At 46.6% G+C, this 112,030-nt stretch overlaps 1 protein-coding gene across 4 annotated transcripts; it reads left to right on the plus strand.

Annotated features, from left to right (window-relative positions):
• Positions 1-17,105: 17,105 nt before the first annotated feature.
• LOC125706350 (A-kinase anchor protein 13-like) lies at positions 17,106-100,106 on the plus strand. 4 transcript variants are annotated; one of them, XM_048973015.1, is made up of 39 exons: positions 17,106-17,365; positions 24,530-24,590; positions 37,972-38,015; positions 42,513-42,666; positions 45,062-45,349; positions 49,351-49,516; positions 51,408-51,582; positions 51,831-54,447; positions 55,283-55,359; positions 69,085-69,172; positions 70,831-70,955; positions 73,004-73,344; positions 74,574-74,621; positions 75,274-75,333; positions 76,343-76,523; positions 76,617-76,719; positions 79,124-79,166; positions 79,264-79,375; positions 83,058-83,217; positions 87,152-87,219; positions 87,889-87,955; positions 88,044-88,188; positions 88,284-88,396; positions 89,882-90,028; positions 90,778-91,028; positions 91,127-91,252; positions 91,444-91,561; positions 91,992-92,243; positions 92,326-92,402; positions 92,924-93,105; positions 93,547-93,629; positions 93,725-93,907; positions 94,226-94,342; positions 94,438-94,502; positions 94,771-94,815; positions 95,004-95,051; positions 96,273-96,686; positions 97,323-97,632; positions 97,758-100,106. In XM_048973015.1, exons 3-39 carry the CDS (start codon positions 37,983-37,985, stop codon positions 97,808-97,810), a joined length of 7,635 nt encoding a protein of 2,544 aa, XP_048828972.1. In that variant the 5' UTR covers positions 17,106-17,365; positions 24,530-24,590; positions 37,972-37,982; the 3' UTR covers positions 97,811-100,106. The 4 variants fall into 4 exon arrangements, with proteins under 4 accessions (XP_048828972.1, XP_048828973.1, XP_048828974.1 ...); XM_048973016.1 differs by lacking the exon at positions 75,274-75,333; XM_048973017.1 differs by lacking the exons at positions 74,574-74,621; positions 75,274-75,333.
• Positions 100,107-112,030: the final 11,924 nt, after the last annotated feature.

Raw genomic sequence — 112,030 nt, forward strand, 5'->3', positions numbered from 1 at the left:
CAGGGATGCCCAGGTTCAGAGCAAACAGGCCTTTCCAAAGCATCTATTGTGTCCCTCCCCGTTGCTCTGATGCACCAGCTGCACTTCTCTGTCTGTTCATGTGCCTTTATGTCTGTGGCAGTTGTGTTTAATAGTGCTTTTATAATGCTTTTTAGAATGATGATGCAGAATGGCGCTCGGGTAAGGCTCATTGGCCGGAGACAGTCTGAAGCAAACAGGCCCGCAAACATGATGCCCTGTGTTCAGGGCTCCGTGACAGATGGCTGCTCTGTGCTGATCATTCAGAAAGACGCCAATGAACAGGAGCGCGCTCAGCAGCCAGCCGTTAATCCCTCCTAAACTACTCTGTGACTGTTTTTTGCAGAAACGCCTATGTTCCAACTTTACCTTCAGTGTGTAAAACTAACTTAACAATGGAGTTTACATAAAGTCAGTAAAATTGTTAATTTGTTTTATGTATTTTTACTTTATATTTTGTATTAATCATTTTTATATGAATATTTTTGGGCTGTGGAATGAATCATCCGAATTTCCATTATTTCTTATGGGAAAATTCACTTTGATATACGAGTGCTTTGGATGACGAGCACGTTTCCTGAACGAATTATGCTCGCAATCCGAGGTTTTACTGTTTATGTGTGTATATACGTGTGTGTGCGTGTATTACTGTATACGCACACATATATAGTACGTGCATGTATGTGTGTACAGTATGTGTACTGTATATGTCCATAAATCCAAAAGAGTGCCGGAGACGAAGGCAGCCCATCTCAGCCAGAGTTGAAGGAATACCAGGAACCAGGAAGTAATTTGTGTTATTCAGGACTCCTGCATCAATGCCACCTGCATCAATGCCACCGGCACAGGTACTACACAGAAAGAGGAAGGGCTTGGCTTGGCCATCTTCATAAGCAAGAAATCATTCTCTTATTTTTTGGTCATAATGACTTTAGTTGGTATGTAGAGTATATTCAGAGATCAGCTTCTGAGCGTGTTATTTGTTTCTCGTAAGGGATACTCTGTCGTCTTTAAGACTGGCCTTTGTGAGGAGCTGCTGTCTTTGAATTCCCGTTCCACCTTTGCTTTAACCCCTCTGCCAGCCCAGGTTGGTCTGTGCCACTGCAGGACGTCATTATGGGAAGCAGATGATCTCCTGCACAGAGGTAAAACTCCCTAATCTCATGCTCGGATCATTCTAATGCAAAGAGGATTAGCTCCGCCCAATCAGGGCCCACGCCTAAATATAGAACAAATAACTGTCCCTCTTTCCTTTATTCCTTCACCTCTGCTCTCTCCTACCCTTCATCTCCAGCCACAATGCAAACCCTCTGGTATCTTTCATCAACAGTTGTTCACCTCAGACCTCACTGAGGTATATCCGTTTATCTCCCAAACTTTTTTTTCCAGTACAGTCACATTGAATGAATTAATATTACATGTATGCAGCACTTTTCAAAACACCCAGAATGCTTTACAGAACCAATGGGGAGCCACTTCAGCCACCGCCATTATGTAGCCCCCCCCCCCCCCTCCCCCCCCCGGATGACGTGACAGCAGCCATTCTGTGCCAGTACACTCACCACACTGTAGCTAAGGTGGTGAAGGGACAGGAGAGAATTCACCAGTCATATATAGGGGATGATTAGGAGGACAGATTTAAAAGGCCACAATGGGCGATTTTAGCCAGAACATCAGGGTACCACCTCTGAACCCTGAGCCTGAACCCCATCCCAAAAAGCACACCAAAGAGGCACTGGTTCACATAACCGTCTGGATGCAGGAGGAAGCAGGTGGACCTCGAGGAAACCCCCTGTGTCACAATGCGGGAACATGCAAGCTTCGGATGTGCAAGAAAGCCGTAGACTTGTGTCTGATCCACCTGCCTGTACCTGGACACGTAGTAGGACAGGCCTGGACGAATCTACACCCGTCCATCTTGATATGAAATGTCTGTGGTATTTCTGATGACCTTGGAGTGAATGGTCTTGGTCCCGCTATTCCCAGATGTGCAGACCTCACCGGCCAGACTGTCCCCAGACTGTCCCGGATTGATCTCTTCCCTTCACTGGACATGCAATTTGAGAGGTCATTGCCGCTTGTTTATTTCCGGAGGCTGTGTGTCCATTTCCACACTTCTGCCCCCCTACCAATACACCATTATGCAGATCTGAGTTGTCCTCCACTTTGGGGAGATGCTGCTCCCAGGATGGCAGCTGGAGCCTTTAGCTAATGAGCTGAAAACCGCATGCTGATTATTCACATAGCTCTCAGAACCATGCAGCAGACTGACAGAGAACCTAGAAGGAATGTGTGGGGCGTGGCCCCCCCACTGCCGAGGTCACATCCTCCTTACCACTCATGGGGGTGAATCAGGTGAAGTTTGTGTGCTGATTATGTCTGTCTATAACTGAAACTAAGCCCTGATGTCACAGCCCTTTCCTTCATGGGGAGGCTGTACTGGGATATTCCCACTGCCCATGAAAGCACAATGTTCCTTGGGCCTTGTGTCTTGTGGTTCCAATCAGACCAGAGGCTGCCTCACATCGTCAAAACCCACAGAGGAGAGGCCTTGATGCAGCATTATCTCTGGGTTTTACGGGTTCTCCAACAGAACCACTCTGTAGAGACTCGGATTACAGGGACAACAGGCTGCCTGATGAGGTTCACAGACCTTATATCCCATAAAGCCGCCCCCCTGGATGAAAAGCTGAAACCACTGATTGACCATCACATGTGCTTCGATGCAGGATCCTGCCTGTGACTTTTAGCACGAAAAAGATAACTTTGAAGCTGGTGTCATGAATGCGGGTTGGATGGCAGGAGTGTCACATGCTTTACAGCAGTGTGTAATTTTGTGCTGTGGGGCATCACCTCCTGTTCCATTACAACATGTTCCTGGGGGGTGATGGATTAACTTTAAACCCATCTCCCCACTGTTAGAGAAAAAGATACGTGAGAAGGTAATCCTCGCAGTGATTTGGGGAATGAAGGTAACCCCCAGCAGTGTGTGTGAGGGGTTTCACTGTCCTTAGCAAATCACTCATGAAAGATTGCGAGAGCTCCACCCCTAGTCCTATTATCCACCAATCAGCTCCCAGTACAAGACTACCTGTGCCCTGATGCAAGTGACTGATTCAAAATCCCAGTCTGGGTCTGGGTAGAGCCCGCCTACTTTAGCAATCCCACCCGAATCTGTGCCATAAACCAGTTCATCCTTCGCAGAATCCTCTGCCCTCATTACGTGCCTCGTCTCGCATCAGAAGAGCACCACTTACATGGACACCATTGTGTTTCATGCCACTGCGCTCCAAAATAACTTCAAATCACTCCCCTGACAAGTGTTTGCTGTTTGTTCATATCTGATTAGCTGTTTTCTATTTGTGTTCCTCACTGCGGTGAAGAAACATCCATCCACCGATGCACCCAATGCCAGGTCACAGCAAACCCTCTTTCTAAGCTCAGGCCCTTGATAAATTCTGCGCCTATTTAATCTGCATGGTGTTGCCCGGCCCATCGCGCGGCTGGGGAGCTTCATATTGAAACAGATGCTGATTCACTCAGAACCAGTGAGAAGGCGGGACAGAATGATGCAGCGCTTTCCAGACATTTAATTTTACCCCAGTTACGTAAACTGCATTGATGTTGAGTCTCATCTTGGACGTTGTGCATTTTGCACGCAAAATATTCCTCTGACGGAGGATATTTCACCTTCATTTTCTGCTGTTCTGTTCAATTAATTTGTCCTGATATTAGTTTGACACAGTAAATACAAATTGGATGCATGCAGGTTATCTCCTACACTGATTATTGATTAATAGGCTTCTGAGCTGCAGATGACTGGAGTTCAATAAAGCAAAGCCTTGTGGGTATTATCATAATTGAAGTCAGGTTACCCCAGTCTTTCTACATACAGGGCAGGCTGGACCACAGCTGGTATGATTTCAGCATTTTATTTTTTTTTATTATCATATGCTTTTATAAAGAACAAATAAACAAGCAAACGAAAATCTACTACTTTCCTAAGACACTAGAAAACAGTAGAAGAGGCAAATAAACAAAATGTATTTTAACTTTTGTATTTGATATTTGCACAATTCACAATTCACCCAAATGTTTACAGCATGGCACTCAGACACAGACACATGACCCATTAAGGCAATAAAAGAGACAGAGGCTCAGATCCAGGTAATTTTGGAGAACCTTGTAGGTGAAAGAGATAGTGGAGGAGATAATGTGTGACATCAAGGCAGTGGTGGAAAAAGGCAGTGGAGGAGGAGATCGAAGCCATGGTGGATGTGATGGAGGATTAGATGAAAGCAGTGGTGGAGAAGGCTAAATAAAATGACATTAAAATCCTTTTAACTTATGAATAAACCAATATAAAAATGGAGAGAATGGTGTTTTATTTGAACATATTCAAAACTTGACGTCATTAATTTCTTAAATGTCTAAAAAGGAGGTTACATGCACATTCTGTCTCAGTAAGACAAAGCCAAATCCAGATTCTGACATAAGTGAAATCATGAGGTTTTTAAAGCTCAAGAGCAGACAGGCTTGCTGCTTCTCATCTTAAGGGCTTGACTGGCCTTCTGGGACTTTTACATAGTAAAATTCAAGTGGTACAAAACATTAAATGCCCGACTGTACTAATTGTAAAAGAAGCAGGTTAACAGAAGATCATGTTCAGATCAGGGAACGGGCTTTCCGGTCAGGTCAAGGCAAAATACTGAAAACAAGATTTTTTTTTTCCACCTAAAACCAATGACTAACAGCCATCTACCTTCTAAAAAGTCGTCCTTGTCAGGGTCACCAGCAGTCTAGTGCAAGTAGCATATGTCACAAGTCAGGAATACTCCCCCTGGATGTGATACTAGTCCATTGCAGGGAACATGCACACAAAAACACACAAAAACACACACAAACACACGTTTGTATTAATATCTTTGTGGGGTCTATCTACTTTCTATGAGCATAACCCTAATCCCACCTATAACAATATTACTCCTACCCAGCCGTAATTACAACTATAAGTAACCAAACAAAATACAACATTTTTAGCATTTTTAGCATTTTTATTGCCTTTACAGGTTTCCCTGTTTCCCAGGTTTCCCAAAAATGTCCCGACAAGGTCAAAATAACAGCTTTTTATCACAATTTTTGGATATTGTTCCCTACAATCTAATATGTACATGATCACACAGACAAACACACACACTCGCGCAAACACTATAAGCAAATTACGGATGGTGAATGTTTTCTCACGCCTCCCTTAAATGTACCCAGAGTCTGTTGCTGAACTCCACACCCATCTGCAGCCCCTGCTGAGACCCATCACCCGGTGACTGGCTCCCAGTTTGGTTCCTCCTTTGGTTAAACCAGCATCCACTACTATTGCTAATTAAAATCCCAACTCCTTACCCCATCCCCGCTTTACATGTCCAAGCCTACAGTACCATATTTGCACAAGCTTGCTATCGGGGTCTAGGGATGTCCTTAGGGGGGGGTCATGGCCAGGCCCAGTAAATATGTGCCCACCCTTGCTGCCTCCCCACGCCAAAATAATAAAAGCAAAATATGGATTATTTTATTTTATAAGCGGGGCCATAGGAGACACTGTGCAGTGTGCCTCCTCAACCCATAAATATAACTGGCCTCTGATGCCCCCCATAAACATAACTGGACCCCGATTAAGTGCCACTGCTTGCAGTGCAATAATATGGTGCCATTACTGTGCAACCAGTGATTTTTAACAACAAATGGCGCCACAGAATAAGTGAGATTAGAGATGTTTCCCCGGTGGCCGAGAAAACCCAAAATAAAGAAAGACACGTCCAATAGAAAAACGGGCTACAGAGCATATTATTCACATTCACAACGGACATGCAAACACACTGAGAATTCATATTAAGAAAACACTTTCATCAAAATGACAACGCACACGAACCACATTTTACAAACGCGCTGCACCTTCCTAGACGTGCCGCAAATACAAAATCAGTCACATTAATCCTACCATTTACCACACAGCTTCTTGATTGTTGTTGTGGCAATCTGTTGAAACGGAAGCTACAGTGAAAGCTCACAGTGATCACGTCTGTAGGGGTGAAATTCACTATAACTGGATGATCACTATAACCCATTTTTTTCTTCCTTATGTCTCAGGCTGATTACCATCTAACTGACATGTATATTTTCTACATGGATATAAGGTAATAAAATGGACAGTGTCATTATTTACTTAATTGTAAAAACTTTCAAAATACAGTAAAACTTACAGTGAAATTACAGTACAGTAAAATCTCGTTATAACGTACTTTAAGGGAACTGGTAAGACAGGCCGCTATATCCAGGGTTGCTGTATGCCCAGAGCACAACTACAGGACACCATTTACTCATGCCACACCCAAGCAGAGACACCTGTGTTATAGATTATTAGATTGTATATGTAGTAATCCAACTTTACCTGAAAAGATGCGTGTCTATTAATAATCACGCTGGATATCACGGGCACGCCACGCGCCTTGTAGGCGGAGCCTGCATGTCCGTTATAGCGATGACCATCCATTCATGTCTATGCACATAACCCTAAACCCAGCAATGACAGCCTTAGCCCCCTACCCAGCCCTAACCTTAACCATAAGTAAGAAAACCGAATACAAGACCTTTGGCTATTTTCGTTTTTTAGATGGCACAGATTTTTAAATCACAGAATCTTATTACATTGTGGGAACATTTGCTAATATATACATGAGCCACAAAGACATACGCCAACACACACACACACTCTACATGCAACTTAGAGATTGTATTTCACCCAACGGCTTGTCACTGGACTGTGGGAGACAGGACCAGAGCAACAGGGGGAGGGGATGTAAACTACACACACACAGCGTCGTGATGAAGGTCTGAGGTGACTGTACCTACTAAGTCAGTTCCGTTCATTCCTCATATCCATCCATCCATTTAAACATTTTTTCTGGGCAGGGTTAAGGGGCCTACACAGGGCCTGGAAGAGATGCCAGTTGAGCTGAAATATCCGTGATGAAATTATTCGGCAAGATACTAAGTTTAGGATTTATTCATTAAAAACTAATGACGCCGAATGACAGCTTGAATGACTCCATCAGCAGTCACATGATCTAATTATCCCTGCACTCTCTCTGTCTAGGCGCTCGAAGATGAAGAGATTTTACATCCTGCATTGATGGCCGATGAAGACTGAGTCTCTCCAGAGCTGAACACAAATTTCGATCAGAGGCACAACTGCATGAATCCTGATGAGATGCCGCTTGAACCAGCTGTGTTCAGGCTACAGGTGCATTGCTCAGCTCTGCTGCTACCTTCCTAGACTAAGCACTGGAGAAAAAATATCTTCTGTAAGTAAAATATTATGGTTAATGTTTTAGAACATATAGTAATAAATTATATAAATAGGACATAAAAGTCTTGCGTGTAAATGCAGGTATGCTGGGAGGCAGACACACTATTCCTCTGCCCTGTAGGATTTCCTGGTAAATCACGGGCCCACGTCACATTTGTGTCGTTTGTGGGTATTTCATTGTTTCATTCTACGCTCCAAAAGCCACACATACAAAACCTTGTTGATTCTGCTAAACGCAACAGCCACTGAGACTGTCCTGAAAGACCACCCCACCCCCCCCACCCCCCCCAGTCCTGATCAACCTCCTCAGGATGAGAAAAGAGATCGCCTTACCTCCGTCAGCCGTGGTGGTGCCTCCGAGTCCCAGTGCTGGGGGATCCTCGGTGGTCAGGTTGGTGCAGGGAGGCAGGGGGGGGGGCAGTGGTGGTGGTGGGGGGGGGGGGGGGGTTTCTTGATGCAGTCTGGGCGAGTGCTGCATCCTAATAAGCATCAGAAGGCGTCCCTCACTCTGAAGTAGTGCTGACTCTGTATGTGGGCTGGGCAGGGCTGGGCTGGGCTGGTGGGGGGGGGGGGGGGGGGCACCAGCTGGCTGGGGGTCAGCAGCTACTGCGTGCATTTGGGTTGGCTCTGCCCAAGGCCTCCCCCACAGGTGACCACAGTGCACTGGGGACCCGGACTGAGCAACCAGCAGGATGGACAGATAGTGGGAGCAGATTGAGTGAATTAGAGCCTGCGCCCTTTCCAGGGGGAGGAGCTTACCCACTCACAGCTCTCTAGGCAGGAGGCCCGCTTGCCCGGATTCCCCCCGGTCCGGTTTTCCGTCCCTGCATCCAAACTGCTGTTGGGTGTCCTCCTTTTAGCCCCCTTGTTCTCCTGTTCCCCTCCCCGCTACCCGCCTTCCTGTCGGCAACTAGCTTTATTGTCTCCCACAAAAACACACAAAACACATGCGCACACATACTAGGGAAGCCAAGAACAGCCATGCAATAGATATACCAGCTTCTGTACCATATGTACGAATTAACACCCCCCCCCCCCCCAAATCAACAACTTTTCACGGGTGTCGTGCTTTTTGACTTTTCGTCCTCCATTGTAGAGTCCAGCCAGTGGTCACTCTGTCTGTAGATTACTGACAACAATGTGCCGTGTGTCTGTAGGATGTCGCTGAAATGCCATTTTGAGGAGCTCATACAGTTATGCACCTATAGTACCAGTGTGTTAGTCTGGCCTTGAAAGAGCAGTTTGTTCTGTATTGACTGAAATGTTCTCTCTGTACCAGAGTCTGCTAGCTGTCTTTCAGTCACGTGACCAAGCCTAGTCCTAACCATAGGGTACCCTGGGTGTTAGTCTTCATCCAGTCATTTAAGGGAGGGGGGCGGGGGGTTAGCATTGATCTTTGCCAGGCACTGAAATGAGCTTTTTGGCCACTGAGAGACAGAGACTTTCCTTCTGTAATGATCTGTGGTCATATGTCTGATTAACCATCAGTACAAGAGAAAATTCATTATTAATAATGATTTTTGGCTGCAGTTTATATTCTGTTGTTCTATGCTTCAGATACCTGTCATCATCTTGGAAGAGTGCAATGCAGATCTATAATAGTGCCTTTGGCAACACCTAAGCACTCTTTGATGTACTGGGATGGAGTTTATTTTTGCACGGTGCAGGCAGAGCGCCATCTAGAGGACCTGAGCATATAACGCAGGCTGGCTCTTGAAGAAGGCAGCCTGAGGCGGTGGGAGTTTGGTCAGACTGGAAATGTTGTTTAAGGAGAGTTCTGAATAATTGCTGAAGAAAATATTGCATGTTTTTACTTTATTTGTAGAGTGTATTATTGTATTATTTATGTGTTGCAATGTTTGTTTTTGTGTCTTTGAGCCCTTGTCCTTAATAGGTTTTTTAACTTAATAAGAATTGTGTTCATAAGTGACTTGCCTGGAAAAATAAAGGTTAAATTAAAAAAATTAATTAATTGTTATGCTTAAAATTTATTTAGATGTCATATCTACGCTTTTTAAATTGAATCAGGAGATGACAAGTGGAACTATTGATTCTGTAGTGGTTACAGCGAGTTTTTTCAGTTATATATTATGGTTCTTATGAAACGACCTCCACTTTAATCGTGTAGTACATCAAAAAAAAGCTGCTGACAAAATCAGGAGCAGTAACATCCTTAACTGTCCTAATAATTGCATCTGTTGGGCAGAGGCCTTCCCCTGCAGCAGTGCAATTTATCCATCACTCAGTTTCCAGTAACCCTAAATTTCATTAGGATTGCTGTGACCACGATATATACAGCACTGTTCAGTAGTCTTAGGACATCACAGAAAATGTTTAAAGCTATTTGTCTTGGCAGCCGAAGACCTTTGCACAGTATTTCCCATTCGCTGACAAGCTGCTTTATAAAGTGATATTATGCTTAAGAGCTCTGTGATGCCCCTGGGTGGTTAAATACTATTGCATTGTGTGCTGACATAAAAATTTGACTATAAGAAGCCAAACCATTAAAATTAAATTTATGTTTGCAGCATGAGATTAGAATATTAGCTTCACTGAATGTGCAATTAAATCAGAGTAAATAAAATGCGTATCCAGGTGCTTTATTTTTGCTCTATGTTTATACATTTATTTATCATTTCAAAGCTTATTTTACTGTAAAACCAAATGCAATCTGACTATAAAGTCTATAATATCTCAGCTTTGAGCTGTGCTTATTGTGACCTGAAGCTCTTGGAAAAGTCCCACATCCATTTGCTAATGAATCTGAAACTCCCAGAATGCTTTTCTCATCTGGAAGAGTGTTTTGAATCCAGCATCCTCATACAAATGGTCCAACTACCCTTTATGGAATGAGAATCAGAAGCCATTATTAGGCCAGTAGCCTAATCAGCCATTTTTTTTTACAAAGTCATGTATTATTTTAACTTTTATTTCTTTGAGAGATGTTGGTCTCTGTTAATGTTCAATGTGTATTATGTCAAACGGGCAACTAACCTTGGTGGTATATAAATAGTGGAGTGTGGTTGTGGTGTTCAGGATGGGGCATGGAAAGGGGATTGTTTGTATATCTTAAACATAAATTGTTAATCATAAAAAGGAAAGCAAATATACATATACATGGTTTTACAAAACATGCTAATGTGGAAAAAGAAAATAATATTTTTAAGTAGCCAATACAGAAATGTTATACTGAACACATCTAGCAAAACAGACTAATGACAGGAGTTTCTTGAGTTACCTCAGGATGTCTAAAATATCTTGAAGAATGACTTTGAAAAATAAATAACACAAATTTTACCAAAATAACCCAAATCATTATAATTATAGTAACAATAATTCTAGCTGGCAAATGAATGGAAGACTGTATACCTCTCTAAATATTATTTAATTCAAAAATAACAACTGAGATTATATATTAAACCCATAAAGAATGTAATAAATGTATGTATGTTTTTAACTTTTACCAGTCTGCTCATTTATATGTAAAGCTTTCTGAAAACCTTTTAATTAAACGAAATTACATTTTTATCGAAGTGGTTTGGGTTTTTTGAGATATGTGTACTTAAAATACAGTAACTCTTTTATTTAACAGACCCCAATATAACAGGATTTGTGTTTAACAGTCAAAATTGTACACTGCTATGTATTTTGTCAGTCATGCTGCGAACATAACTCGCATAGATCATTCTAATGTCTGTCCATCCATCCATCCATCCATCCATCCATCCATCCATTTTCTGCTGCTTACCCAGGGTCGGGTCATGGGGGCAGCAGTCTAAACAGGGATTCCCAGACCTCCCTCTTACCAGTCACCTTCTTCAGCTCCACCGGAGGAATATAATGGCATTTCCAGGCCAGCCGAGAGATACAATCTCTCCAGTGTGTCCTGATTCTGCCCTGGGGCCTCCTCCCAGATGGATATGCCTGAAACATCTCCCCAGGGAGGCTTCCAAAAGGCATCCTAGATAGATCTCTGAACCACCTCAACTGGCTCCTTGCGATGCAGAGGATCCCCCGCACAGGGTAGGGTGAGAACCAGTTTTGGAGGTGCTGACCCACATCACGACTGCCTCACACTCAGCTGCAAACCACCCCAGTGTGTGCTACAGGTCACCCGCTGATGATGCCAATAGGAACGCGTCACCTGCAAAAAGCATGATCCTGAGACCACCGAACAGACTCCCTCCCTTTGGCTACACCTAGAAATTCTGTCCATAACAGTTATCAATGGACAAACCTTCCTGTCCATTACTGTAAACAGCATGGGTAAACCCCTACTTCCCCCCCAACTGAAAGCCTCACTGATCTCCTCCCACATCTGAATTTTACATCAGCAACCACCAAAGCCTTTCAGCTACTTTAGTAGCTCAGAAGGCTTCCTTGTTCAGCCTGACGGCTCCCTTTGCTGCTGGTGTCCACCACCGGGTTTGGGGATTGCCGCTGTGATAGGCACTGGCAACCTTATGACCACAGCTTCACACTGCTGCCTCAAGTTTGGAATCTTAGCACATGGCCCATTCAGGCCCAATGTCCCCTGACTCCCTCAGAATGCAAGAGAAGTTCCACCATGAGTTAAAGATCTCCCAGACGGGAGCCTCTGCTAGATGCTCCCAGCACACCCTTACTCTGTGTTTGGGTTTACCAGGTCTGTCCGGCGTCTTCCCCCACCATCGGATCCAACTCACCACCAGGTGGTGCTCTTCACCCGAGTGTCCAAAACATACAGACGTAGATCTAATGATGCAATTACCAAATCAATCATCGAACTGTGGTCTTGGATGCTCTGGTGCCAAGTGCACCAATGAACAGCCTTATGTTTGAACATCATATTCATTATGGACAAACTATGGTTGACATAGAAGTCCAATAACTCATCACCATTCGGATTTCGATCAGGCAGGTAACTCTTCTCAATCACACCCTTCCAGGTTTCACTCTCATTACCCATGTGAGCGTTAAAGTTCCCCAGCAGAACAATGGAGTCTCCAGAAGGGTCGCCTACTAGCCCCCCCCCCCCCCCCCCAAGGTCTCCAACAGGGTCGGATCCTCTGGACTGCTGTTCAGCACGTACGCAGAGACCACAGTCAGAGCGCCTTCCCAAACTTGAATTTAAATGGAAGTGATCCCGCAACACACTGGCACCAAACCAGGAGGCTATCAGCAGACCCACCCCAGTCTGGCACCTCTCCCCATGGGCAACTCAAGAGTGGAATAGAGTCCAGCCGCTCTCCAGGAGTTCAGTTCCAGAACCAAGCTGTGCGTCGAGGAGAGCCCGACTATATCTAGTCAGTATCTCTCTACCTCCTGCACCTGCTCAGGCTCATAACCAGAGAGATTATGTTCAATGTACCGAGAGCCAGTTTTAGTAGCCGATAATCTGTCTGTCGAGGCCCCTGCCTTCGACTGCCAGCCGATCTACACTGCACACTACTCCCCGGCTCCTTCTGCAGGTGGTGGGCCAACAGGAGGAATTTAATAAATATATACATTTTAAAAACATGTACGTGAAGTTTTAAAACCCAACAATAACGCATAGTATCCATTATGAATTTTAGTGTTGAATTTTACCTCAAACTACCTCCCACCTTTTTTCACTGAATTTAAAAGTGCGTCTCCTGCATTGTAGCTCGTGGTGCATCTTTAAGTTGCTGGTAAAATCAAATCTGGCTGAACTTGGCTGAATCTGGCCTCTGCATTCCTTTCTCGTTGTAAATTAGAAAATAAAACATACATTTTCCATTAATATTTATCTGAATTAACCCACTGCAAAATATGTCTACTATGTTTAACTTGTTAAAACACGAAAGAGATTTTTCTAGGGTGCAGAAAAGATCAGTACTACTGGACGGCCCAGAGAATGTGGTCTGACATGGCCCATGTCTTCAAGCTCACACTTAATCTATTGCTGCTTTGACTCAGAACACAATATGCGTGCGTTCCTGCCGGTACAAACCTCAGAAAAAACCTGAATGTGTGTGAAGGTATATTTCTTTGTATGTACCCACATATGTGTGTATGTAAGGGTGTATGTGGCTTTTTTATCATATGGTATAATTAGAATATGTTTGACTCAATATAAATTTATCACAAATCCATATTATGAAAAGAAACAATATAAAAACAAAAAATACTTCAAAAATCTACGGTGACCACCTTCAAAGTGCATGAAAAGTGGGGCTGAGGTCTGGTACTAGAGGCCTAATTTATTTAATAAACACTTTCATGATAATGTTCTTTCTCAGAATACATTTTGACCACCTTCAGAAAGACCGCTGTGTCTTTTCCCTGTACAATTTCGTCTGTTTGTGTTTTTGCTAAAGCCTAAACCTTTGCAGCAAATCGTTGTGTTATTATGACAGTTACTGCCTCTATTTGCATACATATGTTGGTAATAAAAGGCAAACATACATGCAAACGTAAATGTGACCCTAAACCTAACCCAATTTTCAGTTTAAATATTTTTAGTATCTTATACCATTACAAGAAACAAAACTACACTTAGGAGTTTTTTTAGGTGTAATGCAATACAGTATATTGAAAGTTCACATTAAGTTACATTAAAAATGTAATATCGGTGTGTTATGTCATCATATCAAATTTACAGTAAACACGACGCTTACACATGGTAAGATTACTGGAAACACATGTCTGTTGTGCTAAAAAGTCATGAACACACATTTATCAGCTATTTAAAAACATTTTCCCGGGGAAGTTTGCCACTGGCCCACCCTAGTAATGGCTCCGCCCCCCCCATCCATTCATCTCTAAATACGCCCCTGATGGAAACCTTTTCAGTTTTGGGATCTACAGTCTCGCCAGGACATGAAATGGTAGAGCAACACCATGAAAACGTTCACGATGACACACTTCATGCGACAGCTGAGGACGTTCAATGAGCCCTGGCAGCTACTGCTCTACTCTCATCTCACCGTCACAGTCGAGTTCAAATCGAGCACAAACAAAATCGTCAAGTGCGCAGGAATGAGCAGTGGTGCTAATCTGCCCACCCTTCAGGACCGGAGTCAGGAAACGGGGACGGAAAATCGTCACAAATCTCTCACTCCTAGGCCACAACCTCTTTGAACTTCTCCTGTCCAGTAGCTGCTACAGATCACTGAGTGCCAGAACAGACAGACACAGGAAAGGTTTTTTCCTACAATGCATCACTCTTGCGAACAGATAACCCAGCTGCCTCAGCTCAGACGTACAGTTGCCCCCCCCCCCCCCCACTCCTATACCTCATTGCTATAAATTACTCACTATACTTGTTGTGTACATTGCACATTGCACATTTTTGTGCATTTGTACCAGTTGAGATATACACTGAGATGCAGTCCTGCACATTTATCAGCAACACATCCACGTTGTAAATATCAGTCAGACTGTATGTGAGCATAGGGGTGGCATGGTGGTGCAGTGGTTCGCACTGTTGCCTCACACCTCTGGGACCTGGGTTTGAGTCTTCGCCTGGGTCACATGTGTGACACATGGCTCTGATAGGACAAGAGATAAATAGTTTTACCTGCAGAAACATGTGCATAAACTAAAGACCCATGAAGCACCATGTACCGGTCTGAGCGGCACCAAGCGTGCAGCGTCCCTGAAGCACCATGCACCGGTCTGAGTAGCACTGCCTACACCCGTGGCTACTCTCAAAAGCAAAATTATCCTATCAGATCTTAGAATTTCCCCACCTTCTTTTCATTTATTTCTTGGCTTTTTTGCCCCATTTGCAGTCCTCCTTCGAGTGGAACCCCATTCTCTCCATGACAGACCCCACCAGGGAGGTGTTTCCCCACAGATGTGCTGCAGATTTTTCAAAATGGAAACATGCCTTTTATGGAAGAGGGCAGGCCAAGTTTCGAAACATACATGAGTATGAGAAAAAATACTCACCCACAGTTGGATTCTTTACCACCAGAGGGAGCCCTAATAAATCCTCGTTAATTTGGACAGTGTTTTGTTCAGTCCAAACAAAGTTTAATGCTTCAGTTAATCACCTAACTGAAAGAGACACGTCTTTTTACAGAGAGGACTGCTGTCATGATTTCTGGCACTTCTCCAAGTCACCAAAACCACCCATTGTCAGCAGGCATGAAAACAGACATTTTCTATATCTTTGAAGTTTGAGGTCAAATGAGATGTAGCCTACTGTAGAACACGAACATAGTGAGTTTTCTGCTGCATCATGATATATCAGCTTGAAGGTTCTTGATAAAAATAGTGCAAGGGTCTCACTTAAAATCTCATTCGTTTCACAGTAATAGCTTGAAATGGGCAGGAGATAAAGGGAGTGATGAGATTCAGTCTGTGTGTTCAAGCTTCTCGCAATGACATCACTGCTTCAATGACATCACTGCTTCAATGACATCACTGCTTCAATGACATCACTGCTGGCATCATCAGAATAATCAAAACCAGATCGAATTTCACCTACCTTTATGTCAAAAACAGGGCACATACAGCTGTGGGAAAAATTGAGAGACCACTCTATATTTCTAAACAAATCTGCATTTTAAAATCCTGGTTTAATCGTGGTTCTGTTGGCAGAAGGTTATGCTGAGCAGCAGGTTGCTTCCAGGTTGGAAATTTCTAAAACAGCAGCACACAAGAATAAGGTGAAGCAGGAGACACTGGGACATTCTAATGGCAGAGATGACCGTTAACTTATCCAGCAGTTTCTCATGAATCATAGGATGACATGCAGGTAATGATGTTGGAAACATGAAGGACCTTTAACTGGTGTCTCTGATGCTGTTCAGAATGAAACGTGATGGTACAATGCTGCAGGTGGTCATCCGAGTTATACCCAAAACCATCAGACTGGGGAGGGTATCGATATTCCCCTCCGCCTCCAAAGCTGGGGACTCCAATGCTGCCCCTGCTGTGTGTGTCGAGCATTTCTCCTCCTACACCGATTTACTTCCACAGTCCAAAAACAGGTGAAATTGTGTTTTTAGGTAGCTTGTTCTGTATGTGTGTCCTGTGACTGACTGGCATCCCATCCAGGGTGTCTTTATGCTGGGCTTGCATTCATTTTTTTATATCTTTAAAAGATTTTAATAATTCAATTAATAATATTGTCAATAATATCCAATTTGATCGAACGGTTTCGCAATAAAGAGAAGATGGCAGGGCCAAATATAAAAAAACATGCATTATTTTAAACCACCACTAGAGGGATACAGCATTCACAACAAATGTACAATGTCACAAGTTAGTAGAAATTCCGATATACAGCACAAATTTCACATTCAATGTTTTTTGGCTTGAAAATGTTGCATTTTGTTTCTTTAATTTAATTAATTCTAATTCTTGATACATAATTTCACATTAAGAACTACCTCTGACTTACAGTCATACCAATACCAAACTGTCGCCCGGGGCACTGATTTGCAAAGTTTTTTTTCCCACAGGAATCTGTTGTACATTATAAACATTTATATTACAGAAAAGTGACAAACATAAATACTGTAACAGATCAGTCGGTCGTTGACCATTTGCACAAGATTATAAAGCAACCTGTTAACCATAATTCTTAACACAATTGACTGTAAATGCGCTTACTGATGCGCAAATCCGCAATACGCTCTAGAATTATGGGAATCGATAAAGAACGACGGCTGTTTGAGCCAATGATAAAAAGACAGTCGTTCCTCGGATCTGTTCCAACCAGCGCGGGGTTTCGCTACGTAAGTCCCGCCCACCTAGACGCGCTCAGTGAATTACCAGGGAGAGAAAGAAGTTTGCGCTCGGTGTTACAACAGTAGCCAGTAAAGAAGGTCACGTTGTACTTACATTTGCTGGTGAAGTTTAAGATTTGGGCGATAATAACAGTGGACAAGTCCTGGACGTTTGAGGGGATGACTGGGAGCAAACATTACTTTGAGGCAAAGTTGGCTTGCGCTTGTTAAACTGTCACCAGGCACGGAAGAGTATGAATTGTACTGGGGAGCGCACGCTTTGATCAGCCCTCATTTAAAGGTAAGGCACGGAAGAGTACGAGCTGTACTGGGGCGCACACGCTTTGATTAGGCAGCCTTTAAAGGTTTCCTGCGCGCAACGCAGGGACGGGAGTACAGCTGACTCTCACCGTATAACAGCGATCATCAGGGAACGGTTTTCTTAATTAGTAATGGTTACAAGTTCATAAAGTTGCATTGCAAACGGCGGGTTTCTTTCCATTGGGGGTATGCCAATAAAAATGCCAGTAAAATTGTGATCTTTAGAGTTCTGTTTACATGTCAGTCGGTCTTCTGTAGTCCTTTTCTGGTAGTCTGTCCATGTTATGTCTTGTATCAGGTATTCGAGATACTCAACGGTCCGTTATGACAAATGCATTTACATTTTATTGAGTTCTTCGTTAATAAATTTGTAATATGCTGCTTAAAATTACATGTCAGTTTCGCGGTGTTGTAGTCGGGTTTGGGGTTCTGGGATCACAGTGTAGCACTGGGTATTACTGGGCCAAATCTCAGCTGGTCTGGATCCTGTCCAGGGACCTTTGGCAAAATGAACTTGAAGACGAAATGATAATGGTGAATATGGGTGACTTTAAACAGTCAAAACAAACGATTAATTAAACAAAAATGAGATCTGTATTCTGTTTTGTGAAAAATAATGTTTGACCAACTGAGCAATTTGTGTCACTTATTACAACTAAACATACTTCCTTCTTAATTTAATGTGTGTGTCTGTGTGGGTGGGTGGTTGGTTGTGTCTGAAATGAAGTCTACACACCATCACAACAAATCTGTTTTGAGTGGTGAAACTGAAAAATTATTTTTAGGAAGTTTACACTTCTTCCATTCTATAAAACCCACATCTTCTCTTCTGTGTGAAACTAATTTTACCAGTATGACATCTTCGGTGGAGCCCATCTTACAAAATTGTGCCACTCTGGAAGTTTTGAGGATATGAAATTCACTGTATCAGAAATATACACGTCGTCAAGGACTGACACTCAGTTTTACAACTGGTTGTGCTGCTCATCTTTGATTTCCAGTGGCATTCTGATGTATGTGGTCTTGAGTTTGTGTCTCTAAAGGCTGTGGATCTGGTTTGTCCCTGTTTTTTTGCCCCCCAATGAATATTCCTGTGCCATCTGTTGATGTGACATGAAGGAAGTTTTACGAAACTACAGTGGAGGTTGCCGGCAGGGGGAAACAGCGAAGTGCTTTTGTAAGGTAGTCATGGCGACGGAAATTGTTTTGAAAGACGTTTCGATGCTTTCAGGTGGCCTTTCCGAATTGCTCGTTTTCAAAACTGTGCGTACGGCGCAACATGACGGCAGTGTACGTTTCAAAAGACAAATGGTTTAAAAAAAAATGCTTTGGACTAAGGTTTCGCAAGAGGACAATGAATAGATTGTCAGTCTCGTCCACAAGAGACACGGGAACGGCATCATTCTTCTGAGCTCTTTTGTATGACCGAACTTCACATCACAAGTAATCATTCAGAGAGAGGTCATAGAGGAGAAACCTCCAGGATCTTAGGACAGACGCTGTTTGATTACAGAGGGAACATTACAGATAGTTACTGGCAGAGGCTGAGTTTCTCCATGCAGAGGTTTTTGCTGTTTAAACATCATGACCCTTTTGCGTGTTGCCATGTTGGTAGCGAGGCTCAGGCAGGGAGGATAAGTACTTCTGGCTTTGATGGGTTCAGTACTGAATGGTGGTTAGTCATCAAGGCGGAGATGCTTGCCAGGTATGTGCTGGGTCCGATAGATCTGTTGGCAAAGCGATAAAATCAGAAAAGGGAGGAGATGGTGGAACCAACTAATGTAGTATGTAGGGAGAGAATTGGAGAGGGCTTGCTATTGATTCCTGTGAGATCGCTGCGTGCCACCTGATTTCCAGGATATCGGAGAATGATCACGCAAACAGGCTCAAAACTCTGGCTCTAATTTCCGTCTTGGCAGTGATGGAAGGATCTGATGGTCAACTCTGTCGAAGTCTGCAGACCTGGAGTTTGAGGATGGAGGAGACTTAGCTGCTGTAGTAGATCGATGAATCGCAGATATGTAGAGATGAGTTACCAGGTATGAAAACTGCGTGTTAATGAAGCGGAGATTCTGGGATTTTGGTGGAGAGCTGATTATCAAGAGAACATTGAAGGGATTAGAGATTAGTGAGTGATCCTGAACAAATCAGGATCAACAAGTTGTTGGGCTTAAAATTGAAGCTTTGATGTGAGTGTTGTTTTATAATAAAAGTGTAAATGCAATATCTGTCACAAATGATTATTTTTTTAATTTTTTTTTTTAGATAAATTCAAATTCTTCCACACTTGTGTGATTTTTGGAGTCTTGAATGAGGTGGTCACTACTGGGGTAGCTAGCTTGACCTTTGTTCCCATCTGCTGATTGTGGAGTGCAGCATAGCATGTGGAACATTCCGGTGCTTCTCCCGTTTCCCGCCCACCACAGCTGTGCTTCATCTCCCAGGGCGCCGTTTTTACACGGCCACCTAACTGTCATGCTGTAGGTCCTGTCTTAGATTTACTGCCCGCCTTAGTAACAATCCCAAGAATGACCACGATCGCGCGCTTTCAGCTTTGAAGATTTCTCGTAAGTTCAGATCGCGGCGTTAGCTGACCTTCTGCTCGAAGCATGCGAGGACAGCTGTGTTTTGCAATGAGTTCACGCTCCTACCGGAACTGATCAGCCCACCGGTGTCTACAGAAGTGCAGCTGAAGTCTTGGCTAATTATTGCTCAATAGTTACTCGTCAGTCACTCCTGAGTGCAAAACTCAACAGTTGCATGTAAAAACATGGTACTGTTGGTGACAATGTAACACAAAGGACATGAATTCTTTGGTTTTCTGGAGTATAATTTATAAATAAAGACAAACTTAAGCTATAGATAATTTATGTCTAAAAAGGATTAAATGAGTTATACAATTTTTTGTAAGATCAATGGCATAAACCTCAGATCTGTCTGCGATTTTAATTTAGTCATGATCTCTGTTTTTAAAGACCACAACAGCACATAGTGTCAATGTTGGAGCTCTTGCAATGTGGTCATTTATAGCTACTCGTATCTACTCTGAGAGCTGCAGTAGTTAGGGTGGAATCTGTGGACATCTGCTCCCTGCTAAGAGAAGATTATGAGGTGGTTTTTGTCATTAGGATTCTCTCCACGCCAGTTGAAGGTGTGTTTCCCAGTTCTCCGTCTCATTCCTAATGTCTGCTGCTGTTTATAATACACTCGTGGTCTTCTCCTTTTGAAAGCCCATTGTAACCACTTCGTACATTCCTGTTTTTCCGGTTTTAAGCCGTGTTCCCTCTCGTGTGGCTTTTCCCAATGCCTTAACTGTCTTACTTGCTGAGAATATTCCGCCTGCCCAGCAACTTCCTCTTTGCTGAAATTATCCAGACGGCATTGTGGGAACATCACACGTTTTCTTTTAAAACAAAGGCCTCGCACCATGATTGTGCCTTCCTCGCGGATGTTTGGGATAGGCTGGAAGTTAACAAAGCTGTATGTTTTGGTCAGGGTGACTTGGGTGAAGTAAAGGCTAAGCAGAGGGCAGTGTTGTAATGATGGATCTCTCTATTTATTCACATCCCTGTTAAACACAACCTGTGCGACTATGGGGCTAAATCAGGGCTAACGGTTTTGTAAATTTGAAAGAAAATGTTCAGGTTTTAATGTTTATCTATTAAAATCACAACAATGCATTGAATCTAAAAATAACTTTTTTTGGTTGTACAATCACTGATTCAGTTTTAGGACTTTTTAATTTTTCACTTTCACATTTTTATATTTGAGGTCTTATTTTTTTATTTGCAAATTTTTTTGTTTTCAATTCAGATCTTTTTTTTTGTTTCAAATTTAATTTTTCAGTTTCATACCTTTGGCACCGATTTGACTGAGGGGCGTGGTATGGGCTAAGAGGGGCGTGGTATGGGCTAAGAGGGGCGTGGAATAATGAGTAACAAAACAGGCTGAGGACCTTCATCATTGCCTTTGGTATCAACTTGCACTACATATGAACTACCAAAGCCACAACCATATGTGACCCATCACCACGAAATGAGTCTTATGGGTGCAGTTCTACCAGTGCAACTTAAGACTCATTTCGTGGTGACGGGTCACATATATGGTATCTTTCGTTCATTAATATGTAGGCATATAAAACGTAGTAGTGACAGGAAATACTGTAAGCAATTGCCCAGCATGTGGGACATGCAGATGTCACAGTCACCTGATGTTGGAACCAATGGGTACGTGAGGCACCCACACACGTCGTGAAGGTTCCGGTCATCCAAGACAGACCAAGGGAGGATCACCGTATTGTGTTCCAAGCATTACAGAACCTCGTGACATCTGCGCCTGCTATCCGGACACAGGTACCGGACTCTCTACAACACCCTGTGCCATCCTGCTCCGTGTCTCGATTACCGGCATCAGCCAGACTCCAGATTCCTCGTCCCATGTGTTGGCTGCCGTTAACACCAGCGCTGAGATGGCCGCATGGACTGATGAAGAATGGCGTCGTACCATATTCAGTCATGCATCTCGGTTCTGCATTACCGTGAATGCCGGTCGTGTCCGCGTATGGTGGGGGAGGGTGTGGACCATTCCTGCCACTGCTGTCGAGAGACACAACGGCGTTACTCCTGGCATCATGGTGTGGAGTATGAGCAGTGTGCCCAGCAGTGTGCCCAGCAGTGTGCCCATACTGCCAACTTTTTTCCGTTTGATCTGTTGTTATGTGACTATATTGCAATGATTATGACCTTTCATGACATGCAGATTCATTTCATTTCCACCACTCTGTCTGGGTGCTTAACTTCTTTTGTGACTGATTGTACATTAGCATCTTACATAGTTGGAACTATGCAACTGAATGGGCCCGGCATCTACCTACCACAGATGAGTTTCGGTACTGAAGTGAGTCTAACGCAGGGGTGCCTAAGCCATTGGCATTTTCCCAAGTAGATCGCGAGATGATTAAGGGGAACTACTTTATTTCATTGGTGGTCAACCAGTCAGTCACAGCTGACAGAAGGGGGAGCATCGGCAAAATATACTGTTGCGATTCAGTAGCTCTCACTGTGAAAAGGGTTGGCCGCACATGATTCTGATTGCGCTGAATGGCTATTCGACAGTTGAAAACTAAAAGAACCCGTTAGTAAATGTGCAAACAGCATTTTGATTTATGGATGTCACTATTACGGATTCTGTGTGTTAATGAATGAAATACCATATATGGTTGCGGCTTTGATATTTTGTATCTAGCTGAAGTTGATACCGAAGGCAATGATGAAGGTTCTCAACCTGTTTTGTTACTCATTTTTCCACGCCCCTCTTAGCCGATACCACGCCCCTCTTGGCCAATACCACGCCCCTCTTGGCCGATACCACGCCCCTCTTGGCCGATACCACGCCCCCCAGCTAAATCAGTGCCAAAGGTCTGAAACTGAAAAAAAAAATATGATGTGAAAGCACACAGAGATCATAATGTGAAAAACAATTGAATATGTAAAAAATAAGATCTGAATCTGAAACCAGAAAAATTGCAACTGAAAAAATTGCTTATTTTTTAGTTTGAATACATTGTTGTTTTCTTTTTGAACTTTCAGTTTCATTAATTTTTTTCAGATTAACAAAACTATTGGCCCTGATTTAGCACCATATATGACCTGTATCGAGGAGAATGACTGTAGGGTGTGTTTTGGTTCCGATAAACTGAAACTAAACTGAATTGTAGAAGAAACTAATCAGCATACACATAATAGTTATGGGTTATGTGGACCTTTGCTGAAGGGTCTTTTATTTGCCCCTATGAATAAATATAGATAGACATTTTATATTTTCAAACTTCTCAGGTTAGTCCAGTATAAAACATACTGCCTCTCCCCGGGTTACCAAGGGGTTACGTTCCGAAAAACCTATCGAAAATGCATTTTAATACAGTACACCTAACCTAACAGACATCACAGCCGAGCTATAGCTTCCATGTCCTTGTTTAGAACACTTACATTAGCCTACAGTGGGGCAAAATCATTCAAACAAATCCTATTTTGTAATTTAGTGTTGAATATCTCATGAAATTTATTGAATAATGTACTGAAAGTGAAAAATATTTGCCCATCGTAAAGTTGAAATATTGTGGCATTGTAACCGGGGAGCGTCTGGATACTGCTCTTAATCACTGCCTTGTAAGTACAGTTTCATGACTGTTTTAAAATCTATTATTCACTGTGACATTTACTATTGGTCTTCGCTCTCTTGCAGTAGAGCAGACACTGCTGTCTTTGCTGTGAACTGTACCCTCTGTGTTAGCTGTTCTGAGTATTTATAGTTCGAATCTCATTATGATCTGTGTGGAAGGAACTTTGGTTTGGACATTGACCTGCAGGCCCATCACTACTGGTCCTGTCACTAAAGGTCAACTGATCAATTGGCCAAGAAATAAATGGGCCGGTTTTTAAGCATTTTATTGCATTCGTCATTGGCTGATTAATCACATTACATTGGCAATGTAGTGATAGCTGTTTAAGCACTTACTTTGTCAGAGTTGCTCTGTGGTTTATCAGCACCTACAGTAGTGAACCTGCGCAACAAATTCCTCCTGCCTGCACTCGATGAATAACATCCCCACAAAGACAATCTCAGTTTTGAAACATTGTTTTGTTACTTTTGTCAAAGGTAAATCATGAAAACTTTTGTTAAATCATGAAACTCCAAATAAAGGACTTAATGTGGTTAAATCATTATTATTGTTTTTATTTTCTATCACTTTTAAAATGTGTTCCCCTGATTTAAAAAAAAAACAACAACTTTTTTTAAAAAAAAGTTAAAGTATTTAACGTTAAGCAGTTGTGTTACTCATTTGTAGCTTTTCTGTTTTAAAAACATCAGCCTAATACTGGTCAACCCCCCTCCCCCCTCAAAAAAAAAATAGAAATTGTCAAAATAGAAATTGGCAACCACTGAAACATCCACATGGGTTGACCTCTGCCTGTCCCCCGCCATGTCCCTAGGGGTCAGCTGGGCTCCTTGCGTTGCTCCCTGGCTTGGCAGCAGCGCTCGGCCCGTGGCCCTGCTGGCTGTCCGTAACCGGAGCGCACCGGCCAGGCACGCGAGCTCCCTGGGACGCGACACACCTGAAACACTCTGTTGTCTGTCTTTGTAGGTTGAATGTGGGAGTAGCTGGAAAATAAGAGCCTTTCAGAAGACTGTGGATTCTTCTGCTGGTAAGACACACTTAAGCTTGATCTTATGGGTTGTACCTAGACTCCATAGGATGGGTCAGCGGTCTGGTTTTATTGTGAATAGGTAGTTTTGTTAAACGTTATGCATTGAAACCTTGTGTTTGAGCCTGCTGTGGTCAGTTGTTCACTTACCCTGAGTTAGGTGTGACCGGATTTGTTTAATAATAATAATAATAATAATAATAATAATTAATAAACAAAGCCATTGAGAATCTGTCATTCATTTCACATACATCATTGATCATTTTGAAGATAAAATTCATGGAGTGCTGTGTCCTCAGCTGATGTCAACCAGCACTTTCTTCATATCGAGAGTTGGGTGGTTGCGTGGAATTGTGATGAACAAGGGACTTTCTGTGACCCCCACGTGATGAGAACTTGCATCATCTCTCTGACCCTACTTCCATTATTGCAAAGCCAGGCCCTCTGCAGCAGATGCTGCACACATGAATGAATTTTAAGGAAAGATGGAACCTATAGAGAAGCTTCCAAAAGACAATTTACTATTTAAAGGTGTGCTGCTGTTGATCACAGAAATCATGTTTGCTAATAAATGTGAAATTGAGCTCAATGCAGATCTCTAAAGAAAATATTAGACATATTTATTCATCAGGGCACGTTGGTCCAAAGTGAATTGAGGCAGATGGTACATCAGAGGGGCACAGCTGTCAAGGAGCTGATTCAGTTACGAGTGCAGCTAAGCTGGGCTTCCAGTAAGCAACAAGGGTGAGTCAGCAAGAGCTATGCAAGTCATTGTTGGCTAACATCTGAACACCACAAGTCCTAGACAGGTGCATGATACAGAAAGAGAGCGTGCAGTGTTGCCGAGAGACCATAACTAAAGCAGAACAAGTCCATTAGAAGACCGAGCAGATCGGTGGTGAGGTGAATTAGCGGAGATCTTTCCAAGGTAGCTGTTTTATTTTCTTTTATTTTGGTTTTTATTTAATTGCATTTTGTTTGTATTAAACAATACAAACTGTGCTTCTCATCAAAGATGGTAAGCAGGTGGTCGCTTGTGTCCTGGTGATCAGTCGCTGCCTCTGCACGGTTTTTTTTGGTGATGTTCGTCTTCGTTTATATTGTCTTTTGCCGTTTTCTGCTGTTTGTTCAGATGAAAGTAAGAAACTAGAAGCTACCTTATGGCGAGGTCCTCTTTGAACATCAAAAATTTGTTCAAAAATTTTCGATTCCGATACCTTGACTTCAATACTGGTTCCAGAATGATACTTTTTCAATTCCATCCATCCATCCATCCATCCATCCATCCATTTTCAAACTGCTCATCCTTCTGGGTCGCGGGGGGTCCGGAGCCTATCCCGGAAACTATGGGCATGAAACTTTTTCAGTACGAATTTTATAAAATTTGTTTTAACAAAATCAAAGTTACATTACACATTATGTTACAAATCTTGTTTTTTTTTTTTAACTCCTTGTCATTTTTACACACTCAAAAAGCAGTTTCATAGCATAAAAGATATTTCACTTAAGTTCACTATCTGAATTTGGCAGTCCAAATACATTTTTCAAATACAGATGTCACAAATGCCAGGATTGGATTACGTAATTATGAGTTGCATGTTGTATTCCAAAACAGTTGAGAAATTTCTGCAGAAGCATACAAACAGACCGAGGCATCAGGGCAACAATGGCGATTGACGTGGAAGCTTATTTAGGAGAGAACAACGCCCTTTAAGTGCTTAAGCCCTTAACAGGACTATAACAGACACACAACGGGCACCGAACCCAAAAACAACAGCGGAAACGCATGGTGGTCAGACGCCGAACTTTAAGGTGCACAGATGGTGGGAGATTTATTACACGCTAAGGACTGGCATGATCGGACAGGGTACACACAAGACACAGGCAACATACAGGCCACGATCAGGAAAGTGTCAACCACAACTACTATAACAAGAAAAACACAAGGGCTGTGTACAGGGCTATATGGATGTGCTTGCGAGACATACAGGGACGTGCAGATCTCACCGGCTCTACAATATGCTGGCCCATGCTTACACATTATCCCATTTAAAAAACCCCAGTATGTTTTTTTTTTTTTTCTGTCAGCATTTTTCCTACCACCTCATGATACCTGCATATGCTCTTAACTACAAAATTGCACAAATCATGGGGAAAAAAAAATAGCAAGAGGTATATACTTTAAAAACTATATATTTGTTTGCCTGCAGGTTTGCAATAACGGACATTGATCTATCAATCTGTATTGAAATGTAGGCTAATATCATCTGGGTTCAGCCTGATCGGTACACAAGAATTCGATTTCAGAAAATGGATAGATGGTTGGATGGAATAATGTTCATCTTATTGAGATACTGTTTCTTTAAGAAGTCGAACCACTGCATGCAGTTCAGATTGTGGTTCGGTTTCACCTGCAAGGCTGAGTAGCCAATAAGACGATTAAGGGTTAACTGCTAGTAAACAACCTGCAAAATACTTACGAGTCACTGCTATCCGCATGGTTTAGGTATAAGTTAATTGTGGTTTGCCAAATTATTCTCTTAAAAATGATCTTGAAAGCAATCCTGCTGTTCATGATAATATACATAATATACTGTGGAAATTCAAAGAAAGATTCTCTTGCAAAATGCACGTTTAATATCAGCGCGCCCTCCGCTGTGCACGCTCAGGCCTGTCAGCCATGCACGTGAGCCCCGTCTCTGGCTATAACGTAGTGTTTTTCCTGCATGCCTCTGCGACCGTCTTTTGTGTAACATTATCAGACACCAGAATTATTGGATCTTGGTACCAGCATGCTGCATGCTTATTGGCTCATTGATACGGATGAGATTTTCTCTATAGTTACTGAAATTTGGTACCGAGAGACGAGGCATTTCTCGATACTCGATAGTATTATGGAATTCGATCGGTGCTATAAAAGTATCGAAGTCTGGTACACAGCCCTAAAATAGGGTCGAGTAGAAGCACAATTAGAGTCTAGATGCCAGGCCCTGTGTGACTCTAAGTTATGAAGTTAGATGCCTGGATAGATTAATAATTACAATCCATTTGTAAACTTGCATGAATTATTTATTGATAGTATCATATGAGGGTCTAAAGTAAAATGAAGAATTTATGATGAAAATATTACTGTATGTGTTCTCAGTGTGTCATGGGTGTGTAGTCTAGTGTGGGGTCCAGCTGTGGTCCATTTTGAAGGATTCTTCAGCTACCAGTAGTAAATTATCTACCTCTGAAAATTACTCTGAGGTGAGGTCACGTCTAAGGAATGGCGTAAGTTTACTGATTAGGCTATGCTGTGAAAATCGCCAGCCCGTGTGAGGTGCTTCATGATTGGTGGGGGGGTGAGGACTGACTGCCCGCCCGTTTATGGATTGATACAGTTGGACTTAGAACAGTATTTCGGAGCTGCTAGCCTATGACATAGCAGAGTGTCCATCACAGCCGAGGAAGTGATGGTGTTTGTCAGAGGCCCAATGTGGATGGGCCATGCAGTGCTGGGTGGCCTGTGTGTGCAAGCAGGCTTACATTCGCTCCTTCCTGTAAGTCTGTGGGAAGCCACAATGGGCTGTAGTTGGGTCTCTTTGGGACTCTTGAGCTGGAATGAACAGGAGCATGCAAAGGTGTAGTGTGCTCTAGGGCTGCATGATTCTGAAAAGAATGTGAATCGCGACGATTTTTGCTTAGAATTGAGATCACGATTCTTTGCAACGATTATACTCCATAAATTTAAAACTTATTTTACACATTAAACTGCAAAAGGAAACGCAACAAAACACGGCTGTGCCAAATATATGATCGATCCAGGACCCCCTTTAAAGAGAATGGTAAACGGACTGCATTTATATAGCGCTTTTCTACTCTTACAAGTACTGAAAGCACTTTACATTTCATGCCTCACATTCACCCATCCGCACACACATTCACACACCGGTGGCGGAGGCTGCCAGGCAAGGTGCCAACTTGCACACCCGGAGCAATTTGGGGTTTAGTATCTTGCTCCAGGACACTTTGGTGTCAGGAGGAACCAGGGCTGGAACCTGCAACCCTCTGGTTACCGAACGATAGCGCTACCTCCTGCGCCACCATCTTCCCCAATGCACGATTATGGAATGCTTGAGACTCTCAGGGGAAAAGTAGTGTGAAAAAGTAGCGCTTGTTTAGATCCTGCTGATATAATACAATGCTGAAGAACCGTTGTAATGTAGAAATGACATGGCTTAGATCTGTGATTCGAGATAGCAGTACTCTTACGATTACTGGTGCAGCCCTACTGTGCTCGACCGCCCACTAGCTCTGCCATACTGCCAGGGGATGGCGCTGGTTTGGATTTTTTTGAGTGAACTATAATGGTGGAGGTAAATCACTCATATAAGGGAAACGATGCAGGCAAAGGAAGCTTTGAGTCTGTGCTCGTCCTGCTTTGCACCGTGGCCTCATGTAAAGGCTGCAGATGCGGTCGCTGTCATGTTTAACCAAGCACCAACGATCATCGCCGCAGGCAGCACAGAGACGCAGGAAGTGGAGGGCTACGGGTTAAGTTCCCGCTAAAGCACAAGCTGTGGGTCGGCGCCGTGCCACGTCGCTCACCAACGCACAGGTTTCCATGACTCGGCTTGCTGCAAAGCTCACGTTTGTCGAAATACGCCTGCCTCGCTCTGCCTGGCCTGGTGATTGCTGCACGGAGCCAGCCAATGAGCACTGGAACGCACATGTGACAAGTCTCAGATCGGCCTGTATTTGTTCACATGTTCGCTTTGAGGCGGCCGTCCTTGTGTGAATCCTGTCAGCACATAACCGGTACACACACAGTTTGTCTCCAGTGGTGTGGTGCCGAGCTGAAAGTCTTTACTTTGGTTGCTAGACCTTTGCTAAAGCTTTGCTGCGCAACTGGGTCGCTTCTTGCGCATCTGAAAGCTCGTCAGGCCAGAACAGCGCACAACAGAATTATTCAGTCTGTGGCTCTTGGTGCATTTTTATACCAGACAGAAGTCAATTGTAGCCTAGAATAATGAACTATAGCTGTCATTTTAATGTAATGTGTAGTGGAGATGAATGAATTGATTTTAACCAGGACATCAATGGTGGAGGTAACATTCCATGTAGGGCTGTGTGACATGACATATGTTTCTTTCAGATGGTATGAAAAACTCTCTTGGTAGATATTTTACTCCGTAGTCTTTACGGAATCGCTAACTAGCTGCACTGCAGTCCAGGCTGTCCTCAGGCCGCAATCCACCACCGCTGCACTTGGTTCACAGCTTTTGTCAATCACAGAACTGGGCATGACCCGGCACCCGCAGTGTGCTCGAGTAACAACAACAAAAAGCATAGAGGCGTATCACCCGCGAAGTGGAACTCAAACGAACTGTTATACATGTAGGCTTTTTCTGTATACATGAGTGAAGACACTGGCTATTTATGCCAGGTTGTTTATTATCAAACAACGACAACAAAAATGTTTTAGGCTACTCAACAGTCTACAACAATAGCTCATAGCTTAGGCAAATAAATAATAGAAGTAGGCAATCTAGCTGTAACCATGATGAAAAGTTCGCCTATATGGCCACTTATAGCACTTCTATGGTGTACATGGGAAATTACCGTAGTAGCACAGTCAATTCATCTGTAAAAAGAACATACAGCCATTTACAGAAACAGCCTGTGCTACAGCCTTTATGTGATCTAATCATTGTCACAACAGATTAGACTGTAAGTAAATTCGCCGCATGTTTTCTTACTTCAAATGAAAAATGCTGCTACGTTGGGTTTTCTCTGCCGTCCCATATAAACAGAAATGTTTAAATGGCAAAAAATGATAAATGAAGCTTAGCTAATAGGCTATGTAGGCTGCATTATTCTCATGTAACTGGAGCTAGCTAGCTATTTCCAGGATTAGTTCTCTTTATTGTAGAATATCTCTCAAATTGTTACATAGCATAATATTAACCTTCTGTGGTTGCAAAGGCAGAGACCGCGGCACATCTCACTTTCACAGCATATCACCGCCTGCCGCTGGTATATTTATGCTCGCTGTCTGAAGACGTGAGAGGAAGATGGTAGTCTGACGAAGTAAACCCCGCGCCAAAGTTATTGTAAGCAGAATATATTTTAGTTTGTTGTAATAAATAAAAGAACTAAAAAATAATGTTATTATCCATCCATCCATCCATCCATCCATCCATCCATCCATCAGTGTAACTGCTCAATCCTATTCCGGGAACAATGGGTGCAGGCAGGAACCAACCCTGGGCAGCCGCCAGCACACCACAAGGCGCACACACTCACACAGAATATTATTAACCAGTTACTGTTATTTCAAATCAATGTTTAAGTTCCAGAACATTACAAAATGTATGGTTTCTGGTTTTTGTTTTTGTTCATTGCAAAATGATGATTGTTTCTGGCTTTCATTTTCGTTCCATGAACTGGTTCAAAATCTTGATTTTAATGGCCTCTGTAGTTCATTTCAGCAGTTTAATTTCTGCCTTTCTGATTTAAAAACCTGTTGTGTGTCTCCCCCCCCCCCCCCCCCCCCCCCGCCCGTGTACAGGTTGGATGGTGTTTAACTTTTGGGGCTCCTTCAGAATGATTTCAGATTGTAAGAATCGCTGCGGGACAGTTTATCTGTGCCTATGGTGTTTATTCTGGAAGTCAGAGCTGCTGTTACGTAATTGCGAGTCCGTTTGATAGGGGTCCAGAACCTTTCAGCCCCCCCCCACCCCCCTAATTAACGCACTACAAGTGTGGGCAGAGATGGATGGATTTGGCCATGAAGCAGGAAAGGCTGTTTCAGGGTTTTAAAAACACATTAACACTGGCTTTGTTTCCAGAATCTGTTTATCGTTTGAATTTAAATATCTGTAAGTTTTTCTTTACTTAATTTAATTTTACTACCCTGTTCCCAATATATAGGAACAATGCATAACCGGCTTGTGTTCTGTGCAGATGAGATCTTACTTTTTCTTACTTGGTGATTAATTCTTCAGATTGTCACATCTGGTGTGCTTGTCCTCGCTGGCTTTTTAACATTCAAGAGAGACAAACTTATACAGCAGGGTCTCCTGCTTTAGGGTGAGGTGGCCGATGGAATTCACCTTCAACGGACTTACAGCAGCCTTGTTTCTGGGACCCTGGTGCGGACTGCCTCGCCCCTTACGTAATCTGCTCCCCAGCATTTGTGGCAAATCACCAAGCACCTCTCTCTGTTTGACGTCTCCTGTGTACACAGAGGAATCAGCAGTCACTCAGCGTCACCCATGCCCGTTCCAGAGCCATGTGTGCTGGCAGGGTCCTCGTTCTGGTTGAGAGCATCGAAATGGAACAAGAGCAGGAGCCTCTAGAATCACCTGTCTGGCCCCTTGGACAGAGGTGTCTGACCTTTTGACCTCTGCTGAGTGGTTTATTTTGATCTCCTCCTCTTCATGGCTATGTTTGAGGTTTCCTCTCAGAATTGTGAGGTTCCAGCCTGTATGCGTATATCTGGTGAAAGCCTAGCAACCCGCCTTTTGGAAGCTAGCATGGCATGCCTCACTTAGCCCTGAATGGGGTTCGACACAGTAGGCTCTTCTCCTCGGAACCTGCCGGAGAGGAGCGCAGGACACTGATAAAGTGGAAACTCCCTTTTGCTTCTCTCTGGCACGTGTCCAAGGTCCCAGTGAAGTTGGGGGAGGACTGAGGGCTGACCCCTTCATCAGCCTCCTAAAACAAATCTCCGGTGAAACTTAAACCCTGCCCCCCCTTGCCCCCGGCATGACACAATTACTCAACCAAGAAGGTCCACACTGAGATCGCTAAGGCAGTTTTCAGTTAATGCGTAATCCACCTTGCTGGGGGGAGAGGGGTGGAGGTCAGCTATGACCTCGGCGTGTTTTCGGTGCACAGCTGAGTGCGTCAGTAATATGCTTTCATAGAGAGAGGCCCGGTGTGCGTGGGGAATGGCCAAACGCTTCTGCTGGGAGCAGGCAGGCTGCTGGTGGCTGCTCTCTCACCAGCTGGGTTGCATACACTCCTCCAAGTTCTGACTGGGTTTTCGTAGCCAGTCGTGTGGGATGGAGCGGGGGGGAAGCGTCCCCGGACAGTTCCCTCGATCATGTGATCAGGAAAGTGATGAGTCACCGTCCACGAGGCCCAGGGGTAAACACAGGAGTAAACACTGGCACTTCAATATTGTTCATGGGGGCAAGTTTTTTCCTCGTAAAACAATGCAAGCATTTAACCTCTGTCCCTTTGTGCTTAGATGTGACACAGGCAAATATGTGGCAAGTAAATATGACTGTAGTCACACCGGATGATCGACGTGGGCTGCAGCTGGCTGATTTTGCCTGGAGCCTGCTTGTCAAACAAGCCCTCTGTGGGCATTCTGGTCGGCCGGCTCTCACGCTGCCACCACCTTTGCGTGCCTGCTGGCTGGCCTGGCGTCCCCTTTCAGGGCCTGAGCGCACACTCTCTGGGCTGACCTCAGCTGAGATGGCTGCTCAGTCACGCAGAGAGCGGCCGTATGAGGTCATATGGAAGCGATACAGAATCTGGGACAGACAAAGACCAACGCTCATCGCTTTTCATTTACGTTTCTGGGTGACCATGTAGGCGCCGGTGTGACGTATTGTCAGGGAGAGGAATTTCTGATTAAGTTTACAATTAGAATTTTGCTCCCCCCCCCAAGTCCAGGCTTCTGTGATTGCTGCTGCCACATGTGGACATAAAGCCTACCTCCCCCAGCTGAGGATGTCTCCCAGACTCTCAGCACCGGCCTTCCTGTTGTTGTCCTAAACGGGCCTTCCTGTTGTCTTTTACACCTTGTTTTTCTTTACTGCAGCCATCGTCTGAGCTCCAGGAACCTGTTGTGCATATTTTTGCCCACATGCAGGCCCTAGCGGGACCCGTCACGAACCGGGCCACCCGTGAGGCAGATCGGCTGAGTGGGAAAGCGGGGCAGCGCTCAGACGCTCCCAGCCTCGTCGCATAGCCTATTAAACTGGATTTCCTACTTCAGATATGCTAATCGTGTCATGTAGGGCTGCCTAATGGACAATAAATGAGCAAATTCCCCTCGACCGTGCCTGCCTTTCCTGTTCAGGTTTAATACTGTGCTGAGAGGGAGGCCTGGCTGAACACAGGAAGTCCGTCCTCATTATTCCCATTCCCAGTTGGTGCCCAGTCCTGCAGCAGCCTTGACCTGTGCCCCAGTCACTGGACCAAAGCACTGGGTGGGGGTGGGGGGTGGCTCTGTTTAGCTTAAACAGGACAGGCTGATACTGAGGCTTGGTAGAGACGCCTGTGGTTGAGCTGTTCCTGCCAGCCCAGAGCTCAGGGGGTTGTATGAGGGAGGGGTGGGCTGGGCGTGGTAGGCAGTTGGCTGGCACGACCCAAACAACATAATTGCCATCCTGGCCGGAGTAACTGCAAAACACCATGGCTCCTGATAAGTGTGTGCTGACTGGACACACCCCTGTCACGTGACCTAGAGACGGCCTCCAATCAAAAGCTGGGTTTGCTATTTGCTGATGGTGCGTAACGTGCCCTGATTATTGCTGGCACGCAGGCAATGAAATTTAAACATTCAAAAATTTTCTAATTTAAAAATGGGTCGAAAAAAGAAGTGGCACACAAAGAGTTTAAGGCCTGGCATCGTTAAAGTAGTTCGAAACAACACTGGGTATGACCGTTTTCCCACCAGGTCCCATCCAGCCCAGTCTGTCTTAGTTCACTGTTACTATATGTGTATTCAGTACATCCTCAAAGTCATCACTCGGTGCACAGGAAGTGTTAGAGAATTTGTTGTTTTGAAAGTCATCGCTGAATCTTTGTTGTGTAACTTGCTTTTTAAATACTTTATACTTGCTTTAATAATTATTAATATCCATCCATCCATTTTCCAAACCGCTTATCCTACTGGGTCGCGGGGAATTAATATTATGATTGATATTGTCCTTGTTGGTGGTGTGGTATTAATAATATGGTTAAGAATGATATAGTAACAAAATAACGATACTCTTCTTCTTTGTGTATGTTCGCACTAAATTGGCATAATCTGCTTTGCTGCTTTGTGTCGATGCCCTGCAGATCGAGGTGGTTTCCCGCATATTTTAAACAGCCGTAGATGGATGCATGAGTCACCGCATTGAATTTCCTGGCACGCAGCTCCATCTGATTGGAGATCGTGTATCATATCGCCCGAGAGCAATATTGCGGTGTGGCTCATATTTTGAAATCGCTTTCATCCCTGCGAGATGCTATCAGCATGTTCTCTGCTTTGACGCCTCCCCTTTCCTGCAGTGGCACATTTTTGTATACAAACGTTTTTTTTTTTTTTTTTAATTCTCTGAGCCATCCCTCAGTAGTGTTTTCTGGTGCAGCCTGTTAGCAGTGATCCTGTCAGCTTTCTGCTCTGTGTTACGGAGGTGAGAGCAGGGCCTCAACCCGCATACGGTCACTGCGGCCACCGGCAGGGTACGATGGCTGACGTTTGCGCTGGCTGCTACCCGAGTCCATTCCGGAGCGGTTCGCTCCGGGGTCCGGCCGCATTACAGCTGCGGGGGGGGGGGGGGGGCAGGCTGCAGTGTCCCGGCAGGATGATGATGCTCCTTTGGAAATGAGACAGACGCTTCAGTGGGAGCCTCAGGGATTCCAGCCGGTTAGTTAAACTGGGGCAGGGGTGTCCTGGCCGAGCCAGTGGCAGGGAGGGGAGCTCTGCCCATGTTCAGGGGCCCTGGGGGCCGTCACCAGAAGCAGCCGATTCTCCTGTATGTCTTGTCCAGCCTCATTCTAACAGAGGCTGTGCACCGTAAGGAGGCCATTCTGAGCAGTCACTCCGACCTCTTCTGATTCGCTACAGGCTCAGATTCTGCACCTTGGTTGCTTTTTAAATGCCAGGCTTTCATAGGTTCATGGGCCAGCACGTTGGCCAATCACATGTGTGGTGTAGGGTTTCAGCCTGGCTAAAGAATAGGCAGAGGCACCCCCCCCCCCTCCACAAAGCCGTGGGATCTGGCAGCCCTGACCATGCAGGGACCCCGTCTTGCATTTGCAGGCTGCAGTACCCCGTGCTGACCTGGATCTTTCTGGCTTTCAGCCTTTGTAGCATGTGGTCTGTGCAGGACGACGTGCAGCTTTACGCCCGAAGCGTAACAGACGTCTTTCCTTCCGTTTGATGCATCCAGGAAGCGCTCTGTGTAACATCAAACTGGGTCTGGACCGGGTAAAATTTGGTCATATGCATCAAGCCCTGGTGGTTAGTCACCCAGCTGCAGGCACTCAGTCTGACTAGCACTGCTCACATAAGCGAGAGGCTTCAGACCCAGCTGTCCTACTCGCCTGTCTTCCCCCGTAGGGTTTTTTCTGACCACATAATTGCACGCAGTGACCTGAGGACAATGTAGCCTGGCCCTTTTCCCTGCGAGCCATTTAGCCTGCTTCCTGCTCACTATATCACAAACAGGAAGAGGCTCTGAGCTCGGCTGGAGCTTTGGCTGAAAGGGGTTTGTTTCTGAAGGCGGACTGAGCTGACTGATAGAGCTGACCTTTAACACCTGTCTGAGAGCTTGGTTCCTGTATGTTTCTAATCATGTTGGAATGTCGCTGTTATGAGGGACACTGGGAAGAAGTAATTAAATCATAAAGTTATTGTGGCGATGCTGTGTAATTCTCACGGGGATTTCCTGGTCGCTCTTCTGTTGGGTCCAAATGGGCATCACAGATCCAGGAAGACTCAAACGGTAAATTTAGACGATTTAGGTAAATTTAGGTGATTTGGATCAGATGGAATCTTCTGCTCCTTGTCCTCCCAGCACTTGGGTTTTCGGGACGCCGTGTGCTGACGGTGGACTCTGACCGGATGGGCGGCCTAATCAATGAGGGTGGCCGCGTGACTGCAGGACAGGTTTCTGTTTGACTTCGCGGGGTATGTTGACCTACACCGGCGTCCCCTATGAGGCGAGCTGTGACTCACGAGCTGCTCACTCCTGCATGAAAATGTATGACCTGAGGGAGGCAGCGCTCACTCCTGAGGGGAGTTTGGGCAGATGTAGTGTGAAGGAAGGGTGCCAGAAAGACAAGGGGGGGTCCTGACAGTTTCAGGTTATGAGGGAGTGACCACAGGAATTGGAACAGCCCACTGCTGATACTGGGGTGAAATTGACAACAGTCGGCATATTATGCATGTGAACAACATTGTGCATGGATATTAAAACTTCAAATAATGATTATTTAATTAAAAATAGTTTATGCCTTATTTATCCATAAAATCAGTTGTTTTTTCTTTGTCATGTGTCTATCGTTTAACTTACATGAGGAACTAGTCACTTCTACTGTACTGTAAACTACAGCTTAAACGTTATTGCTACTTGACTGGTAAATGAGGTTTCTGTTGTACTTCAGTTACCGTACAGGTGGTAACATAAAACCAGCTTTGAATGCAAAATGACCATCGTGACACCCGAGGGGCCGACACAGGCCAGAAAAGACCTCACTAGCGGTCATGCTGTCGCCGCCCTGCTGGCTGTGTGCCTGAGACGGCTCTCACCGACACAGATGCATACAGTATTTCAAGACACTTGTTTTTACCCATATGCATGGTTTGGGGGTTTAGCTCCAACACTGGTAACCAATATTTTTTTTCTAATATTTCCAGTACCAGTAACTGATTACCTGGGGGGAGCGAGGGTCACCTGTGGTGAAACTTCTGAACTTGCCACTGCAGATTAGTGGACTGACTTTGTCATTTTTTTATTGTATGGAAAGTGAAAGATTGATCTGCTGGACAGACTTAATAATGACTTAGAAATTTGTCAAAGGTCAGTAATTTGGGGCGTCTTCTTTGTGGGGAATGAGCCAATGAAATCCCTCTACCTGATTGTTCCATGCAGTCATCTCCATTATTTTAGTAGTCTGTAGCTCTGGTACTGTTAACTTTGACTATTGATTAATATCAGCTGGCAAAATCAGCCAAGATCGACACATCAGACTAATGCTGGTATTATGAATGGATTTTTAAGAAGGTACTGATGTGTTAATTTGATTCATTACGCATCTCTATGTTGATGTACGCCGCTTCCGATGACTGTGTTGCTTTGCAGCATTTCTGCCTGGTAAGACGCTGACCTCGGGTGGTTGCATAGGGGGCAGTGAATAAATAATGACCCACTGGATCTGTTACTTTTGATCAGGCATGTGCCTGGACGCCCCTGATGCCTAGCTAACCGCAGCCTTGCCTGTTTGAATTACACTGTCTGAACGCTCCAGTTAAGCGATTTGGAAGAAAAAAAATATCCCATAAGGTGCAGAGTGCCCCCGCTCGTAAAGTACTGTCAGCTCTCAGTATTTATCTGTTTGCTTTTGCAATGTGACTAATCCCCCCTCCCCCCTTGTTTTTCCCCTTTAGTGTCCAGTGTCATGAAACTTAATCCACAGCAAGCCCCGTTGTGTGTAAGTATTACGTTTTTTATTTGTTGGCCTGGGATATACTGTAGGGCATGCCATGTGAATATAGCTGGACCCACTGTGTGAATTGGAACCTGTATGCTGCAGACTGTTTTCTGGGTGCATGCCCACATAAATATGAGGGACCTTTGAAATGTATTTTCTAATGGCTGCTGTCAAATTTGATTTGATGGAAATCTTGTTTTTGCTGATGCTGTATATTTTCAGTCTGCCTTGTATCCCAGCAGGCCAGGGGTCTTGATGCTGTGCCTTGCCGTTTAACCTTGTCATTTATATTTATACAGACCATTCTGCTGCACCCTGTCCAGTGGTGACTTCTTATACTGCGCACATCCCCCCCCCCCCCCCCCCCCCCCCAAGACCCTCACGTGGTGTAATAGGTTAAGAGAGACCCCTGGCAGTCATATTAGCACAGCGATGATGCTCGTGGTTCTGTGCTGTCCCTCTCTGCTGTTACCGGGCCTTACGGAGCGATGATGCTCGTGGTTCTGTGCTGTCCCTCTCTGCTGTTACCGGGCCTTACGGAGCGATGATGCTCGTGGTTCTGTGCTGTCCCTCTCTGCTGTTACCGGGCCTTACGGAGCGATGATGCTCGTGGTTCTGTGCTGTCCCTCTCTGCTGTTACCGGGCCTTACGGAGCGATGATGCTCGTGGTTCTGTGCTGTCCCTCTCTGCCGTTACCGGGCCTTACGGAGCGATGATGCTCGTGGTTCTGTGCTGTCTCTCTCTGCCGTTACCGGGCCTTACAGAGCGATGATGCTCGTGGTTCTGTGCTGTCTCTCTCTGCTGTTACCGGGCCTTACAGAGCGATGATGCTCGTGGTTCTGTGCTGTCCCTCTCTGCTGTTACCGGGCCTTACAGAGCGATGATGCTCGTGGTTCTGTGCTGTCCCTCTCAGTTGTTACCGGGCCTTACAGAGCGATGATGCTCGTGGTTCTGTGCTGTCTCTCTCTGCTGTTACCGGGCCTTACGGAGCGATGATGCTCGTGGTTCTGTGCTGTCTCTCTCTGCTGTTACCGGGCCTTACGGAGCGATGATGCTCGTGGTTCTGTGCTGTCCCTCTCTGCTGTTACCGGGCCTTACAGAGCGATGATGCTCGTGGTTCTGTGCTGTCTCTCTCTGCTGTTACCGGGCCTTACAGAGCGATGATGCTCGTGGTTCTGTGCTGTCCCTCTCTGCTGTTACCGGGCCTTACGGAGCGATGATGCTCGTGGTTCTGTGCTGTCCCTCTCTGCTGTTACCGGGCCTTACACAGCGATGATGCTCGTGGTTCTGTGCTGTCTCTCTCTGTCGTTACCGGGCCTTACAGAGCGATGATGCTCGTGGTTCTGTGCTGTCCCTCTCTGGGTGATTTGACCTCAAATCGATATTATGATTCATTGAACATTTTACCTCGATTACAATTAATGAACGATTATTTTGTTCTTGTTTTTTTCTTTGTTTTTTTGTCCTCATATTTCAAGGTTTGTACTGTAAATATGCTGGGAATCTATATCATTTTAAAATATTTGAAGGAAATGCACAAATGAAGCATTTTATGGTTATTAAATATTTTGAACAATTGAAATCAAAGCACAAATGGCTTGAAATGAAAATGTCTCATGAAAAGGGTCACATTTTATAAATAATGTAAAAAGCAAATTGCCTTAACTAGAAAATAAACAGTTTGCATTTCTTGCAAACCAAATAAATCATCTCTCTGGGTGAAATTGATCACTATAAGTGGATGATCATTATATCCAATTTTTTTTTCTTCATGTCTCAGGCAGATTACCGTCTAATTGACATTTGTACATTTATTACATGAATATAAGGTAATAAATCGGGCAGCGTTACTATGTACTGAATTTTGTCGACTATTTCAAAATACAGTACAGCTGTTTCAAATGCTTTTCAAATTGCAGCACTGTACAAATTATATTACAGAACTGTGTATAATTAAACTACGCCATAATACAGTACTGTACGCAAAATATAGCTTATTGTAGTTTCGCTGCTGCATCTCGTTGGCTCATTTTTGGCAGTTTATTATAAACTTTAATGAGTCTGTCTTTTTCCTGTCATGTTTTCTGTGCACGCAGCATTAGCCTGCAGTAGCTAGCCAGAATCAGACAGGTTACCACTAGGCAAGTCGGCAAGTAAAAAAAAAAGAATTACCGTAATTATTTTTTTTCCATATGTTATATATAAAAACACCCAAAATGGACACTGATTACTTTATTACTATAAGTGAATTATGTAATCTGTTTTTGTTCAAGAATGATTCTCTCCCAAGCATTTTGATCCATATGAGCGGTTGATCACCCTAACCCTGGTCTCTATAAGCGTTTTCCACTATTTAAAATAATGCTAGTGTTGAAACCAATTGGTGGTATTACCTTTGCTAGGTAAACCTTTCTCCCGCAGTGTTTACATTTGACCTCTTTTTGTTCTGCGTCATCTTCACTAAAGCCACAATGTGTCCGAATGACCGACACGGTATTTTTCTTTGGTTCCAGCTGCTGGAGTTGTTCAGTCAGCTCAGCGTTTGAGTTCCCCTAAGTGCTGCTTCCATGTCGCAGATGGACGGGGCGGAGTCACGTGACAGCGCACGCGGTAGTATGTTTTTAAGGGGACAGTACATGAACACACTGCGGAAAGTATTAACAGATTTTTAAATTTTTTTTTAAGTATTAATAGGCTTAAAAAAACGAAGTAGCCGACATGATTAAAGGTCAATTAAAGGTTCTGAAAGTCGGTTTTGATTCATTTTCACCCAGCCCTACCTGTCACGGGGCATGCCACGTTTCCATGGCAACCTAGAAGCAGTCACCTGATCTGCTGTGAGAGAGGGAGCGGAACCATGCCTTCCCTCACGGGGTGAACTGGCCCTGTCCCATTGTCAGTACTTTAACTGCAGGTGTGCAAGCGGGGCCTACTGAAGCACAGAGACCTTGGGATGGTGTTTCTCCGGAGAACCGGAGCGCTGGCTGTGGGCCATTGGCTGCTCTGTTCTGGAAACTCATTGACCTCTGACCCCTGAGACTGCGAATTTAGTGCGGCTCTTCTTTGTTTTAATGTATCTGAAAGGGTTCAGCCTCCCGCTCCGAAATAAGTTTCATGTTTCATTGATGAGTGTTATGAATAGTATCGGGTTGTGTTCTCACAGGCCTGAGGCCAGGGATCCCCTGTGCCATGTCATTTGTGGATTCAGAACTTCTGGGCTCTTCCTTCTGCAGGTTGTCACCACGGTGATAACTGTGATGGGTTTAAACTATGTGACGCTCGTACTTTTTCTCTTTGCCCAAAATAATATTACAGTCAAATGGAACCTGTTCTTATGTGCCAATACAGTCTGTCAATTAGTTGGCGGTATTTCCGCAAGTTGTGCTGATGCGAAGCAGTGCTGACAAATCATCTGCTTTTTCTCAATATTGTCTCTGTGGAACACAAACCATTCCCCCACAGTGGAAGGTGAATGTCTTATGGTGATCAGTTCTTGTTCACCTTGGTCCTTCTCACTCATTTTTTTGTTTATTTTCTCACAAACGCGCCACACGGTCTATGAGCGAGTCACAGCAAGGACAAACATGATTATGACTCTCTCGGAGACTGCAATGCAGCGCTCATGCAGAAGCAGTGGCGGTAAACTTTTTCCCCCCCCACATATACGAGGTAATCTTGAAAAGAAACGGTCATTAAATTTGCAAAGCTTGCGAAATGTTTGGTCTGAACCCGGCAGACTATCACGTTCCTTGGGATGTGAAAATGGCATGTGCGTAAGATGCGATGTTGATATTAATGTCGCAGATTGTGCAGGCCTACTGCAGACTATATATTTATGTGTATCTTCTGTGTTTTAAGCTATAGACTTACTAGCATTCAGATATCAGATGGATATAGGATGAGAAAGATGGTAAGGAAAGTGCTGGAAAGTTAAGCTGAGCATTAGGAGGAGCTGGGTGCTGCTTTAGGTTCCATGACGATTGGTACTCAGCAAGCCCGTTCATCTGACCCCCACTTCGCCCTGCTTATCTGTCCCCAGCCAGGCCCACACCGCGTGACTGTCTGTCTGCAGCCTTTCACAGGAATCTCAGCCCCTTATCACACCCCCCCCCGGATAGCTTGTCCTCGAGCCTCACCAAAATAGTCTGCTGGATTCTCCTTAAAGCCAAATGAAGCCTCCCATTCGCTCCTTTACAGTCGTGCTATGATGAACGATGCTTTTCTGCTTTCAGTTCCCTGTACTGACCATGTCTCTGTATTGGTTATGTGATGCTGAGCAGCGCCCTGCAAATGATGCTTCTGCTTTGTTTCGATTTATTATTATTTTATTTTGTTTCTTTCTGCCTGCTCTGGGCAAATGAAAGTCAAATGTTATTCCGCCAGCAAACTTTTCCTGTACGAAGATGACACTGTTTTTCTAATTAGCTTATTAAAATCGTGGGTGAGACTTGCATGGGCCTCGTGGGGGTGCTGACTGCGCTGTGCTGCCCCCTGCAGGGCGAGTGTGTCCTCACCGTGCAGCTGTGTCGTGATGAGCTCCAGGGGGATCGGGCGCAATCGGATTTCTACCTGCTCTTCAGAGGCTCCACCCAGAGGCACCTGGCCAGCACCCGCAGGATCAGCCCTGACACCCTGCAGGCAGTCTGTCCCTGTAAGCCTCCTCTCTGCCAGATCAACCCCACCCCACTGCCCCACCCCCAGCCCTTTGTTGACAGTACTGTCCCTTAGAAAGGTCACCTATCAGCAGTAAATCGTTAACCGTTGAAATGTTGTTGACTAGATCAACCCCCCCCCCCCCCCCCCAAAAAAAAAAAAGAGACTGTACTGCCCCCTTGTGGCAGGGATTCTTTTTGTGACTTGGGAGCTTCACAAGGGGGAAAGTGAGCATGGGGTGAGGGGTTGTCGTTTGTTCTGCGCCCTCTGTTATTTCAGTGTGCTTCCTATTGTCTACCCAACCGCTGCCTGCCGATATGCTGTGCGGATCAGCCAGCAGTTCAGGGGCGGCTGGCGGACAGGCCAGCCCGTTCTGAGCAAACATCTGCGGGCACTGTGGATGTTTCTGTGTTACCGGTACAGTGTCAGGACGGAGAAAGAGATCTCGCCCCCACCATGGAGGTCCCTGACGCAGGTTTCCATAAAACCCAGGGTTTGCCGAGAAAGCACAGCCAACAGGAGTTAGCTAACAAGCTAATCATTTACCAGCCTATAAACGATACTGAAAAGGTCGCAGAGCCACACTGACACTCGCCTCTCCACCACCCCTGAAGGCCCCCATGCTCTGCGTAGGAATCATGCATTTTATGGTCATGCCATCACTGGCTACGCCTCCCGCACTTGCCCTGGGCATCATCACTGCTTTCCGTGGTGCTCCGCCCTCGCCGGTCCATAAAACGCCCTCACACCTCATCTCCTGGTGCTTTGTGACAGGAGCCAGTAACCCAGATGGTTCTGTGTTCCGCCCCCCGCCGCCCCCTTTCCCAGAACTCTGCTCTCAGGACACCCTTTTGCTGGAGGGCGCCTTCTCCTATGGCTGTCATCCCTAGAGAACCGCGCCCGAAATGGGTGGGGCCTCATTCTCTGTTTACTCGGGGAGGGGGAGGGGGGGGGGGGGTTCAGCAGATGCCACCTCCTCTTTAAAAGGCCTCCCTCAGGCCCCTGAGGGCCCGCTTTGGCACTCCGTGTCCTAGCTTACTGCCCTGTAACTAATCTACCATTGCAGTCTCACCCCTCTGAACTTTTCAGGCCCTGAGCTCCCCCCCCCCCCACTGCAGTACAGACAAACCCCTCCCAATGTAAAAGTTGTCTTCTTAACAAGAGGAACTGACATCAGATTTTTTTTTGCAAGTGTGTGCATTATGGAACAACTATGTAGCTCTTATAGCCTCCAAATGTACAAAAGGGTGTGTGCAGGTCCCGCTCTGTTTCATGCTGCATAACTGCGAGCAGTAGATGCCTGAATCGCAAGTCCAGAGGTCATTACATGGGAGATCCATGCATGTAGGGATCCGACTCTCCCTAGGGTGACACGCTAGGCCAGGGAAAATTACTAGGCAGGAAGGCACATGCTTAGACAAGGCTAAACTCCAGCTTTGTTTACGATGCCTGGGGTGTCATGTGACTGAGCACATGATGTAATCCAGTACAGGGCTCCTTACCTACAATGCATTAGGAAAAAAATGCTGCACAAAAGGGTTATTTAAAGCTCTAAATTTATCCATCCATCCATTTTCCAAACCGCTTATCGTACTGGGTCGCGGGGGGTCCTGAGCCTATCCCGGAAGCAATGTGCACGAAGCAGGGAACAACCCAGGATGGGAGGGCCAGCCCATCGCAGGGCACACTTACACACCATTCACTCACACATGCACACCTACGGGCAATTCAGCAACTCCAATTGGCCTCAGCATGTTTTTGGACCGTGGGGGGAAACCGGAGTACCCGGAGGAAACCCCACGACGACATGAGAACATGCAAACTCCACACACATGTGACCCAGGCGGAGACTCGAACCCGGGTCCCAGAGGTGTGAGGCAACAGTGCTAACCACTGCACCACCATGCCACTCTAAATTTATGAAACACAAAAAGAATGGAGATCCAGTAAATTTCTGGGTAACATTTTAGTAAAATTTTTGTGATAGTTAAGGAGCACATCTTAAACCAATTATTTGATTCTATATTAGTAAATAAAAAGATTCACTTACAATCACATTACTGAGATGTCTTACTCCTGTCTCACACAGTATTTGCTAAAGCGCTTGTATAGGCTCAGTTATCACTAATGTCTGAGTATGCTTACCAATTCACTCTTTTATATTTGCCAGTGATTTACATGATTTACAAGCAGTTTTGAAAATGCATTGTAACACATTTGTAAGTTTGTTTGCGAATTAATCTTTCTATCTATTAATATATTATCAAATAATTAGTAACAATTTATTAATAAAGTAACAGTCCATAAACTAAAGGGATTGTCTGTTTCTGTACGAACAGCATGACGTTATTTGTTTGGACTAATTTAGTCTTAACTGATTAATTTCCCCCCAGCTCACGATCGCTGCGAGCCTGTCCAGGTGACCCTGTTCGCCTTGAGGTTGGGTCACCCTGCAGCCCTTGTGGCGCAGGCCGGCTTCTCCTTCACGCAGGACCTGGCTTTCAACAAGGAACAGCTCCCAGTGAACCGCGCTGGCCAGGTGGGGGCGCCACTGCTGGCCGAGCCCCATGTTCCACTGCAGGAGCATGAATGGCCGGATGAGGGCCTGACTGTAACCTCGCGCCGCACGGACCAACCGGAGAGCTGCAGTGTGCCAAGCTGCCACCTGGACATAGGTGCTGGTAAGCAGGGGCTGCCTGTGTGGAACAGCAGGGGGCGCTGCAGCTGCAAGATGGCTAGAAGTATCCACCTTCAAATGCTAAAATCATTAAAAGATTACAAAATCAAGCAGCTTAATTATTTAACTTGATCCAAACTGTCATATGTGGCGTTCAGCAAGTAAAAGCTGAAAGAACTTTATGTTTTTTGTCATCAGTGTCTGCCTACAGGATAGCCTGCTGTACCAGCATGCCAAATGTTGTTCACCTGTGAGTTTAATTAGTAGTTAAATATTTAACAGTGGGACTATTTCCAGTATTTTAATGAAATGTCTGCTTCGTATCACAGATAATGTTTTGCCAGGATTTCATTTCTTTTGGGCTGGGGCCTCCTTCTCTAGAGCAGTTTTCAGGTTTCCTCACCAGGGGGTCCTCTAATAATGTTGGAACCCCGGGGTTAATGCACAAGCCCCTCCCCCTTGGGTGTGGCAGTCGGCGGATCAGGCCAATAACAGGCTGCGGTCACCTTACATGTTATTTTTTTGGTCCTGAATGTAACCTGTCTTGAGTTCTTGAAGCTGGGGGAAGCAATTATGCTAACTGGCAAGTGGAGAGCGTTCCCACGGAAGGCTGGGCATGGGAGGGAGCAGTCTGGAGCGCGTCCCAGTGGTCTCTGTCGGCGCTGTGCGGCCCGCCGGCCCGAGGACACTTGTAAAACAGCACAGTCTCGCTGCTGTTTGTCTTGGCTCCACTTTAAATCCCCCCCCCAATGCACGCACTCATTTTACTCTGCCTCCTTTTGGGTCAGAACACTGTGTCCGGATGGCAGTGGCAGATATTCTTAACCAAATATTACTACCCCAGGATTTATTTTCTTTGTTTATAGGGCATGTTATGTATCCCTTGCAGTTTTTAGACTCAAAAGTGTCTTTAGAATCGCAACGGTGCCCACTGTACACTGTGAGCCTCTAGTAGCAGGTGTCCCAGTGGTCTGGGGGTGTTGAAAGGGCATCGGGGGGGGGGGGGTCTTTGACCCCCTATAAAGTGCTTAACCTACTTTCCTTTAGTTAATTTATTCCAGCTGTGTAAAGTGATTTGGAACCTCCTGCTGAACGACTAAAATAACTAGACATTTGAGAGAGATATTTGTCAGGTACAGAATAAAAATATATAATAATGCCAGCCGGTTGGTGAAACTAAAATATACATATTTATGGTAAAGACTGTAGGTGGATGATGACACTGGTGGACATTGTTTATTATTATTTTAGTGCTGTTGTGATGTGGTATTGGTGCAGTACCCGTGGAGATAAACCAGTCTCAATTGTTTATGTAAATAACAAATATGTAATACATGAATGAGTTTTACGCACTGGAAGTAGTTAATTCCCTGTGTGGTCCTGTTTCCCCCTTCTTCAGTCCCTACTCAGCTGCACCTCTGAGGGGGCAGCTCTGCAGATCTGCTCCGGCACTGACTCGGGGACGAGTGGAATCTCGTCAGAGGCTTCTGGTCCTGACTGGTAACCCAGCTCAACCTCATTAACCCCCAGTGTCCAGGAGCAGCGCTAATCTGCCAGCCCCTGTTGTAGCTGCTAACATGATTAACAAAGAGGGAAAAAAAAGAAAGAAATCCCAGATTTCATGTGATGCAGTTTCACCAATGGGGCTGTGAAATCACAGCGAAAATGCCAGTGGCCAGAAAGACACATTCACTGGAGTGACAATCGCACCTAAATCAGTCCAGTGCAGCTGAAAAGGCTGATTAAACGATATACTCTCAGAGCTAATGGCTGGCTAACAATGTTAGCCAAAACAAGGCGCTTGGGATGCTTCCAGTCCCTTGCGCTGATGCAGAATGCAGTGTACGCACGCCCACGTCTTCCGGCATTTGAATCCACCCCGCAGGCAGCATGGCCCCCAGCTGCTATTTCTGGCCAGGGCTCTGAGCTGTTTTTGAGTTTGGCATCTGATCTCGCCATTGGGCTCTTGAATAAGGGCCTTAACCTCAGATGCTCCAGGCACCATGCTTTCTCACTTGAATGTCACTATTGATAAAAGCATCTACTAACTAACTGTAATGAACCCTGGGGTGAGAAGTGTAACATGACGAGAGCATGCAGCTCCACACACAAAGCAGGGGAGGGCCTCGATCCCACACCCTGATGGTATCGGGAAGCAGAGCTGCCCCATTCTACTTCCTCAGATTTGCAGCCTCTGTCAGCTTTTAATTTTGATTTCGCAGGACTTACCATCCAAGGAGTATCTTTTACTCAGCTGAGCACTGAGTGGAAATGAGCGTGACGTGAATCACATCGGATGTAGGACTTTTTTTTTTCATTAATTTTTTTTTTTTGAGGTTTTTTTCTGCATGTCATTTTCAGAATCCGCACCTTCGCATCTGTTTGCTCACAGCGTCTGGTTGGTCAGTGCTATTGACACAATACAGGGGGATCTGCTGTATGAGGTCACTGCTTGGTGATAAGCTGGCTAAGACCACTTGAAGGTGTAATCTCTGGTGTTCTCTGTCGGGGCGGTGACCCCTGCCCCCACCCTGGGCCTTGCGAGCTCCTCTATACTGCGACGATAAGGCCGACCAAATGCCCGACTCCAAGATGGGTCAGTCTCCACGGTGATGGTGCGCTGGGGTGGGCATGGCAGCTAGCCTCGGAGTAGAGGGACCTGTGATACACAGAAGCTGTGACTTAATCCTTTGTAGCTGTAGGCTGGTCAGAGACTAAATCAGCTCAAGGATGATGCCCTTAATCCTCCTGCTCGCGGTCTGTGTGCCGGGTGCCAGGCTGAGAATCACCGGAGAGGGAGGGCCGTTCCACGCCTGGCATGCCCTGCCCCCACCATGCAGGAATGTATGGGGATGCTTTCAGAACAGTTAGCATAATTAGCTCACTGAGATACAACAGCAGTTTCCATCCTGGGGCAAAAACCTTGCAGTCTGTGCTACTTTTGTTCTTTGATTTTATATTTCCAGGTTCTTTTTTTTTTCTTGTTTTTCCTTTTTTAAAAAGGGTATGAATACAGGTGTAGTGACGCTTGGAAGGATGTAGTGTGTGTAGCAGACCGAGCGATACGAAAGCTAGGATGTGCAGTCACACCACGTTGCATGAGGGTCCTTGTATTCTCATGGTACGCATTGGCTGTTTTAAAGGACGTAGCTGTCTCACAGAAGCCTGAGTCATACACAGTTTTCTACAGATGCCATTTGACTCATTTCCCCGACGTCTTGAACAGAGGGTTTGACGAGGACACCTGTCCGTCAGCCTGCCTTTCTGCTTGGTGTATGTTGGGATCTTGTAGTCTCTGATCACAAAGGGTCATTTCAGAACTACTCCATATAACAAATGAGGAACTGGGTAATAGGATTTTTGGTTGGATTTTCTCACTTCCCCTTTAGCTGTTTTATGGTACGCTTCCCTCTGTTTGACAGAGCTACCTTTTAGCCTGTAATATTTACCTTTGACGATTCAAATGTAATAGACTAACTCCTAGTCAGCTTCAAGTCTCACTTTTTTTGTAAGACTGCAACGATAAAAGCAGGAGGTCGGCGAAAGGCTGATAAATCATGCGTAATGCAGTGCATTGAAAGCGTGTGAAACCTTCTAGGGGTTTAATTACGTGGACGGTAATTACGCCACGGCTTTGTGAAATCTAAAAACAGCCCAGCACTTTAGTGTACCTTCCCGTATCTCTATTAGCGGGGATTTGTTTGGGGGCAGGCAGGAGGAGCTCACAGAAAATTGGGTCTTAAGTCACCAGGGCAACACTGTTGTCAACAGGAGCCTTTGTACCAATCAGTTTTTCCCCTTTACTCCTGTCACCTGATTGGCTGGAACGTCTGTCTGTTATATGCCCAGTGAGATGGTTGGCTGGGTGGGTTGTGGGAGGTGGGGCTTCTGTGCTTTCGGTCTGTACAGTAGCGCTTACCGTGCCTAACGTCACCACCCAACCGTTTCCCACTGCTACTCAGCCAGCGTTGTCTCTGTTGACCCCCATCCCACCCCCCACTCCAGATCCTACACCCCAGGAGACTGTGCTGCACACTGCCCCGTGGCCCGATTTCCCGCCGCGGCAGCCGGCTGACCACGAGGCCCCGGGACTGGCCAACGAGCAGGCGGCCCCCCCTCTCTCGCTGGCCGAGACGGGGGACCGAGGACAGCCCCAGCACCTCCTCATCCAGTAAGTGAGTCACTCTACAACCGCCTCCCGCCGCAGGAAGGCACGCTCCAGCGCTGGGGGGGGGGGTATAGAGTGTAGTGCAGAGCCAGGTTGTGTCTGTGAACTGTGGGTTTCGTGTTATTTGGAAGTCGATATAAAGGTGATCTGTCCCCATGCATTAAGCTCAGGTGAATGTGTGAGTGACTGTTTGCTGTATTTCTGCTCAAGTGTTTTCAGGCTTCACTGTTTCAGTGAGTCATAGGTGCTCACACCCACATGTTGGTATTCATATCTTTATGGGGACTCTCCCCACAAAGGCATAGCTCTAATCCCAATAATGGTAACCTTAACCCCTACCCAGCCCTAACCTTAACCATAAGTAACCAAACAAAATACAAAACTTTCGGCTATTTTAGTTTTTTGATTGCAGCCACAGATTATAAGATTGAGGTTTATATTGTGGGAACCTGATATATTCTCTCTGAAGCTAAAACGTAACAGGATGTAAATACAAACGCAGACACACATGCAGATGCATCATGGCAAAGTTAGACAGGCTGTTAAAAATGGGATTAAGACACAGCTGTGGCTTTAACCACCAGTGGCAGGTTTGGGTTATGGGGGGGGCAGCATTAACCCTGCGAGATGACCTGGGCTGATTTGGGGTATGGGGGGGCAGCTTTAACCCTGCAAGATGATTTGGGTTATGTAATCCAATAAATCCAAATCCAAGGTTTAATGTGAAGCCAGTTGTCATCAATTATTAACACATTTTATGGAAAAGTACGCTGGGGGCTTTGTGTGGTAGGGATCGCTCCCGTTCTTCCTTTTTGTGAATGCTGCTGGATGGTTGTCACGCTCTCCTTCTCGGCCCTTTGAATAGGTGACCCTAGCAGCTGACGTTGAAGATGAAGGGGGCTTTTATCTGATGCTGCCAGATGTTGGTTCTCAGTGTTGATCGGCTTTTAGACACATCAGTGTCATTCTTGCAAAGTCGTATCTCTCTTTTATGTACAAGATACAAGATCTTTATTGTCACTGTACAAGGACAATGAGATTTGGATCCTCCCATAGAAGCCTCAGCAAAAACCTTGCAGGCTAAAGAAAATGTATGGAATAAAAGAAAAATACATTGAATAAAATAACACAGCAATTGCAGTACATAGTTTAAAAGTATAGGAGGACTATTGGGCATGAATTATTACACATGAGAAATTGTTGCACCTGAGAAAAGCCTCAGTTGAGAGTGCAGGAAGTACAAACAGCATTATTGCACAGTATAATGGATCACATGGAATATGGTTGAGATACTGAGATAAATGAGACAGCAGCATTGTCATACAGTCAACATGGGTGGAGCCAAGAGAGTTTAAAGTGGATATTTCTGCTTGTGTAGTGCCTGATGTGTGCAGTGTGGATAAGTCACTGTACAGTTCAATCTGGTGCTGCTGTGAGGTGGGGCTAGACACTGTTCTGCGGTTTTGAGTGTACAGGACTCTCTAGTGCTTGCCGGATGGCAGAAGAGCATTTGGGTCCAGGGTCGGTTAGATCACTGTGGATGTTTTGTGACTGACAGAGTGCCCCTTACAATTTGTTTGTGTTTGTGTGTTTATGTGTGTGGGTGTATGTACCTCTTTATTTCCTATGAAAACTCACACAGATTGCATGCGTGCATTCATTCAGTTCTTATTCCGAAAGGCTGCAGTGACAGTTAGAAACTGAACAGGTGAGGAGAAGCAGCTCTGTTTAGGGGCTTAAGCACACAGTCGGCCCGCATTGCGAGGCGGGGTGGGGTGTGCTAAATCGCTTAAAATTAGCTGACTGCCGCGTGGAGATTAAAGCCAAGGTGTGCCGTAGAGCGAGCCACGTGTCAGCCGCAGATATTCTGAGCTGATCGTTTGCGGCAATACAGGGCCGAGGCTGCAGGACCACATCCAGAGGCTCCCTTGCTGCCCAGTCCTGGAGGCCGGGCGGTGCAGCACCACCCAGGCCTGAACACCTACACATTGACAGTGGCCACAGACCAGGGAGACACGCCCCTAGGCCTGCAGGAGGATGTGGACCAGCTGACGCAGATAATTAATCAGGTGAGTTGGGTTCGTGCCCATTCTTCCTGGTTCGATCAGTGGAAGTGTTACCCCCCCCCCCCCCCCCCCCCCCGCTGGGTGTGTGAAGCTTTGCCGTCATCCCCTGTCTGTTGTCATAAAGGTGTAGTGTGCATAGAGATGAACAAAAAGCACAGTTGCGTAACAGAATTTGTTTTTTTTACATTTCGCCTGTTCACTCAGAGAACCATTTGCTGAGGTGCTGTGTGTCTGCCCGCTTCTCTCGTTAGGGAGGACCCTCGTTTCGGCCGCAGTCAGAGCTGCCGGGCGCCACCCATGAATGCGTTACAAGCGCAGGAGTGGCTGCACATGACTGTGGCTCTAGCGTGACAGAGCAGAAGTCCATTTCTGAAGATTTCTCTGGAGAACACAGGCAGGGGGCCCAGTTACTGAGGCAGTCGGAACAATCCGAACCCCCCTCGTGCAGTGGAGGCTCTGATGTCGAGGCGGACCCCTGTCTGCACCATGGTGTAGATTGTGGTGCTCAGGAGGAAAAGGAGGTGGGGGCAGCCCCTGTTTGCTTCACAGAGTCCAGGAACGAGTCAGCAGATAGCAGAGACGCCGCCCTGGCTTTGGAGGTGGGGCCTGACCCAGCTTTCAGTGAGCTGTCTTGGGGAAGCCGGCAAGAGGAAACTGATACTAACCTCGGCACAATCAGAGTGCTGCAGGGCCGCCTGGGGGGGGCTGATATTTCGAGCCAGGAAGCAGTGAGAACAGCAGAAAGGGCGGGTGCAAAGCCGCCACACGATAACGAAAAATCAGTCCTTGGCGAGAGCACCATCTCAACAGATATGGGCCACTCACACTCTCAGGAGAACCCAGGAACATCCCATGATGATTCTGAGAAGGTCTCTCGGGACCCAGCGCAGATAGACGTGATCATGAAAGAAACCACAACCACTTCGGACTTACAGGAAGGAGAGGAAGGTGAAATGGAGGCTACCAGTGTGGCAGAGGCAGATCGCCCCACACGGGACCACTCAGATTTATCTGCCAGCCAGTGGGGTGGCCAAGACTTCGAAGGGGCTGTGGCCAGAGCCGAACATCCGTGCCCCTCGACTATTAGCGAGGCAGACTTAGAACTGGGGACGAGCCTTTGCGAACAAAGCCAGGAAACAGCTGCGGTGGATTACGCTGAAGCAGACGGGAGCGACGGCCTCACACTGAATAACAAGCAGCCTACGGAGGCAGAGTCCGTGCAGAATGACTGTGGGGAGCTGGATTTAGAGACGCAGGAGCCATGCAAGCTGGACTGTGCCTCAGAATTGACCCCCGAAACTATGGCTGAAAGTGCAGAGGTCAAGAAGGAGAACTGTGACCAAGATGAGAACGCGGCGTCCTGTGGGTCAGAATTGGAAGCACAGTTCTGTGACTCGTTAGAGGCATCTATCCCGATGGAGTTGTCCCTACCAGCAGAATATCAAAATTGCTGTGAAATTTCTACTCCAGATCCTGCATCAGAAAATGGAGACGTCTTATCTAAGGTAAATGAGCCGACAGAAAATGATTTCCCTAACGCAATAGAGGCTGAGTCTCTTATAGAAAACAGTGATGACATGACAAGTGTCATTTTGGGGGATTTAAGTCAAGACAGCACTCAGCATCCTCACAATACTGAAGAGCACACTCTCGAGATTGGCATGGAGAATACACTGTCAGAGGGAAAGGACCCTGAAGTAACTGCAACACAGGAAGGGGGTCCTACGGAGGTGGGAGAAACTAATGGAATCGTGCCTCTGCTTTCCGTTCCCTTTTCCAATGAGGAGGAAGCCCTGAATTCAGTGATTGGCCCCACAACTGTAGAAGAGGATAGATCAGCAATGTGTGGTGAAGTAACATCAGCTCAGGAATACAGTCTTGAGGGGGAGATGGAAGACAATGGAAGGTCCACTGCTGCAAACAGCATTGACGTAAAATCTGAATCCTCACTCTCCAGTGATTTAGAGGACATAGGTGGAAATATCGGTGATGTGGCTCTTGGAAAGAACATCTCAAATGAAGTGATCTCCACAGAGGAAACGGTTCACCCGGCGGTCACGGACGTGAGCAAACCATTAGAAGAAAGCAAAACTGTTGTGCATCTAGAACCTGAGGTTCCCCCCAAACAGGATCTCGAGGGCCAGTTGTTGCCTGACTCTGAGGTATTGTGCAATGAGAAACCACCGGAATCTTCCGTAGAAGATGTGCAAGCAGCCCCCTCACATGACCATCCTGGGACGGATATTGGCAGCCAAAAGGAGCAGAAGGACACTGACAGATGTGAGGTGATACAGGAAACACAGGAGACTGAGCCAGAGTCAAGTGTTACTCAGAAACCGCTCACATCTGCGGACCAGCAGGTTGTGGGAGAAGGTCTCCTTCTTCCGGAGAACGACCAGACTGATGGTCATGAACACAGTACCTCCCATTCTACCCCTGACGGCAGCCCTGTTGTGTCCGAGGAGAGTATCCCACATGAAGAAATATGTGTAAATGGTGAGGAGTCGGACACTGCGGGTAGCAGTGTGGCAACAGGGAGCGCCAATGAGGACACCGCTGAGGTGGAACTTCTTACCTCCAATTCAGTTTTAGAGAAGGTCTCTGAGCAAAAAGACCCCGAATCTCCTATAGGGGAGGTTGTGACTCGCCGTAATGAGCTGGCAGTTCCTGCCGGGTCCATGGAGCAAGTGAGTGAGCTGACTGCCCCGGATTCCCTGGGGCTCCGTTCTCCCCTGGACCGAGGCAGCAGCCCAATTGCTGAGGCTGAACATGTGCAAGTGGCAGAGATGATGGGGAAAGTGTCCGAGGAAGAGCCCAGTAACACGTCGGGCCAGGAGACCGTCGGCAGCGGAGAGGTCCCCACAGCAGGTGAGAGGCCGGGTCGACGGTGTGCTTGGTGTGATCTTAATACATGCTGTCCTACTGCTATGTCACTGTCTCCAAGATAAAACTACTCCAGTGATCCACCGAGAAGCCAGTTGTTTATCCTCCTGAAATATAAACACAACACTTAAAACCTACCATCAGCTCAGCTCAGTGTGGCACATGCTGTAATAGGAGAATATGTGCTCATCTAGGCCCCATCCATCGCATTGTAATTAAATGACACTGTCAGCTGGCTTCAAAGTTACACTGTTTCTCATCCTGCGTCTGTCAGTGAGACCCTGTCTGTTCAGCTACAGCCTGTTTCTGTGAGCTAAGAAGCAGTTCCTTTTTTAAAGGCTATACTTATTATTTCTGTTTCAAGAACGTGTGAAAGCAAATATAGTATATTATATAATAATAATTAATTTGGATATTAATGTATCTGCCACAGACCATCGCATCTAAATTTATATTAATTAACAAGAAAGTGACCAAATTAACATGAACAGCAGTGTAGTGTTAGTGTATTGTAACATAATTGAAGTCTAGTTAAAAATATCTAAAGCTACATTTTTATAAGCTTTACAGTGTCTGATGTCTATTTTTCTGTTTTCTGGTAATCGGGTTTTAAATTCCATCTCTATCAGAAATCTAAAGTAAAGCTTTTGAATGATTTTATTTTCTCCACTGTGCCACTTTCACAAATGGATTGATGGGTGTTCTGAGTGAACTGGGCGACCGGTGTGAGGTTCAAAGGTGACCACACAGTCCGGGGGCTGGAGGCAGACGACGATTGGGTCTGCTTCTCCTATGGCTGAGTCCTCGTCTCTTCCTACAGCTGCAGCTGGAGAGGCAGCGGCCAGCGAGAAGGACTCGTCCTCCAGCGTGAGGATGGATGACGTAGGTGCTGTAGGGGTGAGTGTCAAGTGCTTTTTAATGGTCACTGTGCTGATTTTTATGACATGAAGGATGTTTTCTTAAGGACTCTCTTTTTTCCCGGAAGGACCTGCTGGTGTGCAGGCTGTGCTGTAGCAGAGGTCCACTTGCCCACAGTGGGGAAGCCCCTTAGGTGTGGGCTCTGGGCGTTTAGTTTTACAGGAGGACATGAAGGGATGATGTCATGGGCTAAATGTGTGTGCAGGAGATGATGGCATTCTCCACCCATAATGTACAAGCCCCTGTGGCTGCTTCCATAAGCGCTAAGAATGGGATTGTGTCATCTTCCTGTGGAGGTCAGCATTGTTTCCAGAATTTCCATTGTTTATGGAGCATATGCCCAGTGGTATAGGACTGCTTTTATGAAAAAGTAAGCATTCATTGGTCAGTTCCAATCCTATCATTGAGTATTAAGATACAGAAAATCCTCCACATGCAAACCTTCAAGATGAGAACTTTGAAAGATGTGAGCATGTATGTCCAATAAATTAAAAATTGTTTCAATAATTGCAAAATAAGTATCTGTGCCGCGAATTCAAATTTCATGGCAGCGCGCAAGTTACTTCCTGTCTTTTGCGGCTTCAGACGTGCATAGATATTCTAGGTAAGGAAACGAATGCTCGCTCATTACCGGAAAGCGAGATCAGCTGACTGAAAATGAGGGGAAAATAAAGAACTCAATTGTTGGTTGTTAAAATGCATCCAAAATCAATAACAAGCATCCAAATGTTAACTTGTAAAAGCATGCATTTTCGGTAGGAGTTGAGAAGAGGGCGGTTGGTTAGGTGCGCAAATGCAGTGTGGGTTAGCTTGGTAACGGTAATGAGATCAACTGATGGAACACAGTGGGAATAAATAGTTCTCAGTTGTTTCTTGTTAAAATACACCCCAAATATATAAAACATACAAATGCTAACTTTTAAAAGTATTTTCTTATGTATAAATAGCTCTACTGTATGTACATGTTTTCTATTGGGGTTGATGGTTAGGGATTGTAGCACCAACAGCTGGACGCCTAGGCTCACTTTGCTGGACTTTCAAACATTTGAACTTGCGAACCCACTATAGGATTGGAACTTGTTTGTAACTTGGGGACTTACTGTACATGTATATATTTGACCTTATCCCAATATATCTAGCTTGCTATTTATCTACCATGGATCTTGTGTCTGCTAAATAAGTATATACTGCTGAGAGAACTTTATTCGTAAGGTAGTACTGGTACCTAAGGTAGAACTGTTTTGTTATGATTCCAGGGACGTGAACCTATAACCTTCTGGTGTTGGAGCTGAGGATGAGCTGTGGATTGGGAAGGGATAGTGCTGTTGCCAGGCTTGAATTATGGGTTATTAACAAGCTTGGGCGTGTCCCTCTGCCTTAATGGGTGTTTTGGTTTCTTCTGGCAACCACAGCTGCCTTTGTAGGTTCATGTCTACTCAGCATTTGACGGACGGCGGTTTTATCATTGCGTTTGGCCAAGATCCCACAAGTGGCCAAGATCATCACACGCCTCCAAAGGCGCAGAAATCAGCAGCTAGACTGAGTCAGGAGCCTCAGTAGGGGAGTATTCCTCTGGCAGTTTCATGTGGGAATATTTCTCATTCTGTGAAGAGGGATAATTAGAATGAAAAACCCAAGATTCAGGATCTGTGTTTGGTGCACGGTGGTGATATGTCCGAGTAGCATGTTGCTGACCTGTGAACAACACAGTGAACCTATCTCACCTTCAACAGGTCATCAAAGTCAGAAAGTAAATGATTCTTCTGTAGGTGTTAAGAATAGCTGTATTTTACATATGTTGTTTTCAGCTCATTTAAATGACTGTTGTGGACAGTTTCAAAAAACAAGCATTGTTAATATCAAGCTTTAAAATGGTGTGCTTTAATGTTCATTAACACATTCAATAAGCATACAGATAAAATATGCTCAAAAGTTTTTTTCTGCAGCATGGGAAAGGATTTTTATAAGCTTTGATACATTTAGAAACAAAATTACTTAGTGTTTGGTTTCATTCACAGAGCGTTCTTAGACTCCCCCTTGTGTTCACTTTTGGTATAACAGTTTCCAGATGTGCTGCCTTGGGTGGCACTTTCGTGGTTGATACTGAGGAAGGTATAATTGCTGTGGTTAATGAGCTGTTATACACTTATATAGCTGCACAGATACATTTTCGAGAAATTAATCGCTAGAGGAAATGAGCCTCTTGGAGCAGAACCACATTTCACAAACATTTTCAAAAAAAATCTTGGGACTTAAGGCTTCAATAATTTCTGCAGATCAGGTAATGGTGGTGAATTGCAGACAGTTGCATGGAATGTACTCTCTGATCGTTAAGCTGTTTCTTTCGGCACCTCTCCTTGTTTGGGGCCCAGGATGTGTCAGGGAGCTGAGCTGTGGTCTGGAGCTGCCCATCGCTTGTTTTGAATCACTAATTCCTGCAGCATCTCCTGATGCCTCTTACTCATTCCAGGTGATTATCGTAAGCGAACGGCCGTGTTTACAATCCAATCTAGCTATTGAGCAGGTCTTAAAGGGCGAAATATAGCCGGGAGTTGTGTGACAGTCTGAATGGCATGCACAGCTATCGGTAGAGATTGGGGTGGATATCCTCAATGCAGCCCTGTGGAAAGGGCTTGGCGGGGAGTTGAATGTTGCATCCAGTGAGGCAGGTACCACTGAAGCGCACGGTTTCAGAGGCCTGCTGTTCCACTGCTGGAGAAGCGCGGCCTTGCTGAACGGCACTCAGAGACACATCCAGCCAGACACACTGAGCCCATTCATCGGTCCCCGACCGGGGTGGAGTTTAGGCTCTGTTTATCGGGGGGGGGGGTGTGAGAGCGGGATCAGCTCCATCTGCATTGCACTTTTGCGACGGGGGTGTCCCGATGCATGCTGCTTCACAGGTGAACATTCTGGAACATTCCGGAGGCGCACTGGCTAATGTGTCTCTCCATCTTTGTCACCTTCCCACTCTGACATCTCTGTCTCTGGGTTTGCAGGGGCCTTATACTGTGAGAAGGGGCTTGATGTGGGGGTCTGTTTGTATGTCTAGTGGAAGTCAGTGTAGAAGCCTAGAAATCTTACCACCCCCCCCCCCAAGTTATTCATCCAACTTTTTGTGTCTGAGGTAAAAAAATATCTGATATACTGAAGGATGAGTAAACCATTATTATTATTTTGCTGTTAAATGTAATATTGTTGTTAGGTCTAGTTTCAATAAAAGACTTCTTTTTGGGGGAGTGTGATTGGCCATACGTTCTCTCTAGTGTGTGAAAATGGTCTGTCGTAGGACTGTGAGACTCGTGAAATGTGGAAGGGTTTACTCTGGGGGGGGGGGGGGGGGGGGGGGGCTTGGGGGTGCACAGTGGGCCCAGCCTCAATAAAAACAGGAAGCCATGTGGTGGTGTATGTGTGGTGTGGCAGCGCGTGTGAGGGGTATGTATGTGTGTGTGTCTGTGTGTGTGTCTGGGTCTGGGTGTGTATGTGTGTGTGTCTGTGTCTGTGTCTGTGTGTGTCTGTGTGTGTGGTGTGTGTGTCTGTGTGTGTGTGGTGTGTGTGTCTGTGTGTGTGTGGTTATCGGTGTGTGTGTGTGTGTGTGGTTATGAATGTCTGTGTATCTGTGTGTGTGCGTCTGTGTGTGTGTGGTATGTATGTCTGTGTGTGTGTGTGTGTATGTATGTGTGTGTGTGTGTGTCTGTGTGTGTGTCTGTGTTTGTGTATCTGTGTCTGTGTGTGTGTGGTGTGTGTGTCTGTGTGTGTGGTTATCAATGTCTGTGTGTGGTTATGAATGTCTGTGTGTGTGTGTGTGTGTGTGTGTATATGTATGTGTGTGTATGTATGTCTGTGTGTGTGTTTGTGTATCTGTGTCTGTGTGTGTGTGGTGTGTGTGTGTCTGTGTGTGTGTGTTTGTGTATCTGTGTCTGTGTGGTGTGTGTGTGTGTGTGGTGTGTGTGTGTGTGTCTGTGTGTGTGTGTGTATGTATGTCTGTGTGTGTCTGTGTGTGTGGTTATCAATGTCTGTGTGTGTGGTTATCAATGTCTGTATCTGTGTGTGTGCGTCTGTCTGTGTGTGTGTGGTTATGAATGTCTGTGTGTGTATCTGTGTGTGTGGTATGTCTGTGTGTGTGTGTGGTATGTATGTCTGTGTGGTATGTCTGTGTGTGTGTGTGGTATGTATGTCTGTGTGGTATGTCTGTGTGTGTGTGTGTGTGTGTATCTGTGTGTGTGTGTGTGTGTGTGTGTGTGTGTGTGTGTATGTGTGTATGTGTGTGTGTGTGTCTGTGTGTGTCTGTGTGATGAACAGCATTGATCAGGGCTCATGGGCCCTTGTAATTCCTGGATCCCACAAGATAAAATCTCTGAAGTTTTAGTAAAGAAAAATCACCACATAGATCTTCTTGGAAAATGTTATTATGAAGGAGCTTCGACGCTTAAGCCAGCGGTGGCACACAAACATGCACCATAATCAGTTTCCCCATTTAGCTTTTATGCTTTATACTGTATTTTAATTTCTTTTTAATTCCTTTTATTCTAAACATTTAGAACTTTTGGGCTAAGTTCAAAAGTGGGAAAAATTCTATTTGCGAAATATTTTTAGGGTGATGTTTTCCCCACCAAAATGTCAGAGTATCGGTCATCCCCCCCTTGGAAAAAAGCAGCTTTGGGGCTGTGGCCTGCCGTTTTTCCTGAACCAGCCAAAGGAATTTGACTCACACTCCACTTTTCCAAACGTTTAAGCTGCGTTCCATTGGGCTGCTTAACTGCATTAATTTCAGGGAGGCTGAGCTGCATAAGAGCTGCCTGTGTTGCTGTTCTCTGGCTGGGCGCCCTGCACAGGTCCAGTGCTGCGGCTTTTGTTTATTGACATTGTCACTGTGTCACATACTGTAGTATTACAGTCTGTCTTCTGCTAACTATTACAGCTAACTACCCTTAGCTGTGATTTATTTATTAGTTTTTTTTATGGTTTTCCTCCTTTTTAATTGATTTACTCTACAAATTTGCCCTGATAAATTGTTTTCATGTTGCAGTGTCATTTTTGTAAGTATTTGGTGACTTGATCTTTGGTCACCATGATGATTCAGAGCAAAACATTCAGAATGAAGGATTACTGTGAGACGGTGTCCCGGCCCTCTGCTATCTCACTTCCTGCATCGGATGCTCCGTGTGCCGAGTCGGCCGGTGGCCGGGAGCGCTCCCGGCCGATCCCGGCTTTTCCTCAAGCGCTCAGTGGTGATTCATTGCATCTCCGGAGCACAGTTGGGAGAGAAGTGATGGCGTGTAGAGAGAGACCAACAGGCGCACTCACACACACGAAAGCGAGTGCGCACACACACACACAAACGGGAAGCGAGAGGGAGGGAATGGGATTAAACGGGAGAGCGAGGGGGAGAGAGAGGAAGCCAGAGGGCTGGTTCTCCGCACAGATGTGAAAGATCGGCAGCTCCTCATTCTTCCTGAAGCTGCAGCCAGAGCAGCTTTTCGGCACTGCAGTCCTGCCCGTTGCTGTTTTCAGGGTGGGGGGAAGATGTACGAGCGACACAAACGCAGATACAGTCTGTGTGCCAGGGGCGAGCCGGCCGTGGATGTGCTTTTGATCAAGGTATGGATCTGTTGCGTCTGCGGAGACCATCCGCTCCTGTCTGCCTCGTTTGCTTTCATTTCTTCGCTCGGCAAACCTCGCATCTGTGCTCGTTCATGAGCACCAGCCTTACAGATAAGTTTAAAAAGTCCAGGTTTCTTCATCTTGCAATGTTTCAGTTTTTAACCATAAAAAGATAACATCTGCAAATTTCTTTTAAAGTAGTTTAATGGCAGCACAAGGCTTTGTTGGCTAACTTAAGCACATTCGTATTTTTTGTGGGGACACACTGTACCCTGCCGTCGGACGGGCTGCGCTTGGCCATCCCAGACAGTCAAACTGTCAAACGGGGGCGTGTCCTGTGAGGGTGGGGATTGTCCTGCCCTGTACGGGTACACACTTCTGTACGGGTCTTTTGCCGGCTCCTCATCCAGCTTGCCTCCAAATCTCTGAAGTATGACTTGTGTGCTGTGTCGGGAGCGCTCCGGGCGGTGTGCTGTGTCGGGAGCGTTCCGGGCGGTGTGCTGTGTCGGGAGCGCTCCGGGCGGTGTGCTGTGTCGGGAGCGCTCCGGGCGGTGTGCTGTGTCGGGAGCGCTCCGGGCGGTGTGCTGTGTCGGGAGCGCTCCGGGCGGTGTGCTGTGTCGGGAGTGCTCCGGGCGGTGTGCTGTGTCGGGAGTGCTCCGGGCGGTGTGCTGTGTCGGGAGCGCTCCGGGCGGTGTGCTGTGTCTGGTGCGCTCCGGGCGGTGTGCTGTGTCTGGTCGGTCTGCGGTCATCAGTCTGCTGTGGGACTGTGACTGTTTCATCAGTGCAGCCAGTAGTAAGGGAGCTTGAGACTCATTTTAGGGGATTGGCCTCTTTTCCCGTCACAGCATGTGAAAACGTCACAGCATGCGAATAACTGTAAAGACCCTCTGTACCGTGGTGCGACTGCTGCGGATGTAGGTTGTATGGGACCCAAAGGGCACAGTTTGCATGGCTGTGGGGGACCAGGAGAGTGTGTGATCGACCAGAGGCAGAGGGGTGCGGAGCCGGAAGGAGCTGTTAGGTACCGCAGTACCGTTACTGATGGATGACTCTGCTGTCATGTTCCCGGTCGTCCCAGTCGGCCTTTTCACACCTCTCTGTCATGTACGTCTCCGTCCTGGTGACGTCATGCTTCGCAGAGTCGGGTTTCAAACTTTGCCTGTAAACTCTGGTATTTTAAGCAAGCTGCCCCCCCCCCCCATGGTTTTCCTCCCGCCCTGAAGCCGAGCCCGGTTTTCCCTTGCGGGCCGGGTTGCCGTTCAGGGACCCTCCTTGGTGGAGGTCCAGGAGGAGAGTTGCAGGATGGGACAGGATCCTAACAGTTCCTGCTGCATGGCGGCCTTGGTCCAGCCCGGTGGAAACTGGCACTGAGCCCAGTGACTTCATGCTACTGCGTCTGAACATGCTGGTTCTCACACTCAGCTCTGCCGTCTCTTTGGCCAAGAAAACAAACACGTCTTAAAGGGGAAGCCTTAGTAATGACCCTCCGTTCTGCGGCGCCCACGGCCCTCAGCCCACCGAAGGCGCTTCAGCCCAGACACTTGGACGGCGTCTCAAAGCCTCAGTCACTGATGATTATGTTCTAGCTGTTTATATTCTGGTGCTGAATGGATCCTAACGCCTTGTAGCCAGACACATGTGAAGGGCAGCAAGTGGTCAAGAAACTCAACACTTGAACACTCTGCTGTAGCAGACAGATGTGTGTGTCTTGATAAAAATAATGTGTGTGTCTGTAAATGCTATGTGTTTCTATCTGTGTGTATGTAACCACTGCCTACATGCATTGTGCCATCCCTGCCATTCAGAGAGTCTAGAGTACAGGGTGTGAAATATGTGGTTGTTTACAGTCAGGGGTGATGGTTGGGCTCTGGTGGATCTCATCACTGTGGCAGTGGCCTGTCCTCACTGTGTGTGTGTGTGTGTGTGTGTGTGTTAATTTCCCCTCTGCACTGGCCTGTAAGGTATGTAGTGATCTGAATGTGCCCATGAAGCTACACAGTCTCCAGGATTGTGTGTGTGCCCCCCCCCCTCCTGTAACATATGGGCCTGGTGTTCTTACCCCACAGTGAAGCAGGACAGACCTTCAAAGGGGCTTTGTGTCCTAACAGCCTTCGCTGGTGGACCGTGCTCTGCTGACAAGCGGCAGTGGCGTGCTATGCTCATTTCATGTGTGGGGACCCCCTGTAGGGCTCTCCCCCGTACACATGCAGACACACACGGTACTCTCGTAATTACTCATTACTATGGGGAATCTCCATTCATTTCTATGGGAAAAAGTCTAATCACAACAAAACGACCTTAAGCCCAACGCAACCCTAACCTTAAGCAACCAAATAAAATGAGATTTTTGGCGTTTTTATTTTTTCGATTTGCATTGAAAAATGGTCCCCACAATGTCTATATATCAGGTTTTTATCACATTGTGGGGGCCATTTGGTCCTTACAATGTAATACAAATGTAATATACACACACATGCACACACAAATACACACACCGATATCATTCTATGGGAAAAGCACTAATCCAAACAGTAGCAACCTTAACCTGTACCCAGGCCTAACCTTAACCATAAGTTACCAAACAAATTACAAGAAAATGTGGTCTCCACGTTAACATATTTTTATCCTATTGTAGGGACATATGGTCCCTACAATGTAATATATACATCACACAGGCACACATAAGTTGGTCTTCCTATCTAAATGGGCACCGTCCATTCATTTCCATGGGAAAAACCCTAATCCCAATCACGACACCCTTAACCCCTAACCAGCCCTATCCTTAACTAAACCTTTTGGCACTTTTACTTTTTTGACTGCATTCACAGATTTTTATAACATTGAGGTTATCCAAATGGGGACCTGAAGAAGTGTCCCCAAAAGTAAGGAAGTTTCAGGTTTTATCGCACTTTGGGGACCTCAAATGTGATCTATGCAAACCCACAGACACACACACACACGTCAGATAGCAGCGATACTGTGAAAGAAAAGGTGTGAAATTTGTTCTCACTCCGTCGTTGAGAACTACTGAGAAACTCAATATGCCTTGTGAGGATTTGCGATTTTTTTTTCCGCCCTGGTTTTTTTTCCTCGATTGGTTCCTTTAGCTTATATACTTAAAGATGTCTATAGCCTTGGGGACCCAGCCAGTTGAGGATGACGTACATTGCACCTCATGCCTGGTGTTCCGGTAGGGAGCTGGACCCCAAGCGCCTGGTTCAGAAACACTGCTTTAGTGGTTAATGAAGATTGCTTTACCCAAGTGATAAACGCATGTGTGCATCCATTTTCCATGTACGCATAAACCTACATGGATTCTGAGTGGTTTTTGACGTAAGTGCATGGGTCAATCATTACTTCACAAGCAGCAAAGCATTCCGGGACCCTTTTCTGTTCTCTCTCACATCCATTTCTAAGGGTTTAGGGCTGACCGCTGCCTGTTTTCAAGCACATATGTTTCTAAACTAATTTATCAGATCAACCATCGGTGAAGACCACAGTCTGTTTTCTGAACTAATAAAAACTTTGAACTATGGAAGTTTCTGGTTTGGCCGTAACGTTGCATAGCAGGCTGGAAAGTTAACTGAAGGTCAAGTCAGCAACTAGCCTTTAGCATGGTGTGCATTAAAGGTATTGGAATCCATTTATGTTGAATGTTTGCCTTTGAGTCTTGGTTGAAAAGCTTGAAGGCCGTAATGAATAGTCCCTGGAGTACGCCTGTGCCCTTCTCGTCTTTCCTGCAGAGCTACGGTTGTGGCTTGTATTTTCAAGGGTCTTAGCACGCTGCCGGCCATTGCTGCAGCCCGGCTCTCGCAGCCACCGCATGCTGACCCGAGGCTCACCATAACCGCAGTGTCACGCATGCGTTCTTACCGAGAAAGGCGTGTTTCGGTAACTTTTGTGGTGTGATTATAGTAAAGTCTGTTTTTCTTTTGTGACAATTCAGCTGTCTGTAAACGAGACTGAATTCCAGAACCCCCCCCCCCCCCCCCACCCAGAGCAGGCCGCTGTTTGTGACGTGAGTGAAGGGAACGCGAGTGGCAGGGCGGGCTTGTCCTTGGCGTCATGTGGCAGTTATGTCAGGGTCAGCCTGGCGTGGGAGAGGGGTCAGGGAGCTGGTCCCTGCCGGGCCGTGTGATCGCTCTGTGAACAGTAGAGTGTCGAGCTGGATCTCCAGTCAGGACAGCAGATTGGTTGAACCTCAAAGGCCAGTTCGTTGAGGCCATTCCTTATAAATCCATTACATTTTATTACGTGAACTCTGAATGGAGAAATAGGCCACAAATCTCGAAGAAAAAAAAAATATCTTGGATCATGAGAAGATGCCTTTTCATGATTTTATATGGGGGGGGTCACAGTATGCTTTCCAAAAATCGTGTTTATCTGCCTTCAGCATCAAGCGCCTGTTGAGTGTTGATTTTAACATTGTTGAAACAAGATTTTATGTACTGCTAAGCGTTCAACCAGCCTCTGTGCTGTGAGGGCAAGTGTGATATTTTCAGGCCTGACCTAAAGGTTGCCGAAGGTTACGGAAATGAGCCGTTCTCAGTGACGATGCACGCATGACATCACTGTCATAACGGGCCTCATGTTAAAATGCGACGGCTGGGAGTGGCAGTCTGCGACCCTGGCCAGCAGCATGCTAACACACGTGAAAATATGCCACAGCTGCCGTCTGTGCAGGATAGCCTCGTCTATTCCAGATCTTGCTCAAATTATGGAACATTTTAACTTCTCTTGCCATAATTATGTCCTCACTAATGTATCTACATTAGTGTCACTATGTGACTCTAGTCCCTTGAATTCACTGAATAAGTGCATTGAACAAATAAATGATATTTTGTGAATATTATTTTCTATAACTTCCATCCATCCATTTTCCAAACCGCTTATCCTAGTGGGTCGCGGGGGGTCCGGAGCCTATCCCGGAAGCAATGGGCACGAGGCAGGGAACAACCCAGGATGGGGGGCCAGCCCATCGCAGGGCACACTCACACACCATTCACTCACACATGCACACCTACGGGCAATTCAGCAACTCCAATTAGCCTCAGCATGTTTTTGGACTGTGGGGGGAAACCGGAGTACCCGGAGGAAACCCCACGACGACACGGGGAGAACATGCAAACTCCGCACACATGTGACCCAGGCGGAGACTCGAACCCGGGTCCCAGAGGTGTGAGGCGACAGTGCTAACCACTGCACCACCATGCCGCCCCTTTCTATAACTTAACACAGAAAAAAAAATTGAAATAATTCTTTTTGGCCCCAAAAAAGAAAGATTGGAAGTCATTGCTCACTACAAGTCCAGACAGGTATCTTGGTGTAGTCCTCTGTCTTGGGCCTTAATTTCAACAGCCACATTTGCAATTACAAAATCAGACTACTTCCCCAACAAACATCAGAAATGAAAGGATTCCTCTCTAAACAAGATACAGTAAAGCTCGTTCATATGTTTATTTTATATTTAGCAGGCTAGACTATTGTACATAACAGTGTCTTCATAGGTCTTAGTGAAAAATCAGTCAAACATCTGCAGCTCACCCAGAAGTCCTCACTAAACACCAAGAAAGAAAAGCATATCACACCAGTCCTTAAAACACGATAATGGCTTACTGTGCAAGTTTGATTTTAAAATACTATGATTACTGGTTTACTTATACATTATGAAGCATCCAGACCTCTGAGGTCATCTGGGAAAGGTTTACTCGGTGTTCCCAGAGTCAAGATGAAGCAGCATTCAGTTTCTGTGCTCCTCTTCTGTGGAACAAGCTTTCTGAAGACCTGAGGTCTGCTACCACTGTCGGCTCATTTAAATCAGCCTTAAAACGTCACTGTTTGTTGCAGCTTTTCAGTAAATTAAATCAGCAGGAGTTTAGTCATACACTGCCATTAGCATGTAACTTCTTTTTAGCTTCCTATTTATTTGTTTGTTTGGTTTTTAGGCTTTAAAAAAATCTTTTAAAGGTGAGTGTAATGTCTTTAGTGATTTAATATCTTTATTTTAATGTATCCTTCTGCCTCTGTAGAGGACTTTGAATTAACTTGGTTCTGAATTGTGCTGTATAAATAAACTTGCCTTGCCTAAAGAAAAAAAAAAAAAAACATTTTCCCATGCACAGAAATGGAATTGGCCTTATTTGGCAAGAGTTTGCATTCATCCTCAGATTTTGGTGGAAATTCCCTTTAAGCACCTAGAATTAAATATCAGGTGTGACAGACTGACTGGAATTTTATCTGAAATATATTGATCTCTGCTACATTGCCATGTCTCAAGTTTAAAAGCTTATGTTAATAAAAGGAGTGATTATTAGTTGGATTTGAAGTATTTTATTGGCTAGTGCATACTTTATTGTGTATTAGTCATTAAAAAATGTCATATTCCCCAGTCAGTAAATGCGTATGCTTTTGGGACAAGTTTGCTGCCACAGACACTCTTTCCTGAAGATAACTCAAAAACTATTTGACAAATCTTTGTCAACCTCATAGAGACGTTTTATGGGTGAAGGTCACCAAAAATTGAATTCACACACTTGATCCTGTTGAGAAAATAACTCAAAAAGTATTTGATGGATCGTTGTCAGGCCTTACAGATACACTATTTGGGTGAAGATTTGGACCTGTTCAAAACTGAAGCAACGACACTTGGTGAAAGAAGTGGGAAGGGTGACATGTCTAAGGTGCTTGACCTTGTGAACAGGATAACCCTATTTGATATTATTATTCTCTTTACTCAATTTGATGTTTGATGGATCTTATTACCACTTCATAATAACATTATATGTATGAACATCTACTCCTGATAGACCTAAGACAAATAGCCCCAAAATTGAAATTGTAGCAATAGGTGGCAGCAGAGGACAGACACATCAGCAGCCAGCAGCAGCCATATTGTGAGCACAATCATCTACCATGTGATCGTATTATGTGGAACGTTTTGCAAATTTACCTGTAAAATTTGTACATGTCATCAACTTTTGATGATGTTCTGAATATTGTAAAATATAGTTTATTTCGTCGACAGAAGGACTCGGCATATTTTATTGGTAGCAGTTTGGTAGCTGGTTGGCAAAATGTATTATGGGTAACTCAGCAAAATATATTGTTTGGGAATTTACCTCACGGGCAAGTATTTTAAGACTTTCTCTAGTGAATAAACTAAATCCTTCATCCTCTACTATGGAAAGTGGCCTTAGCTCTGGTGCTGCTAACTTTGAATAAGGATAAAGCTTAAATATCGGTCATCAGTATCAGCTAAGGTTGATACTGTCATGACCTGCGCATCTGGTATGTTCTGTGTATTTAGTCCGCGTCTGAGTCCGTTTTCCCCAGATCCGTCGTTGATGTTTGTATCGTGTGGTTAGTTTTAAGTTTGATTTTTTTTAATGCAGTAATTAATTTATTATCTTATTCAACAAATTACTTATTAGATTAGTAGACTAATCGAAAAAAATATTTTCCAGATTAATAGACAGGAAAATAATCTTTAGGTGCAACCCTAGATCTTGTACACACTTCTCCATGGGGCAACGTTTTTCTTGGCTAACTGGAGCTTGTATGCGTACAGTCAAAAACAGTATACATGTTAAGACTAGGACTAGGATAACATGTTTATTGGCTTCCACATTTCTAGTTGATCCATCTAGTAATTCTGAAAATTGTAGAGCTTGGGGGTGTGGGAGGAGTAGGGATGAGGTTGGAGGGAGGGGTGACGGGACTGTCCTTGCAAATCTAAAGAGTGAAAAAAGGTTTTAGACATCGTGGGGTTTCCTCCGGGTACTCTGGTTTCCCCCCACAGTCCAAAAACATGCTGAGGTTAATTGGGGTTACTAAATTGCCCGTAGGAGTGCATGTGTGAGTGAATGGTGTGTGAGTATGCCCTGCGATGGGCTGGCCCCGCATCCTGGGTTGTTCCCTGCCTCATGCCCATTGCTTCCAGGATAGGCTCTGGAACCCCCGCGACCCAGGAGGATAAGCAGTTTGGGAGATGGATGGATGGATGGATATCTAAGATAGTTTACGCGGTATATGATTATGAATCACATTTTTTTCCGGTGTTGTTAATGTGTGTTATGTGTGTTTTGTACTTTTTTTATTCAGATCCACAGAGAAAGGGACACCTTCCCTTCTGTCAATTGCTGTTCAGAGCCCAATGTCCTGGAAAGGAAGCAGAGCTCGGCTAGTCCTGGTAAGAACAGCATTCTCCGGAATCTGAAATATCAAGTATCCTAGGAAATTGATAACTGGATGAGTTTGTTTGAGGCAAAGTCGTATAGATATCCCAAGAAGATCCAGATGGATCGTGGGTGTGACATCCACCACTTTTAACACTTAAAAAGAAAAATCATAGATAAATTTTAGGGTGAATCAGGTGACCCTTGTGATTTGGCTGCTGGCAATACAATCCTTCCAAGTTCACGGAGATGCACTTCTCTTGTGTCCAGGGTAGAAAAGTTGCAGGCACATAATGCCAAGTTCCTTTATGAAGCATAAAGATCTGCTTTGTGTCCTGAGGTATGAGCTGTCAGGCCTGTCTCCTCACAGCTACTGGCAAAGTGTTAACTTTGCGTCTACTGCTAAAGTATGCTAAACGTCTGCCTTTAATGAACGGTGTCTGAGATGAGGAATGGTGGCCCTCAGGCCAATATGTGTATTTCTGATGCATTTGACAAACACAGTTTATGAGTTATGGGGAAATGTCAACCCATAGTTAGTGCAGTAGTAAGTCGTGTGGCATGTGGCCAGTCATGTTTGGAGACAAGTCCATGACTGAGGACCAAGGAAAATTCACTTTACTGTAGCTTTCCTCCAATTGCTTTGCCATTAGTCTGCTGTAGACAAGTTTGCAGGCCCATAGAGCCATAGTTGCCAGTCTCTAAAGTTTTGAACCTATTGATCAGGTAGTCTAGCTCTCAGGGTTTGGACATCTGTCTGGTAGCCAAGCTCAGTTTATTGGGAGCCCTCTGTCTCATAACCCAGGTGTCTTGGCTATCGTAGTCAGATGACCCAGTTCTTAGGGTTCAGAGCTCTTCAGTCAGGTAGCCAAGCCCTGTGTATTTGGGTCTGTCAGTCTGGTAGCCAAGCCCTGTGTATTTGGGTCTGTCAGTCTGGTAGCCAAGCCCTGTGGGTCTGGACCTCTTGTTCAGTGGTTTGGTTTGTCATGCAAACTGATCCTTGAAGTACCGTATTCTGCCATAGTCCAGTAAAGAATGTTAAGTGCGAAACAATCACAGTTAATTTTGCAGAAGTATTTGGCTGAGGTGGACATTTTTTTTTTTGTTTTTACTTTGGTTGTAATGCTACACCTTGTCAAATATTTGAAGAATGCCGGAGATCAGAAGCTCGCCATTGTGTTGGGATTACCTCATGAGGCTCATCTTTGAAACACGCTCAGGATACTGGTTTTCCGATGTCGTCTGCCCCTCCCTTGGGATCGATCGCCCCAGGGTCCAGCCAGTGTCTGTGCGATGCTGACTCATGGTCCCATTGTATTAACGTGAGATGGAACGGGAATTTGTTGCGGAAGGAAATTAATGCCTTCCTTTGTAGAACAGGAGGACAATGATAAAAGAAAATTACAAGAGATCATTTGTTTTGCTAACTGAACTCTACATCCTGCTTGGGGTGGAGCAACAGAGCAATAACCGATTGCTCTGTCGTTGCGTGTTTTGGGTCACCGACCACGTTTAATTTGGTCATCAGCCCCGTTGGGCTGGGCTTCTCCCATCTAGTCATCATCTCATTTGTGAGCCGGACTTGCAGGGCTTTTGGTGACTGTTTTCGGGGCTTGTGAAACGCGATACGCATTTTGGATTTCAGCTAGGCCGCCTGTCCCTCTTTTCCCAGAATCCCCCGAGTCGCTCACCCCTCGCAGCACGGGGAGCTCGTTGTCCATGCCACAGCGGGACTCAGGCAGCGACGCAGACTGCCTCTCCTGCACCGATCCCGGGGATGACGTCTTGTTCCGGAAGGTGAGCTCACTGGGTGGGTCAGGGCTATGAGTTGGCATTATGGGATGGGAATAGCTCATTTATTTACTTGCACTTTTATCGGTGTGTTATACTTTTGTTGTTCACTTAACATTAAAATTATCAGTGTTGTCAAGTATCTATACTGCTATTGATTTTACTAATTAATTGGGTTTAATAATTGTGACTCCATTTCAGTCCTGTCCCTTTATTAGATTATCATTTTACATAAGCGCCTTCCAAGAGTAGTTCCTGTTTCATTTCATAGTGAGTGGCTGTTAATGTGAGATCAGGGGTATCTTTGTTCGTCTGCTGTCTCTTTAAAGCTCCCTGCCTTTATGTTTTGGGTTTACCCACCGGTATATCACTGGTGAATATCACTCCTCTGCACTTTGCTAATGCCGATGACCTTGTCTGCCCGGGGGGAGGGGGGGGGGATTCTTATGACCTCATCGTCATTTCTCTGAAGCTCTGCTCCTCGCTAAAACTTAGGAGAAGTCGGTCATGGAGCATATGAACGTAAGGTGCTCATGCTGGCTCCTTCAGAATAGCCCTGTGTTACTCGGGTCCCTCGGCCAGTATCTCTCACCCCACAAACTCTTCCAGCTGCGTTCGGCTTGCTGCTGAGGTCTCGTACATACAAGCCGATGGAAGTCTCCTCTGTGTCTGCGTTTATGCTACGTTATAAAGGGCAAGTTTATTTCCCTTTATTAAAGCAGCCTGTCCTCACTGAGCAGCTATTATGGAAATCGGCACCCAGTGTTTTTCCTACATCTGTACTGTAGAGTATCTGATCTCATATGCTGTTTCATATGCATTGGTTTTGGACAGATTTAGCAGCTCAAGCTATGTGTAAGTACTTATGACAAAGGGTTTAACTTTAGCTGTTTGACCCAACATTCTATATTGGCTATGAGACGCTGTGCTACATGCTTAGAAAATGTTGGGAAATGTGCGTATATTTGGAGTCTTATATTCTAGATAAGCCCCCCACCCCACACCTTCGTTCACCGCCCATTTTTCCAAAAATTGAGTATGGTTATTATGTTCACTCATTGCACTCCACCTCCTGACACCACAATGCAAACATTAATAAGTTTGGTGGAAAAGGTCAAGCTTCCAATACTGTGTTTCTCGTAGGATGCCTGTCTTCACACTGTGTGGTGTTTTGGGATGAAATGGTCCTTGCAGTGTTTCGGTGATCCCTCCAGTGTAGCGTACTCCCTCTAGCCAATGAGGACGTTAATGCAAATTCACAGAAGCACCATTGGAAAAACCTTTTCTGGTAGCCCATTGGTAGACATGCTCAGTCCAGCTCTGAGGACCTTAACACTGCACTGGTGTTTCTGTGTTGAGAGCAGCCTGACAGTATGTATGTCTGTGTTCAGAGTTATTGTGCAGCCATGTGCCACCTTATAGGTCCCAGGCTTTTTGGAGGACATCCAGTTGCATCACTAGTGCAGTTGAATTAAAATTTTTTTAAATATATTCACATCAGTTTATGCTCAACTTATTTTTTCATTGCTGTTTCACTAAGTAATGAATTTAAATGACGTTGGTCATCAGCTATCAGTTAAAAACCCACAATGTCCACATGTTATGTTTACATGGGGGGGGACCAAACACAGTAGAGTAGTATGCAGTTAGACAACAGATTCAAGAAAGGAGTGCAGTGACAGGTAGCCTATAATGTTCAGTGAAACGAAAGTTCAGAAATGTTTATTCATTATAGCTAATGTACTTTTTTCATATGCAACACCATGGTTTATATTGTAATGCATGTGAATGGGCTCGCACATGAAATTCACACATCTAGCCTAATACACAGCTAGCTTAGCCTGGTTAGCAAATGAACAAGCATGTGCTAATGCCTTACCTGTACTTCACGATGATGATGACGATAATGATCTCTCTGTGCACTGAACTGCCTGCCAGTGTTTTATTACTGAAAAGCTGAAAGTGTCTGTGTGTTGAATGACTTGATTGTTTCTGAGCTGAAAAGCTAAAAGCTAAACGTCTGTCTGAACTTGTCTCTCCGCTTCGGTCCACAGGGGGACGGAACAGCAACTGGAGACAGCAGTAGTGAGGTGTGGGCCTCCTGTTCCTCTACGGACGACACGGCCAGCACAGGAACGCCGGGCTCTGTCCGGGAGCATCGTGCCCGGAATGCCACCTTTGGCTCAGATGAAGGGAGGCCCCCTGGGGAGGCGGGAGGCAAGGCTGGGGGTGTGGGAGGGGCCGAGGCCGAAGAGGAGGCCAAGGACAGGCTGACGGAGGTGCCGGCCCGCGCCACCATCCTGCGTTCCTCGGTGCGCTCCCTGTCACCCCTCCGCCGCCACAGCTGGGGGCCAGGAAAGAATGCGGTGGGGGAGGCAGAGCTGAGTCCACGCAGGTGAGTCTCTTACCCCCCCAAACTGTGGGGAGACACTGTCAGGCTCTGAGCATCTTTGTCCTGAGCTGTCAGATCTGCCTGGATTGGCTGCTAGGTTATTAATTGTCAAAATCGTTTGCTTAGCTAAACTGTAAATTGTTAACGTGTTGGTTAAGAGAACTCTGCTTTGGTTTGGGTGCCTTGCCCTGGGACATGATCTTTGGTCAGTCACAGTAAGATCTGTATCTGAATATGAGAACCTGCCCCCCCCCCCCCCCCCCAACACTGAGGGTTATGCAGGGCGCTGATTAATTAGCTGCCAGTTTTTGGTTTGAATAAATGCATATGATGTATGAGGCACAGGGGTTTTCCTGGAGTAATCGCAAGGGGCTGCAACAGCAACCTGAGACAGGTCATGAGTCATGAGCATGGTGGCTTGCTGCACAAGAAGTGGGGGGGGGGGTGTTACTCGGCCCCTGCTTTAATTAAATATTTAATCAAACAAACAATGGATGAGGATGTTTGTGTGTTTACAGGTTACAGTGTCTTTGGGGCCATGCATGTTAAGTGTGATATTGAATAAACAAATGCAGACGCGTGTGTGTGTGTGTGTGTGTGCGCGTGCGTGCGTGCGTGCGTGCGTGCGTGCGTGTGTGTGTGTGTGCGTGTGTGTGTGCGTGCGTGCGTGCGTGCGTGCGTGCGTGCGTGCGTGTGTGTGTGTGTGTGTGCGTGTGCGTGCGTGTGTGTGCTCGCTCATGAATGATCCATTCTATGGCCATGGTTCTCTACAATTTCAGCTGTCAACCCTGCTGTACCTTTTCAGTGCACACCCCTTACCGGGACACAGGGTTTCAGCATCTTTACACTTGCATTCTGGGATACCAGTAGGCCTGTTTAGTAACCGTGGTGGGAGCGTAGTGGCGTAGTCCTTCCTAGTGGGAAAGCACTCTGTGGCCTTCAGTAAACAGCTGCATTATCTCCTGGGGACTGTGTGGTGGGAGAGAGAGAGATTTTATTTTCATAGGAACTGTTGACCCTTCGCCCCCGTGGTGGTGACAGTTGTTGGTTTGGTTCAACATCAACCTCCTCTTTCTTCCTCATCCTATCCTCATCCTCTCTCTGGAGATACTCCATCTAACTTCCATAGTTTGTCACTTTGAAAAACTGCATTAATCAGTTTCTTCTCTTCAGGGCTGAACAAATGAGCGTACCACTTTGTCATTCCATCCCTTGTCATCCATCATTTTCAGTACATTGAGAAGGCCGGAGGACAGGAAGCCGTCATTTCATAGGAGGAGGTATAGCAAAGGACAATTCTTCTTTTGATCGCCACCGGTCTGCAAAACACTTTCTGAAAAAACTGCTACTAGTTGCACTATCATCTAGAACAGCAGCTCATGCTGGTGAATTCTGCATGTCACGTAATAGGCTTTAATGCGTGTGATTCACACCTGGGTCAGCAGGGGAAGTGACTTGCTCTCCAAGTACGATTGCACACCCTGTAAGTGTCTAGGCATCTATTGATGAGTGCAGCCCTCAAAGAGACATAACAGCATGATGCTAGACATATTGCATTTTGGCTTCTGGAGAAGCTGGGTCTTCGGAGCTGCTGTAGGGCAGTTCAGGCTGCTGTAGGGCAGTTCAGGCTGCTGTAGGGCTGTTCAGGCAGCTGTAGGGCAGTTCAGGCTGCTGTAGGGCAGTTCAGGCAGCTGTAGGGCAGTTCAGGCAGCTGTAGGGCAGTTCAGGCTGCTGTAGGGCAGTTCAGGCTGCTGTAGGGCAGCTCAGGCAGCTGTAGGGCAGCTCAGGCTGCTGTAGAGGGAAGTGTGAGTGGCAGTAACACATTGTGGCAGCCTGTGCATTCCACTGAGCTCACCCACCCAGTAACTTCATCCTCTCTATCCCCGTGTCCATGGCCCACCCTTGGCCGCTCCGGTCATTTTTCCGCTCCAGTTTGAGCTGGTGTCCCTTGGATGGCCCTGGTCCCAACACGGACGAGATCAGTACCAGAAGGTACGCTGTGCCTGGAAAGGGGGCGGAGTCAGGTTAGGAAGAGTTTGGGGGGAGGTGGGTGAGAGGTTGAGGTTGAGGTGGACGAATAGTATTTGTCGGTGTCTCTTCATCTCTTTCTCTCTGTCTCCACCCTCTGCTAATCTTTGCTAACCCTCAAGCCAACAGTAACTTCCTTCTCATAATTTGAGGAAGTCTAACAATATCAAGATTCTCCACGAACAAACATCAAATTCTTCTTGCTTTTCGCCCGATTTTCACACTTGCCGTTTGACTTCTGGTGACCCTCACCTTGTATTTAACAATGACTAACATAATAATCTGCGTCACAGAGCCTGAGGTCAGGTAAGCAGCGCTTCTCAGTCATTTACTGTACGTCATCTGATGCTGATTAGTTGTGAGTCCCGTTGCTGTATGAATGTGAGGGTGTTTTATCTGCTTTCAGCTTCATCCAGCTTAACAGTTCTGCGGCAAACGCACTGCATGGCTTCACTGAAGCATTTTAGTGTGGAACGCATTGTGACCAGTGTGCAGAAACGCGGTCTGGAGACACTCGAGCAGCCGCCTCTCTCCAGTCTGACCTGATTTCTCACCGTCTGCCTGCTTAACTGGCCTTTCTTTAGTCTCCCTGCCCTCCTTCATGGAGACTTGGGCAGTATAACAGAGGGAGTGCTGTGCTTTCATGCTCCCCCATTTCATCGTGTACATTGGCCTGCCCCTGCCAACCCGTTCTCACCCCTGAGGGCACATTGTTTCTCTTCACACAGGCATTGCTTTTTGTCCTGGGGGGTATCTTTCCCACCGAGAAACAGCGTTATTGTCGTGCAGATCATCACGCGCTCGCTTCGCTAATAAGTGTTTCAACAGCAGCATCCCACAGTACGTGCGAATGACGTGAGAAATTGGTCTTTTGAACAGGAAGTAACTTCAGTTAGCTCGCCCACCCCCACCGAGCAGCTGTCTGCTGTGGCTGGGTGTCGCTAACCTCTCCAGTGTACCTGTCTCACTTCAGCTACAGCCTGGAGGGCCTGACCGCAGATGGCGACGCCAAGGAGCCCCTCCCGCAAGTCAGCCCTCCGCGGGATCCCGGGACGTCGTCCCAGCTGGACAGTGAAGACAGGGGGTCGCTGGTCTCCTTGACTGAGGAGGAACAGGAGTCCTACCTGGGGGACTGCAGCAGCCTGGACAGTCAGGTGAAGGCACTGTTTATGTGCAGCCCCCGCGATTAGCCATCTCTCTCGGTGCTCTTCCTGTGCAGCTTATGGATGAGATGTTTCCTGTCGCAGAACTCGATGCGCATCCGGCCCGTGATGCAGAGCGGCTCGTCCATGACTCTACCCCTGACCAAATCCGTGTCCATGCTGGCCATCAGTCAGAAGGACCTGGACGGTATGTATCAGTGCAAACTGCTGCAATGGGAACCAGCTGACTGCTCCCTGCTTGGGGCTGCTACTCTCAGTATGATTGTTATTATTATTATTATTTTGTAAGTATGTGGTAAATTTAACCTGTCTTGTGCCTTCATCTCTAAAAGAGGTCGATCCTAAGGATTCATTGCCCGTGCAATGTCGTTCTTTAATCACAATGAGAGATTCCGATCATCCGTGAGTTTTCCCAGTGCAGAAATTGGATTTGGAAGAGGCAATTCCTATACACCCTGCCCCCCAGCCATCCAGGCCCCCTGATTCCAGCAGGTGCAGGTGTGCGCACAGGGTGGTCCTGCACCCTTGTGTGGTGTTTAACGGGTTGTTTCTCTGATCTCTTTGTTATGTTCTGATATCTTCGTTAAACCAAGAGAATGGGCAGACTTGGAAAAGGAGGCATATCATCTTCTCCTTCAGCATCTCTCCTGTCCTCCCCAAATCTAAACCTCTCTTTTCTATTGGCTCTTCATCCAGTGATGAGGAGGAGTCTAAGAGTAAGTATGTGTGGTCTCTGCTGTAAGCTTCCTGCCTCTATAGACGTCCTCTAACCCCATTACCAAAGGTGTGCGGCAGCATTCTGCAATAAACCACCATCCTAATGTCCCCGGCCAGGCACGGATGATGCCGTTTGCCTCTCACCATAGTTCTGCTTGTCTTGGTGTTTCCACCAGGCCAAAAAGATCCCCTACTTCTGTGCCTTAGACCACACAGTCCGGTTGCTTTTTAAGTTGTCCATATTTCCCATGTCTTTGCATCCGCGATGTCTTTGCTCGTTTTCTGTTGAATTTATCGGCCCCCGAGACCAGATTTTTTGAAATTCTGCTAAACTATGAGCTTTTGTTTTTTTGTTTGTTTGTTTTTTTTTGATGCATCTAGACTTTGTTTTCTTTCCATGTCAAACAAAACATGTTTCTCAAAGCTGGATGTAAACTAAAGTCTAGAGTGACTCATGTTCTTTTTCTCAAGTAGTATTTTTTATGATCTTGCTTAAGGTGCAGTGGGTAGTTTTCTGATTTCTCAGAACAAAAGTCATATCCGGTTTAATTTAAACACCGTCAAAGTTGTGGCTGGTTTTTTCACGCTCACAGAGAAAACACAGACCTGTAACCAGGTGCAGAACCTCCTGTAACCAGGTGCAGAACCTCCTGTAACCAGGTGCAGAACCTCCTGTAACCAGGTGCAGAACCCCCTGTAACCAGGTGCAGAACCTCCTGTAACCAGGTGCAGAACCTCCTGTAACCAGGTGCAGAACCTCCTGTAACCAGGTGCAGAACCTCCTGTAACCAGGTGCAGAACCTCCTGTAACCAGGTGCAGAACCCCCTCAGTGACGAGCTACTTTTGATAAGTAGCAGATGTAGATCTTGTCTTTGTCAGTATTTCAGTCATGTCAAGGACAACCTTCAGGTTCTCGTCTTTTGGTTGCTCTGCATGTGAACAGTTACTGATTGAATGATATGTTTTGCTCTTTTTTTTGAAAGAAAATTCCCAGATGCTTTAAGGTTTGCCGATGCCTTTGTCATCCTGCAGCATTTGAATAAAATCTGTGAAACTGCTAAGTTTGTAAGAGGAGATGAAGGTTCAAGGATTTTTTTTTCTTCATTGATTTTTCTAGCCGAGGTCCTCACTGCCTACGTGTTTCCCATGCTGTTCTCAATTCCCTCCCCTGTAAACATTAATATGCTGATATAAATAAATAAGGCCTGCCTGTGTTTCCCCTGTGTGTGGAAGCTAAATCTGGGGTCTTACCCTGGGAGTGTACTAATAGACAGCTGAGGTCTAGTTTTGGGTAATTACCGTTACATGTCACAAGGTGTTTACCTTATACAACTAAAACGTGTATATGAAGGTGTGATTAGCTGTGTTAGTGAATTTTGGCAGAGCAGCTCTGTCATTAGCAATGTTAGTGGATGTCAGGAGGCCGGCTCGGTCGTTAGCTTTCTTAGCTAATGTTGGCAGGCCTGCTTGGTCCTTAGCTGTATTAGCAAATATTTGCAGGTAGGCTCAGTCCTTAGCTATGTTAGCAGATATCTCTAGGCCAGCTTGGTTCTTAGCTGTGTTAATAGATGTCAGCGGGCCAGCTCAGTCATTAGCTGTGCTAGTGGATGTTAGCAGGCTGGCTCAGTCCGTAGCCGTGTTGGCGGGTGTTAGTGGACCAGCTCAGTCGTTAGCTGTGTTTGTGGATGTCTTGGGTCGTCATGGTCGTTAGCTGTGTTAGCAGACGTCTGCAGACCGGCTCGGTTGTTAGCTATGTTAGCAGATTGTCACCAGGCTGGCTCAGTTGTTAGTTTGTGTTGTTGTGATCCCTTCCTTTGTAGGAATTGTTTTGCTAGATAACAGCGAGATAACAGCTTCTTTGTTCTTTCTGCAGGCATGAGGTCTTCATCCCGGACTCTGGGCTCTTTTTCGAACAGGTCAGCCATGTGATTCCTCATTCACTCTACCTGTGTGCAATGTCCTCTCCTCCCACATTTAGTGACCCCCCCCCCCCCCCCCCACTTCTCCTGGCAGTATTTCCGAGGAGGACCCTGGCCCACTGAGGAGTTATACTGAAGGCAAGAGTGGGACCAAAGTGAGCCGCACCTTCAGCTACCTCAAGAGCAAGATGTACAGGAAGAGTAAGGTGAGTGCGGTTTTGGCACAGGCCGTCTGACACAGGTGGATACGGCGAGGGCGGCTTTGGCACAGGCTGTCTGACACAGGTGGATACGGCAAGTGTGGCTTTGGCACAGGCCGTCTGACACAGGTGGATACGGCGAGGGCGGCTTTGGCACAGGCTGTCTGACACAGGTGGATACGGCGAGTGCGACTGGCACAGGCCGTCTGACACAGGTGGATACGGCGAGTGCGGCTTTGGCACAGGCCATCTGACACAGGAGGGTACGGAGAGTGCGGCTTTGGCACAGGCCGTCTGACACAGGTGGATACGGCGAGTGTGGCTTTGGCACAGGCCGTCTGACACAGGTGGATACGGCGAGTGTGGCTTTGGCACAGGCCGTCTTACACAGGTTGGTACGGCGAGTGCGGCTTTGGCACAGGCCGTCTGACAGGTATGGGTACAGTAACTGCGGACTTGGTACGGGCCGTCTGACACGTAGGTATGGTGAGTGTGGCTTTGGCACAGGCTGTCTTACACAGGTTGGTACGGCGAGGGCGGCTTTGGTACGGGCCGTCTGACACGTGGGTATGGTGAGTGCGGCTTTGGCACAGGCCGTCTGACAGGTATGGGTACAGTAACTGCGGGCCGTTTCACACGTGGGTATGGTGAGTGCGGCTTTGGCACAGGCCGTCTGACAGGTATGGGTACAGTAACTGCGGGCCGTTTCACACGTGGGTATGGTGAGTGCGGCTTTGGCACAGGCCGTCTGACAGGTATGGGTACATTAACTGCGGGCCGTTTCACACGTGGGTATGGTGAGTGCGGCTTTGGCACAGGCCGTCTGACAGGTATGGGTACATTAACTGTGGGCCGTTTCACACGTGGGTATGGTGAGTGTGGCTTTGGCACAGGCCGTCTGACAGGTATGGGTATATTAACTGCGGGCCGTTTCACACGTGGGTATGGTGAGTGCGGCTTTGGCACAGGCCGTCTGACAGGTATGGGTATATTAACTGCGGGCCGTTTCACACGTGGGTATGGTGAGTGCGGCTTTGGCACAGGCCGTCTGACAGGTATGGGTACATTAACTGCGGGCCGTTTCACACGTGGGTATGGTGAGTGTGGCTTTGGCACAGGCCGTCTGACAGGTATGGGTACATTAACTGCGGGCCGTTTCACACGTGGGTATGGTGAGTGCGGCTTTGGCACAGGCCGTCTGACAGGTATGGGTACAGTAACTACGGGCCGTTTCACACGTGGGTATGGTGAGTGCGGCTTTGGCACAGGCCGTCTGACAGGTATGGGTATATTAACTGCGGGCCGTTTCACACGTGGGTATGGTGAGTGCGGCTTTGGCACAGGCCGTCTGACAGGTATGGGTATATTAACTGCGGGCCGTTTCACACGTGGGTATGGTGAGTGCGGCTTTGGCACAGGCCGTCTGACAGGTATGGGTATATTAACTGCGGGCCGTTTCACACGTGGGTATGGTGAGTGCGGCTTTGGCACAGGCCGTCTGACAGGTATGGGTACAGTAACTGCGGGCCGTTTCACACGTGGGTATGGTGAGTGCGGCTTTGGCACAGGCCGTCTGACAGGTATGGGTACATTAACTGCGGGCCGTTTCACACGTGGGTATGGTGAATGCGCCCTTGGGGCTTCTCAAGAGGAAGCTTTCAAGATGACATGCTTCATTTTTCAGTGCCTTTCTTCTTTTTTCTGCCAAATATTTTCTTGATGTTTTTTTTTAACCGCTTTTGTGTTACTACTAAAAAGCCTCATTAAATGTATAATAACACCTTACCTACGGCTGACATGAGGGGTGACAGAATCTACATGAACCTTTCCTGCCTGCACTGAGACACACTAATTGTAACACTGGTACAGCAGTAGAAGCCCCCTCACCCAGGCCAAGTAATGGGGGGAAATGAACCATATGATAGCACAGTAATCGCCTCATCTCTTTGGGTTGGGGGAAGTTCAGCAGGAAAGCCAGGCCCCCGTAATTTGTGTCCCTCCATTCCCCCAGGTAAAAAAAACACCACGGCCCTCCTGCAAGATGACCTTTAATTTCAAGTCCCAGTTTTTCCTACTGATGTGGGCTTCTGATATCAGTCAGGGTGTAACTGTATCTAAGGGTGGTTGTGTTATGGAGTCAGTCACACAGCAGTCAGCGGTTACACAGCAGATGCTATCTCGGATAGACCTGGTTAGAAGTTCGATTTTGTCAAAGTAATTTTGCTGACGCCTGATGCTTTGCGGATAATGTTCTCCTATCGAGAATTTTTATTATTGTTTACTTGTACAACTTGAGTGCATTGTGATTTCCAGTTTGAATGGGTGTAGCTTATTTTCGCAGGACACTTGCATTGTATAGAACTTGTATGATATTTTTAATAAGTAGAGGTTTTACGAAATAGTTTAGCTAGTATCTAGTGTTGAAGTGGGCAGAGCCATGTTGGGTCCTACGTCTTTAAGACTTCCCCGAGTCATTACGCGGACCCAGAGGCAGCGTTCCCATCTGCCCTTACCTCACTTCCTCCCCGCGGCTCTGGGGCTCCTGAGAGGCAGTGTGTATCCAGAGCGGGTGGCTGGTGGCTGCCTGTTCTGCCGTCATGTTTAACAGACGCCTCTTTGAGTGGCAGGGCGGCTCCTTGAAGCTGAGGGCAGTCAGGGAGTCAGAGGTAGGGGGTCACCGCCAGGCCGGGGGGGTAAGGGTCGTTGCCGGCATTTCCCCCGCGTTCATCGCAGATATGTGCTCTTCGTCTTGCTTTTTCTGCTCCTCCTCCTTCTCGGTTCTTTCTCATTTTTAGTCTGCCTCTCCCAATGGCAGCCTGTAAACTTCCTGTTTCATGCAAGAAGCAGAGTTGTCTTCGCCTTTATGTGCTCTGCTTTACGCGCGGTTCCCGTCTTTGGAGTTCAGCGTTGATTCGGCTTGCCCTCATTAGCCTAAAACTTGCTACAGGCATAATGAGCTTCTGTCAGTTGCTGTCAACTGATCTTGATGTAAATGAACTGTGTCCTGTACTGAGGAAAGTGGGATAGCCCAGGGCACCATGGGAACGAAACCAGCAACATTAATTGTAAACCACCTAAGAAGGTGGGGAAACCATTGAGTGGGAAATAAATTGATATATAAATAATACAGAGCTTAATATGAGTGCCTGTATTTGTAGATTTGTTTGTAATTCAGACCTCAAAGAACAATTTAACCGGGGTTTAATGAGAAACAGGTGATTATAACGATGCCAGCCTTATGTAATCCCTTAATTCAATTTTTACTCCAGATTCTAGGTTTCACACGCAATGTGGGGGGAAAATTCCGACTGAGCCCCCTTTAAAACCAGCTGTTTCCTTTTGGGATGGTATGCCGCTGGCCGCTGTCACTTTTCGGTGTGACCTTGTCATGAGATCTGATTATGAGATGCGATTTGAGTGCCACAAGCCGCGAGCACTTCAGGTCTGTGGGCTCGTCACCAATGTGGGCCAGCGGCCCATTAGTGGTTCTTTGGAGTGACGTCAGGTGCAGCTTCCGCAGATCATCGCAGTCCGTAGTTCGTATGGCGATTCCTCATGGAAGTTCCCCGTATGTCCATTTGCGTTTTTCCTAGTGTAGAGTGTTTGGAGATGGAGATACAGGTTAAGGCTGATAGGCTGCTTTCAGAGCTAAGTCTGACCCCCCCCACCCCCTCCCCCTCCCTTACAGGAGAAGGACAAGGACAAAAACAAGGAGAAAGACAAGGAGGTCAAGGAAAAGGAGAAAAAGACACTCAACGGGCACCTCTTCAGCACAGTCACCTCGCCCTTCGCCCAGTGCCACCAGTGCAGCAAGCCCATTGGCATGAAGGATGCGTTCTCCTGTTCCAGTAAGACCATTGCACTCTGCACTCTTTCCTACTAGACGGGTTTCTGTGCTGAGGGCTGTGCGTTGAAGTTCTCTGTAAAGATCAGCGAATGTTCGCTTCCAGTAAATGCTTCTCTTTTTCTTAATTTTTTAAATTTTTTTCTTTTTCTCTCTCTTGCTGCAACGAGCGTAGATCTCCGTGTGGTCTGCTCTCGTCGTCCTGTTCAGAGGAGGGAAGAACATTTTTCTCCTCAATTGGGATGGATCTTTTCATTAACCTCAAATGCTAATGCTAGACTTTTCCATATTAGACCATGTATATCTCTGTTTTGCTGTACTTTATGAAGATCGTTTTTAGGGTTTTCGGGGTTGAGCGAGGGGGGGGAGGGGTTAAGAAATGGTTTGTGGAACAGGAAATAGATCGTAAACTGTGAGATGAAGTAGGCGTCTGCAGCCTGAGGAAGCCTGTGAGCGTTTCACAAGACTCCGGCAGCGCCTAGCAACGGGGAAAGAGGAAGAGTGACTTCACCCTGTGTAGCAATGTTAGCATCCCAGCTAGCACAGAAGTGCTGCATGGAGTGGGGGCTCAAGCGTTATGGGTGTCCCGTTAGCTGAATGGTAGGGGCTGGGACTGTCTCAATACTGAACAAGCAATGGACGATAATGAGTAATGATGGGTTAATTATATCATTAGTTTTATATTGCTCAATTGAAATTCACACCAAAAATGGGAGATTTCCGAGTTTTTTTGAAGGTTGAAGGTGGAGAGGGTAAATTTACACCATTCGGTGTTCAGTATCCAGTCAGTGTTAAATGCTTTGGTGCAAACTGCTGCGCACTGCATAAGGGTAGGTCTGGCCCCGTTTGCAGTGTGTGGCAGTGTCGCCAGCCTGAGGGTGGTAAGAGAATGTGCCGGAAAGGTGTAATTATAGCATGTGTCTGCATGGAGCCCTGCCTTGGGGTGAGTGGGCTGGCCTCTCCCTAGGTCTGAGTCATGGGTCTGGCCTTGGCTGCCTCAGGACAGGCCTGCTGTCCATCTCAGAACCTCGAGTGACCAACAGTCACAGCAAAGATGAGTCAGTCTATCGCCATGCTAGTCACCTTAAGGCACCCTAATCCCCTCCAAGGTACACCCCAGCCGGGGACCGGGATAAGTAGCGGGAAGATGGCTGGATTGTCAGCGTGATGTGTGCATCTGGCTAATGCAGATTAATAAATAAGGCTGAGAAGGTTGGATGGTTCTAGGCAACAGAATAGAGCAGGTTCCTCAGAAGATTCTCATCCAGTGCTATACAAATTCCAGAAGCTGTAGGTTAAACAGCTGACATTAGGAGGAGATGATTCTGACATGATTCTGCTGAATGCTGCAGTTAAATCCCACTGGCGGTGTGAAGGGGGCGCTCTCCCACCCAAAGACACATGATTCTGCTGAATTCTGCAGTTAAATCCCACTGGCAGTGTGAAGGGGGCACTCTCCCACCCAAAGCCACATGATTCTGCTGAATGCTGCAGTTAAATCCCACTGGCAGTGTGAAGGGGGCGCTCTCCCGCCCAAAGACGCATGATTCTGCTGAATGCTGCAGTTAAATCCCACTGGCGGTGTGAAGGGGGCGCTCTCCCACCCAAAGACACATGATTCTGCTGAATGCTGCAGTTAAATCCCACTGCCAGTGTAAAGGGGGCACTCTCCCGCCCAAAGCCACATGATTCTGCTGAATGCTGCAGTTAAATCCCACTGGCAATGTGAAGGGGGCGCTCTCCCGCCCAAAGACGCATGATTCTGCTGAATGCTGCAGTTAAATCCCACTGGCAGTGTGAAGGGGGCGCTCTCCCACCCAAAGACACATGATTCTGCTGAATGCTGCAGTTAAATCCTACTGCCAGTGTAAAGGGGGCACTCTCCCGCCAAAATACACGTGATTCTGCTGAATGCTGCAGTTAAATCCCAGTGACGGTGTGAAGGGGGCACTCTCCCGCCAAAATACACGTGATTCTGCTGAATGCTGCAGTTAAATCCCAGTGACGGTGTGAAGGGGGCGCTCTCCCACCCAAAGACACATGATTCTGCTGAATGCTGCAGTTAAATCCCAGTGACGGTGTGAAGGGGGCGCTCTCCCACCCAAAGCCACATAATTCTGCTGAATGCTGCAGTTAAATCCCACTGGTGGTGTGAAGGGGGCGCTCTCCCGCCCAAAGATGCATGAGTCTGCTGAATGCTGCAGTTAAGTCCCGCTGGCAGTGTGAAGGGGGCGCTCTCCCGCCCAAAGCCACATTATTCTGCTGAATGCTGCAGTTAAATCCCAGTGACGGTGTGAAGGGGGCGCTCTCCCACCCAAAGCCACATGATTCTGCTGAATGCTGCAGTTAAATCCCAGTGACGGTGTGAAGGGGGCGCTCTCCCACCCAAAGCCACATAATTCTGCTGAATGCTGCAGTTAAATCCCAGTGACGGTGTGAAGGGGGCGCTCTCCCACCCAAAGCCACATGATTCTGCTGAATGCTGCAGTTAAATCCCAGTGACGGTGTGAAGGGGGCGCTCTCCCACCCAAAGCCACATGAGTCTGCTGAATGCTGCAGTTAAATCCCGCTGGCAGTGTGAAGGGGGCGCTCTCCCACCCAAAGACACATGAGTCTGCTGAATGCTGCAGTTAAATCCCACTGGCAGTGTGAAGGGGAGCCCCCTGCTTCCCCTGAAGCGTCATGTTCTCTCCCTGTCATTGGCTTCCATCTTGCCTGTACACTGAAGGGCCAGCTCTGCCATTTGTGCACTCGGCACACAGCTGGGGAAAGGCTCCGCTTGCCCTGGGCGTCTCTTAAAATGTGAGAGCCCACCCCACCCCACCCCCTCCCCGACCAGCACAGGCGGCTTGGGGGCCGTGGCTGAGGTGGGTCCCTCGGAGCAGTGGACCGCTGCCCGGCTCCTCCGTGTTGCTCTGTGTTGCATCACCTCCCCCCCCTGCCCCCCTCCATCTGGAATAGATCAGTTCTCTTACACCCTCTGTTCGCCGCCTACATACAGCATGCAGTTCCCTATCTGTCAGCAGCCTGCCCCGGTCCTCAGGATCCACTGCCTCTCCGCCCACCTGCCCCGCCCAGGAAAATGCTGACCGGCCCGGCCCTCCGACTTGTTTTTCTGCGCCGCAGTTTCCGTGGAGGTGTCTGCCCACACCCACATTTGCCCCGTCTACAGCTCGTCTGCATATGTCTATAGGCTCCGTTTTTTTCCTCTCAGGATGACGAAGTGCTTAATGTTTGTCTATTTTTAGCCACTTCTCACTCACCCCAGTGTGTGAGCGGCCTGCAACCCCTGAGAATCCAAACCGCGTTGTGCCCTTTATGTTCGTGCTTCTTCACAATGGAGTATTTTCAGCTGTTGTGTCACTGACGCACTTGTACATATTTTAATAAGTATTAAATTGAAATGGAAATGGCCGATAATGTAGTATCTTTTGGGCAGAATGACTTCACACCCCAGATCCAGGCACTTAATTTCCTGTTTATGTGCTTGTGACTCTTGCTGATGTTTGCAGAACTAGAAAGAGCGAAGTTGTCTGGGGTCAGAGTGTCATCTGTTTCCCATACTGCTGCCCTGGGAGATGGTAGATCACTTGAAAGCAGGACTTAAATATGTATTGTCTCGTAAGTGTGAAGGTGATGCATAAATTTAGCGTAATGGTAGCACATTTTATACGTAGTGTCTGTTCATTTTATTTATTTATTTATTTTGAGTATTTGAATGTTTGAGCAGTCGGGTAACCAGGAAGCAGATCTGTCTTTCTCGAAACTGACGGGTTATAATTCCCCACTTGTATTTTTAGTCAATTATAAATGGATTGTCTGTGAACACACACTTTGGTGCTCGCCTCCGCCAGTCGTGGGCCAGAGCCCCGCGGGCCTCGGGTTTTTGTCCCTCGCCTTCTCTGATTCGGGTGCCTGTGTGTCTCTGTGTGTTTCAGACTGTACTGCTCATGTACACAAGGGCTGCAGGGAGAGTCTCCCCACCTGCACCAAGGTCAAAATGAAGGTGAGTGAGGCCCCTAGCAGCTTGTGTGTGCGTGTGTGTGTGTGTGTGTGTGTGTGTGTGTGTGTGTGTGTGCGTGTGTGTGTGTGTGTGAGCAGGTATACCTATCCTTACGGGGACACAATGTCCCCCATAACGTAATAAATATCCGTTATTTTTTTTCCCTTATGGGGACCGGCTTCTTGGTCCCCATAAGGGAAAACTCTATTTTATAAAAATCTGTGACTGCTATGAAAAAACTAAAAATTCAAAAACTCTTGTATTTTACTTGGTTACTTATGGTTACGGCAGGGTGGGGGTTAAAGTTGGCATAGTTAGTGTTAGCATTTTTCCCATAGAAGTGAATGAGTGGGCCCCATAAGGATAGGTATACCCTGCGTGTGTGTGTGTGTGTGTGTGTGTGTGTGTGTGTGTGTGTGTGTGTAAATGCCGTACCCTGGACTGACATCCCATCCTGGCTGTACCCCTGCCTTGTGCCCTATGCTTACTGGGACAGGTTTCAGGCCCCTTCACACGACTTTCCATGCATAGGGAGGTGTACGGAGGCATGTCAGATATTTGTCAGTGGGAATTTTCTGTGTAAATCTTGTTTATTGCATACATTAGGAATGATCTGTGAAGTGGCGTAATGTGTAAAAGAAAACTTATATTGTTTTTTTCTTTTTTTTTCAGCTGCAGAAACAGCAATGCACAGTACTAGATGCAGCCCCGGTCCAAACCGTCACTATGAGGCAGAAAAGTAGGTTGTTTCTTAATTAGATTTTCTACTTTATGGCTGCTTTTCCATGGCTGCCTGACCTGTGTGTCCCCCACGTATAACCGTGTAGCCACGCCGGTGCGGGAGCGACCTCGCTCGGCCATCTTGATCCCCGAAGATGCCAGTATGGGGGTGGCCCCCCGCCGGCCTGTCTCCATTATGCCCTTTCACACCAGCAACCTGTCCAAGAGCGTCTCCATTAGCAACATCCCAAGGTGAACCCCTCCACCCACCCCCCACCCCCCCCTTTTTGCACACGCCCTCTCTATGACCTCACATTGACTCACTGACTGCGTCCTTGCTGATGTAGCCCCGTGCTGGACGACATGCCCCTAAAAGTACAGCGCTACCTGTCCCAGTCCACCGACTCACTGCACAAGACCAGCAAGGTCAACGAGTCCATGGAGTCACTGGCAGATGAGGGTGAGTAGTGGGAGAGTCACCCCAGAGTCACCCTTTTCCATAAGGCACGGACTAGACAAGGATGAATAAAGCACAATAAAGAAGCAAATTAGTTGTAGCTTCGTTAAATATTTTAATACAGCCCTTTAAGTTAATTACAGTGTATGTTTGAGGGGAATTAAAGGGGCATTTTGTTTCTCAGAGATGCTCATTATTAAGATGGTCAACTAGTGGCCCATTAATGGTAGCACTTTACTTGAGTGGCCAGAAATATTTCGCAATAATTCGTTTACTTCTGAAATACAAATTATGAACAGATCATGAACAATTATAGTAACTTCTTGAGATAAAAGATGCGTCATGATGCGTCATGATGAACAAACTTGACATCAGTATTTCACTTCTGTGATTTGTTATTTGTTAAGCCTTTTCCAGCATATCCCAGAGATTCTCAGTGGGGTTAAGGTCTGGGCTCTGTGGCGACGAATCCATGTATGGCCATGGTGTCTCATGCTCCCTGAACCGGTGCCTTCAGGGAAGAAACAAAATCATTGATGGCAAAAACTGATCATTCGGTATATTCAGGTAGTCAGCTGACCTCATTCTTTGGGCACATAATGATGCTGAACCTAGACCAACTGAAGCAACCTCATATCGTACAGTAGCACTGCCCCCACAGGCTTGTACGGTAGGCACTGGGCATGACGAGTGCATCACGTCATCCGCCTCTCTTCTAACCCGATGCACCCATCACTCTGGAACAGGGTCAATCTGGACTCATCGGATCACATGACCTTCTTCCATTGTCCAGTATTTATGCTCTCTAGCAAACTGAAGCCTTTTTCCCAATAAGCCTCACTGATAAGTGGTTTTATTTAGGCTACGCAGCTAGTCTCAATACCTCAAGTTCTCTTCACATAGTGCTTGTGGGAAAAGCTCTTACTTCAATATTAGACATAGCAGTGAGTTCTGCTGTTGATTTTATTTGACAGTTTGATTTCGCCAAACGTTTTAGTGACCTGCGATCACGTTCATTCAGGTGATGGTTCACCACTATCCTCCCAGGTTTTAATAATGCGTGGGACCAATCTTAACACAATTTTAGTAGTTCAGCAATTTCCTTCCATTGTTTTCTTTGCTTGATACTGGGCAATAATTTGACCCTTTTGATACAGTTTAACATCTTTACAGCTATAGGATATGTCTCCCAACATGGTTGTTTAAGAAATCAGAAGCTACTCACTGCACAAGTTAAGCTTAATTATCTTGTCGCCAGCTGAAACATATTAACCACTGCACGACTTTTCAAATTAAAGGCTCTTACCTGTTTGCTTAGTTAAATCTAGGTGGTGACCGTTTTTTTTGCCAGGCAATGTATAATGCTATATTATTTGTGCAGTGTCAATTAAAGTGTTATCTCTTTATTACCAGGGATCTCCTTTCTGAGTAGCAGTGGGGGTGACATGGAAGATGTTTCCCTGGTAACCGTCTCACTGTTCGTGTCAGGCACGGAGATGATGGACAGCCAGCTCCTGGGCGAGTTCGAGGCTGACGCCAAGGAGCTGGAGGCCGATTCTTGGAGCTTCACTGTAGATAAGAAGTATCTAAAGCACCTGAAGAAGGACGTCATCAAGAGACAGGATGTCATCTACGGTAAGTGGTCTGCTGTGGGCAGCTGCTGCTCTGAGAGGGTCAAAGGAAATCGGGCACCTGCGCGATACCATCCTAGTGGTGAAGCATGGTGGTGACAGCATCATGCTCTGGGAGTCAGGGACTGGGAGACAAGTCAGGGTCAAGGGAAAGTTGACCAGAGCAAAGTATAGAGATATCCTTAATGAAAACCTGCTCCTCAGGCTGGGCTAAAGGGTTACCTTCCAACAGGACAATAACCCTAAGCACATTAGGAAGGCAATGCAGGTGTGCTTAATGAGTGAATGTCATAGTGTGGCCCGGCCAACGGACAGACTTAAACCCAATGGGACATCTGTAGGGAGACCTGAGAGTAGCTGTGCATTGACAGTCACCCAACCTGATAGAGCGTGAGAGAATCTGCAGAGCTGAATGGGAGGAAGTCCCCAAATCCAGGTGTGCATAGCTTGGCACCTCATTCGTAAGAAAACTGGCGGCTGTCATGGCTGCCAAAGATGCTGCAGTGAAGGGTCTGAGTACATGTGTCAGTGCGATGTTTTAGTTTTTTATATTAAGAAAAATATTTAGCAAAAACAAATCTAAAACCTTTTTTTTTGTATTGTTATCATGGAGTATTGGGTTTAGGTTTATGGGTAAAATAAATGAAACATGATAAGGTCTGAGTATTTCCTGAATGCACTGTACAGTGAAGTGTCACCAATGCAGCTAGATGCTTATGGCACCGGTGTTCAACGTCCACCCCGGTCTCACAGAGCTGGTCCAGACTGAGATGCACCACTTGCGGACGCTGAAGATCATGGCTGAAGTGTATGGAAAGGGGCTGCAGAAGGAGGTGTTGCTGGCGACACAGATGGTGGAGAAGATCTTCCCAGCGATGGAGGACCTGCTGGAGCTCCACACGCAGCTCCTGGGGCGGCTGCTGGAGAGGAAGCGGAAGTCGCAGAAGGAGGGCAGGGAGGGCGGCTTCCTCATCCACAAGGTCGGGGACATCCTGCTGGATCAGGTGAGGTAACCTGAAGGCGTCTGCTGGACCCAGATGCATGGAAGCAGTTTGGTCTGCTAACAAACGGCTCACGTTAACCTCTATACAACCCCCCCCAGTTTGCTGGGAAAAACGCAGAGCACATGAAGAAAGTTTACGGCAAGTTCTGCAGCCGGCACAGCGAGGGGGTGAACTTTTACAAGGGGCTTCTGGCCAAAGATAAACGCTTCCAGGCGTTCATTAAGGTGATCACAATCGCCATCTCATTCTGTTCCCGAACAATAGCCTTCTGCTAAACATAATATGATGTATTAACTTGATTTTTAGTTGAACCTCATAAGTATCATCCCACAAACCAATATATGGTGCGTCTCCCCCCCCCCCCCCTCCCCATTGTCCTTTCTCCTTCTTAAGCGGATGTGGCTGTTTCTTTCAGAAAAAGATGAGCAGCACCATCGTTCGACGGCTTAGCATCCCAGAATGCATTTTACTGGTGACGCAACGAATAACCAAGTACCCAGTGCTGCTGCAAAGAATTCTGCAGCACACCAAAGGTGAGGCTCTCCTCGATGAGCCGAGGGACACGCACTCTTGTTTGTAGGGAGTTTTTTGTCCAGAAGATGCCCTAATGGCATATTCTCCATAGGCACAGGTAGGATTTACGTCTGTAGAGAGTCCGTTTGTAACAGTCTTGCAGCAGACTTCAGTGAGCCGGCTCTGATTTTATCCAGCGTGGTGTTAGATTCAATCTTTGCATTACTTTGATTTTCATGCCAACCTATTCCTATGACTTAATTGGTGGATTTAGTCGTTATTCGTTAAATATGTCGAATTATCTAAGTTAATTATCTGATTAGTTCTGCAAGTCACTTTAATTATCTATAAATGTGATTTATTGGTTAAAGAACCCGCGTGTGTGCCCACCTAAGGCCTGTACACTGATGACCCCCCCCCTCCCTCCCCCACTGATGCATTGCCCTCCAGAGAGCGAAGAAGACCACAAGGAGGTGGAGGAGGCGCTGCGGCTGGTGAAGGAGGTGATTGCTGCCGTCGACGGCAAGGTGCACAAGCACGAGCGCAAACGGCGGCTGCAGGAGGTGCACGGGCGCGTGGACGGGCGCTCCATTACTCGCATGAAGAGCGGCCAGATGTTCGCACGTGAGGACCTGGTGCGAGGCCGCAGCCTTCTCCGCGACGGGCCGTTGCAGCTCAAGACTTCGGCCGGTCGCCTCAAGGGTGAGCGCCGGCCCTCGGCACGTCCTCCCCCATTCCTGGGCCCTGGAGCGTCTCCTTAACCTTCCCTAACCTCTCCCTTCAGACGTCCTCGCCCTGCTCCTCTCTGACGTCTTGGTCTTCCTGCAAGAAAAGGACCAGAAATACATATTCGCTCTACTGGTAAGATTGTTTTGTTAGCACTTTCCGGACTCTCTCGTCCTGAATGACACTTAGTTTTGGTTCTCTTTCCCAAATAAGGATTCACACCCGTGTTTTTCTGTGGGCTGTGGCTTGTATTGGGCCACGGCATTAGCAGGCAGAGCTACTTCCTTCTTCCTTTTTTGCTCCCCATCCCCCACCTCCTATTTTATTTTTGCCCAAACTTTTCCCCCAAATAAGGAACCCGGCCATGAGTTTGGTCAACTGAGCCTCCTCCAAGGGGCCTGCGAAGACCTGGGCAGAACGAGGGCAGTGTTTTGTAACAGGCACACCTGCTGGAGAACGGTTACACCCAGGGCATGCGGGGCCGTGCATCTGCATGTAGCTGCGTAGGCAGAGTAAAAGCCTTATGTTCTCTCAACACACTTTAAGGAGGCCCTTAAAATAAAATATTGATATTTGAGACCTTTTTAATGATTTGGAGGAGTTGCCGGTGTCTGGTATGTTTAGGTTCTCAGCCTCAGCTTGTTGTGACCCCCCAGGACCAGCGCTCCACGGTGATCTCGCTGCAGAAGCTCATTGTCCGTGAGGTGGCCAACGAGGAGCGAGCCTTCTTCGTCATCACAGCCGGCATTGAGCAGCCCGAGATGGTAGAGGTGCACGCCAACTCCAAAGAGGAGAGGAACACCTGGATGCACTTCATACAGGAAGCCATGCACTCTGTGTACGTGTGGGGGGGGCACTTTTCTCCTGGCTGTGTAAACAAGCGGCTCTTCAGCCTATCTGATTATCAAAATAACTGTAGTGTTGAACCCTGACGGAACATTTTACTAAGGGAGCGTGGATGTTATTAGCATATATCTCTGTAATGGTTTATTTCAGTAACTAAGGGATTAAATACTATTGCTTGTTAGAAGTGCTTTACAGGGTTTAAGAGTGCACTTAGTCATACATTAGCTGTAGAAATGGGTATTTATTTGAGTGCTTACTCTCAAGGAGGATTCATTGCAGTGATATTTGGATATTTTCAAGTTCCTCCGTTTTATGAATATGCATTCTTTATGTAGAGGATCCCTATCTCCCCTAATGGGTTAATGGGTTGTATTTGGTTGCGACTGGTGGTGATGCTACATGCTAACTTTAGGTTTTTGATGATGTGATGCAGGGGGAAGGATGAAGACGAAGGGATTCCGAGTGAGAATGAGGAGGACAGAAGGCAACTGGAAACCAAGGCCAAGGAAATGAGAGGTTCGTTTACCGCCCACTCCCTGCCCCCAGAGTAGCGGCCTTTTTAAGTATCACCACCTGGAGTCCTTGAGTGACGTGTCTGCTGTCCCCTTCAGACCTGCTGAAAAAGACGGACGAGCAGATCATAGCGCTGCTGGAAGAGAAGGTGAAGGTGTTCAGGGACTTGTGCAACTGCAGCAAAAATGATGAGAACCCCACCAGGGCCGCAGCGATGTTCCACACCGGTGCAGATGACTCACTCAAAGGGGATCACATCATGCAGGACACCCTGAAGGAAGGTGGGTGTGGCCAGAAGCATAGCCAATCACGGAGGAGTGGCAGAGTTCTGTGTTATAGACCACTCGACATAATTTTGCCTATACTGTCTCTCGCTCATGTTTTTTTAAGACAGGTAGAATATATCCAGATGCGGAGGGACTTAATCGAAAAAGCTGCACAGTTTTATATTTACAGTAAATAATTTGTCCCATGAAGTAGTTCAGTATCTTTAAAGGAGGACTCACTAAACCACAGTCTAACAGCAATCTGTAAGAGACTCTCTGTGGGCTGCACAGCTAGCTGTTAGCATGCTGACACGGTGTGTGTCTGTTTTTCAGTGGAGAGGCTGCAGTCTCTGCTGAATGTTGACCTTAGTGGCGGTGGAGGACTTTCATGTCTACCTCGCAGGGCAGAGACCTTCAGCGGCTTTGACAGCCATCAGATGGCTTCCAAACGTGAGAGCCAACCCCCCCCCCCCCCCCCCCGGTCGCCCTCTAGCACATTGGTGTGATATTAATGTGCCAGTAACCACTGTGCCGTTTTACTCTAGACGGGGACCCGGGTGAGGACTCTGCAGAGCTACGCAGGACAGAGTCTGACGGTGTCCTCAAAAAGGTAGGAGGCTGCATAGGCACTGGCTGTGGTCTATGGTCCTGTGTTTTAAATCACTTTCCGGGGACAGTGTGGAGTGGCGACGGAGCCCGAATGTTCATAAAGGGAGGGAAAGAAGGTGCATGGTTAGAGCAACAAGGGGTTAATTAATAATCATCTAACATTGTGTGATCACTGCGCATTACATTACTACCCTGATCCATACAGACACACACACAGGGTCTGACCCTCCCAGCAGACCGAACCTTGGAATTGTGCTTGTTTTCTGCAGGGGGGGGATATCAGCCTGGCTCTCATACTAAAGAAGAACAGCGAGGTAGGGTGTACACCCGCCCACACAATAATGGCATTATTAGTCTGGTTAAGTTTCTATTATGTGTGGTGGGACAGGCACATAGACAGACAGCCCTACGTCATGGGCCTGGCCCTGAGAGTCACATGACCATACTTAGTCTATTTCAACTGAAAGTAACCAGTTGGCCAACCTGTATCATCCCACTCCAGGTCCTTCACAGCGTGACCAGAATTCATGAGCTGTTGAACACGTTACAGGTATGTTACAGTGTAATGATCCCTGGGGTCTTCATCCACACTATTAGCTTTCTGCTTTACCTTCGGTCAGTAGCTAATAATTTTCACCATCATCAATTTAATAGCACCAAAGTTTCATGGGAAGAGAGATTGGGTGCAGCTAGAGGGGCCAGATGACAGGAACGATGTTTATGGTGAATGTGTCATTCTGTGGGGGACCGTAAGGCTTTAGCATGGAATGTGTGAGATCAGAGAAAGGCAGGTACATAGACTGCATGCAGGACAAGCCAAAAAAGGCTCCGTCTCTGGTAAACCTGCCTGTGATGCATGTGCCTTTGGCTGCTCTGGATAAGGAACCTTACAGGACAGAAGTTAAGGTCTGATGGTCTGGGCTCAACGCTGATCATTGCACATGGGCCCCAGCACGTTCCTGAGGGGGAGCTCGGCCTGATCTCCCCTGGCCCTCCACGTGTGAATGCCCTGTATTTAGGGACACAGCAGGGGGGAGGATTCGAACCCTGACCCTAGAGGTGTGCGGCAGCAGTGCTAACCACCGTGGCACCCTAAAATCGTTAATGTGAATCAAAGTCCAAAACTCAAGCTCACTATTAAGACATTTCAGCAGATAAAAACAGCATAGAACAAGCAGTAAAAAGCCTGTGACATTTATTTTAATATTTAAGACGAAATTAGTCTTTTAATACATTTGTGTTTTGGGAGCATGAAAATTTTAAGTGTATAAGCTTTGATTAGAGTGCCTGCAGAGTGTCACATTGTCTTCGACCTTCTGTCTGTCTCTCTGTGTGTCTGTGTTTGTCTGTCTGTCTGACTGATTGTATGTGAATATCTCTCTATGTGTGTCTGTGTGTTTCTCTGTCTGTATGTCTGTGCATCTCTGCATCTCTCTGTGCGTGTTTCTATCTGTTTGTGCGTGTCTGCCTCTCTTTCTGTGCATATCTGTATCTCTCTGTCTGGCTCTGCCTGTGCATGTCTCTCTGTATATATGTGCGTGTTTCTCTGTCTGGTTGTATGTGCATGTCTCTGTATGTGCATGTCTCAGTCTGGCTGTCTGTGCGTGTCTCTCTGCCTGTGCGTGTCTCTCTGTCTGTGCGTTTCTCTCTCTCTGTCTGTCTGTCTGTCTGTCTGTCTGTGCATGTCTCAGTCTGGCTGTCTGTGCATGTCTCAGTCTGGCTGTCTGTGCATGTTTCTATCTGTCTGACTTTGTTCCTGTGTGTCGGCCAGGCCGTGGTGGTCCAGCAAGACACACTCATTGAGGACCAGCGGCAGGCCCTGAGCGAGCGCCCCCCCGCTGTGAGAGTCCCTTCTCGGCCCAGCTCGCTCCTGGAGCAGGAGAAGCAGCGTAGCCTGGAGAAGCAGAGACAGGAGGCAGCCGAGCTGCAGAAGCAGCAGGCCGCGCATGCCGAGGAGCGCCGCCGGCGCGAGCGTCAGTGGAAGATGCGGGAGCAGGAGCTGGCCGAGCGTGAAGCCAGCCTGCAGGTGCAGGAGGAGGAGGCAGGCCGGCAGGAGCGCGAGCTGGAGGAGTCTCGCCGGGAGCTGCTCGAGCGTAAGGAGGAGTACCAGCGGGACCTGGAGAGGCTCCGGGACGCTCAGAGAAAGCTGGATAGGGAGCGCATGGAGATGGAGAAGATAGAGCAGGTGAGAGACCTGGAGGCCTGAACTTCGCAGGCTGATGATATCACACACTGATAGGTTGATATTGGGTGGGTGGACGCTTAATTAGCTATATATATCGGGACACACACTCACCGGATTGGGGATCAGAAGATACTCTCGTAGCTAACTACACAAACAGTCAGAGGATGGGAGACACACAGTTTTGATGGACACTTCTGACATCCAGTGGTGATACTAGGCAAATAGATGACTTCATAAAAATCTTTTCATTGGTCGATTAGATATCAAATGCTGTCAGTAGACAGAGGAAAATGGAATTACTTTGCTTTTTCTTTTGTGAGATTGTTACATGTACATGGTCATAATTCAGCATGTAATATTTTTTTTATGGAGAACTGCATTATGAAATATATGTAGAAGTAGCCATTTCTTGTCCAGAAAGTAAAAATCCAGGCCAAGATTTTGTTTCATCCAACCATTTGAGCATAAAAAGTCAAGAGAACAGAGTTATTAAGTGGTTGGTTTCATTCTGGACCTGAAATGTCCAATACTGCATATATCACAGATACTGAACTTCTAACGAGACCAATAAAGCCAGACCGAGGTCCTAAACACGCTGGACTGCCCCCCCTCTAACGGCTGCCCACATCTCTGCAGGAGCAGAGGAAGGAGCGCACCCCATCCAGCACCTCCGAGGACTCCCTGAAACTCCAGAGCCCCAGCCTGGACAGGGACCCCGGGGACTGCGAGCTGTCCTCATCCCCAGGCAAGGACTCCATGATGATGCGGATGGGCTCCAAGCGGAAGGGGAGGAGCCTGAACCCCTTCGCCCTGAACTCCAGCCACAAGGCGCAGGCACCTGAGGCACAGCCTCAGCTTACGGGCCGCCTGCTGCAGCTGGCAAAGACCAAGGAGAAGAAGGAGAAGAAGAAGAAGAAGGTCAAAGAGCAGCTCTCGCAGCCAGGAGGTACGGCGAGACTCTGGCCGTCCGTGAGCCTGACGTCTGACTGAGTGAAGCAGCGTTCGTGATGATTAATGACAGCATGTTAACATCCACTATGATAACAGAGTATCCACTGCTGTCCTCCGCAGAGCCTCTGCTCACCCAGGAGCCCCACGTGGATGGAGAAATCTACTTCTGCTGAGTCTCCACTGCCGCTCACCGATATCCCATGATGACCTGCTGCCGGGGAGTAAGGCTAAACCGATCTCATGGACAGCTTCCCCTACAGCCCAGAGTGGGTGCCACGGTTCGTCTGCGGGGGCCAGGCACCCAGAGGGCTGACCTCTGACTTCTCTATGAACTCGACAAGTGCAATGGACTGCAGAAACACAATCAAGAGGCACATGTACCTTCCGAAACGCAGCCGTCAAACAGCACTGGGCCTGTTCAGGTTGAAAACTGGGGTTTAACAGTAAAAATTGACGATTTTTCAGCAGGCCGTTTCGGTTCCTCTCTGCGCTCCTAGAGCTGTGTGTTTCCCAGCATCTAGAACAGAATATTACAAGTTCTTTGAAAAGATAAACCTTTTGCAGGAGGTTGCCTTCAGTTGCATTCCATAAGCCCACGTTTTCCATACCCCAAAACTCGTGCTCATCGGTTTAGTTTTTCCATCTTGGTCCAGCAGAGTTGTGGGAATAAGAGGCAGGAGTTAGCAGGATTAATTACCAGATGTGCATTACTGATGATAAAAGGGGGGAGGGGTTGAGGGGTGGTGTTAATGGGGAATGTCAGCCAATGGCAGGGTCTGTAGAAGGGCTGGGTCTTTTGTCAGGAGCCTGGTGTCTGAGAGGTGGAGAGGCAGTTGGACCAACAAGGAGCTAGATGGGTAGGACAGGCGAAGCTGCTCTCTCCCCAATACAATGGACAGATTCACTGGCCTTCGGGGGGAGCCACACTGAAGCTATCAGGGGAAGTGCAGTGTACTGGGAGTACTTTGGAGCTCGCAGCATAACTCCCACTATACACTTTAAAATGTTTCTTTCGTAATTTAAATTTGCTCACAAAAAGATTCACTGAAGAAGAAAGACAATAATGAATCTGGCTGGAGCAGAAGGACTATCATATCATAGTGTTTTTAAAACAATCATGTTTAAATGAACCTCTTTTAAAAAAAAAAAATGCTTATTTGCTTCCTGACACTGATATCACATGCGCAATCGGTCTTGCAATGTCAAAACTCGCCACTGGGAGGAACCAAGGGGCACAACATGTGGTTGAAATTTTTAAAACATTCCACCTGGAACGACAGCCGTTTGTGAAAAACAAGTCAAGCTACTGTAGAGTGTGATTTGTGTCTGGCGCAGAGAGCAGCCTGCATCTGTGTCTCCATTTGAATATCGTGCTTTTAGTCTCGTTTAGGAAACATTTCAGCCCAATAGAAACACCTGCGTTTCGGCGTATCAGCTAACCGGAACACTTTAGCATTAGCTTAAAATGCTGACTAGCCTGCTTTTTCTTTTCAATTAAAAACTAAATTTCATTTAAGCCTACAACTTTTTCAAATCCGCTTTTAAACTATGATAGCGACTTGGCCTGGAATTAATTAATTAAAACCAATTTCCTCAGTACACTTGGTATTTTCGTATTTGGCCAGTCTGTGGCTGGAAAGTGGCTTTTTCCCCTCTACACTGTTAACAAACTGAAATGTGGCTCTTCGTATGACTTAAGCTGTTGTTTGCCAAAATTTCAGATTGTTATGTCACACAGCTACCACTAGAATGCACTGTTGCAATACTCAAATGGACATATGGCGTCTCGCTTTAAGGAAAAATCTTTTTAATACGAATCGTTAGTAAGGACTGGATTTAAGGGTCTGTGGTGTATGCATATATCAACACATATGCATGTTTTCCTCATTAATGTTACAGTAGCCTGTGGCCTTTTATCTTCTCTATAAAACTTTAAATATAGGGATTACATTTCAAATGAATACTCATCCTTTATTAATACTAAATAAGTCTGCATTAATTCTGTTCAGCTATTCTGATTGATCTTTCCAGGCTGGTCGTCTATTTGTACAACGTCTGTTGAAGCTTTCCTGGAAAAAAGGAACTGAAATTCTGCAAGTGAATTTAGGACTACTGGATTACATATTTATGTTTTTTTTTATCATAATACAGAAACTATGTAGCCTTATGCTAAAAAAACAAGATGCACTATAATATGGCCCCTGCTTCTCTGGAAAGTCCAGAATAGGTGTTTATACTGAAATTTGTTAGTATTAAAGGTACATTATTCATGCTGAATTTTGTAAAGAAAATGGGTAAAACATGTAAATATGTTTATGTAAAAAAAGTAACTGTAAAATATATATTATATATATTGTGATCTATGTGGCCTTTTTCTAATGAGACTTTATTTATCTCTGTTCTCCGTTGTGGGAAATTGAGAATTACAGAGTTTATTTCTCATAATAAATAACAGTTATGATAAGTTTGCTCCTTCAAAAAGCCTGTTGCATCTTCTCTGACTCTCAATCAGTGTCATGACCATCGTGCTCATCTGTCCCCCGGCCACTGGCTTCTGGGGTGTTTCTTTGTAACTTTCTGTTTCCTGCCTTCCATCTGCCCCCACCCCCCCCACCAATCCTGCTCGGACACCTCCCTAAAACAGTTCTAAGTGGTACATTCAAATTGACATCTCTCATTGACCATTGGCTCACTGTGCCCCATCTCTGGAAGAGAATGTTTGCAGAACCTGTGGTCAGACCTGAATGGAAGCCGAAATGGGAAAAAAAAATTCATAATGTAATTCGCCATCCATAGAGCGACGTGACACTTCGGAGCGCTGAAGGAGGCATCGTGGTGGCCTGAAGGCACCATAAAGGCTCGGAGGCACTGTGAAGGCATCATGAAGGCTCGGAGGCACTGTGAAGGCATCATGAAGGCTCGGAGGCACTGTGAAGGCCCGAAGGCACCATAAAGGCTCGGAGGCACTGTGAAGGCACCATTAAGGCTTGGAGGCACTGTGAAGGCACCATTAAGGCTTGGAGGCACTGTGAAGGCACCATTAAGGCTTGGAGGCACTGTGAAGGCACCATTAAGGCTTGGAGGCACTGTGAAGGCATCATGAAGGCTCGGAGGCACTGTGAAGGCATCATGAAGGCTCGGAGGCACTGTGAAGGCCTGAAGGCATCATGAAGGCTCGGAGGCACTGTGAAGGCCCGAAGGCATCATAAATACTCAGAGGCACTGTGAAGACTCGAAGGCATCACGAAGGCTCTGAGGCATCACGAAGGCTCGGAGGCACTGTGAAGACCCAAAGAATCACGAAGGCTCGGAGGCACTGTGAAGACCTGAAGGCATCATAAATACTCAGAGGCACTGTGAAGGCCCAAAGGCATCATGAAGACTCGGAGGCACTGTGACTCCTTTGAGCTTGAAATGTGATGGGTGCCTCATTTCCCCGAGCGCCACTGAGCCGCAAATCCCACATTTTGAGCCTGTCACTGAAAAGCCCAGCTGTGTGCCTTTGTTTCACTTAGGTCCAGACTTACTAGACTAGACTGTTCTTTATGAAGACAACTCCTGCTCCGTCTCTCTCTCGCTGGTCACGTAACTAGAGCCAGCTCATTATCTGCAAAAAGCCGGGGTCCTCTGGGAACCTTTTCTGCGGCTGACATATGTGGCAGCTTCTGTTTTCCTACGTCGGTGAGACGATCAGTCTGCTGATGGGCCTGTTCTATGGTCGCAGCCCTATAAGCACCCAGTGAAGGTTCATAAAAGCCCCCAAGGGTGTAAATCAAGCAGCATCACATTTTGTATTCCGTGCCTGCATCACCTAGGGAGAAGAGATGGCTGCCCCCATGCTGCCCCACCCCCGACAACAATTACAATAGCTACAAGAATGTTCTCCGAGGTCTGAGTGACGTGGAAGAGCTTCCCATCACCTTTAATCCTCGATCGGGTGGCTGTTGTGAACCTGCACAAGAAGACAAGTGCACCGGGGCTCAGGGCTTATCCATCCCATCAGGCTTTATTTCATCTCGATCTGCTCTCCTTTCTTTTCCTTGTGTTTTCGTCACTCTCTCCCTGCCTTTTAAGTTTCAATTAGTATTTTCTCTTAATTGATCACCATTCCCGGACTTGCTGATCCAGCGTGTTTCTAGGTCCTCTTTTTCTGTTGCCGGTAAACCTCTCTCCCGCTGTATTGATCTCCTGGGCAGGCTTCTGAAGTATAAAAGTCAGCAAAGAGAGCCGTCAGGACAGAACTTTTCTCTCTGCCCCCCTTTTCAGAAGTTCATTCTTTACAACCATTTTGGACAGATAATTCCACCTCCCGTCTTCGAATACAGGCAATATTATTTATGGAAGACCTCTTGTTTACCTCTGGTAGAGCAGCATTTGTGCTGAAATTTATGTATTGCTCTGCAGATGCATGAATACACCCTTCTGGTAGGTATTAAAGAAGGACTGCTTTCATATAAAGGGCTCTGATTTCAGAGACTTTCTCACGTCTAACCCTCCCTCTGGCTCTGATGTTGAAGCAGAGCTTTTCCAGAGCTCCACTGCAACAGCATGGAGCTCAGAGAGGGTGGGGGGTGGGGAGCGGATGCTTTTCGGTTTGATAACGGGAAAGAGGCGGCCAGCGGGGTCTTCACAAAGGCCACAATCAGGACCTGCAGCTGCTGGAATGAAATTGTTTTGCTCCATTATTGCTGTCAACGAGGGCTATTCAGTGTGCCTGTTAACCGGGGGATTAGCCCTGCAGTTGGCCCTGTGAGAGTGTGTGTGTGTGTGTGTGTGTGTGTGTGTGAGAGAGAGGGGGGGGGGGGTGTACTGTGATTACCGTTTGCATGCCTGGCCTTCTCTTTGGGGCCCCATTCAGTGGAAAAACTGGCGTCCAAGCAGGAAATTTCAATCAGGGCCACACAATGGTGTGGGGATCAAAGGTGCGAGCAGTGGATAGTGGGCAGCTTGCGACAGGCAGCCAGCTTGGGACCTCAGCCTGAGAATGGCTTCATTGATCTGCTCCTGTAGCCTACAGCTGAAACAATGGTGCTGTTCAGCTCGCCACACCAGACGGCAAATGCTGGTATGGCCCCCGCTATGCATTTAGTCCTAGGAACAAATTATAGCTCCGGATATAAAGTTCTAGAGAGGAATATCCTGATTCTCCTGAATCAGGCAGTAACAAACACCGTGCGTTCATCTGCTGCCTGAGAGCTCTGCTGTCGGGCCAGACGGTGGAAAGTGCCTCCTAAACCCAGCATGTCTGGCTGGGGTTTGATAGATTTAAAATCGAAGGGATGGATATTCAAGGGCCACAGGGGGTTATGGCTGGAAGCAGGGAGGCACCCAGCGGAGTGAGTAGCCCTGGTGTAAGGTTCTGGTTACGTAGCTTTGAGAAACACATTTCTGTAAGCCTTGCAGTCATGCAAGTTCGTAATGTTTGAGATTGCTGGATTATTAATTATTAAAGAGTTTTTTTTTTTTTTTTTAAGAAACTAAATATGCCCTAACCTGCCTGTGTTTTGTGTTTTTCAGTGCACGGGGCACGTCACAAACCTACATATCCACGCTTGTGCGCATGTGCACTTACACCACGCTGACATGCCCGTGGCAAACTCCACTCCGCTCATTACCTGGCCTGCTGAGTGTCCGGGGCACAGTGAGCAGGCAGTGCAGTGAACACCTGCGTGCGGACCTTTTAGCTGTGCTGTAGAGGACACGGCCGTGAAATGCAGACAGGCATGACGGGGCCACCCGGCACCTCCTCTGTATGAGGGGTCCTCAGGGGCTGTGTGTAGCTTCATACACCTTCTCTGTCCTCCTCTGCTTCATGTCCTCCTCTGCTTCTCTCCCTTCTTTTGTGGACATTTGTATTCACATACAGTGTTTGCTCTCTGCACTGAGTACAGCTCAGGGTTTGTGCTGGTGATGAACCAGAAACTCAGCCAGTGCCCCGCAGTCCCAGTGCCTCCATCCCCATCGCTAGCTGGGTGAGGGCCTAGTTTCCATCAGGTATCCCCACAGTACAAAAGTATGTCGTCAGAATAATAAATATCCCGAAACTGCCAGTTGTGTGTCTGTGTTAATTACTAAGTCGTGGAGACCAAATTTCCCCCACAATGTAATAAAACCTGCAGACTTTCTGGGGACTTTTTTTTTGGTCCCATAAGGATAACATCAATTTAATAAAAATCTGTGACTGTAACAAAAAAGCTATGAATTCCAAAGGTCTTGTATTTTGTTTGGTTACTTATGGTTAAGGTTAGGGCTGGGTGGGGGTTAAGATTGTCATTGCTGGGATTAGGGTTTTGTCCATAGATGAGATTGAAGAGTCCCCACAAAAATATAGATATCTAATCCATGTGCGTGTGTGTGTGTGTGTGTGTGTGTGTGTGTGTGTGTGTGTGTGTGTGTGTGTGTGTGTGCGAGAGAGAGAAACTGTTCCCTGCAATGACCTGCTGTTGCATGCAGGCTGTGCACTGGGACAGATTCTGGGCTCACCATGGTTCTGCACTGAATATGAAGTATGGAAGATGGATTAGTGGTTTATTTTGGGAAGTTCAACATGGTGCTCTGTGAGGATTGCTATCGCACTCGGGGTTCGTGCCACATTATACTGGGGGCCTACAGAGACCAGCCCTGGATCACCATGACAAGCCCCCCCCCCCCCCCCCCCCCGCCAATCCCACGCAAGTGAATGAGCCAAGCAGGTAGATGGAGGTGCACTGAGGCGCCTGTTTCTAGTTCCCCCCCACCTTGCTTCCATTTGCACACGCAGGTGACATCTGTGGTCACGAGATCCCTCATCATTTGAGTTCGTGTGGTCATCCTGAGTGCCGCGGCTTACTTGGAGAGACCGCGATGTGGAGAGACCGCGATGTGGAGAGACCGCGATGTGGAGAGACCGCGATGTGGAGTGGCTGCAGCTGGTCAGCTACCCCCCAAGAGCATTAACCGAGCCCCCTTTACACGGTAGGATAACTCTTCATTCTGGACCATAGGGTTATCCTAGTTTGTAAAGCATGTTATTTGTTCGACTGACTGATGCTTCATTCTTCTGTGAGGCACAGGCCGTGTGTGTGTGTGTGTGTGTGTGTGTGTGTGTGTGTGTGTGTGTGTGTGTGTGTGTGTGTGTGTGTGTGTGTGTGTGTGTGTGTGTGAGCGCAGGCATGAGCGTACACATACAGACCTATTATACTTGAGGTGTGTTCAGCTCATGTGTGATTCCCTTATGGGCTGGTCAGATTATAACTTGCAGCCGGTTCATGTCAGTTGTGTCCAGCAGCTGAGGTGAAGCAGGAGAGGCATATGCGAGGTGACAGGCACACAGGCAGGGTGGCTTATTCGCGGGCGGCAGTCCGGACGGGGGGTCCTCTGTCCGTTAGACGTGTGTGAATGAGTTTGGCTGGGCTCATTCCTCAAAGGGGCCTTTTCAGAGGCTCCTGAAAGGCGGTACCAGGATAATAGGCTGACTGTGAAGAGAAGCGTTGCCTCTAACCCCCCAGCAAACCCCCATCACTTCTCAGCCCCTTAGTTAAGGGCTCTGGGGCTCCTTACAGATGCAAATGGCTTTCGAAACCCCGGCCACAAAAAGGAAGGAATGGCCTGCATGTGCTGGGGTTACTTTTAATGCGGCGTAACCTTTAAGCCAATCAGCATCTGTGTCTCTGGTCCTACGGCCCGGTGTGAACTTCAAAATGTGACCCGCCCCCCCACCCCCTGCACGCCATGGATGTTCATCTGCTCTGATGTCTTTATCCTACAGTCCTGTATCAGGGGGACACACTGAAGGTGTATTGGTGATTATTGCTGCAATCTTCTCTGCTGTCTGAGAAGTGAGATTGACCACTGGAACGCAGGCCAAAGTTCTCCGAGTAACATGGAGTACAGGCAGTGACATACATTTGCTGCTTTTTTGAGACCTACATGAAAACAAGAGGCATGCAGAGGAAATCTCACTGAGCTGCTAGCATGAATGCTATCTCAACAACTGGGTCATGCCTGCTGGTGTGACTGTAAATACTTGCCTCGCGAGCATTCTAGGATACGCTAATCCCACCGGCGCTACACTGCTGCCCCCTCCCGCCACAACGGTCAGCTCTCCCGGTGACCACCATTTCCAGTCGCCACCTCAGCTGATACGAGTCCCAATGTTAGGTGGTAGCTGCTGGTGCGCCATCTCTGAAGGGGGGGGGGGAGCCGGCCACTCACTAGTGGATGCTGGGTTGCTGGCGGGTGCTGGCATTGCTGGATTCCCCGGCCGCCGACCCTTCCCTTTCTGCAGTTTAAGGGGAATCTGTTGCACTTCCTGCTCCCCGGATCGGGTGGCCTCACGTTGCCACTCCCTGCGAGCCGTCTCCTCCGGCAGTGGGACCTCCGAGTCACATGCGCTCTCCACCAGCTTCTGGCACGTCCCCTGGTGGTTCCGTAGGTCTGACTCCTTCAGCTCCCAGCGCTCCTCCGCCAGCTGGGCCTCAAGGACACGGCAGGCCTCCTCTCGGCCGCGCAGCTCAGCCATGGTCTCTTGTTTAATCTTCGGGACCACCGCCAGCATCATCTCCTCCAGATCCTTCCACCCGTAATTCCACTAATCCCGCAGCCGCCGCTGCTGCTCCTCCAGCATACGCTACTCCCTTGCCAGCTAGGCTTCCAGGGTACGGCACCCCTCTTCACGGGCAAGCAACGTCGCCTCCACAGCCTCAACTTGTTGCCCCCTGCAGTTGCACTCGCAGCTGAGGTCACGCTGTGGACCTTTGCCAATTGGTGGGCTGGGAGTCCTTGCTGGCCGGTGAGCCGTCTGAGACCTCGGGAGCTCTCGCCCTCACTCGTCACCAACATCTCTAATGGGAGTCCAGCGAACTGGCATCGGTGGGTTGAGGATGCGTTATGGCCAGACGGAGATCTGGCAGATTGGCAAGGGCAGCTACAGGATGTGCTGTGAGGCAGATGGTGGTCCGGCAGGCTGGCGGGTGATGCTGCAGGGTGTGGCGCACGGGTCTGGGGCTTCTCTGAAGAACGGCAGAGCGCCTTCTCCCTCCCCTGCTCATCTGATGTTGGGCTTGGGGGAAGCATTGTAGCTGGTGCCCCCCTAATCATTATTATTATTATTTTTTTATTATTTCCACAGCCGCAGCTGATGAGCCTCTCTATCACCGCCATCCCCTCTCCAGAATCGGATCAGCACTTCAGCGGTGCTTGTAGGTCTGCCAGGCCTCGTTTGACGATGTTCAGGAGCATTCGCTCCAGCAGCTCCAGTGGGGCCACTTCTCACATCCCACTTCTGACACCAGCAAAGCACTGCCCACTGAGGCATGGCGGCAGCGGCGAAGAGACGACAGCAGACGGTTTCACACGAATTTGCTCATCATAGCCACTCCTTATAAGGGCCGCACAAATAGCAGCAATAACGCAGAGACTATCAATGGCAGGGAAACGCGCGGCTAGACAGGAAGGTTCGCACACGGTGGAGCATGGCGGGATTACAGATACTGCACAGGTATGCGTACACATGATACTAAGGCTCACAACAGGTGTTTCCACTGAAAACTTACTTTTAATCAGACGTACACTGGGGTTATATATATGGCTCACGAGCATGCTGGGATACACTAATCCCACTGGCGCCTCAGTGTGCAACATAAGCAGTGTGTCCTAATCCTGAGTATGGATGACACAGTAGCTGAACGGATGACATACTACATTCTGTGAAATGGAAAGTGTGCAACTGTCGCTATGCTATCCCACAAGGCCACTGGAGCTGCAGCCAGAGACAAAAAAAAATGTTGCTTTGTTTTTTTTTCAGGATGGTGGGGGGGACGTGCCATCTCCATACAAATTTCAGTAGAAAATAATACCCAGTTACATAAGTTGACTCGGATATGTATTTTTTTTCATTGACAGTTTTTAACAGCTTTTAACTTTTGTGGGGATCTCGAGCTATATCTTTGGTAAACATCCTGGTCGGGTACTACGCAAGCCGCAGTATTCATGCACTCTGTTCTCAGGCATATATACAATGCAAACTGCATTAATGATCAAGTAGCAGGCTTCTGAGGAAATTCAATACCTGCCGTGTAAGTTTGTAATCTCAGAAGTTTCCTTTCAGCTGATGTTACCAGGTTTGTTTGGTGCGGTGATGTCTCCCCAATCATGAGTTGTTACCTGGGACCCAATGGCCCTGTCACTGTTCACGTAAGAGCAGCTTGTCTCCTGTGGACGGCCTTCACTGCTTCACGGCCTTCACTGCTTCACGGCCTTCACTGCTTCACCTGACTGGGAAATGGCTGCAGGGGCAGCTGCTGCCTAATAAGACCTTCCAGGTACAGGAGTACCACCGCCAAATACTCCTGCCAAATTGTGTAATGCCCCAAACCTCAGTGTCTCAGCCCCACTCTAAGACTGATTGATTAATTACCCCAGGCAGACTCATGGCCCCCAGGATCACAGTAATTAATCTGTCTAATAGGGTGTGACTAAGGAGCATGGTGGGTAATCTTAGGGCGGCTTTCACTGACCAACAATAGCAGCTTGCGCCCACTCAGTGCATGCCTTTGAAATCCATGTCTCCTGTGATATTCCATCCAGCTGCCCCTGTGTTGGTTTTGAAGGAACAGTGCTGTCATTGTGTGAATTTTACTCCATTGCGCAATGATACACTACGAGCCCAAAGAGTGTTTAACCAGCCCCACTTCCCCCCACCACACACAAACATACATGCCACCCACCCATCCAAAGTATGGTTGCCGTGCTTAGATAGTCATCAGTGTTGATCCCAGTCACGCTTCCTGCTTCCGGCGTCTTCCGGCGACCATATCACATTTCATCGTTTCCGCTGCCTTGACTGTACACCGACCCCACCGGGCTTCCTCGTCATGGTTCCTGATCATCTGCTTTGACAGGAAGGCACTTGAGAGAAGACGCTATTATGCCAAGACCCAGAGTGTAGTGGAGGATTCAGCGGCACTTACTGTAGCCAGGAGTCGGGCTGTCCTCCGGCATCTGGCCTGCCTCTCGCTGACAGCAGTGGAGGGCAGGAACCATCCCAAGTTAAAGCCACGTGAGTGTGCAAAGTTATATGTTTTATCGATACATCAAAATGAACATGTAGAAGCTGTCAAGTGGCATTGACATTTTCTGCATTTACCATCAAGCATCTACATACCTGCTACATCAAACCTGCCCAGACAGGAGTGCCACAGTCCAGCTAGTCAGTCTCACATTATTGACCTTAATCTCTCCAGGTGGGATGTTGCGACATTGATCTTTTCAAACAGCTAGCCTAATTACCTCTGATTGTGCACTCCCCAGACACAGGTCCTTCAGGGTTATGTTTAAACAAGCCGGCCCGGCGATCTAAGGAGTGGCAGGCTCACACGGCCAGCTCACCACCACACCTGCTTTGGTGCTCCACTGTAGTGACCTGTGGAAGCTGTGATCTGGTGTAGTGGGGAAGCTATAGTGAGTCAGATGAACAGGTCAGGAGATCTGACGGTGATATAGGAAAAGCAGACAATAGAGGTTTGGGGAGGGGTTATGAATGTGTATGTGTATGAATTATGTTGTATAGTCATCACTCTATAGAACTATTCAAGAAATATTTAACTAGTTAACCAATGAACTTCTTCATAGCAGGTTAACAGTTACCCAGCTGAATGTTTGCAGGCATTTTCATGACAGGAAAACAAATTTAGGCTCAATAATGAATTTTGCTACATGTCTAGTCATGCATAATAATAAATAAGGCATTTATTAAATTATAGTAGGATTTGGCAGTATTTCAGAGTGTTTCTGGCTTGGTTCTTCTGTAGTAAGATCTTCCTTTATAGTGGGCAACCCAATGGGGTGTTTCTGGCAGTGTGAGCACTCCTGCCCGGAAATGAGTCTCTCATAAATCCACCTGAGATGTTCCAGGCTCTGAATCACAGCTGACACTGCAGTCCTGATTGGCTGTCAGAACGTCTCGTTCATCAATAGCCCATGGGAGATGCTTTTAAATGGGTCTGAGACACAGGTACATAGATCCCCTTGAAACATGGGTCATGTGGTAGAAAGGAACACAAGGTCTTGACTAAAACCATGGGCTTTTTGTTTTCATTGTGAGATGCACGCCTAACACATGGAGCCCTGGTTCCCTGATTAGGGACGTCTCCCATCATCATCTCTGATGAGTGGGACCAATTTGGGCGTCATTTCTCCTTCCCCGCTGTGGTTCTCTTGAGGAGCCCATAAAATCATCAACTGCATCCCCAAATCCTTGGGGGTTAGGGGTGATTTTGGTGTATTTACTATAGGAGTGTTTCAGTCAGGCTTGTGAGCAGAGATGTTGCCAGGCTGTTTAGTTTCACCCAATTCACCCCCCCCCCCCAACTTATCTCAGGAGGCTTTGAATCCACCCTCACCGTTCTCCGTGGAATGCAGCTGTATTTACACTCAGCGCAGCCCTCTTCATTGAGATGTCTAATGTGGTAACCATCTTGATGTGTGCTTCTAACTGAACTGTGTGTGTGTTTTTATAATGTCCCATATTTCAAATAGGACATAATTACCCTGCGATGAAAAGGATTTATGCTATTTATGCTACTGTCTCAGGTATGCAGTGTTGTCTAAAGCACCAATCACTGTCTTTGAATGTTATGGAGTATCATCTATGATATGGAATATCACCTGTGGTGCTCATTATTATATACAGTATGCAATATGATCTATGATACTCATTATTATGCATACTATGCCTATGAAGTAATAGTGATTAATTGTCATTGTTAACACGCCACAACAAAACGTGTTGGCAGTGGGCAGCTATTGTTTAGCACCTGGGGAGCACTACCTTACTCAGGGTACCTCAGTGGTAACTTGTTGGTCAGGGATTTGAACCACCAACCTTTGCAATCACAAGTGCGGTGATTCAATAATCATGAGGCCATTAGAAATTTCCTTCACTAAGAAGTTTGATACGTTTCTGTCATGCAATAAATTTGCTTGCAAGTTGTTTTTGCATCTACATTTACTTGCCTGTTGCCCCTTTGTCTGCAAGACAGGAAACTCTTAGTTTCGGTCCTTGCAATTCAGGCAGAGTGCAGTAGGAATGCTTAGGCTGCTAAGCCAATGAAGCAACTTGAGTCTATGATAACATCTCAGAAAAGCCAAATACCTGTATCTTACAGTACAATGCATTTAATTTAGTAATACAAGTGAAATGTAATTGCAATAATATTTGTTTGGAATAAAATATTGTTGCTTTCAAGTATAGCAAAGGAACTTGTTTGTGGCATTCCATGGTAAAGAGAATAGACAGAACAGGAAGAGAAGCCATGTTGTGAAACAGGTGAAAGATCACACTCAGTTCTTAGAAATGAATGCATGTCGACGGTCACATGACTTATGGTTTAGTCATTATAAAAGAAGCAATGCCTGGGTGAGAAAGCAGAGCTGTACAAACACAGTGCTGAGAATGTTGTTTTGTATGAACACAGTGTTGAAAATGTTGTTTTGTATGAACACAGTGTTGAAAATGTTGTTTTGTACGAACACAGTGCTGAGCATGTTGTTTTGTACAAACACAGCGCTAAGCATTTTGTTTTGAACAAACACTGAGCTGAGCATGTTGATTTGAACAAACACAGTGCTGAGTATTTTGTTTTGTACAAACAGTGCTGAGTATTTTGTTTTGTACAAACACTGCGCTGAACATGTTGTTTTGTACAAACACTGCGCTGAGCATGTTGTTTTGAACAAACACTGCGCTGAGCATGTTGTTTTGAACAAACACTGCTCTGAGCATGTTGTTTTGAACAAACACAGTGCTGAACATATTTTGTACAAACACTGCTCTTACAGTAGCATGGTATTTTGTGACACTAAGTAAGTTTGCCTGTTCTACTGGAAATAATGAAAGAATCGCCACAACATGTGGAATATCATTTTTGGCGCTCATTATTATCTACGGTATGCAATTTCTATCTAGTGTTCTTATTATTATCTAGGTTATGGAATATCACCAATGGTACTCATTGTTAACTATGGAATATCACCTATGGTACTCATTATTAACTATGGAATATCACCTATGGTACTCATTATTAACTATGGAATATCCCCTATGGTACTCATCATTAACTATGGAATATCCCCTATGGTATTCTTTATTATCCATGGTATGGAACGTTGTCTATGGTACTCATTATTATCTATAGTATGGAATATCATCTTTGGTACTCATTATTATGTATGGTATGGAATATCCCCTATGGTATTCTTTATTATCCATGGTATGGCATTTTGTCTATGGTACTCATTATTAAGTTTGGTACAGAATATAATCTATGGTACTCTGCAGGTTAGAACCCTGTGCTTGTGACTGGAAGGTCCCTAGCAGGATGATGCCACTGTTGAGCCCTTGAGTAAGGCCTTTA

This window comes from Brienomyrus brachyistius, chromosome 13, assembly GCF_023856365.1.
Source record: "Brienomyrus brachyistius isolate T26 chromosome 13, BBRACH_0.4, whole genome shotgun sequence".
NCBI lineage: Eukaryota > Metazoa > Chordata > Actinopteri > Osteoglossiformes > Mormyridae > Brienomyrus > Brienomyrus brachyistius.

What these genes read in the sequence shown, in the direction of transcription:
- LOC125706350 (XM_048973015.1), top strand. Translation starts at nt 37,983, where the DNA reads ATGAAACTTAATCCACAGCAAGCCCCGTTGTGT. An exon ending in AATTCTGCAGCACACCAAAG is followed by an intron (nt 91,562 to 91,991) that starts GTGAGGCTCTCC and finishes ATTGCCCTCCAG; the next exon opens with AGAGCGAAGAAGACCACAAG. An exon ending in CAGGAAGCCATGCACTCTGT is followed by an intron (nt 93,106 to 93,546) that starts GTACGTGTGGGG and finishes GATGTGATGCAG; the next exon opens with GGGGAAGGATGAAGACGAAG.